Source organism: Gossypium hirsutum, chromosome D03 (genome assembly GCF_007990345.1).
Source record: "Gossypium hirsutum isolate 1008001.06 chromosome D03, Gossypium_hirsutum_v2.1, whole genome shotgun sequence".
In the NCBI taxonomy this organism is placed as follows: Eukaryota; Viridiplantae; Streptophyta; class Magnoliopsida; order Malvales; family Malvaceae; genus Gossypium; species Gossypium hirsutum.
The window spans coordinates 54,747,259-54,863,010 of record NC_053439.1 but is presented as its reverse complement, the minus strand read 5'-3'; the positions used below and the strand labels follow the sequence as shown (position 1 = coordinate 54,863,010).

Here is a 115,752-nt window from a genome sequence, read left to right as displayed (position 1 = left end):
TTTTTTTCTTTGCAAAACTGTAATGTTTAATAATTTAAATATTAAATTTAAATTTCTAAATTTATTTGGTATTATAATTTGAATATAATTCAATTTTTTAATAAATATATATATTTTTAAAACATGTACATTTTATGAGAAAATATTTATCTCAGAGTTAATATTATACTTAAATTAAAATTTAAAAATAAATAAATAATAAGATAGAAGATAAAATAAATATAATTAAAAAATTTACAATAAATGAGGCCATAATGTTATAATTTTATTAATTTTAAGATCTATGTATAAATCATATTTAGCTTTTGAATTTGTAATTATTTTTGTATATGTGTCGCAAATTTTGAATCCTTTATAAATTTATTTTGATTTACATTTGTATTTTGATTATCAATATGATTATTTTTTGTTATAATTATTTGAATATAATTTTTATAATTGCAATCGTAACTTTACATGTAATTTTCAAAAAATAAAACCTTATTTATATTGATTGAAAAATACATTATGTGGTGTGTTATTATACTACAATATAATATATTTTACAATTTAATTTAAAATTAAATAAACCATATTTATAATTATTAGATTTTTATTTTTAATTGAAGTCTATATGTTATATAAAATTAACTCCTTCAAGAGTTAGCACGCGTAAATAGGGTTAGTTTAGCTATTAAAAATTACGAGTAGGGGTAATTTAAGTATTAAAAGCTAACAGCAAATGATATATTTTAACAAACCGTAATTAATTATTTTAATTATTTGTGCTTTTGATTGTTTTTCTATTTGTTTTAATTTAGGTAGTATTTATTTCTTTTAAGTCTTTAAAAAATTAAAGTGAAATAAATTTGTATAAATTTAAAACTTTGATATTTATATTGATTATTGTGAATATTATAAATTATTATGCTAATTAAATTATTTTAACTTATTATGATTTTTTCTAGGAAAATGGTATTTTATTAAACCTGTCAATTTATTTTAATTTTTTTATGAGATGATGAGGTTATTCATTGCTCTCATTTTCTGACTTCTTTATTTTCCTTTTTTTTTCTTATTATATAAAGATATATTTATCATTTGGTATTTAATAATTTTTCATATTTTACTATTTAAACAAAATATTTTTTAACTCTATGATCCCTCATAATTTAGCACTTATTTCATAATCGTTTTTTTTCCAGTTTTTTCCCTTTTCATCTTCACTTTACTTCTCATTATTTTCATAAGTATTAAATAGAACAATAATTAGACTATTTTACTAATAAAGGCTCATTTCCAACTTTATTTATGAAAATGGGCCACTTTTTTCATTATTTACATGAATGGGCCGAAAACTCCAAAACGTGTCCACGTAGGAGCGTTTTAGGGGTAAAATTCCAGCAAAACGAGTCTTTGAGGGAGTGATTTTACCATGTCAACACAAAACGCGCTGACGTGGACGCGCTTTGCTGATGTGGCAAAATCGCTCCCTCAGGGACGCATTTTAGCTCGTGTTTCTTACCAACAGTCATTTAAAAGTTTGACTGTTGGGGTGTCCAACGATAAAAAAAACTATAAAAACCCCCTCCTATTTTGTTCACACGACATTTCTTTCAAATTTCTCAAAAAAAGCTCTCAAATTTCTCCCTAAATTTCTCAAAGCTCTCTTTAATTAATTATTTCCTTTAATTTTTTTCCAAATTGGTATTTTTTTAATTTCAAAAATATTTAATTGTGTTAGCAATGGCCGGAGAATTAATTCGTCTCGATCATAAACATATCTCAGTCGAACAAACGAAAATGGTAAGGGTTAATTTCAATTTTTGAATATTATTAAATTTTTTTCATTTATGTATTTTTAATTAACTTTTATTTTATAATTTTTTATAACAGCCTGTAGATCGGGTATTACAATGTTATATTTGTAATATGTATGATCCTCTATCACCGTTGATTGAAAATTACTTAAGGGAAGCGGGTTTTTGGCACGTGGTCAATATAGGCTGGAGGTACAAGTTGGACTCGAAACTCATCAGTGCGTTCATAGAGAGGTGTAGACCCGAAACGCACACATTTCATCTTCCATGCGAAGAGTGTACCATCACTTTGAAGGACATGCAATTATAATTGGGATTGTCAGTGGATGGGTCCGTACTCACCGGGTTTGTTCAATCTGCTATGATTCAACTGAAGTAGAAAGAATACAATATGCTCGGGCATACATCCTAGAGATCATTGGAGGTTATCTAATGCCAGACTTGTCACGAAACCTCGTACATCTGAGGTGGCTACTGAAACTCGTTGATATTAGATCAGCTGGCGAACTTAGTTGAGGGTCTGATGCGTTGGCAACATTTAACCGGGAGATGTGAGAGGTGACGCCACCAAATAAAGCCAAATCGAAGGTTGTCTTTCACTACTACAATCATGGGCTTATTTCATTTTTCATTTGCACGACATGGAGTGAACCACCCATATAATTAGATTTTACAATTATTACATAAATTTAAAATATAATTTTATGCTAAAAATTTATTTAATTTGGTGGAATCATTCGACGAGTTATGTTGGAATACCTACCACTATTGAAGATATACGGCTTTTATTAGACAAACAGTCTGAAGCGCATGTAAGTATTAAATAATATATATATACATAACATAGTCGCTTTATATTTAGTATTTAGTATCATGTATATAACTAATATTTTTATCACGTTCATATAGTTTCAATGGACACCATACGAGGATCCGGCAGTTCGAGCAGTAATTTTGAATCCATGGAGCAAGCGGTTGTTGTAGTACGTAGGTTTTGTTTCAAGTTCTACTATGCAACCTGGGACATACCTCCTGTGTAACACCCCCTACCCGTATTCGTCGCCGAAATAGGGTACGAGGCATTACCAGAGTTTACCGAATTAAATTTTTATTATTACGAGTTAATTACTATTCATTTACCGAAATATGTCATGACGTCCTTTAGATGGGTCTCCAAAGCCCAAAACATACTTCGGGACCAAATCAGGATGAAATCGAAACCATAGGGAATTTTTTGCAAAATCCAAAAGAAAAAATTATGAACTCAATATAATCCCTTTATAAATGTCCAACCTTCCTTGCAAAATTTAAAACCGAGACCAATCCAAACCAACCAATCCATTTCAATCAATTTGATACCAAATCATACTTGTATTATAATTATACCATTTAGCATATTATCACTCTTTACTTTAATACATATTCATTAAACAAGTTTTGGCATTTATGTAATTATCAAACCATATACATGTCATATAAATAAAAAAGAAATTTACAAAAGCTACCGGAGATAATTTGGATAGCGTGATCCTCAGTGTTGATCTGATCCTCCGTATATTTTCACAGCAATCTACAAGAGGCATTGAATATACTCAAGTAAGCTTATAGAAACTTAGTAAGTTCATAGGCATAAAATATAAATCTTACCAAACATTCATAGACTCATACATTAAACACCATTACTAAGTTCACCTATCAACCACAATCATTGGTGACTTCCCTTGTATAAACTCACTACCACTTATCCATTTACAATAATTCTTTTGGGTCCATTTGTCACTTACCATCCTTAATCAAATTAGGGAACGGTTATAGAAAATTGAGTACTTCACTTCCACTTTGCCATAGTATAACTATGGTATTGCGTATGATCACTTATCACTTTCTAAAGCCATTGCCCTGCCACGATTTTACACGGATCACATTTATCACTTGTCGCTTGTCATTGATTAGACAAGCGTAGCTAAAGCTATCACTTATCACTTGTCACTTGTCACTGATCAGATAAGTGTAGCTAAAGCTACCATTTATCACTTGTCACTAATCAGAAGTACCCAAATCCGACGTTCCGTTCAATTTGATCATTTATTCAGTTTTCGCATTGTTATTTTATTCTCAAATCATCACTAAATATATCTCATTATACATTATATAATCCATGAAATTAACATTTAATCATTAAATTCCAGCAATATGAACTTACCTGGGTCGATTTACAGAATTTGTGAAAGTTCAGGGACTAATTAACTACTTTTTCTTTTCCTCGATTTGCTTCGGGTTCTCGATCTATCATTGTAAAATCATTCACTTATCAGTATTGACTTCACATTCACTCTATTTCACATCCTTAATGTTTATAACTCGCTTATAAGTAACATTATCTATAATTTCTCTATTTACTTATGTATATTTAATGCTGTTCATCCGTGTCATAGTCACTAAATTATTTTTATCTTGAGCTTCAGAACTCCAAATTAAGATCCGCTAATTTTCTCTGAAACTAGACTCACATATCTTCTTATCATAACATTTTTAGAATATCTGGCTTAGCTAATAAGTACAGTTTATTCTTTAAAGTCACCTTTGTTCTACTATCTAACAGTTCCGACCCTTCTTCACTAAAAACTAATTATCTCCTCGTATGTGATTCGGATGATGTTCCCGTTTATTTCTCTTGAAAATGACTCATTCAGGATTTTAAACATATAAATTTAAGTCCCTAATTACTTTTTTTCAATTTTTGATGATTTTGTAAAGTCAAAACAGGGGAACCCAAAATCATTCTAACATTGTCTCACAAATTTTATTATATCTCATGATTTACAATTTTATTGCTTACACTGTTTCTTTTATGAGAAACTAGACTCAATAAGCTTTAATTTTATATTTTATTAATCCCTAATTCGATTCCCTCAATTTTTGGTGATTTTTCAAAGTTAGACTATTGCTTCTGTCCAAAATTGTTTTAATGCAAAATGTTGATTTCCATTTTGCCCCAAATTTCACAGTTCATATAATTCAGTCCTTACTCAATTAACCCCTCAATTAAGCTATTTTTTTCTCAATTAGTACTTTACCTAGACATTATAAGTTATTTCACAACTATTGAAATTCAGAATTTCCACATAAAACCCTAACTTCAATCTCTTTTACTATTAAGTCCCAAACATTCAATTTCTATTAAATTCTTTCAATAAAATCGACATATAAAAAATTTAAAGCTCTAATTCCATTATAAATCATCATCTACTTCCAGCACATATTCATAGCAACTCTCAATTTCTTTCATCGAATCAAAAACTAATGAATTCAACAAGTGGACCTAGTTGTAAAAGTCACAAAACCACAAAAATTACAAGAAATAATTAAGAATTGAACTTACATGATTCAAATATTTGAAAAACCAGCTTGGAGGGACTCTTCAATGGCGTTTTTGGCTGGGAAATATGAAGAATTGCCTAAAAACTCTTTTAATTAATATTTTTATTTGTTAATTTTGCAAAATTTCCAATTTTGCCATTATTACATCAATTTTATAGATTTTTTTCTTTCTTATGCCGCCTCAACTATCCCCTATTGCCATATTTATACCTTAAGTCCCTCCTTATTCATCACTTAAGCTATTTAATCACTTTAGCAAGTTTTGTACCCTTTTTAATTTAGTCATTATCATTCAATTGACTACCAAAATGTTAAAATTTCCTAACGAAACTTTAATAGTAACTTATTCACACTCCTTAAATATTCATAAAAATATTTATGACTCGATTTTTAATTCTGAGGTCTCGATACCTCATTTTTATCTAAATTTATCTAATAATTTCCTTTAATACGCAAAATTCACTTGTAACACCCATTACCCGTATCCAACACCGAAATAGGGTACGAGGCATTACCAAAACACATACACTTGTAAACGTATTAAACCGAGTTATAAAATTTCATCTAAATTGAAACTTTCAAAATAATTAACATGCTTCTATAACTTTTCACAATATATCCTCAAAATATTATAATCATAATAATTAGGGCCTACAAGACCCGATACATACCCATGCAATTCAATGCTTCATTTCCATTTCATTCAATTTGCAATTTCTCATACTCACAATTTAAATCATATCACTAGCAATTTTCATTTAATTCACGTACAATTCAATGACATTAAGTTCAACACTAATATGTATTTACCATTTATCTCAATGTTTATCGATTATACCATTCAATAACACATTTATGAAATTCTCAATTTTGCAATGAAAATATCACTTTAGCTTAAATAACAATATCATCCTGTTATAAATACACAACCACTTATCCATTTGCTTTAATTCTTTTGGGCTCATTTGCCACTTACCATCCTTAATCAAATTAGGGAACGGTTACGAAAAATTGAGTACTTCACTTCCTCTTGCCCATAGTATAACTATGGTCTTACGTATGATCACTTATCACTTGTCCCTGATCAGATAAGCGTAGCTAGGCTACCACTTATCACTTTGTCACTTGATCAGATAAGTGTAGCTAAAGCTACCACTTATCACTTTGTTACTTGATCAGATAAGTGTAGCTAAAGCTACCACTTATCACTTTGTCTCTTGATCAGATAAGTGTAGCTAAGGCTACCACTTATCATTTTGTCACTTGATTAGATAAGTGTAGCTAAGGCTACCACTTATCACTTTGTCACTTGATCAGATAAGTGTAGCTAAAGCTACCACTTATCACTTTGTCACTTGATCAGATCACTTTGTCACTTGATCAGATAAGTGTAGCTAAAGGTATCACTTATCACTTTGTCTCTTGATCAGATAAGTGTAGCTAAAGCTACCACATATCACTTTGTCTCTTGATCAGATAAGTGTAGATAAAGCTACCACTTATCACTTTGTCTCTTGATCAGATAAGTGTAGATAAAGCCACCACTTATCACTTTGTCACTGATCAGAAGTACTCAAATCCGGCGTTCCGCTCAATTTGATCATTTATTCAGTTTTCGCATTTTTATTTTATTCTCATTTCAACAATAAATATATATTTCATCATACATTATATAATTCATGAACTTAACGTTTAATCATTAAATTTCAGCCATATGAACTTACTATTTCATTATCTTTCCACACTTGTTCCCATGCACATCACACAATATATAAACATATCATTCAACCATAGTTGCAAGCTAGTGTATTTAAACATAACTCTTTTTGAAACTAACCACATGATAAACCATTCATGACATTATTTCATGCCAAATCATATACCGAATATACCATACACACATACTATGAAACTTTATTTTCACACATGAGCTTAAACCATGACTCATAATGCACAAATATAAGCATCATTCATATTTCATTGTTTATTAGTTATAATCAAACATATGACCAATTATACACAAATCATTCATATATTTCCCAATTTTCCTCCACCTCCTCTCCATTCCTCATCATTAATGTGTATAACACATTTAAACAACATTATTCGTACTTTCACTATTTTATTGTATGTAAAATTCAAGCTGTCCGTCTGAGTTAGAGTCACTAAATTATTTTTCCCTAGAGCTACAGAACTCCAAATTAAGATCCATAAATTTTCCCCGAAACTATATTCATATATATTATTACCATAAAAATTTCAGAATTTTTTTGTTTAGCCAAATAGTACAGTTTATTCTTTAAAGTTCATCTGTTTCACTGTCTGACAGTTTTGACCTCTCTTCACTAAAAATTAATTATCTCATTGTACAGAATTCGAATGATATTTCCGTTTATTTCTTTTAAAAATAGATTCATTAAGGATTCTAAGCATATAAACTATAACTTATAATTATTTTTTTAAAATTTTTAACAATTTTCCAAAGTCAGAATAGGGGATTCCGAACTCATTCTGACTTGGTTTAACTAAACTTCAAATATCTCAAAATTTACAATTCCATTACTTACACCGTTTCTTCTATGAGAAACTATACTCAACAAGATTTAATTTAATATTTTATTCATCTTCTAATTCAATTTCCACAATTTTTGGCGATTTTTCAAAGTTAGACTACTGCTGCTGTTCAAAACTGCTTTAGTGCAAAATGTTGATTTCCATTTTGCCCCAAATTTCACAGTTTATACAATTCGGTCCTTTCTCAAGTAACCCCTCAATTAATATAATTTTCTCAATTAATACTTTACCTAGACATTATAAGTTGTTACACAACTATTGAAATTCAGAATTTTCACATATAACTCTATCTTCAAACTCTTTTACTTTTAGGTCCCAAACATTCACTTTCTATTCAATTCTTTCAATAAAATCAGCATATGAACAATTTAAAGCTCTAATTCCATTCTAAATCATCATATACTTCCAGCACATATTCATAGCAACTTTCAAATTCTTTCATAGAATCAAAAACTGATGAATTCAACAAGTGGGCCTAGTTGTAAAAGTCACAAAAACATAAAATTTTCAAGAAATAATCAAGAATTGAACTTAACTGCAGTAAAAATAGGAAGAACCAGCTTAAGGAAACCCTTCTATGGTGTTTTTGCTGATGAGAATGCAGAAAAATGAAGAGAAATCTAGATAATTCCACTTTGGTCCTAACTTTATTAAGTAAATTTTGCAATATTCTAATTTTTCCCTTAATTCTCCTTACTTTGTTGCTGATTTCATGTCTTTGCCGTCCAGCCCAAATATACCTTGGGTCTATTTGCCTTTTAAGCCCTCTTCCTTTTATCATTTAAGCTATTTAATCATTTCCCATAATTTTACATTTGTTACAATTTAGTCCTTTTTATTCAATTAATTATCAGAACTTTAAAATTTCTTAACGAAAATTTAATACTAACTTTTTAACACTACATAAATATTTATAAAAATATTTATGGCTCGGTTTAAAATCTTCGAGGTCTCGATACCTCATTTTCGATTTTAATTATTTTATTATTTATTTCTAGTGTACTATTCACTTTTTAAAAAATTTTCCTAACTTCACATTTAACTTATACTCACTAAATTAATAATATTTTCTACCCATTTGTCGAATTTAATGATATCGAATCACCATTCCAACACCTCTGAAAATTCAGGCCATTACATTTTTTCCTCGTCGGATTTGTAGTCCCAAAATCACTGTTCCGACTAGACCCAAAATCGGGCTGTTACGTCACTAATCCAAAAATATTTCTAAAATCACACCTAACTTTTACTTATTAATATCTAAACTCACATGTCGAATTTAGTGATCTCAAATCACTATTTCGACACCATTGAAATTTGGGTCGTTACGTCACCTGACACTACTGTCACACCTCATTATATGAAGCGTCCCACCTACTATACATCTTTTCTAACGCCTTTTGTTTACCTATCCAAGCCTTGCGGTAAGAGGGTGTGTACCTAAATTGGCTACAAATATTGTCAATTATGACCGACACGGAAGTCCTGGGATTTGCCTTTACAATTGGTAGTATTAAGCTAGCTATCATATCTGAATCCAACTTAGGATGATCTTTTGAAACACCTGTCAACGAAGTATGTTAGATAATACAACATTAAGTAATAACAGTATTATTCAAAAACCCTAAACACTGAATGATATTGTACTGGCAACACAAGTATGTGGGCCTTTGTACTTTTTTATCTCCCATAAGCTTTTCTTTTTCCTAACCGAAGCCATGATTTCCACAAACGTGTACCGTCTTGCACTGCACACTTGGCCTCGAACTTCTCAGATTTAGATTTAACCACGTGGTAGTTAACCTCGTTCATGATGCTATGTTGTTTCAATGCACCAAGAAAACTATCCTTACTAGAAAACTCTTTACCAATTTCCAATTCACCCGAACCCAATGACGAACTTGTACGGTCACGTCTTTTGTATGGTAGATCTGGAAAATCTAATGTATCAACTGCCGATAGATCGACATTATGCATGTAGGCTGGAGGCGAGTATGCCTTGAATTGTAGATATTCTTCTTCATTTGAACCCCCTTCACCGTCTTCAGGTTTGGTTGGAACAGGTCTCGGTTCAGAAAATAATGTAACTTCTGCACTATTAAGGCCGGACTCTCGAAGTGGATCCACATCGAACTCATCATCCAACCCACTATCATCTGTAACGTACGAGGTCCCCTCACTGGTGGACATCGTAGGGAGTACGTCATCCCTTATTGTGGACGTTTCGTAATATCCCCAATCAGATGTGGATTGCCAACCACTAGAAGTTGATGTCATTCCCCAGTACGTATTTCATGCATCGAACATTGATCCACCGAGGTGCATGTCTCATCCACTAATCGAATATTGTCTAGGAGTTGTGTATTCCATACTGCCACCAAACATAGGCGCTTCCGTATTCTGCTTTCCACTAATAGAGTGTCGGGTAGGGGTTGTGTATTCCTCTTGAACAGCAGTAGATGTTGAAGTTGCAAATGCTTCATTTAACGATGAAAATTGTACATATAACTCAAGATAGGATGATCCACTAGCGAGATAAGTCTGCACCATCGCCTCCAACATACAACCACCTTTGATATCAAATGAGTTATATGTCACAGAATCAACTGAAGCATAAAACCGATACTTAATAGTCGAAACTCTTATTGGCGTTGTTCCGGAGATTTTGCGCTTAAGTCTTTTACGAAGTTCTGTCAAATCTATATTTTGGTTAAAAACCAGTCGTGTTGTGTTCTCCGAAAAAAAACAACGTCGTTCTCGGTGTCATGGACCTCACCATCATAGTAAATAACAACACTAACCAATCTTCAATTTCTATTTTGCTTAGCCTCTTTAATTTTTCTTGCTGTAACTTATGCAACACGATAATAAATTCTGTTCATTTATAGCCTAAGGCCAAGCAAGAACTACTGTAAAAAATAGCGTCTACGTAGGAACTTTTTCAGTAATTTTGCTGACAATGCATCCTGCTTGAAGCGTTTTTTGACATTATTTTTTCAGAATCGTCATCTCAAAATGTTTTTAGGAACTACTTTAGAAAAAAACCGTTCACATGGGAGCTTTTTTCAGTAATTTTGCTGATAGTGCATCCTTCTTGAAGCGTTTTTTGACACTATTTTTTCAGAATCGTCATCTCAAAATTATTTTTCAGGAACTGCTGTAGAAAAAGAGCATCCATGTTGGAGCTTTTTTTAGTAATTTTGCTGACAATGCACCCTGCTTGAAGCGTTTTTGACATTATCTTTTCAGAATCGTCTTCTTAAAATTAATTTTTCTGAAATTACTGTAGAAAAAAACAAAATCATTCTTATCGATATAAACTCCTCTAAACGCTTAACCTAAACCCTTTTACAAAAACCCTAAAATCTAAACACAAAAATTATTTTAAAAAAATTAAATCCCAATTTCATTTATTTATTTTAAACCCCTAAACCCTAATTTAATTTATTTATTTTAAACCCCTAAAACCTAGTTTAATTAATTATTTTAAAAACTTTAAACCCTAATTTTTTTTAAAAAAAACTTAAACCCTAAACAAATAAAACCCTAAATTATTTTAACAAAACACTAACACTACAACCCCAAAACTTTAAACCCACAAACTCTAAGCACTAAACATGCAAATAGCCCTAATACTAGAAAAATACGGGCTAAAACTCGTCCATGAGGGAGCGATTTTTCCACATCAGCGTGTTTTGTGCTGACAGAGCAAAATCACACCCCTAGGGGCGTATTTTATTGGAATTCTCCCCTAAAATGCTCCTAAGTGTACACGTTTTGGAGTTTTCGGCCCATTCTGATAAATAATAAAAAAAGTGACCTATTTACGTAAATAAAGTTAAAAATGAGCCTTTATTAGTAAAATGGTCCAATAATTAATTAAAGGAAGATAAAGCTGTCCTTTTATTTAAAACTTGTTGCTTACCCATATTATGCATGAATTCATCATATATATAAATTAAAACATGTTAAATCATTTTATATATTTTGTTATAAAGTTTATGAATAGTATGCGGATTAATTTTAAACATGTTTTTTTAGGATTAAAAAATTAAAAACTAACAAGTGGACAAAATTCACTTAATAAATGAATTTATATGGTTTGTGATTTTTTCATCAAAACATACGGGTAGATGGATATCATTATCAGGTTGGATTATTTTGATCATAGTCCGTTCAAGTTCTAATAATTTTTAGATTATTTATTCAATAATTTTTAAATTTGGGTTATTTTTTAAATCCAAGTAAATTTAACACACATCAATTCAGGTCCAAGTCAGTTTGAATTTATATTAATTTAAATAAAATAGTATAAGTTATTAATTATTTATAATTAAATCATTAAACTTAGGAAGTAATTATTCTTGCTCAAAGTATAGGCCGAAGCCCAAACAATTGTCTCTGGTTTGCTCCATATACATGCCCAACCCAGGCCCCCAAAAAATAGCGGCAACCCCTTCACAAAACTAAAACCCTAATATAAAATCTTAACTTCCCACCTTAGAAAGTTTTCGGGTTTGGTTCTCTTTGTAGCGCTGTTTGAAAAAGAAGATGACTCCATCGATAGAACAACTGACCCCAGAGACTACGAGCAATCAAGCATTCAACGCCAAGAAACAGGACAAGAAGAAGAATAAGAAGAACAAATTACCAAAAGCGGAAGATCAAATTGAAGAAAATGTTAAGCAGAGTCACCAAGAGAACGAGGAAATTCAACTAAAAAAGAGCAAGAAAGACAAGAAAAAGCGAAAGAAAGAAAAGGAAAACAACGAAGGTGAATCCGAGGAAGTGAATCACGATGAAAGCGATGAGGAGTCTAAGAAGGAAAAGAAGAAGAAGAAGCACAAAAAGCAGAAGAAAGAGGAAGAAAATGGGGATTCTATTGAAACTGCAAATGGCAAAGAAGACTCGGTTCAATTTGATGACAAGGAGAAGGTGGTAGTGAGTGGAAAAAACGCTGAAGAAGCGAAATATGCGCCGTTGAAATCATTTTCTAATTCTAAGTTACCAAAAAATGTTTTGGATTGCTGCAAGGGTTTTTCTAGCCCATCTCCTATTCAAGCTCACGCCTGGCCCTTTTTATTGGATGGTCGTGATTTTATTGGAATTGCAAAAACTGGATCAGGTACTCTCTCTCTTTTTTTTTAAATTAGTACTTCGTAACTTTTTGACGTGATTAAGGTTTCAGTGCTTTTCTGGGTTTATTTTATTTTATTTTATTTTTTTTGCGGGGAATTGTCATGTTATGTTGAATGTATGTTTATTTGTTTTATTGTGGGATCAGGCAAGACTTTGGCATTTGGCGTACCTGCAATGATGCATGTATTGAACCAGCGAAATGGTAAATCCTCAAGAGGGAAGAATCCGCTTTGCCTCGTACTTTCTCCTACAAGAGAGTTGGCTGAACAAGTATGAATCTGTTTGACTTGGTGTTGCATTAGCAATTTTGCTTTTATTATATACGCAGAAATTTCATTTTCGGAGGTGTGATGATAGTACATAATACCTATTAAGGTTTCTTTCCTTAGAGTTTAACCCGTCCTTTGGCTTCATTGGTGGCAGATATTTAACGTTTTGTGTAATGCTGGGCAAGCATGTGATGTCAAATCCGTTTGTTTGTATGGAGGAACAGCTAAAGGACCTCAGATTTCTTCTTTAAAGTCTGGTGTTGTAAGTTATTTTACATCAGTTTTATATTCTATTAGCCATGTTGCAATGTGACTCTGCTAGTGAAATAGGTTTGAATATGGATACTTTGAATTTGCTGGTATCATGATTTCAAAAGGTTTGGACTGTGTGGTTAGCAATTAGATGCTTTATTGTGATTGTTAAATTAAATTTATTGTTTTTGCTTGATTTGGAAAAATTCATGTTGCTTAGTTTAGGGTTGGTGTTTCTACTTATTTTTGTGTATTAAACTCTTATTTTGGCCTAACAAAAACGGATTTTGCTGTAAATTTAGGATATTGTTATTGGAACACCTGGTCGTTTGAAGGATTTGATGAATATGGAGGTGTGTCAGCTCAATGAGGTATCTTTTGTGGTAAGTGAATCCTCCTTCATAGGCATTACTATCTTGCTTTGCACTGAATCTAGAATTTATTCAGTGATTCCTGTGTCAAATTTATTTATTATCCTAAAGTTGGCTGTTAAATGCTGTTTTATGCATAATTGAATGCGTAAAATAATTGGGACCAGTTCAATTTCTTTGCTGTAGTTCTATTCGTGTTTAAATTGCTTCTGTTAGAGCTCTTTGTTTTAGCTTGATACATCTTTTATATAACCGATTTCTTGAATAGATGGATTATGCATGTACTAAGGAAAAAAGTGGTTTGATTTTCTCTAGGTTCTAGATGAAGCTGATCGAATGCTTGACATGGGATTTGAAGAGGATGTTCGCTTTATATTGGGAAAGACTTGTTCTGGTATGTCTCTTTGTTGGTACATTGGAATTTTAAACTCCTAGAAGACGCTTAGATTAAAGCTTTTACTGATGCTTATGAGGAAACGCCACTAACCATAGATAACTTAAGGTTCAATCAAGCTAAAAAATATTGTTCTGTATCTTGGTAGAATAATGCATGAGCAATTAGGTTGGAAATCCTCATGTTGCTTTTAACTTTTGCAGCTCGTCAGATGGTAATGTTCAGTGCTACATGGCCTGCAGCGGTTCATCGGTTAGCTCAGGAGTACATGGACCCTAATCCTGTTAAGGTAATTATCTGAATGCTTGATGGTGTTGTCATAGTTTCCTATATATTTGAGAAAGTAATAAGTTTGTTTTCAGGTTGTGATTGGCTCAGAAGATTTAGCTGCCAACCATGATGTTATGCAGATAGTTGAGGTCTGATTTTATTTAACCGGTTAAACTGTCTTTCATATTAACTTATTTTGTATATATATAAATGCTTTTATTAACAGTTTGTTTTCTTATGTAGGTTTTAGATGATCATGCACGTTATGAGCGATTGACTGCTTTGCTCAAGAAATACCATGAATCTCAGAGGTAGTTGATCTGACATCTATTGTTGAAACAATTTTCTCTTTGATCCTTCCATTTGTAGATTGCTCTGATATGACTGTGAATTTGTTTTCGCTTTAGATAATTCTGTATGAAAAAGTATTGTAGTCGATAAATAGATTAAAAACTGATATCAAAGAAAAGGAGGGGAAACCAAGAAAATACAGGAGCAAACATAAGTTTTCCTTAAATATTCATCATATTAACCATCCAAGAAATGCATATGATTTCTAGTAGATTATGAATATTGATTATATAATAGGATTAATATTACTTTTTACCACGTTGGAATTAGCCTTGTAGGATAGTAAGCCCATATTGTTTCAATTACTTTAAGTTGACTAGGCATGTATATCCTGTTATTCTATTGTCTTTATTCTTCTATTTAATTTTACTTCTAGTGGTTTTACATCCTGTTGAGTGTTGACATTGAGGTTTGCATTTCATTCAGGAATAGAGTGTTGGTATTTGTCTTGTACCAGGCAGAAGCTGATCGAATTGAAAATATGCTTAAGAGAAGGTAAGGTTTACTGGCCTTGTCTTATTTTAAATAAATAAGTTCGTAATTTCTCTTCATTGGCTAAATTGAATGGGCAGCATTTAAAATTTGCACTCTGTATGTGTGTGTTCTCTAACATTTTAATTGGGCTTCATTTAAATAAATAAGTTTGCAGATCCTTTCATTCCTTAGATTTAAAATGGTTCTTGAAATTTGATGCTATTATCAGTTTCACTTAGTTGTTGACTTTGAATTAAGCACCTGAGCTATTTAAAACATGCGATAGTGCTAATCAATCTAATTTGATGATGTTAGTTTAACAAGGCATTGAGATGGTCACTTGATATTCATGTGATTGCGAGTTATGCAACTAAATATATCATCTAGAATTGCTTGATGGCTCAAGTTGTTATGAGTTTAAAAGTTCAAAATCAGTTGTGGATACTTAATTGTATTAGAATTTAAGTACTTTTTATTGGTTCAATCTGCAAAGAATCAATACTACCAATTTTAATTACCCTTTTATTTTGACTTAATATTAATTTTTTGTTTTATTTTTTTTCTAGTGGCTGGAATGTTGTTTCTATACATGGTCGCAAAGCGCAAAATGAACGCACTAAGGCACTATCATTATTTAAGAAAGGAAGCTGTCCTTTGATGGTATATTCCTGCAAATTATATATTTTCTTTTTAATTTATTGTTACAAGTTTCTGCTGAAAGCCTATGTGCATCATCTGTGGGATCTCTAGATTGCAGTACTACTAATGGAAACACACTTGGGGGTCATGTCTAGTTTACCCAGTATTACCTTCTTCTTTTTTTTATTGTTGGTTTTGAATGATGTTGTTTGCAAAATTTGATTGGTAAAACTTGATTTCTTCCTCTGGGCACATGTACTCATGCGATTAATGTTAAACAATGAATATTAGAAATTCTATAGGTGTAATGAGTTAGCTAGTTTTAACTTTTTATACTTATTAACACCGTGTGTTACAGGTAGCTACAGATGTGGCTGCTAGAGGATTGGATATTCCAGATGTTGAAGTAGTGATCAATTATAGTTTTCCTCTCACTACAGAGGATTATGTACACCGGATAGGGAGGACTGGAAGAGCTGGTAGGAAGGGTGTTGCTCACACATTCTTTACACAGCAAAATAAGGTAAATTAAATACAACTCTATTTTACGTTCTTAAATCTAACAAGTTGGTATGACAAAGGATATTAGTGAATGGAACATGTTTCAATTTTATTTCTTTCAAGTAGTGACAAGCTTATGGCAGGGACTTGCTGGAGAACTGGTAAATGTTCTAAAAGAAGCTGGGCAGGTTGTACCACCTGCATTATTGAAATTTGGAACTCATGTAAAGAAAAAGGTTTGTATTTTATGTTCCTCTTTTTCCATTGTAGCATGTATCCCTGTATACGTTTGCATTAAAGTTTGTGGTTGATGGTATATCTCATGTCATCTTGTTTACCTATGTCATTATAGGAGTCCAAGCTATATGGGGCTCACTTCAAGGAAATAGCTGCTGATGCTCCAAAGGCTAAAAAAATAACATTTGATGACTCGGATGATGAAAACTGACTCACATGGCCTGCAGTAAAATATGTAGAATTGGTTAATAGAAACTGGTACACACTATTTTTAATTTTATGATTTTCCACCATATTTATTTCCTTTTTTTTTTAACCAGTTTTGTTAAAGCATCAATTGATCTTGAATATTCATCATTCTGTTGTTAGTATAAAACCTAGATTTGCTTATTTTCATTGATTTATACTCATTTGGCAGTAAAGTGCGCACTTACTGCCCGTTATGGTTTAACTACTACTTAGAGACTGCCTGGAAACTCTAAAAAGAGAAGACACGGGCGACAAAACAAAATGATTATTGTCATATGAGCCAAGTTTACTTTTCTTGTCTTGGTCAAATTAGGAAAATTTGAAGCTTTTTGCTCATGTTTGCTCATTTCATTCGATTAGAAAAAATGACACGTTTCCTCAAATTCCAAATCCTAGTCATAGCCTTTGTTGGTCTGTATTATTAACGATCATTTTATTGCCCAAGAAAGTTGACATACTATAATGAGGCAATCGTCATAACTTTTATGGCATAGTCAAAGAGGAATTTTTCCTGGTAATTTGGTGACTAGGAAAATAAATTTTGATTTGTGATTAGTGGATAACTTACTGCCCAAGTAAAGAGTTTGAATTATGTTTTATCTACAATCTATTCAACCGCTAATGAAGCTACTTCTGAGAGTTAACTACCACCAACTTTCTCATTTGTTAACTTTATTCTTTTTCTCGAGCGTAGTCTTAATCGTAGATACGCACATATCTTCCACTCCCTTTTGCTGATTTGGTTTATAATTTTACAATTTTAAAGTTGCTATTAATTGGACTAAAAGAAAATGATTAAAATTAATTATATTAACAAATAATTATTTGGTATGAAAATTTTAACTTCACTTCTGTTATAGAGGAGGAATATTTTTATATAATTGGACGAAATAAAAAGGAGAAGTTGATTATGTCCTGTGGGGTTTGCATTGAGAAAGTAGTGAAAAGTAATGAATTCAGTAACCGTTTTAGGTAACTAGTAAAACTTCCTAAATAGTGATAGTTTTCTCGTTTGTCTTTTAATATCAATATATTAAATGATTATCCTCGTATTAATAATTTCAATCAAAATTAATTATAATTCAAGCTAATTAATATAACTCAACATGCTGATTACTTTACACAATTTCTATAAGGTGATCACGAGGCAATTGTGATAACATTTCTAGCCAGTCAAGGAAATTTTGCTGGTCACTAGATTCTAAAGGACCGCGTAGGAATGGCCAAGAAATTAAGTTTAATTCGTAATTAGTAGATACTCATAGAAACTCTTATTGCCCAAGTGAAGAGGTGATTATTAATTTTAAAATTGAAAATCAGAATTTAATTTACCCCACGTATAGCATTCAAAAACATGTCTATAAGTGCAATAAATATTAAGGTAGTGTTTAGAAAGCTATTTAATCATTAAATTTTGATGTAATTGTTTGTAATTACGTACGGATGACATGTTTGGATAACCATTGTAATTAGTGAGTCCTATTGAATGGAGTGTAATTAGAGCATCTAGTTACACTTTTCAATTATTAAGGGGAGGATGAAATTTAGAGTAATTACATCCAAATCTAATTTTTAAAACATATATAAGTGTTTGGGATGGGTACGATAAAAAATTTCTTATATCATAATTTTTAGAAATTTATATTATTTAATTCTTAAAAAAATCTAAAGTTATAGTAAAAAAGTTTATCATAAAAAATATTGTAAGGTTTTTTATAATTAAAGTTACAACTTCCAAAATGGTGGTAGTTTACTCGTTTTTCTCTTTTAATCACGACTATGAATTTTAAAGATATCCTATAAGATTTTATTATAATAAGATTTTAACTTAGACATTATCCCGTAAGTAAAACTAATACTTTTCATTATCAATATATCTAATAATTAACTTTATATTAGTTCCAATTAGAATTAATTATAAGTATTCAATTCAAGCTAATTAATATAATTAGTTTACACAATTTCCATAAGGTGATAACATTTCTGGCCAGTCGAGGAAAATTTGCTGGTCATTAGATTCTAGAGGACGGCGTAGGAATGACCAAGAAATTAACGCTTAATTTGTAATTAGTGAATATTCATGAGAACTCTTATTGCCTAAAGAGGTGATTCATTTAGATGATATGATTTTGTGCTTAGCTTGAATTTCTCTGACTAGAATAATCTTTTGATTTTTTTTGTTAATTATATTTGTATATCGGATACTCATCAACCTCAATGTGTTGTGTAATGATGAGAAATGTGGAATTAATGGATTGTCGACAATTTAACTAATTAAGAATGTTCATTGTGGCTACAACATTGACTTGATTAATTAGAGTTCTATGAAACCCTCCTTGAAAATGCTAAAGGTGTGACAAATCAATGTGAAGCTTTTTGATTTATCAGTGGAGTTACTATCTATGAGAAATGTGAGTTGCACGTCAAACTTTATGGGAAAAGTGATGATGCAAATTGGGCAATCAAATTAATAAATGCTATCAACGAGGTATATCTTAAATATTATCTAGTGTTTTACATTACGACTTACCATTGGTTTTGCAAAGACACAAGGATCCCTTTAGCAGCAAAATGATTAAAATCTTGCACTTTTAATTCTTCAAAGCCCTACCCAAATATACCTAAACATACTTAAAACTTACCAGAGGACATATTCATCCAATTAACCTATCTAAATATTGAAACATTGCCAAATAATAACTTTCAATGCATCATTAGTAAACCAACCATTTAAATTCAAACTTACAAAATCAAATATAATTAACTAGTAATTAAGGGATAAAATTAAGCCAAAATAACATTATAAATCACTTACAATAAGTGTGAAGACAAAAGAACATATACTAAACAAAATTTTCGAAAAGTGAATAAATTAATGAAACATAAAGAAAGGGTGAAGACAAAACTTCAAACAATTCAATAAATATTAATGTATACAATATTTTAGATTGATATGTTAGAGATGTCAGATCGATTAAAAATTTTATGTACATGACAAGTACAATTATATCAATAGATTAAACGGTTAAATATTAAAATATTAATCGTGAGAGAGTGTAAGTGGATCCCCTTAAATAGTTAATTTAATTCAGACTAATAAACTAATCAGAATAAATTTGAATAACTTATGGTGGGACTTGAATTTGACAATAACAAATACCAAAGAAAAAAAATTAGAGAATAGAATAAATTAAAGAACTACAGAATAGCGGTTGAAAGAAGAAAGATGTTAGATTGACATGGGACTTTTAGAGGATGTTGGCTTTATATTGAGAAAAACGTGTTCACGTATGTTTCTTTGTTGATGCATTGGGCTTTTAAACTCCTAGAAGATGCTTAGCTTGAAGCTTTACTTCATGCTTGAACTTTTAGGGTTGATTGATTATCTAATAGATTATGAATATTGATAATGACTCTTGATTATCTAATTTTTTTGGTCATCTTAATATGTGTTTGCATTCAAGTTTGTGGTTCGTGGTATATCTCATGTCATCTTGTTTGCCTAGGTTGGATATGAGCTCAGCTCTCCCTCTCCCTCTCTTTCTCTCCCTCTCCCTCTCTCTCTCTCTCTCTCTCTATTAAATTGAATAATTAATTCAATTGATTAATCAAAATAAATTTATAAAAGAAATCACACAATTATCTTTGGTGAAACTTCAAAAAAATAAAAGAATATAATTAATAAAAAATGCATTAGATAAGAAAAAAAAACTAATAATTAGAGTGAAGATTTGGAAGTTATATAGAAAATAAATGAAAAATATCCACATGTATACGATAAAAGTGTTAGAAATACATACATAGTTTGTGTAAGACAACACATTTGATATTATATAAATATACCAACCAATCACATTTCCTCACAACATATAAACACATAAAAGTAATGACATTGATAAATGCAAGTGTATGCATGAACTACGAAGGTTGGGCATCCATGCGTATTTTTGTCCCAGCTTGCTTCACCTCCCACACACCACTTGCATCGCAAGGGCAGAACGTGATTTGAGGGCAATTCACTTTCTCCAACAACTTCAGTTCAGGGAATTGCTTTTGAACTTGTTTCCAGTCCATCTTTATATTAATCAAGTATTTCAAACGTAAAATCTCCACGTTCCACTTCTCGTGTCTGTTAGCCACAGGAATATGACTCACTTCTCCACCTCTAAAGTAGAGACGCTTTAGGCGAGTCAGAGTCTTGGGGACCAACCACTTTGGTGGTTCTTTGTCTGGGTAACAGCGGATATCCAGTTTCTCTAGCTTCAACTCACTTTGCAAAACTGGTTTTGGGGACCGACCACCTTGGTCTTTGTTGTTTGCGTGTACATTGGATTGCACTACCGCACCACTTTTCTGCTTCTTGGCATTATCCCCATTCTTGTCCTGGCCTGCTTTAGCTGTCGTAGCGGCCACAGCCACATTGCCTTTTTCAGGTACTGACTTTGAAGACCCCAAAAATGGTAATTTCAAATATTTCTCAAGTACCTTTGCTGTGGGCCCTAATTTTGACGCTTCACTTGTTTTGTTCTTGTCTTCCGGGTGTATTGCTTTGTCGAGGGACTTCTTTGTTCCACCAGCTCCCCACGCTATTTTCAATTTGGTAAGCGACTTAAACTCAGAGAAATACTTTATTGATTCCTCTTCTTTTATTGAGAATTTGACATTGTGGATGCTAATGCTGAGTTTCTCCAGTTCAGACAACGTTGTCAAGTGGGTGAGAGTGCATGGGCTATTGGAGCTAATTACGAAACCCTTGAGGACTTTGAGTTTTGAGAGCTTTGAGAGATCTGTGGGGATCCAGTCCAACAAATAGCACTCAGATAAATCCAAGTAAGAGAGCATCTTGAGTAAACCAACCTCCTTGGGAAGCTCCTCCAGGGTGTGACAAGCTTTTAGATCTAAGATCCTCAAGTTCTGGAGCATGCCAATAGAATCAGGGAGCTTCTTGATCCCGGAGATCCCATGAAGGCTAAAAAACCTTAGCTTGTTCATATTCTTCAACCCTTTTAAAAAATCCACGTCTTCCACCTCCATATGCCGCTCAGCTGTGCGCTCCCACCTTCCTAAATAAAGGACCTTTATGTTTTTCATCTTAGAAAATAGCTCCTCCGGTAGTTCGGGAAATTGCTTGCTCACATTGAACAACGTTTGCAGATTTTCCAGATAAATTATTCTCCTAGTCTCCAGCTTTCCTCTCGTCTTCTCCATTTCTTTTCGTTCTTGCTCCTCTAATTTCTGATTCTGCTTCTTTTTCTCTTTCGTCATGGTATCTGCCTCTGCCTGCTTCTTAGCCTTCCATTGCTGTGCCTGTTTACATGCCTTTGTAAATGCACGAGCATTCTTGGTGAAGAACACTTCTTGTCGTTCTTGCTCCTCTAATTCCTGATCCTGCTTCTTTTTCTCTTCCGTCATTGTACCTGCCTCTGCCTGCTTCTTATCGTTCCCTTGCTGTGCCTGTTCACGTGCCTTTTTAAATGCAAGAACATCCTTGGACCACCAAGAAGGTCCTTCAGATTTCACCAAGCATATCTTTTTGCTTTTGAAAAACTCCATGTTGGGGTATCCCTTAGAGTCGTAATAAAAGAAGTTGGCCTGCTTAGCAAGCCTAACGATGAGACAACGAACAATGGGGTGCATCTTATAGCAGCTACCCTTGGACCCGCTTCTCTTATAAACAGGCTGGATGAATCCAGGCTCCACAAATTCGTCAAGAATTTCATTCACCGTTTTCGTATCAGATTCCGATGTCAGCCTTAGCCTTTCCCCTTCCCACCAAAACCGTAGAAGCCTCTCGGAAACCTCCGCATTCTCCGGAAAAATCGCGAAACACAGCAAACACAATTTCTCCCTTATACCTAGAGTTTCGTAACGGTGTTGAAACTCTTTGAAGAAAGACCCTTTCTCGAATATCCCATCCGCTTGGTACGGACTGGGCAGCTTGCTCGCTTCTTCTCTGGAAGTCGTGGCTAACAAACGGCGCGCTTCGGTGGAGGAAGAAGTTTGATGTAGCAACGGGAGTTGGGCTTTGACTTTGGTCATGTTGCTTCTCAGCACTTTGAGATTGTCTTTGGTCGTTTCCCACTCCACGTTGTCTGGGTTTGCGTTGAGGTCGCCAAGGATGTCATCAACGTTTTTTTCAATGGTTACTAGGGGATCAGAAAGATTGGTTTCGTACACTTGCAATTTCTTGAATTCGTCAATCAAATATTTGAGCTCGTTGCAGGCTTTATCGAGATCAGATGTCTCGTCCTTGGGCATTGGATCCCCAGCTCCCGTAGCAGGGGAAGACAATTTAGGAGCCTTGTGGGCCGCTGCCTTTAGATCTTCATACCTGCGGTTTAGACTCACAATGACTTTCCCCATGGGTACCTGATCATTTTGCGGCAAACGAGAACCATCTTTAGAATTCAAAGACATGATTCATCTTCTTCTAAATTCTCGCGGATCACGAGCTTATCGTATTTTCTTTCTCTCTTTACTATAATATTTGAAAAAATAATAAAATTTTGAAAAATAAAATAAATATATTTGTTTCTTTTACTATCTTGTAATAAAATATCCTAGGTGAATGATATAACCTTAAATAAACATGTTTGGTAGAAAATATTTTTATGAAATAAATAAAGAAATTAAAAAAATAAAACAATAAGAATAGAAAACTAGTAAGTGATATGCAATCAACATTACTCAACTTTGCAGGCTTCATCCAGCTGGAGCTTATCAGACGTGCCGGTGTTGGACTTTGAATCTCCATTTGCCGCATCGTGATTGGCAGCCTCGGAACTTGTGGGCAAGAGGCTTAAATTCTCACTCGTTTTTGCCATGGATAAGGGATGGTTGAAAAGAATTGATTGATGAAATTCAAGAATAGTGTGTGAATGAGATGATGTTGAAAATGGAACAAAGGTTCTGTGCTAGTTTTAAAGTCTCGTTTCCAAACCTTCACGTAAGGTAACAAAAATATTCATTACGTCATTCTTTCTATTATCATCCTAAAAAGCCAATAGCTTCTTCAGTTTGTAAAGGTTTAGAAGAATAAATTAAACGTGGTTTATCATATATTCTTTTAAAAACAATTTTGATTATTAAATTTAAAACCATTCAAAAACATGCTTCTTTTTAACTTTTATTACAATAAATATTAACCTACTTAATCATTAGATTTGGGTGTAATTACATATAAATAACATGTTTAGATAACCATTGTAATTGGTGAGACCCATTGAGTTGAGCATAATTAGAGCATCCAATTACACTTTTCAATTATTAAGGAGAGAATAAGAATTACACCCAAATCTAATTTTAAAAATTTACTTTTATGGGTAAACTATCAAAATAGTCACTTTTGTTTGACTCAGGTTACATTTTAGTCACTTATGTTTGAAATGTTACGTTTTAGTCACTTACGTTATCGTGTTGTAACATTTTAGTCACTAAGTCGTTAATTGTCGACAATGGTGTAACGGTAAGTTGATGTGGCACGTTAAATCATCATTTCAAATGAAAATTTTAGGTTAAATTCTACAATTGGTTCCTATATTTTTTCATTTTCAACAATTTAAAAAATTTCTTTTATGTTCTTCTAACTTTTTTTTCCATTCTCTTATGATTCTCCCTCTATTTTCCTCCCTTCTTCATTTCTTTTAACATAGTTTTTTTATACTTTCCATTTGTAACTAGTCCACAAGCTCGCCTCACTCGAAAAAATTAAATTGTTTAAAAAATAAAACATATAAAAACTACGTTGAAAGAAATGGAGAAGGGAGAAAAACAAAAGGAGAAGCATAAGAGAATGGAAAAGAAAGAAAGTTAAAAAAACATAAAAGAAAAAAATTAAATTACTCCAAACAAAAAAATATGGGGACCGATTGTATAAATTAACCTAGAATTTTTGTTTGAAATGATAATTTAATGTGCCACATCAGTTTACCGTTACACCGTTAACAGAAACTAACGGCTCAGTGATTAAAATGTTACAACGTGATAACATAAGTGACTAAAATGTAACATGAGTCAAACAAAAGTGACTATTTTAGTAGTTTACCCTACTTTTATACAAGTTATAAAATTTATATTATAAGTATGATCATGTATGAGTGCTTAGGATAGTTATGGTGAAAAAAATTATATCATAAATTCTAGAAAACTATATTATTTTATGGTCAAAAAGTTTATTATAAAAAATATTATAAGATTTTTTATAATTAAAGCTACAAATTATTTGGACCATAAACCCAAATATTTTAAGTTTGATGCTAATTATACAAAATACAAAAAGTCTTCTTGGGCTATGATGATACCATTTGAGAGAATGGTGCCAGACACAATCACTATAAATAGCTTAAAAACTCTTTAATTTGAGACATTTAAGGTTTCGAAATGTGGTTTATAAGACATTTAGGGCACGTTTGGTTCGCTGTATTGGATTAGAGGCGTATTGGATTAGAGGTGTATTAGGATTAGAGGTGTATTGGATTAGAGGTGTAATAGCTAATCCACTGTTTGGTTGAATGTAATGGAATAGAGGCGTAATAGTAATCTTGTGTTTGGTTGAATGGAATAGAGGTGTAATAGCATAATAGAAAAAACTAAAATGACTAGAATACCCTTAGCAGAAATTTGTTTTGGTAAATGATTATTGTTATTGTTATTTAAATTATAATAAGATTTTTATTATCAATAATAAATAATTTAATCATATTTAAACATAATTATTATTAAATATATTTTAATTAAAATATATAATTTAATAAAATTCTTAATAATTAATATTCTTATATTAATTTACTGAAATCATAATATATGATACTGTAAAATATAAATTAACATAATTATTATTAAATATATTTTAATTAAAATATATAATTTAATGAAATTCTTAATTAGATAATATTCTTATATTAATTTACTGAAATCATAATATATGATACTGTAAAATATAAATTAACATAATTATTATTAAATATATTTTAATTAAAATATATAATTTAATGAAATTCTTAATTGGATAATATTCTTATATTAATTTACTGAAATCATAATATATGATACTGTAAAATATAAATGAACATAATTATTATTAAATATATTTTAATTAAACTATATAATTTAAAAAAAATTCTTAATAATTAATATTCTTATATTAATTTACTCAAATCATAATATATGATACTGTAAAATATAAATTAACATAATTATTATTAAATATATTTTAATTAAACTATATAATTTAATGAAATTCTTAATAATTAATATTCTTATATTAATTTACTCAAATCATAATATATGATACTGTAAAATATAAATTAACATAATTATTATTAAATATATTTTAATTAAACTATATAATTTAATGAAATTCTTAATAATTAATATTCTTATATTAATTTACTCAAATCATAATATATGATACTGTAAAATATAAATTAACATAATTATTATTAAATATATTTTAATTAAACTATATAATTTAAAAAAATTCTTAATAATTAATATTCTTATATTAATTTACTCAAATCATAATATATGATACTGTAAAATATAAATTAACATAATTATTATTAAATATATTTTAATTAAACTATATAATTTAAAAAATTTCTTAATAATTAATGTTCTTATATTAATTTACTCAAATCATAATATATGATACTGTAAAATATAAATTAACATAATTATTATTAAATGTATTTTAATTAAACTATATAATTTAAAAAAATTCTTAATAATTAATATTCTTATATTAATTTACTCAAATCATGATATATGATACTGTAAAATATAAATTAACATAATTATTATTAAATATATTTTAATTAAACTATATAATTTAAAAAAATTCTTAATAATTAATGTTCTTATATTAATTTACTCAAATCATAATATATGATACTGTAAAATATAAATTAACATAATTATTATTAAATGTATTTTAATTAAACTATATAATTTAAAAAAATTCTTAATAATTAATATTCTTATATTAATTTACTCAAATCATAATATATGATACTGTAAAATATAAATTAACATAATTATTATTAAATATATAACTTGAAAATTATATTCTGCATAAACATAATTAACTTATACTAAGAAAAAGTTAGATGAAAATGAAATTGTACATCATAATCAATATGTTCAAAAGTTTTACAACATCAAAAAGTTTGAACATTGATATTTAATGGTGAGAAAGAAATCTTCTGACCCATTCCAATCGGGCAACAGAAGGTAAACTGAAGAAAACGATCATTTGAGTTGGATGATCGGGAATTTTACTCAAAGCATCATACCGCTGATCGTCGGTTAAACCTTCAATTGACCATAAGGCTGAATATAAATTTGAAGCTTTCTCTTCCATCTTTTCTTCAGACTTCTGCTGAACTACCACCTCGGAGGCCATAGTCCTACTGATTTGATCGCCAACGGCCTGGATTTTTTCCCCCAACAAGGTGGCAGCCTCCTCAAATGAAGCATACACATTATCACGAGCATCATATTTCTTTTTTCTCTTGTTTGAAGATGAGGAACCCCCTTGATCTCTATCTCCTCGCGGATCCATACCGGAAACATCCATGTCGTCTAAAGAGACGTCAGCTTCGCAGTCATAGAATGTGTTTCTCTCTTCATTCATATCTGTAGTACGATCATCCTCAGCATGTATTTCTTCAAGAACATCAGCAGCTGTTTGAGCGTCTTTCCCAGTCGCCCGATCTCTTGCGTATATGGCAGTAAGCTGGTTGTAGTAAGGGAAAGAACGATGTCTGAACTGAGAGGCTTCTTTGTGACTCTAAAAAAATGAGGAAATCATATTAGTTATAAGTTTTGTAAAAAAACAAATAAATACTTGAAATACATTTTACCTTTACATAGGATTCCCAAACTCCATCTTCAGCAACAACGAGCTGCCTATGCTCGTCCCAACCAAAACCACTGTTGTTTTGGCCATTAAGCATGTCGTAGACGACTGACCATTCCCTTTTTAGGCACCTAATCCGAGATTCAATATTTGGTTTCGCCTTCAACATTGCTCTTGGTAAAGCCTTTTCTAGCATTTTCTCTAGCTCGTTCAAATAACCGGCTTTGAACCCGGTATCAGCATTAAATGTTCCTACATTGTGCAAATCCACCATGCAAGAAACCAAGGTTGCATCCTCCTCTGGAACCCATTTTCTTTTGCTTCCTCGAGAAGCTTGAGAAGAAGCACCCGTTGGTGGAACACCTGACATATTGTTCTTAAAAAAAAAAAAACAAATTAACATTATTTACTATTTTGAATATCATTTAATTGTTGGGTGAACAGTTTATAATATTATATCGGTAGTTCAATACTAAATTTAAATTTATAACACATGCTTAATGAAAAGATAATTACATTATAATTCAACAAAGTTTCATAAAGTTTCATAAAGACCACCAAAGTTTCACAAAGTTTATACATAAAAAAACATCAACAAATCAATTCAAACTGAATTTGTCCCTAAACCTAACTAATTTCTAGATGCTTGCCATTCATCGAACATTTGGTTGGCTAGTTCCATCCTCCAAGTTGCCCAAGCATCCGATGGATGAATATTTGTGATATTCGGTTCATCGTCATCCACCACATTAGTAGGTAATCCTTCTCCCACCTCCGCTTCAATGGGATCAATACTCATATGGGTTCGAATAAAATTATGGAGCAAACAACATGCAATAATAATTCTATTGTGCACCCTTACAGGATAAAACGATGGACTCCTAAGTATTCCCCATCTAAGTTTTAATAAGCCAAAGCATCTTTCAATGACATTACGTGCTGAGGCATGTTTCATATTAAAAAACTCTTGCGGAGAACTTGGCTGATAACCCTGACGCCACTCGTTCAGATGATATTGCTGTCCTCTAAATGGTGCAAGAAATCCCTCACAATTTGTGTATCCAGCATCAACTAGATAATAACAACCTATAAAATAATTTTTTAAAAAATGATTAATTCAGCAAACAAAGTTTGATCTTAATGAGTAATTCAAATTCCTCTAAGTATACACTGTACCATGAGGAACTTTAAGTCCATGTCTTCTACTGATGGCATCTCGGAGCACCCGTCCATCGGCAACTGAACCTTCCCAACCAGGAAGAACATAAACAAATTGCATATTAGGTGTACAAACACCTAGCATATTTGTTGCTATGTCACCTTTTCGGGTTCGATATCTAGGTTTATCAGCTGTTGGCACCCTAATCTTTATGTGGGTTCCATCAAGAGCACCTAAGCAATTCTATATCACATGATATAAAACCTTGTGTTAGAATACTAATTTAAATCTAAGTCAACTAAATGTTGTACAAGCTATATCTAAAACTCAGTCTACTACCTTAAACCATTTCCACCTTGTGTCAGAAGAGTCGGCTGTAATTGGCTCCGGCTTTTTAAATAAGACATCTTGTAAGCGTATGACAGCATCTAAAACACTATGAAATGCTCTGCTTACAGTTTCCCCGGACCTTCTAAAGTGATGCTTGATAACTCGATTTTTCAGGTGATGGGAGATGATATGTAAAAACATTGCTACTCGCTCATCAACAAGCATGAACCTTGACGACTTCAATCCCCCTATCGATTCTAACATCTCACATAGTTTACAAAAGGCAGTTCTATTCATCCTAACTTGTTCAATACAAGTCTCGTCACTAGCATATACAAGCCTCAAATCATAATCCCGTTTTGCATAAAAATCTAAGGTGTAGGACCTAATCCTTGGTTGATAAGTCTGTAGGCTAAGGCTGGCACCCATTCTAAACAAGAACCAAATCGCAATTCTACAGATTTCCAACCATAATGTCAAAGCAAGACCAATTCTTTTACGCCTCACACTTTGTGCAATTAAAGGCAGACGAGCCATTACTGCAACATATTAAAATTATAACACACACTATCAATGAATTGAAGTTGCAATTACACATTATAAAATAAAAATAAACAATACAAATTTAGAACACACGAAGCAAAATAGTTGATACTAAATGATATCGTTGCAACTTTAATTTCATTTCTTTATGAATCACCCAAACAATAAAGAAATTATAAAGCATGTATAATTGACCTAAAATTAATTGTTGGTGTATGTATAATTGACCTAAAATTACTTGTTGGTTTAATGTTATTGTCCCTAAAAAACATTGCTGGTGTATGTATAATTGTTGGTTTAATGTTATTTACCCTAAAAAACATTGTTGGTGTATGTATAATCTTTTAATTTTACGTATATTTTAGATATATATGATAATTTTTATTAATTAATATAAAAATATAATTCTCTCCACATAAAATTATATCAACATTAATACTTAACAAACAGGTTTCATGTTTATTATTAATTTCAAATTATTAATATTAAAGATAAAAATTATAATAATTATATCAACATTAATACTTAACAAACAGGTTTCATGTTTATTATTAATTTCAAATTATTAATATTAAAGATAAAAATTATAATAATTACAATTATATTTATGTTATTAATAATGTTCTCATTATTAGTATCATAATATTTATAATTTAATTAAACATCGAATTTATAATAAATTACCTGTACTATTTTAAATAATAACAACCTTTGCCGCATGAAGAATTTTTTTTTGATAGATTAGGTCACAAGCCCCATTTTTGGTTTAATTATTCTTTCGTCTCTATATTTTTTACACATTTAAATTTTAATTTATTTATTTATAATTTTAAAAATTTAATCCTTTTACTTTGTTAAATTGGATTAAGTGACAATTTTAACTTAAAATTGCTCTCATGACAAATATTATACAAGTAATAAACTAGGTAAGCAAATCTTAAGATTGTTAAATATGAATAAAAATAATAATCGGATGGATTATTTATTTTTTAAACTCGTTAAATTATTTGACTAAAAATAGTAATCGATAAATAATTTAAATACCAATGTAAAAAAAATTAGAGACAAAAGTGTACGAAATTAATATGGTTTGAGCGATAGTGACGTAAACCATAATAAAAAGAGAGCAATTAATCACATTAAATTAGCTTACTTTGGTCGGTGAAATGTCATATAAAGAAAGATATAATTATAATTTAGCTTTGGTAAATAGATTACAAACTTTCACCCTAAAACATCATGAAGGGCATGAAAAGTGATGCTTGAAAGGTAAGGTATTTTAATGAAATTAATTACTTGCTTTTACAAGTTTTTTCAATAACATCAGCATTTTTTTGAAAGCAAATGAGGAAAGCCTATTTTGAATGCTATTTGAAACTGAAAGTAATTACTTGCTTGTTTTAATGGCTGACTTTTTCCTTTGTATTATCATGGCCTATGTTCAAAACACATGCTCTTCAAATCCTATACTCGTCCCAATCAAGAACAAATCAAAATTTTCCAGCAGACAAGGTCCAAAAGAACTAAAATAACAAATTCTATTGACTAACAAATCAAGAACAAGGTCCAGCAGACTAAAATAACATTTCATCTTCCACAACAGTTTCATCTTATACTCACTAACAAACTAAAATAACATTTTCCAGCAGACTATCAAAACAATGTCCAGAACAAACCAACAAAATCTTGTGATATTACTAGCAGAAAATACATAATTATGTTTAATAAATGATCCAAACACAATGTACTTTGATAAGTTCAAAACCAACAATAGAACTTAATGACTGTAACAAGTTGATAAAAGGTAGTTGTAGGGAATTTTGCAAAAATATTATTGCTTTTTAAAAAGTTCCGATGAAACATTAGAAGTTTGACTATAGAATTCAGAACTTTGGACCTACAATTAAACATAAACATATAGATAGCTTGGTTAGAAGAAAAAAATCATATTACACTGATTGGAAAATCCAACTCATCATTGCTTTTCTGTTTATCAAAGGCTGAAAATATCAAATTTTATTCGTAATTTACAACAAAGTAGTTATATACATATGACTCAAATTCATATTTTGCCCAAATTCATAGATTAAAACACAAAAAGAAAATAGAAATTCTTACTCATATCAAACATCCTATTCAATCAATAACAAGCTGTCAAATTCCAAAATGTTTAATATCTTAAAAAAATCATATTTCTGTTCATCCTAATTAACTATTTAGAAAAAATGGAATACATGAAAGACCTCTAAGTACTAGTATCAGTATCTTCACCCCTAAACCCCAAAGCCAGACTACACAAATTGCATCTAACAGCTTCTAGTTTCACTGATCTGCACTCAGCATGAAATTCAATATTCTTAACATTATAAATTGTTTTGAACATTCGTTATCATCTAACATTTTCATCTTACCTATTTTTGCTATTTTCAGATGACCAAATTACAACAGAACAAACAAACAAAAGAGGATTTGAGGCACTATTATTGTCTGAATGAGTCGGGAGTAATTTAGTTAGATGAATGATAATTTAATTTAATTCAATAAAGATTTGGAAACTTTTGTTCAACATCAAAAAGTTTCACAAAATAAAACCAGACTACGACAAAATTTATGGGCAAAAGTAGAGATAATATTGTTACTAAACAGACACAAGAAAAATAGCTAAAATACAATATTACACAAGCACAAAAGCATATCAAAATCAATATAACACCACTTATTTTTAAAATGTCAAAACTTATAATAAATACATGACACCTTAAACATGATTATGACACAGAAAACAAATGAACAAGCCTTGGATACACAAATTGCAAATTCTAACACTAAATTATTTCATCGGACATCTTTGAGCCTTATGTTTTTTCCATTACACACCTTACAAGTGTTTTAGTGATTGCAATAAGTTGATGGATTGAAATAACTTGGTGATGAGCTTTTTAATTCTAGATCAATGACATAATCTCTGTTCATTGGGAAGGTCATCTATTTTGACTCAAGGAAGGAGGGGTATATGCAATTTAACTCTAAAGACAATCTCTTCCAACAAGGATGAATAATGGATATTGCTTTAAGGTTCTATTAGGGTTTTCTGTTGTACGGATATATTTAGAAGCTCAATTTATCTCATGGATTTATGGTCTATACCTATAATCACTTGCATATCAAGTTTTAAGCCTTTCCTCAGTATTGACGCTCTTTCAGTTCCCCACCTTCTTATAACCACTAATACTCTCTTTAGTCTCTACCACCAGAATTTCTCAATACAATTTCCATTTACTTTGACTCCCATTTTCCGTCTCTTTCTTTTCCTTATAGAGCATCAAGAGTGAGCAAGATGCAAAAGGCAAATCAAATTGACAAAACTTGAGCAGCATTCTTACCTATTTTTGCTACTTTCAGAGGACCAAAAGAACTCAATGATCTTACCTATTTTTGCTACTCAGTTCAGGCACTTAAACAAACAAACATTGGAAGAAATCTCATTCGCGGTTTTGAAGATCAGAAAAGGACTCGAAAATTACAACAGAACAAACAGAAATCGAAGATTAGCAGAGAAGAGAGAACAACTTCGAACGGCATGCATTTCTTAAGCCTAACCAACAACAGAAAACACATTTCAATTCAACATGCAATACAAACAGAATAAAATTGGCTAAAACTAACCTATTAGCAAATCGGGGCACAATGAAGAACCTGAAAAAAGCAAAAGGGGAAACCGATTAGATAAAAACAATAGATCATATTTACCTCGAAAGTATTGGTTTTCATCTACAATAGCAAAGGATATTAATCTATCGGGAAACATAGACTAACCGATGACGCAAATCGGCAGAAACTGTGAGCAAATCGGCCGAAATAGAAAAGAAAATAATCGGGGGAGCAAATCGGCAGAAAAGGGAAGAAAATAATACTGGGAAAAAGCAATGAAACAAGGAAGCAATTCGGATGAAGGTGGGAAACGGAAGAGAAACAGAGGGGATCGGTTAGGGGTAAAAGAGGGAAGGTTTAGGGTAGGGTCATCTAATCTGAGAATAAGGGGGGAGTAGAAATCGGTGTTTTTCACCGATTAGGGAAGTAAGGGGATAGACGCGTATTAGCAATACGCTCAACCAAACGGCGTCTTAGATTGGTATTAGGTGGGCCCCACCGATTAGGGGTGTATTGGCTTAGCCAATACACCAAACCAAACAAGCTCTTGTTGTTCTAAAAAAAATTTCTCATATCACCTTAAGGCTTGTTTAGTAGTGCTTAAAAAAATAATTTTGGCTCCAAAAGCATTTTTGGAAGAAAAGTTATACTAAATAAGCTATTTTTATTGAAATTTTTGGCTTTTTAAAAGGGAGAAGTTAAAATTTTTAAATTTTCTCTCCCAAAAGCACTTCTGAAGCTTAATTACTTTTTCAACCCTCCAATAATATATTACTTTCATTTTTTTTCTTGGTGCTTAATTACAAATGAGTTAGAATCATTAATTAAAAATAAAAAATATTTTTAAAATAAGTAAAAATATATTAATATCTAATTACAAATATGTAATGGTTATCTTTAAATATTTAAAATATAGTTTATATATTTTAATTAAATTTTATAAATAATTAATATTTATTGCTTAAAAATATTTAAAATTTATATTTCATATATTAAAATATTAACAAGTTATAATGAATTTTTTTATATTCTTACTAAAATATAATAATATTAATTAATTTGAATATTATTTAAATGTATATTTGTTACTTGATAATAACATGTCTAAAATTGACATCTTATTTTTCAAAAATACTTTTTGACAGTAATGCTAAACACTCAAATCTTAAATCAAACTTTTCAAAAGTACTTCTCAAAAGCATTTTTCTACAGTATTTTTCAAAATCACTTTTAGAAAGCATTGCTAAACTAGCCCTTAGTATAGTACAAAAAAAAAGGTTAGATCGTACTAGCTTCTTGTATATTTCATAATTTCAATCAAAGGTAGAATTGAGATAACTCATACTTTGAAAACTACATGAAAGAATATATTGATAATCATAATGATACAAATTCAAATTTAGATGATGATGATGAACTCGACCAATGATTAACAAAAGATGATAATGAGCATATGTTAAACATTAAAGAGTGAATAACACAACAAATATGTACTAGAACAATTAGATAAAATTGTATATGATGTTTATTTTTCTTATGTTTTAGTAATCATATTATCAACTACTTTTTTGGACTAACATAATATATATGATGATTTGATTTTAACTTTTGTTACTTGTTTAAAATTTTTATCATACTAATAATTTTTATAGTAATTAATATTTTTAAAAATATAAATTATTTAACTGTATAATTATAATTTGTATGGTCAAACATGAGAGTAAATTACGATATAATTACACTGTGTTAGCCAAATATGTCTAGGGAATTATAATTCTTTGTAATTACATGAGAATATAATTATTACCCTAATAATTGTGCTTTCATTAAATTATTCTATGTGGTCCAAGTATACCTTAAAACAAAATTTGAGGGAAAGGAATAAATTAAGGATACATAGAGAAAGAGTAAAGATATGTTAAAAGAATAAAGATGTTGGCTTGACATGGGATTTGAAGACCATGTTTGCAAAGAAAGTTCGAATAAGAAGAAATTGTTATAGAAAGGAATTTTGTAACATCTCATATTCAGTTTGATCGATAGATTTAAGTTATAGGATGTCATAATCATTGTCAGAGCAATTACGATAAATTATATTTAAATATTTATTTTTTATAACTAATTACGTGATGAGTGAAAAAAAGAAATATTGAAACAAATGATAAACTTTAATGTTCAAATAAATAGATGAGAATTGAATATGATTATGGAATTGAAATGTTGATTTGAAAGTGAATTGAATTAATATGTATTTTAGTTATTAATTATATGAATTTGATTATATGTTTTGAACTCACATTACTAATGTTGGATTTTGCCATGTCTAGCTAAATATATCAACTTGTGATAGCTTTTGTATTAATTGAAAAGATAAGGTAAGTTTATAATAATTCATATTATATTATTTTTATATTTTATGTAATTTATAGCATATTAAAAAAAATAAAAACTTATATGGTATATATAATATTATTTTAATGTAAATGTTAAAATAATATTAAGATGATTATATAAAAAATTTAATAAATATAAAAAAATAAAAATTTATTTAATATTAAATTAAAATGAAATAAATATTTTTAAAAAAATTAAAAAATAATATGAACGGGCCTAAAATGAATTTGAATTATTTTTTTGCAAATATAAGTGAACTTAGAGAAACCTAAAATATATTAATATTATATTTAGATCTGATTTGATTCATGAAAATATTAATTCAACTTAAAATCATTTTAGGAAAAAAAAAACTGCAATATCCAGCTAGATAGGTGTGGTTTGGGACAAATGCTTGTTGCCTGCCTCTCTGTTGTCAACTACACTCTTACGATAGATTCTGTCCACTCCAAATGTCTTTTTCTTTTCTCTCCATTATCACCCTTTTCTCTACTGATTCTCATGTTTCTAGTTAAATATTATTTATTACACTAACAAAAGCAAATGGTAAGAAAAAAAAGAAAGAAAACGAGAATCTAATCTTATCAGACACAAAAAACACCCATTACGCAAAGCAAGCTTAAACTAAAGCCAACCCTAACCTAAAGTTGCCCCACTCTTATCATCTTCTCTGTCCTTTTATGCTTGTCTCTTCACAGAACCTGTAACGTCATCACCATTTGTTATTGCAGCATATAACTCTGGTTCCCAGTTGACTTTTTTTTATTTTTGGCTTTCAACGGATCTAAGATCTGAGGACCCTTTTGTCTGAAATAGAGTTTCCCATATCTGGGAAATAGACAACAACATGGTTGGTCTTTTTCCTAGATTTTCTGTTGGCAAAGCTGGTCATCGACGATCCCAGAGTGCTCTTGTAAGAAAATCTAAATCATTATTTTTTATTTCTTCTTTTGTGTCTTGTTTTGCATTAATCTTGTGATCTGTCTGATTCTTTAGTTGTTATACTTGCTTGAATGTTTCCTTAATGTGCTTTTGACCATTTTTTTATACGAATTAGTCCTTTAGTTGCCTTGGTTTTGGGATTTATTTCATAAAAATCACCAAGCTAAACCCAGATCTCCTAATTAATAATCTGTTTTATTTCATAGAATCTGCTTTTGGATTGTTTTGGCTCTTTCGCCATTTAATTCAATGCCTGTTAGGCTAATGTTGCTTCTATTTTCTTTTGCTTGATTCTTTTCGATTAAATAAAAAAATTATTAAAAATTATGTAATAACTTAAAATTTCATAAATTTTAGGCTGAGGCAACTTCCAACCCCTTTAATGTCGTACCTGGATTTTAGTTTGAGTAACATGACTAATGAATTGCCTCACTTGTGGTTCAGGTGGAAGGGGAAGTGGTGCCTCCAATTTCGGATGTTGCAACAGTAGCAGCGGCCACTGCTGCCCCTACTACTGCTCATGGAATCGAAGTAGCCGTGGAGTTTAAACCGGTAGAACATCCAATTGAACCTTTGGACAACGACCAGCCGATTCAATGCCCATTGCCTGAGCCTTCAATTCTAAATGTAAGCTCCGGAGACTTGTCTTGTTGGCTTGAGTACCTATTAGTATAGTTGGCCATGATTATGTGATAATCTCACCATATAAGTTCACTATTCTATAAACCAAACTACCCTAGAGGATTTTGTATTAAAAATTGTATTTTGTCTTCTTTACTTAAAAAATAAATAAATTAGTTTTTGAATATTAGATCAAAGAACAAAGCAGTTATTTTTGTTAAACATTCCATTCATTTTGACTGTTTAAAATCGGCGTAGTTAATAATATAACTAGACAATTATATATGGTACAGTTTTTAACAGAATGATCATTTTACTATTTAATTTAACATATAAAGATTAATAAAGAGAGTAAAATACAATCAAGACTCTTAATATAATAGCTTCCATATTACTTGCACCCATGGATATATGCTTTGCATTACATATATAATATATTGTCGTGATTAGGACGGAAGAATATGGAAGGAGCGTGTATCAGCTAGCGTACGGAGGAGAGCCGACTTGCCGGTTATGCAAGATGGAGGCACCCTTCAATCTCAATCCGAATCCGAAGCTACTGTCGGAACCAAACCTCGGCCGACCTCAAATCGTATGATCTTACCGTCTCTAAGTGCTCCGGAACATAATTTACTAAAGCTCCTTGAAGAGTGTACTGCATCTAGGATCTAAAAGCATGCTGCTACAATGCTACTTCAACTTCATTGGAATAATTTGCATGTCATCTATAAACATCAAACTATATATATACATCATGGAAACGTTACCCACTGTATATCTAATAAATCACGTCTAAATTTAAATCCTTCTTTTCATTTCTACTTAAATTTAATTTTAACTATTTTATGTCTATAAAAAAATTAAATTATAATTTTTTTTAGAATAAAATGTAATTGTCCAACTAAATGACATACATAAAGCATAACGATGAAAATTTTGCATATCATTAATTATTTTGATTGGCTCGTAATCATTAATTATTTTTATAAAAATAAAAATAAACATTTTCATGGTAGTGAAAGAAAAACTTGCTATACATTATCATGCTGAATGAAATTTTAGTGCAATTAAAATGTTTAATGTATATTCTTTTATGGTGTATATAAAACAAAACAAATTATTAATATTAATATAATAAATAACTTTTTTTTTAAAAATTCACTTCTACTTGGTCCGACCTGTTCAAATGACTCATTTGAAAAATAATAAAAATATAATTTTACTTGCCAAAAAAATAAAAATAAAAATAAAAACTATATTATATGTTTTTATAATTAGAATTAAATAAAAATATTTTGTCTAATTACAAAAGATAAAAGTACCATGAAAGTTGTTATACTGCATGTTAAATTGCATTGTGTCCTCTTTACTCAAAAAATGAGTAAAATAATCCTTATACATTAGATCAAAAAGTAAATTAGTCTTTTTTATTAAAAGTTTCATCAATTTATACTATTAAAAATTGACCTGGTTAGCGGTATAACCAAATTAATACATGACATGCCACGTTTACCATATGTTGTATAGGAATCGGTTTTAAAATAAAAATAGATAAAAATTTTAACAGAAGGATCGACTTACCATTTGTCTAATTTGTTTTTTTAAGTATGAGAATCAATTTTTAACAGTGAAAATAAATAAAATTTTTATCAGAAAGATTAAGTTATTTTTAATATAACATACAAACATTAATTTATTCAAATTTTTAAATAGAGTGACAAAATACAATAACTTCTAATATTAAAAAAAGTAGCACTATGAACCAAATTCGTTGCGTAACCCGACCCACTTTACTTTTTAGTACAACACAACATGCCCGGCCCGATATCTTTTGCCTTTCTCGGGTTCCGTTATTCTTTTCTTTGGGCACAAGACACACAAAACATCATTTTTTTCAGAGTTCAATAAATAATAGAAAAAACCAAAATTGAAAAAAGAAATTGAAAAAAAAACCCTCTTTACGCTTCAGCTTCTCTTCGACTGTGTAGTGGAATCGGGATCCATGGCGGCCTTGCAGTACCTGGAATCTCTTCGAAATGAGCATCCAGAGCTAGCCGACTGGTATAGTTCTCTAGCAGATCTGTATCAGAAGAAGCTTTGGCATCAGCTCACTCTCAAGCTGGAACAGTTCGTTGCTCTCACCGTCTTTCAGGTTTCTCTCTCTTTTTTTTGGTTTAGGGTTTTGTAGATCTCTTCTATATTAAAGTTTTTGAATGGAGTTGTTTTTTCCCTAATTGAGTTTGAGGAATTAGGATTTTGGTTTAGAACTGGGGTTCCATTTGGATAATTTTCTTTTCTTTTTAGTTTTAAATTGAAGAGAAATTATAAAAATGCTTATCACTTTGATTTTCGATAACTCAAAGATGATTCGAGAAAGTAGTTTCAGTTGAATTTTACCTTCTACCTGTTTATTGTAATTTTTTTAAAATAGAAGATGCCAAAGCATGGAAATTGTTGTTGACTTGTAAAATTTTTTAGAGGAAATATTCTGTTCTGCGTGAGCTGCAATGCAGGAAGTTAGCTAAATATTAGTTTCTAAGGCTTTATATGTTTGCTTTTAGAAAAAAAATTGCAGAATGGAGAGTTTAAGGAGCAAGACTATGTTATATCTTTGTCAAATCATATGATATATGAAACATTAGCTTCTAAAGCTTTGACATCTTATTTTAGGATTCTTAATTGTAGACAGGAAAATTTTGGGAGGCAAGCTTATGTTACATTCTCTCATCCCTCTTGTTTTTTCGTGTTACATGTTGAATTTTATCATGATTTCCTATTGGGTCATTTAGTACGTCTTATTTGGATAATTAATCTGGAGTGTGGTTCAGTTAATGGTTTTCATTATTGAAGAAAAGGCTTTGTGTTTATATACGTTCATGCATGGATAAATAAGTGTGGTAGCAAAGAACCAAGTGTACCCGACGAGCTAGATGTTGGCTAGAAGATTATACTTCCTATAACTTGTTTCTCTTAATTTTCAGGCTGGAGATGCACTGATACAGTTGTATCATAATTTTATCACTGACTTTGAGACCAAGATTAATCTTCTCAAGCTTGCACATTTTGCTGTTATAGTTTCTCGGCAGTATTCTGACAAAGAAGCTTCTACTAGTTATCTTGAAGGTGTGATCGAAAAGCTTCAGGCTACTAAAGAGCAGCGCATAGAAGAGCCAATTATTTATATTAAGATGCAAATTGCCAAATTTAAGCTTGAGCAGGGTGACCAAAAGGAGTGCAAGAAACTTCTTGATGATGGAAAGAGTACTCTTGACAGTATGACTGACATAGATCCTTCTGTATATGCTAGCTATTATTGGGTTTCATCTCAATACCATAAATTTCGCCAAGAATTTGCTGATTTCTACAGAAGTGCTCTCCTTTATCTTGCATACACATCTGTGGCGTCCCTGTCAGAATCCTTTAAGCTGGTACGTTTTTATAGGTTTATGTGTTCTCTGGCAGGGAAATTGTACTTTCTGTGATACTACTAGAGCTCGTCAGTTTTACTTATTAATCAAGATTTGATGTTACAAACTCCTTGTTCCTCAGAGTCCCTGTAAGAAATTATTGTTTTATCAACCAACTCATGCGCAGCAGTGCCTTGGAAGTCTAAATTTTTGTATTACTAGTTTCATCCTTTTCTTTCATGCCACGTCCCTTTCAATATCTAAATTTTATAATAACAAAGATAACTCAAGTTTCCAGGTATGTAATCGACAATAAATCCTCCATAAAAATGACATACCTCTGTATGGAATTAATGCTGATTGTGGTATAGCTGATGTGCTTAAGTAGTCAGCCTTCCAGCTGGAAGGCTGAGGTGGTGCTTATCCTTACACTCCTGTCATTAAAATAGATGGATAAATAAATAAACTAAAGAAAGTTTAATGCTTTTATTTGGCCAGTAGATATTTTTATCCTTTGACTTCATTTCATTTTATTTTTATCCTTTAAATTATGTAGGATTTGGCATTTGATCTGTCCCTTTCTGCTCTTCTGGGTGATAACATCTACAACTTTGGAGAACTGCTTGCACATCCCATTGTAAGAAGACCAACTTTCTAATTTCACCATAGATTGTAGCTGAATATTCTTTTTTAATATTTTTACAGACAGAATAGTTTCATGTCATGATGGTTGTTTGTTCCTCTATTTAATCGAAATGTTATTCATCCTTGTTTGCCATTAACAAGTTAAGCACGTATTAGTTAACCTTTAATGGTTGATAATGCTATTTGTCTGATAGTATGGTTCATTGAGGCATATTGCTATTTTCATTTAAAATCTGATTTTAGTTTTAACCTGGTTTAGGCTGTTAATCAAGCTTTGGTTAAATAAAGAATGTCAATAACTTTGGAAGCAGTAGAAGACCCATTTAAAATGTTGTGATGTAGTGGTTGATTGTCCATTGTAGGAACACAAGGAATATAGATGCATAACAATGAGAATCGATTAGCTTCATGGATTTACTTGTAGGCATGGTTCAACCTGAAAGTTGGAACTTTTTCCGAGGGAATGAAACATTTCAATGCCTAGAATGAAAGTAAATTTACTTGTGCTACAAACAAAATGCTTGCTCATATGGAATCATGCTGTCTAGTGGTAGACAATTTGGTATGAATGAACATCTTTGGTTTGATGTTGATTCAAATGATAAAATGTGTAAACAAACAGATACGAAATACTATTTTTTGTGTAATTACGTACAGTTGATAGTTCATAGTATGGACTTTAATAATTGCACTAAAGTAAGGCTGATAAGACCAGTCTGAGATGTTGAGGTTAGATATATGTGGAGGTGCAAGGGAGCCTAAGTAGTGATTGGAAAGTGCCATATGATTATAGGTTCTTTTCATTTTTGTATTTTCTTTTATGCTATTGCAGTTGCATGCTTATTTGTCTTTCGGGGGGATGATGTGAAAGGCCACTCTTGTGTTATAGGTTTTTTTCTTTCTGATTATCATTGCTTTATTCTATGTACATACATATATACACTTCTGTTATGTTTGAGATGATGACATCCTTCGCATCTTTTACAGATAACAAGTCTTCTTGGGACTAGGGTTGAGTGGCTTTACCATATCCTCCAGGCCTTCAACTCAGGTGATCTAGCTCGCTATCAAGAATTGTGTCATGTGCACAATGCTGCATTGAGGGCTCAACCAGCCTTGGTTGAGAATGAGAAGAAGCTGTCTGAAAAAATCAATATTCTATGCTTAATGGAGATTATCTTCAGGTGTGTGTTTGCAGTGTCCTCTGTATGTTGCTGATATCTGTATGTATAGTTAAAAGCTAAACTACAATATGTTTTCATGCAGCCGCCCATCCGAAGACCGAACCATACCTTTAAAAGTTATTGCTGAGCGAACAAAACTGTCCATTGAGGATGTTGAGCATCTTCTTATGAAGAGCTTGTCTGTAAGTTGCATCTTGTACAAGTCCAGTCTCTCCATTTCCTTCTCATATGAGCTTTTGCATCACTGCACGCTTTTGATTGCACTTATGTCTACAACCACTAGCTATCGCATGGATTACTTGTATAACCTTTCATTTGAATCACAATTGCAGGTTCATCTGATTGAGGGCACAATTGATCAAGTTGAGGGTACAGTTCATGTCTCCTGGGTGCAGCCGAGAGTTCTGGGAATTCCACAGATCAAATCCTTACGTGACAGGTTGGATAATTGGGTAGGCAAAGTACAAACCGCTTGGTTATCAATCGAAGCTGAAACACCTGATCTTGTTGCAGCATGAATTTTTTCTCCCCTCAAGTTCCTTTCTGCCCATTGTAACAATTTCGTTATTGGAAAAAAAAAAGAAAAAAAAGAGAAGTTAATGGTGAGCAATGAGGATAGAGACAAGTGTAAGTGATGTGGGGATATTAGTTGATAGTTGATCCTGGAATTATTCTATTCTTGTGGAAGGAGTGTCCCCTCCTTTATACTTTCTTTTTCACGTTTGGTCATTTGTTGGATATTTACAGTGGCATATATGCCTTAGGATACTTGTTAAACTTGAGAATAGCTAGCTTCCTTCTCTTTTTTAACTTTGTATTGGGAGTTCTAATTTACAATCAATCAGATATATGATCCACTTTTATGTGGATCATATGATATGAAAGTGCATTTTCGTTTTAGAATGTTCTTTTTTATCTGCCATAGATCATGTTGTTTGGTCAATATTGCAAGATATGGTGGGCCTTGAAAACTCGAAAATGAAACTTAAAACTCAAAACTCCATTCTCAGTTCAGTTTTGTTCTAATTTCAGTCCAACTTCAAGCTTTGTTTCTCAAGTTGAGATCAATCAAATTCTATAAGATGTCATAAAAAAATCACTTTTTTCTTATACCCCATATCTTAATTTTATCATTAATATTGTTTTCTTATTTTTTTGTAACTCTTCCACATGGAAATTTGATTGTTGCTGAAATAAGAATATTGTGGTTTTCATGTACTGCTAAGCAGTATGGCTGGAGCTTCAGTCCTTGAGCCAAGAAGGTTCTTTTCACCACCATCAGATTCATGGGCATGCATTTGAGCTTGGCTCTGAATGCAAAACAGCTTCATCAATACGTATGGCACGGCAAATGTGGTAACATTAAAGGATTACAAAAGTCGAGCAGTGGAAAGTAAAAAATATATATTAGAGCGAAAGGAAGCAACTCATATCAGAGCCAGGTTTCAATCCTGGGACCTGTGGGTTACGCTGGGCCAACTGTTATTGTTCTAACAAGTTATATTATATAAATTGTGATACACTGAGAAGTTTTATCATATAAATTATAGATTGTGATATCTGATTGTTGATATCGCACTGAAAAGTTATATAAATTATAAATTGTGATATATTACTGTTATGCAGTGTTAAGAAGTTACTGAACATCCAAATGCATTTGCCCTTACAGAAATACATCTCAAGGCTCTCCATGGAGAACTTTGAACTAAGAGTCAGGTTATATTTTACCCCATTTATTCAAATAATGAGTAAATTAATACTTACGTTAGATTAAAAAACAAATTGACATGGTTAAAGAGCAAATTTGCTCTTTGATCAAAAAACAGATTGACATGGTTACAGGGCAAATTTGCTCATTGATCAAAAAACAAATTTTTATTGTTAAAAGTCTCGTATATTTCTATTGTTGCAACTAACGTGGTTCACAAAATATCAGTAAAAATGGATAAGTATTTTAACAGAATGACCAATTTGCTCTTTAATCTAATGTACAAGATTAATTTTCCCATTTTTTAAGTAAACAGGGTAAAAAACAATCCAATTCCTCATACAAGAACCTCCATATGCAATGACTATCATATCATATAACAAACAAAACTAATATCCATCACCTATGAATATTGGATTACCATAAGAGATCGTAATTACTTCCACAAATACAGGAAAAGATGGAGGAAACTGCATTAGCTACATAGCTTTAACCTTTCAACAGTCTGCCAATCTAATGAATGGAACCAAGAACAGTGCATGGTGATGGTGTTGTAGCCTGTGTTATTGGATTTAGGCTAAAGATCAAGGCAGAGTTTTGACAAGTGTGTGTGTGAAGTGTTTGTTCAACATGTACTTAAAATCTAGAGAGCATGGAAATTAATTCATGAAGGAGATTCTCCTGAGCTTAGATACAGTTAAAGATATTGGCAGTTGATAAAATAATTTAACACAAAGTATGATAATCATTTTCCTAATCACTCTCATCACAACACTTTTGCAAATCAGTTTTCTCTTACTAATTCACCAGTTTTCCTAGACTCATTTTCCTAAACTCGATCAATGTTCGAGATGAAATTATCAAACCAGCTTTTTAAACAGGTTTACAATAAAAAAGAAAGAAGAATGATTTAGCCTAGGGCTTTACACATTCCCAGATAAACTGTTCTACTTGACCAACCTCACCGGTCAAACCAGAAGATTCCGCAACCGTAACTTTGTTTCTACACTGAGAGAATGTAAATGATTCTTCAGGTACTCCCAGAGTGAAGTCATTCGAAATATCAGCTGCTGATATTGCACTTCTTGATGCCCGCAATTTATCACTACAAAAAGGTAAAAGTAGATAAATTTAAGTACAAATTAGGAAGAATGAATGGAATAGATACACGTGTTTATGTAAGTAGGACCTGGTAAGTTTCTATCTATTGAAAGAAATAGTACGTTATCTAATTAGGGATATTGCAAAAGAAAATGCTTAAGCAAAATAGAAACATGTAGGACAAATGTACTCGGGGTCATACATTTCCTTTTCCATTTGCTTTCTGATGAACTCCTTGGTATGAGCCGTCACTTTATCGTTTTTGTTACAGCAGATGAGAACTGGAATTTTCTTCTTGACCACACTGGCCTTAGTCAGAATATCATACAGATACCTGCGAGCAACATTGCATCCAATTCCTTTTCGGTAATCAGAAATGGGGTGGGGGAAAACGGAGAAAGAAGAGACTTGCAGGTGAAGTGTGTGCATCCTATCTTATTCTTACTCTGAAGCTAAATGGCAGTTTGGCAAGAACTCCAAAGAATCAACAACAAACACAATGCCAGCTGCTCGAGGTAAGAACTCATCCAGTTTGGGACGCAGACGAGAATGCCCGGGTACATCAACAATATGGACAGGCTTGCTTTTACGCTTCTTTCAAGAATAGATAAAAAAGGAATGGTTAGAGTCGGTTCAATTTAAGAGAATGACCCAAACGTAAAATTGGCTACAAGAGAATGAAGTAAGATGGATAGTACGAAAACCGAGAAAGTATAACTAGTTCAGAAACCTGGATTAAGGTCAACTACCTTATTACTATCAGAATTTAGCACGATAGTGCTCTCATTTGGCTCCATAGATGTAATGGTACCCTGATGCACAGAACCATCACGAAGCTGACATGCAAAAGATTTCAAGAAAGTTATGACAACATTACATCACTATGCCTTCTAACAAAATGCACACTTATGTAGCATATCATATATTTGGCAATTGGCAACCACAACAAGATAATTTAGCTTAAATTGGAAAAAACATGCACCATGAACCAAGTAATGGCACTTCATACCTGATAGAAAAGAACAGTTTTACCACTTCCACTAAGGCCAGTGAGCATAACGGTATTAGATTTTGCGTGTTTGAACAAGCGAACTGCAAGAAAAAGAATGCACAAAACGTAAGCACATATAACTCAAAGTTTACACTCCAATAAGCAACCAAATATATCCAGAATACTGCCCCAAAACACAATACTTAATAGAATGCGAAATCATATAAAGATATTGCCCTTGGCACCATTGCAATCTAATAGGATTCTACAATATTCAATCTGAATGATCATGATTTAAGCAACTAACTAAATCAAACAATCATTCTTTTAACATCAGAAAAACAATACAATTTCACTGCATACATCATAAAAAACATATTCTTGATAAAAATGTTATAATTACAACTTATTTTGTGGTTAAAAGAATAATATTTCAAATTCTAAAATGCATACAAACCAAGATTTTAAGGGAAAAAATCTAAAAACTAATGAAAAACTACAAACTAATTCTTCAATAAATAATACTAACAACATTTATACTTACTGGACAAAAGCAAGAGGGTAGAAATGAGCAAGACAGCAATAGCAGCATATAACTGAACAGGGGGTATTTGATTCAAATACTCAATGGCTTCATGCAAACATTTCTCCAACTGATTCTTCCATGGCTCCAATTGACTCTTCAACTGCTCTAATTGATCTTTCCACTGTTCCAACCCTTCCATAGCCTGAATTTCAAGTTCTATGAGATATAAAAGCTTAGAAATCTAAACCCAGATTCAAAATCAGTTCCCTTTTGAACAAGTTCGTTTTCTCTTGTAACTAGAAAATCGAAAAGAAAATGAAAGACATAGAAACTTTTTAGTCAAAACTTTTGATTCAGTAAGAAAATAAAGCCAAATCATGATTTCGAAACATTTTTAAAGAGTTAAGAAACAAAAGCCAAATCTCAAATGGAGCAAATTTTCGTTTAAGATTAGAGAAAAATCCCAACTTTAACTATAAACCCACAAATTTAAGCTAATGGTTTCATATATCAGAGTAGTAATTTGCGTACCTTTAACGTATATCTCTTCTACAGAGAAAAGAGAAATGCTTTTTTTTTTTTGTTTCTTTTTCTCTAGAAGAGCCTGAAGAGTGATGGAAGAAGCAAGAAGATACTGTTCGAGGCAAAATTAAAATTAAAAGGAGGGGTATTGTTATGGTTTAATTCATAAGAGATCCTCAAATTATAGTCATATTCTAAATTGGTTTCTAAACTTCAATATGTTCTAATTGAGTCCTTAATGTATTGGTGTTATATCAAATAAGATTAAATCACTATTTGGAACATAAACTTGGCAACAACTCTAAACAGAGGCCTGAACTTTTGTTTGGTCCAAGTTAGTCCCTAAATTTGATAATTGCTCCCATATTAGAGCTTGAACTAAGTATCCTCATATTGAGGTTTGAACTAAGTATCCTCAAATTGAGGTTTGAACTCTTTTTTTTGTCTAAATTAGTTTCTAAACTTGACAATCATTCTCATATTAAGTGTGAATTTTAGAGTTTTCAAGGAAATTTCATGACATACTTAAAAAAATTTAAGCCCCAATGTATAAATGATTGCCAGTTCAGACCTCTAACCCTATCAAATGTCAATAAATTCTTTTGCCAACTTAACTATTAACTTGTAAGTTAAATCATCACACAAATATCATGTAAAGCATATTTAAGATACGTTAATCAAATTATAAACATGTGTTAACATATTTGTATAGATAGTTTAGATACATAGCCTTATAAATTTATTGATATTTGAGACTATATATTTCTAATACATTATATCTAAATTATCTATTCGATAAATACATACATATTTATAATTAGATCTAAATATTTTAAATATATTTTACATTAAATTTAAACTAATTTATAAAACTCAAAACCAACATCCAATCAGTTGTAACTACGATGGTTCAACCACTTTGAAAAAATTAAAAATATTCATAAAAATATATTAAAAACTATTAAAAATTAGAAGAAGAAAAAAGTTTAAAAAGTAAAGAAAAATTAACAAAAACAAAATTGAAATATTCAAATTATTTTAAAAGATAAATTTAAAAATTTCCTTTGATATTTCTAAACTTTAATTTTTTTTATTCTTAAATTTTATCAATTTAAAAGGATTATGTCTATTTCCAATTATATATCACATATTAAATTAATTAGACTATTAATTTTTAATTAAAACAATTTATCCGATTTAATTCTGATAATCATGGTGCGAAGTAACACTCAACACTTTTAGGATGAGGAAATTGTAGATTGATACAGTACAGATTTTTAAGGATTCAATTAGAATATTTTAAAATTTAGAGACTAATTTAGAATATAAAAAATAGATTGGGTATGTTTGATGAAATTAACCAATTTTGTTAAGTCGCAGAGCTAAGAAGTACGAAGAACATAAAGAAAAGGACATTCGCAAAAAAATTAAAAAAAAAATCAAAAGAGTCCGAAATTTGGAATTGAAAGCTGAAAACATTTTCTCTCCGATCAGGTATAATTTCTCTCTTTTACTCTTTTCAATATCCAATTTTTGAGAACCCCATACTGTTAGAAACTTCAAATTTGTGAATTTATTTGAATCCAAAAAGCAAATCAAGTTGCTTTTTTGAATCCTTTATAAGCTGCATCTTTTTGTTATTATTATTAGTAGTAGCAGTTTATTCCATTCTTAGGTAACTAATAAGCATTTAATTATTAGTATATTAGTGGGTTTTTGCCCATGGTTTTGCAGTTTTTAAACGATGAGATTCTTTCAAGGTGATGTGATTGTTCTAAGGAAACTCCATGTTATGTTATCAAATATCTTACTTCTTAATCGCCCTTTCATAATTTTGCTGCTAATCTTCAATTTATCTAGTGGATTTCACTATTGGTCTTCTCTATTTTTCTTGTTTCTTTTATCTTTGTTTGTTGATTTTACCTCTGTCTTCTTAGTTATGGATTTGTTGATAACCTTTGTATTGTTATGACTTGTTTTGTTAATGTAATTCAGCTAAATTTTCACCTCATTCCTTTTCCTTTCAATTACTGATATGTTTTCTTTTACGCAGCATCGACTACCGAGAAGGAACCCCGATAGAGATGCAGAAATTGGGTGATTTTAAGCTTCCCCACTTTTTCAATTACCCTCCATACTTCACGTATTCTCCTCGCTTCTTCATTTCAGTGTCATTCTAGCAGAATATTCAATGACTTATTGTTCCTTTTAGTCGCTCATTTTAAGAAATGAAGAAGATTGATCTTCACCTCTGAAGTATGCTTGATAATTTAGTTCGAATATATGGGCTTCTGTCTCCATATAATATATATAGTATTTGAGGTTACTAGAGATTGAACCTTGGTAGCTGGAATTAATAGTGAGCACTCTAACAAATCAGATGAATGTTGATGTTTCAATATATATAATATTTCTTCGGTTGACAACATCTACTTCAATCTTCTCTATGAAACATCATGGAAAATATTGTTCCTTACCTGTGAAGATAAGTTGAATACTTGCTTATAACAAATTGCATCTTTACATGCTAGGCTCCTTTGTTTCATGCTTTTGCTATTTGATTTTTTTCATTAAGAAATTATCTAAATGCAATGGATAAATAATAAAAAAAAACACAAAAAGTATATACCGGACGGAGCCTTAATATTTCTTACTCTTTAATGTGTACCAGAACATGATATGAAAGTGGAGCTGAAAAGTTGTCTCTAGAAAAGTTTCACCATTGTCACCATCTTTGTCGTTTTATTTCACCTGAATTGTTAACGAGCTTTTCAAGGATTGGGATTGATTTATATGCAGTTTGCAGCCAGTGAGGGAGACTCGCGAGAAGCAAATACAACTTTGGAAGGAACTGATTCTGGATTACTGCAGAACTCAGAAGATATTCATAGTTAGGCTTGAGGAAGAATTTCCTCTGTTCTCAAATTCTGTGATAGAACGTAAGAACCGTTTCTCTTAAGTTCTGGTTAAGCCATCTAATTAGAGTTCTCAAACTGTATGGTGCATTTGTTTGTGGTCATGTACATATGAAGATAACTTTTTTGCTCTTTTGCAGGCACGCTCAGTCATGAAGCTAGGGAAGCATTCCTCTCAGCGTTGGTTGCAGAAGGTCTTTACTGGTTCTGCTGGTTAACTAGTACAAGTGTATATGCTTCAGCATCCTTAATTCATTGGAAGCTCTGAATTTTTTTGTCTGTGATGCAACAGGGCGCGCAGAATGGTTGGATAAAGGACGTAGGAATTGCCTTATCCTTTGGCACCGAATTCAAGAATGGGCTGACATTATTGTGAATTTTGTGAGTTAATCTTGGTTCTTCAGCTATTTGGTCATAAATTCTTAGTTTTACATGGTTTCTTCTAAACATTAATTTCTGATACATATTTGTGTATGTTATAAGGTGAAAGATAACGGCTTCGAGGACAGTGTTATGACAGTTGAGGAAATACGATCGGGGATTGAATCTCGAGGGACAGGTAAATATACATATCTTTACATGGCTTCTGGATTTTCCTGGTGTATCTATATACTGCATATTCCCCAAAAATCAAGCTTCCATGGATGGTGCCTTAACTTCTTGCAAGCATTCATTTTGAAAGAATCTATGTCATTCAAATTCAGCAAAGCCTTTTTTTATTTTTTATGGTTTGCAAACTCCATCTGGAAAAGGTAATAAGAGCATGTATCATAATCCATATGCATCCATTAACACATTTCATGATCCAAAACTCTTGTAAATGTTACAAGCTACTGGTTGCAATTTCACCCTCTGGTTTTTCCCACAGAGCTTCACGGAATAGACCGGACGATTCTAATGCGAGCATTGAAATTACTAGAACAGAAGGGAAAGCTTGCAATTTTTAAGGGAACTTCAACTGATGATGAAGGTGTAAAATTCTCTGTATAATTATTTATCGAATTGGCTTTCAGAGGCAAGGCAACATTTTGCCTATTGATCATCAGAACTTTAATCACCAGCAGCCTGTCGGTAACCTGATATGTGTTGAAAAACCAAACCTGATGGAATTTTTACTCAACTTTTCCCTGGTACTAGACTGGAGCCATCATTGTCATTTTTGTTTTCCTCTTTCTGAATATGTACAATAAGAACCGACAAGTTTTTCGGGGCATTTGATTTGAACTAAATACACACTCTTCTTTTATTGTAAGAATCAATTAATAGCAGAAACAGATCTCTTTTTTTCTCATTTTGCTCTCCCGAGGCTTGGCCTATTTTTGCTCCACTGCTCTCTAAATGTGTGTTTTTTGGCTGGGTGTGGCCTGCTCCTTCCTTCCAGTGGTGTCTGTGATGATTATTGGTGATGATGGCCTACTGGTGCCTTGCCCCACAGTTGGGGATGTGGTCGCTCCTGTGGAGTTCTTCCCTTGGTGGTGGACTTCGTTTTGCCAGGCTTCTCCGTGGTCCTTTGCCTGGGCCTTTAGGTCTTGTTTTGTTTTCGGGTTTCTCCCAATTTGTTTGTTTCTTGATCGTTTGTGCTTAATGTTATCTTCCTTGCTTGTGCTGACTAATTAGTGGAATTGAGGGGTCCATGGGGTAGGCGGGATTATCCGCTTTTATACGACTTTATTGTATAAATGGCTGAATCCTCGTATCATGATGATCCTCCCCTCAATTCCATTAGTAGAAGGATTAGTCTAGCCTTGGTAGGGTTGCCTTGTGTTTTTCGCCCAGTTTGTTCTGGTTTGTGTTCTGGTCCCATTTGTGGACTTCGTAGTCAAATGACCCTCTTCGTGACAAAAAGAAAATTAATAGCAGAAAATGAAAGGGTGATTCCTTGCAATTAGTCTTTCTTTAATGCCTAAAATAATAAAATTTCACTAAAAAAAACTTGGTAAATCTAAATGATCCAAATGAAAATGAAAACATATATAGGTAGCTATAGCTATAGCAATTGCAAATGAAAATGGAACATGAGATTGTAATTGCAATACGCCAAAAACAGGTCCCAACGGCCTCCTTCATAGTACTGTACCAGTACCCTGTATTTCCTTTCTTTCTCTCACAATTTGCCAAAAAAACCTTATCCTTTCCTCTAAAAGCCCTCTCTTTTTATTTATATTCACTCATTCCTCTATATACTCTACTTCCTTGCCATTTCCATTTTTGCAAGCTTAAAATAGGACTTGATCCTGAAAGGACTAAAACCCAGTTTTTGCTAGCCTGCCTTTGCTCCAAAGGTATTATCTTTCTACTCTTAAACAATTGATGAGCAAAAAAGAATTTTAGTTGAAGTAAAATATCATTGTGAAACTTGCTTATGACCTTTTTCTCCTTTTGCTTTCGTATTTTGATATATCTGCATCCCTGTACTCCGGAAAAAAAAAATCAAAACTTTGCTTTTGATTTGATGTGAAAGTTAGATATGATTTTGGTTCATTATCATTAGTCTAACATTGAATGTTTTAAGACCATTTGAAGAAGTACACATTTTTTGGGGCTTTAAGACCGTTTTGCAGGTATACTGATGAGCAAAAGTCTATGGAGATAGTCAAATCGATACTCGATATACCAGTACAAGATCCTCAAGCGGAGTTCTCTTCTGCTGATCTGACTTGGAAAAAGTTCGGCACAGCTGAGCACCAAGATGATGTAGCACTCATTCCTTACACTCGAGTCAATGATTTTATAATCGGAGAATGCTGCAATGTGGAATGCCCGACGCGGTTCCATATAGAAAGGGGACGTAAACGATCAAAGGGCAGTGTGAAGGAGTACAAAAATGATGACTATTTGTAAGTTTTTGAACCATGCTTAACAATGTTTACCATTTTGCGCTCTTTTAGTTCCATAAGATTTCTCACATTTTCTATTGTATATATGAAGATATTGGTGTTCCTTTGGTCCTGAAAACTATGGGGAAGGTGGTGGCATTTTACCTAGTAGAAAATATCGTCTAAACACCCGATTCAAGCACCCGATTCAAGCTGCTAGACCTCAATGCATGCGAGGATGCACATGCCATTTTGTTGTCAAACGTCTTTACACTCGACCGTCACTTGTGCTTATTATTTACAACGTGAAAAGTCACATAAACAAATCCGGTTTCGTTTGCCATGGCCCTCTTGGCAAAGATACCATTGGCCCCGTTGCAAAAAAAAATTCCATATATTTTCAATGAGATTCAACAGCAAACAATGTCTATGATCTATTAGGGTATTCCTAAAGAAAACGTGCTCGGGAAAAACATTGAATGCATTCAACAATACTGTGGTTCCGATGCAACATTCGATAGACTTGCTTCCAAATATGTCCGCAAACTTGGGATGATCATTAAAAGATCCACACACGAGTTAGATCGAGATGATCAAGCTAGCATTCGTATGTGGGTTGAACGCAGTAAGAAATCTATATTCTTCTATCAGGATACTTCCAAGATGGATCCTTTCATTCTCGGGATCCAAACAGAATGGCAGTTGCAACAGATGGTTCGTTTTGGCCGTCACAATCTAGTTGCAGCTGATTCAACTTTCGGTATTAAAAAACTCAAGGTAATAACTCTATCAATTTATGTCTGTTCAGTGTTCAGAAAGCTATTCCATCTGGAACTTGCATGATAATGTTTCTGAATGCAGTACCCTCTATGCACCCTTCTTGTCTTTGATTCAAGACACCATGCATTACCTGTTGCATGGATCATTACGCCCAGTGTCGTGAAGTCAGATATGTCTAAATGGAAAAAAGCCTTGTTTGGTCGAGCTCAGAGCATAGAACGCGGATGGAAGATCAACGGTTGTGATTGACAATGCAGCCATGGAAATAGATCCCATAAGGCAAGAGATTTTGCTTTGAGATTTTGTCTGAACTGAGTAGATCTCTTACTCCTGTTTTGTCTGATTGATCAGGAACACATTTTGCTGTCCTATCCTGTTCTCTCTTTGGCTTCTTCGTAGTTCTTGGTTGAGGAATGTTGTTAAGAAATGTTCCAATATCGAAGTTCAACGGGAAATCTTTAAGCGCCTAGGCAAAATAGTTTACGGCACTTGGAGCAGCGTAAATACTTCCGTTGCATTGGAAGAATGCATTCAGGATTTTGTTGATCAAACTGCCTTCGTAGATTATTTCAGATCCTCTTGGATGGCTAAGATTGGTTAATTCTCTCTCACTGTAGCTCAATGCACAAATAAGAAAATGCCACTCAAGGTTTCATGTCTAGTACTGATGTTGTCTATGTCTGCTTGACCAGAAATGTGGCTTTTAACATTGAAAAGTTTTCCACTTGCAAGCCAGGCGGCATCTGGTGCCATAGAAGCTTACCATGTGAAGCTGAAAACAAAATTGTTTGATGATTCACATCTCGGTGCACTTCTAAGAGGTGGCTGGTTAGTGCACAAGCTGACAACAGAGTTGTATTCAACATATTGGCTCAATCGTTATGCGGATGAAAGTAATTCCTTCCAGAATGTTAAGGAAGAATACATTGCATCTACGTCTTGGCACCGAGCACTGCAAATTCCCGATTCTGCTGTTACCTTGGATGATAAGTATAACCTATTTGCAAAGGTAGCAAGTCTGAAAGGCAGCAGCATTACACACATAGTATGGAATCCTGGATCAGACTTTGCTTTCTGTGACTCTGCATGGTCAATGCAAGGCAATTTTTGCAAGCATGTCATTAAGGTCAATATGATGTGTGACAATGATAAAGCCTGCGAACCTTCCATGTCATCTCGATCGTTCGGAGAGATACCGATGGATCTTTGGAAGAAACCAATGGATGATTCGATCTTATTAGATGAGTCGGTTGCCTGGAGCCACCAGATGCTTGATCAAATCAAACAACTTGTTGAACTGAACAGCTCAAATGATATTGGCATTGTGGTTAACAATATGCCATTGAAATGGATTTCTAAGAAGGGCAGGAAATTTGTTGGTATACCAGCATCTTTTCCAGCTCTTCCATCTACTTCCAAGAGCAATCTGCAGAAGAAGAATAGAAAATGGAAAAGATTATCAAGATTAAGATGATCATCAAAATTGTTTCTATGAGCCAGCATATGCTGTGGGACCTCTATTTGAAAACATTGTCCAATAATAGCTTCAATCTCATTGCTTGAAGCATTTGAGAAGCAACATAGCAACCTGCAAGGAGGGATTTTACTGAACAATATGTTTCAACTTGCTACACTTGCAAATAAATTTGTTCCAGAGGAGAATTCCCATATACGTCAACATTAATTTCAGGATAAATTTGAAAGACCAACATCTAGAAAAGTGAAGCCAAGCCATTGATTGTCTCGCAACTCAACTCAATGATATAATGAAATACATACATATATATATGTTGAAATACATGCATATATATATACATATGAAGCTAGAAGCCGATGTTACCAAGATACCAGTCAAGTTGTATAAGGAGGTGTGGCGAACAAAAAAACAAAGAAATCAAATCAATTACCATATTAAGGCAAGCATGCACTTGAAACATTATACCATATTTATTTGAACTGCAGTGAAGGTATTTTCCCAAGACAGAATTAATGAAACATCATGATAGTCCCACCGTTAATCCCTTCTCAATGATTGGAATCAATTGGATAAGGAAAACAGAAACATTTGCTTCAAAGGAGGTTTCTTCTGCGAAATAGAGAGCTTATAGTTTCGGTATGTGGACTGTGGATTATCATTTACAGGTACTTAAGCATACCACGACCCTCAACACTAAGTTTAGACGCCTGCAGCTGCTTCTTCTTCGGGGCTTTCAACTGCTGCAACTTCTTATTCATCTGGCACGATACAAGTTTAAATTTGATCAGAAGATGTAGAGAAAAAAGAATAAAGGGCGTCAGGATTTAGGAATGCTTGTTGCAGCTCATTCGTTTTATACTACAATGAAACTTTTGGTTTAACATTCAATTTAAGATGAACAATTTAATAGGGTATCACCATATTAGGGGTTCTGACTGCTAAAGGAACAATTTAAGATAAATATCCCCTTCAGTTTTGCTAACCAAGGAACCTTCTCCAAATAATAAAACCAACTTAATTTAATACTAAAGAGAGAAGCTGAAACCTTTAAACGACGCTGATCTTGTACAACTTGTTTTGCTCGAGCTCTAATTTCATCTGGATCAATCTTAGATTGCGGACGCACAACAAAATCCATTGGTGTTGCATCTGGCCTTGAAGCATGTAGCCTTGAAGAAGATTCAGACCTGGAAGCATTTTGACCTGACGATGATCTACCAGACTTGTGGTCCCTGTAATTTTATGGTCAACAATAGTCAATAGCACAGATCATCAGAACAATGATGTTAAACCAAATGTTAGGTTACATCTTACCGAGAAATATCCAAATCAAAATCACCATCTCTAGATTCCATTGATGCAGCTCTATTTGTGGGCCTACAAAAGAATTTTAGAAAAATTAATAAGAAACCACATTATAAAAACCCATCCGAGGCCATATTTTGCATAAAACTGACTACAAGGGTACCTTTTCACAGATGGCCTTCGCAAGGGAACTCTATCATCCTCAACATTTCTCATGTCTTCAAACCTAGTGCTCTTATTAAAGATTGGTCTACTCTGCATTATGTTCAAAATTATTAATAAGAAGAGACTTAATACAGCTGGACAGAAAATAATTCCATTGATATCCATAAAAGAAGCCATTTAAGACATCTTGAGAAATGTAAAGTTAACATACAAAATATATATATTAAAATAAGCCTATGTTTTTCACTGAAATCACAATTCCCAAGCACTAAAAAATCACCAATCAAATCCATACTCCTAAGTCAACATACTAATGCATAAAAAGGATAAAAAGTAAAGGCCACAAAGCATGACAGTTTGCGGATATAGATCCAAAGACGATAAGAAGGATGTAGGTAAATCTTTAGAATATAAAGAACAGGTGCTTAAACCAGAAGATTACCCATTTATCAACCAATTCCTTAGCAAGTTTCCTGTTGGATGTCGTTTCCTCATCAGATTTTGATAAGAACATAATGACCTGCCATAAAATTTGGGAGTGAAGAGAATCAAAACCCAAACATGCTTTGAAATACAAAGTTCCTTACCTTTCCAAGACCACTTTTCTTTAGCTGCTCCCTTCTATCATGCTGCTCTAAATCAATTGGAAACTGCACGGATAACAACATTTCAGTTTTCATGCAACAGAATAACAGGGCGGTGATAATTATTACACAAGCAGAAATAGAAATAATGCCAGTTTATACATCAGTTAAAATCTGCAAAACAGCTGCACGGATATTTATATTTGGTAAGCTTCCATCAGGAAGGGGTTCAAGCCAATTTTTCAACAAGGTTAAAACCCCATGATCTAAGAATTCTGGTTGAAGTTGCTTCCTGCATAAAGAGTAATTAAAAAGAATGAGAAGGATCATTTCTGGATAAATACAATCAAAGCATATCAACGTGACAAGCAGCTTACTTTGACAGAACTTCAGTAAGAAGTGGTAACTTCTTGAGTTTATTAATTGCTGGCTTCCCTTGTCTATTAAGCTCTGCATCTTCTTCAGCAGTTACCTCAAGCTCCGCCATTACACTCTCAACTAGCAATGCAATTTCTGCTGGACTTTTCTCATTCTTCTTCCTTTTTTTCCCCATCTTAAATAACTCCTTAATCTCTGGATCCTCATCATCTTCCTCTGCCTAAAAGATCATAGAAGTGAACCAAAAACCTATTTTAAAAACCCTTCATAACACATTTTAAGCAACCAATGAATTTGGATTTGAATTTCGAAGTACATAAACCTACAAATATCATAGCAAACTCAGTTTCCTAGAACTCTTTATCAACACGAAGACAAACATACAAGAAAGTCATACACAAAGATTGACAACCTGTGGGGCAGCACCAGGTGACCTTGCTTCATTGTCACTCCCATATCTATCTTCCGGGTTGACACCACTGTCATCTATGAAATCATCATCATCCATAGTCCTAGTACCTTCTTGATCATTCTATTCCAGTTCAGAGACAGATAATCAAAGAAAAATCTTGGTTAGCCTTTGACCTTATATCATTAAATCTTAAAGAAGAAAAGTGATCACATCAACAAGCTTATCTTAGTAGGCCACTTCATACATAATCAAATAGAAGCATAGAGAAGAGAAACAGAACCATCAATTAGTTATGCAGATCACATAAAGAATAAAATTGTTTTGTAATTTGTTCAAAAAATGAAATGATGAGACCTGAAGCCAATATTTCAAAAAAGATACTTAAACTAGTGAACATATTATGGTTGAAATGCGAAACTATACTGTCCTTTAATCTATGAACTGAAAGGTTAAATTTAAAAACTGTTTTAGCATGCTCACAAAAAGTTTTGTTTTCCAACACTAATAAATAGAAGGCTCAATTCTCCATTAAAATTAATCAAATAACACAACTTAATCTTGGGGTATTTACAAAGAGACTACATATCACAAAATTCTCCTCTAATAAAATAAAGTTAAAAAGAAAGAAAAGTAGCAACCGAACTCGTTGTTTTTCTCCTTTTCTGCTGTACTTTATAACCAAAATTTGAGCTTAAAATCAGTACAAACCAATAAATATTTCACTGATTCCAAATTTCAGCACACAATTTAGGAATTTAACTTCAATGAGTAAACAACTACAATGTAGTTTATCTCTTTTTATGCAACAGAACCTATTGTAAATCCAAAAAATGAAAACCCAGATTTCCAAAACCACAAATTCAATCAAACATCAATCAATAGTTCAATAACCCAAAAGAGAGAGAGAGAGAGAGAGAGAGAAATACCTCAGGATTAACCCATTCCCACATCTCATTTACTTCCTCAGACTTCCCCAACTTTTTAACAGTTCCTTTCTCAGCAGCACCACCATAATGTTTCTCCTTGAGCTTCTTCTCCTTTTTCTTCCTCTTTTTCGCATCTGAATCCGATCCTCCCCTCCAAAAATTGCCCTCTTCACCTTCATGTAACAACTCGGGAGCATCCATACTCTCTTTTCCCGTAGATCCTCCTTTCTTGACCAGCCTTTTCCTCGGCTTCCCAACCTTATCGGTATCATAAGCCGGCGTCTGCGATCGCTCTCGTTGGCCCCAATTTTCCACGTCATCCTCAAAGTCATCGAGAAGATCTTGCCGCGGCTCCGGTGAACCAGGATCCGATTGAATGTCGTCGTAATCCACAATCGGCTCTCCTTCCTCGTCACGATAACTAAAAAAACAAAATAATCACCATGTACAAACCCTAAGTATTTTTTATATAAAACGTTCAAAAAAAAAGTTAAGGCCTTAATTGAACATATAAATAAAAATGAAAAAAGAAAAGCTTACGAATCCATGACGATGGCGATCAATCACAACCTAAAAATTGAATTTATATAATTTTATGGGATTTTTTCCCAATATTTTCTGTTTAGGATATGAATGGAGCAACAGGGAACAAGAAGTAATTTAGCTAAGCGGGGGGATGAACTAAATTTTCATTAGTATTTCTTTTTTCACCCGCCAAGTCGGTCCACTCGTAGATCCGGCCCAAATGGAACGGACTCGTTTCAATTTTGGTATAATCCGTTCGGACTTTCGGATCCAACGTTTGGTTTACCTCTTATTGCTGGTCACTTTGTAAGCGTATCCAACGGCGGAGTCGGTGGTTTTTTTATTATTTTATAAATCTCAAAATTATACATCAATTTTAATTTAATGTGTAATTATATACATAAATTTGAGGTAATTATACACTTTAAATTCTAATTATGGTTCAAACTAGACCTGTCCATGGGCCAGGCGGCTCGGCCCGATGGCCCGCCCGAAATATGGGAGGGTTCGGGTAAAAATATAGGCCCGAAATATGGGCTTGGGCAAAAAAACGGGCCGGGCCTCGGGCACCACTTTTTTTGCTCAGGCCCAGCCCGGCCCGAATATAATAATTATATATTTTTATTTTTATTTTTAAATTTTAAAATAATTTTTTATTTTTTATTTTAAAATAATTTTTTAATGTTTATTAAAAATGGGCCGGGCCGGGCCGGGCTTGAGCTTATGATATTTTTCTCGGGCCGAGCCTGGGCAAAATTTTAAGCCCATATTTCTGGCCGGCCCCGGGCCTAGGAGGTGGGCCGAAAATTTTTTCAGGACCGGGAAAATTTTAATTTTATTTTAAACATACACATTTAAAAAAACAAGTACATTAATTTATTTTTATATTAAATAAATAAAATTATTTATTATTGCAATATGTAAACATAAAATGTTGTTATGTCAATAATTGTGTTAATAATTTACAAAAATTTAATCAAATCAAAATTTCATGTATAAAATTACACAAAACTAGAGTATATGTATACAATTGCTCATTAAACTATAGTTCATGTATTGTTTTTGGATTTATCCCTATTTTTTATAGGTAAATTACATTAGTAGTCTAATCAGTAAGATAATTTTTTCTTCTTTAATTATGAAAAGTTAGAAAATAATAATTTGATTATATACGACAACTTTTAAAATTAGTATAATAGGAAGTTTATTACTCAACATTTATATATTGTATCAATTTAGTCTTAATTTTAAAAAATTTAATCCTCAACATTTAAACATCATATAATTTGGTTTTTTTTTTGTGATCCTTTCACATGAAAAGTTAAAAAAAAAACAAATTTATCATGTCAATTTGATCGAAAATATATAAAAAAAAATGTAAATACACAAAAATTCTATATAACAATTTTCATATTTTCTTATTCTTTTAAAATTAAACCGCATTATCACAAAGAAAAGCAAAACTATAAAAAAAAGAAGAAGACCAAATTACACAATGTAAATGTTGAGAGCTTTTTTTTTTATAATCAATGTTAAACTGACACGGTGTATGAATATTAAGAGTTAAAGTTGCTATTATGCTAATTTTATGAGCTACCAAGTTATCTTCCCATTAGTAATTTAACAACTAGTGACCAAAAAAGAAAAAGTTGAATACTTAGGTGACTATTAGTGCAGTTTACCATTTTTTTATTAATTTATAATATTTTATAAAAATTAAGATATTGTAATTAAAATATACTAATACGGTTCACTCCCACACGTATTTGAAGGTTAAAGATATGTTCTAAATCTCTATACACTTTGTGTATAGGGAATTTAATCTCTACCTTTATTTCAGGAATTTAGTTTCACTTTTTTTTTAAATTAAAAATTCACTATTCTATTAAATGGTGCGACTTTTAGAAATTAAAAAACAAATGATATATTCACTTTGTAGTCATGTAACATTAAAAATAATATTGAAATATCGATTAGAATTTTTCTTAAAAACACTTTTTCAAACTCATCATGACAAAATGATTTTTCTGTTGTCGTGTTCTTAAGAAAAAATGACTTTAACATTTTGATTAAAATAATTAACAATATTAACTAATTATATTATAAAAGTGGAGGAACCAAATTATATAAAAAAAATTAAAGTATATATTAAATCTCAAGTCTCGGCATAGTATAGGGTTCAAATCTGAAATTTGATCATCCTCTTTTAATGTTTAGAAAAAAACACCGAATAAATAAGAAACTACGTGTTAGTTTCTAAGACTCTTAAGGTATTTAAATCATATATAACCACATAATATTTTAATAAAAAATCAATGATCGATATTGACTATTTAAACTATTTAATAACATTATAAAAACATAGTAATGAAATTATATTAGAATTTAAAGTATAAAGATCAAAATTGAAATTTAACCATTTTTTATAAGGAGAAAGAAAGAGCGCATACCCACCTATCTGCATTTAATTAATTAAATTGTAATATACTTTATTTTACACTTCATTTTTATCTAATTTTATGCGTGGCAATTTTTCATGTTTGGGACAATAAAGTGAGAAATGTAATTTTTTATTAATGTAAATGTTTTAATTTAATGAAAACCATGGTTACTTAGAAAAGTTAGAACACACATCATGTACTTGGTGTTGAGAATTTTCATGCAAGAGGGAAACTGTAACATTTTATCTCATTTGAAAAAAACAGACGTATTTTTGCATGAAACTGTCCCTAAAGATAGTAGCAAAGTTCGTAAAAAACAAGTACTTGAAATTTTTTACTTAATATATCTTCCGATGTTTGAGTGCTAGGCCATTGCCGCAAATAGAGACGTTACGCTTGGACCAAATTTGGATTGGTTGGGGATTCCATTAACAAACATAGAAGATACAGAAAACCAAAGGTGGTGTTCCCAATTTATACAGAATTGACTGGGAGACAACTGGGCCAATGAATTACACTTGAGGAGCTTCTCTTTAACGGCCGACGTTAATGACAGGTATGTGTGGAAACATAGTTTTTCGAATGAGTTCTTAGTCAAAGCTGCCTACAACATGTTAATCGAGGAACGTAACCCAGAACTCACTCACAACTAGTTTAACATAAAATGGGAGGCACTATAGCGTATTAATATTCCGCACAAGATATAATATTCCTCTGGAAACTTTGCCGCAATCTACAACCAACCCGTGATGAACTATTAAAATGACGGATTCCGATTCACCTTTATTGTGTTATTTGTTCAGAGCAAAATGAATCAATTCCGACTATTCCCCTAATCAGACCGATTTGATTCAGTATTTCATGGTCGGTCCACGTCGATGTCTTAAAATCTCAGATATTCGAGAATGGATTGCTTCTTGGAAACATCAAAATGCGATTTGCTTCACCTAAGCACAACGAAACCCTATAAAAGTAATCAACCATGCCATAAATAATCACAACGACTACAACGGAGCCTTCCAAACAAAAGGTGCTAAAAAACTCTTCCGACAATAGAAACAACGATTGACACAACAAATATTTGGACTCCCAACATAATACTTCAGGGAAGGATTACTACAGCATACCGCCTAACCTTCTTTTTCAAAGAAATTAGTAACAAATTAAAAAAAAAATCAATCAACTCACCATCATCCTCTCTTTATGCCTCAAGCTCTCGACCTCTTCATTGGAGACAATATTAACCAAATTGAAAGGAGTCAACATAAAGTAATTTACAGACTTCTCTCAACGAAATCATAATACAAAATTCACAATCAATTAAAGATTTAATCGATATAAAATAACGCCACCACGTATAAACCTAAACACAAATTTATATCACTGGAGAAGTACTCCAACTTTTTACATCATATTAAACATTCAACCTAAAATCAATTCAACGCCATTGAAGAGAATGTTCAGCAGCAATCTCGAGAAGTAGCAGTGTTAAATAGTAAAAGCCTTTTCCTATTATCATTGATAGCCATAAAAACGAAAAGTTGAGATAAACAGTGGAAAACCACTTCAGTCCCTTTTAAAAAATTTAAAATTATTAGAAAAATCATAAACATTATAAATAAAATTATTAAAAATAACAATACCAACCTATTAAAATTGATTTTTTTAAAAAAACTGGAATTAGATTTAAAAATCTTCTAACCATTAGAAAAAAAAAGCATTAAAAACAAAGGATCAATAAAAAACGAAAGGTTATAAGAAAAAAAAAACTAGATACTTAAATCAAACAATGGATATATTTTGAGGGCTTATCATTGAATTAAGCCATAAAAAAATAAATTGGAGGACAAAATAGAGAATTCCCGATGTCATGAAAATAGAAAGGGGGAATCCCAGTAATAATCCACTACCGTACGACGTGTAACATCATCAATCGCATGATCTTTTACAATTTTCCCATCTGGAAAAGGAAAAAAGGAATGGACAAATGAGAAATTTGTTGTCTTCCAATCCTACCCTTAATTTTTCCTAGATTGACACCTACACCCTTCTTCCCCACCCATCGAAATAAAAAACTCCCTTCGCGCAATTTTCAGCTCCATAGCTCCCTAAATTTTGCTTCTTTTTCAGTGGATCTCAGACTCGGCTTTTGTATCAGTTTGGTTTTTTTTACCGGTAATTCAATATTTACTTTTTTTTATAATTTGTTTCTTAATTTTGTGGAGTAGTCAACAGTATATTGCATGCCTTCAAATTTTATCAAATACAATTTGTTTTTCTTAATTATTTCTTTCCGTGGATGCATGTTACATCTTTTTCTTAATTGTTATTTGCTTGGTTACTGAGAAATATAATAAAAAAGAGGATTGGATATTGGAATTTTAATTGTTTTTGATGTGATGTAAATGGGGAATTTTCTTTTTTGATTGGGGCTAATGCATTCGGTATATGTATTTTAAGGCATTCTTTTTAAATAGTAAGCTGTGATTTCTTTTGTGTTGACATTCCTTGCATGCATAGGGTTCAGATAAATCGGAAACTGCGGATTATTGATGGAAGTATCTATTGAATATTTGTAGGATGGTTTTGAGGGTTTTTTAATAGTTGATTGGTGGATATAGAGTAGTGGGTAGCGGTGAGATGGATAAAACCGCACAAGAAAAGGAGCCTAAAACACTTCCTGCTAGTAGTTCTCAGGTATGTTTTTGTTAATTGTTTGAAATTTTGGAGCTGTTCTTACTAGTGTGTCTGTGTGTGTTGGGTTTCTGTTTATAATAATGTTCTATTTGTGCTCAGGAGCCATCTTCAACCACTAATTCAGCTGGTCCAGCAAATGCAGACTGGTCAGGATTTCAGGTTTGGTAGATAAATGTGTTCAGTTTCTATTTTTGGAATTAAGGTCATACGTGTTTTTGAATTATTATATATGTGGATTGTTGTTTGCTAGCAGGCATATTCTCCCATTCCTCCACATGGGTTCTTGGCATCGAGTCCTCAAGCTCCCCCATATATGTGGGGGGTTCAGGTATTTATGGTTGTTAATTGGTATTGTAGGATGGTAGATGGTGCATTATTATTATTGTTAAGTTTTATAGCTTTAGGATTTGTTGGCTCTGTTAACTACTCTGGTTTAATGATTTCATTTGCTGGTCATTAAAGCTTTAATGTAATTCTTTGTTTCTTGCAGCATATTATGCCTCCATATGGTACCCCACCACATCCTTATGTTGCAATGTATCCTCATGGTGGAATATATGCGCATCCATCCATTCCTCCAGTTTGTTCTTTTTCACTGTTCTTAGTTTTGTTTCTAATGCCACAATAGCTCGAGATTTGGAGCCTTCTTCATGACATGGTTTAATCTTGGACAGGGATCCTATCCTTTTAGTCCTTTTGCTATGCCTTCTCCTAACGGCATTGTTGAGGCTTCTGTGAGCACTTAATCTTACTCTTTCTTATGATTTTACTTTTAGAAGGCATGTTTTTTTGTCCATTCTTTCAGAGGACTGAACCTTGAGATTTTATATAGGGAAATACTCCTGGAAACATGGAAGCAGATGGTAAGCCTTCTGATGTGAAGGAAAAGTTGCCAATTAAAAGATCAAAAGGGAGTTTAGGCAGTTTGAACATGATTACTGGAAAGAACAATAATCTCGGTAAAGAATCAGGTGCTTCGGCTAATGGAGCTTATTCTAGAAGGTAGGGGAGAAAAGAAATGATCTTTCCAGTTATTCTATATATTTTGTTTGCAAAGTTTGTGCTGTTGTTGATTACATGGACTTTTTGTCAGAAGGCTACTCTTGATCCGCATATCTAAGTCTTACCATAGAATTTAATAATAAGAAAAGAGCCTATTAAACAAAGTAGTTTCAACTGGGTTTCATTGAGAAGTCATTAGGACCCTTTATTGAAGAAGCTCTCTCGTTACCTCCACTCTTGAATAAACCTCCCATGCTTCTCCCTTTATTAAGTTGTACGAAGATTTAGAAAGCTTTGAAAAGTTTGTTTAAGAGTAAGGCTTTTCCCCCCTGAACTTCTATGATAATAGTTTTTGAATTGTTCTGTTTGTTTTTGTGGCTTGAAGAGCTCCTGAATTAAGATGATTTGACTAAGCATTTGTTTTCCTTTTCTTGTTTGAGCCTTTTAGTTGGTAGTCAAAGTCATATCTAGACTTTTAGATGCACCTACTCATCTAAGCATAACAACTTGCTAATTGCTTGTGGTTGCTATCAAAATGATCCTTCTAGGTAATTTAGCTGACTGTGTAATAATTGTGTATGTGTAGTGCTGAGAGTGGAAGTGAAGGTACAAGTGAAGGCAGTGAAGAGAACTCCCACAATGTGAGTACATTGCCTCTTGTCTTTTCCTTTGTAATAATTTCATATTTTGAAATTGCTTCTGTATTTCATCTATCTTGGGGAGCATGAACACCCTTCGTAAATGGTGGATTCCAGGGCAAGACTTATATTTTTGTGAATTTATGACCATAGCTATTATTTCACCCTACACTCTGGATATGAATAGTTGGTGTTTTGAAATAGTTGATGCTTCAATTGACCAGGCTTGGCTTGACTGACTATTTGTTTTTATTAAATATCGTCAGGTTTAACTGTTTTAATTGCATGGTAATGGCAATAATCTTTAACAAGTTGTTTTGGATAAATTATATCCTGTGTTTTATATTGTTAGTGGTCTTACTCTGCAACTGAGCATTTTTCATGGAACTATGATACAACAAATAAGTTCCTAGAGACGTTACTGGTGTTTCCCTGGTAAAGGATTTCCTATTTGCAATTTTCTTTTTGCCATACATCATATTTTTTTGACATCAGCTATTCGATTCTATTAAATTCTGTGGCTACCAGACTCTCTGTATTTCTCGATATTGGCTTGCCCTAAGTATGAAGATAAGTTAATAGAGCTAAAGGGGCTCACATTTCTTTTCATTCTGTATGTAGGTGCCCACTTAGTGGGCAAATTTTTTGCATTATTAATCTTAGGGTTTTCACTTATGGTTCAAGATGATGTCCCTTGCCCAGTGTATGTCTGCCTGCAGGGGCGAAGGCTGGGGCCTTGGTCCCCTTGGCTTGTCCAATACCTAGGTACTTCAATATCCTCTTTCTCAAAAGATGGTAAAAATCTATTTTGTCTCCCCCCAAATTTATTATTTCATCCTCTTTTATACCCCCCCCCCAAAAAAAAACATAAAATTCCTTGCTTCAACCTTGTCTGCCTGCATGTTGCTCAGAGACTGACATAAATGCTTCTTCAGAAATTTTTAGGAGCATTGGTTGAGACACAGTCTCTAAATGGCATAAAATCCTCACGCAGCTTCTGTATTATGTTGTTAGAGTTAGCCTGCCAACTAATCAGATTAATTTTCTATTTATTCCTGTCACATAGGAAACAAAGTTGAATTGTTCTATATGTCATAAAAATACTATGCAGTTGTGTTATTGAAGAAATGCTAAAGCGGCTTTTGACAATAATCTCTATTTCAGCTCCCCATCAGTTGCAGCTTCTCTTGGAACTATTCCAAGGATGAGAAAACTTTCAATGGCTCATTTTTATCCAAAATTCAGGAATTCACATATTTATGCTGTAAAATCTTATTTGTTTCCTTATTTGTAGGATTCACATTTGAAGTCTGGAGGAAGACAAGATTCTGGAGAAGGTTAGACAATGATAGTGTCAATAGCATATCTTTTTGCATTTCTTTAGTATCATTTGGGTACCCTGAGTGTCTACAATGTCTGTATTACAGGTGAAGCATCTCAGAATGGAAACTCAGCACATGGTCCTCAGAATGGAGGCGCAAATACAATGGTGAGTACAGCATTGCCCATTGTACCTATATCAACGGCTGTGGCCACCACAGCTGTTCCTGGTCCAACAACAAACTTACATATTGGGATAGACTACTGGGGGAGTCCGGCTTCATCTACCATCCCTGCAATGCGTGGGAAGGTTCCTCCAACTCCAGTTGCAGGAGGAATAGTAACTCCTGCATCACGGGACAGTGTTCAGTCACAGATATGGCTACAGGTTCTCTCTCTCTCTAAACAATATAGTAAAATTCAAGATCTCCTTAGATTTGATATCTTTGCTTCAGGTTTAGTGCTTTGCCATCATTTTTTGAAATGTTTAATTTCAATCTAAGTTAGCTGGACTTGATTTTCTCATCCAATCAACTGTCTCATACTTCCCTTGCCTATGTTGTAAGATCTGTTTTTTCGGGTTCTCTTTTTCTTTTTGGGTTATTTTGTAACTGGCACTATTTGGTTTTATGAGTTTAGGATGAAAGGGAGCTTAAAAGACAGAGAAGGAAGCAATCAAACAGAGAGTCCGCTCGTAGATCCAGGTTGCGCAAGCAGGTAATGAAGTATCCTTCAGAAATTGTGGATTGTATTACGGTCATCTTCCATTTGAAAGCCACATGTTAATTTCTTTTTCTCAAATTCTTGCTGTTGAATCAGGCGGAATGCGATGAGCTGGCTCAGCGTGCTGAAGTTTTAAAAGAAGAGAATGCCAGTCTTAGATCAGAAGCTAACCGTATCAAGAGCGAGTATGAGCAACTTCTCGCAGAGAATACCTCTCTCAAGGTCATATTCCACTCTTGGTTTGCTTTTCAAAAATTTTAACCTTGTTAGCATGTCGTCCTTAGAGACCCCATTCGAATAAACTTCTTTCTAATATCAGTTACAACATTGCAGGAGAGGCTGAAGGAAATTCCAGGGCTCGAGGATCTAAATTCCAGTAGGAATGACCAACACACAAATAATGATAAACAAATAGAGCAAGTGCAAGGTAGTCAGTAGGATTTATACACCCTCTTAACCAAATTTAGCTTAGCTAAAGACAATATTTATTCTGCATGACATGTTATAAATATCATCAAAGCTGACCTTGATAGATTTTTAGGTTCCCATATCCCTTATAATCCATCACCATTGATTTGGCTTGCCTTTTGCAAGCAAAGCCTTAAGAGGATGATGATGGTATGTAGACTATATAAGTATGTGAATGTGATACCTTTCTTTGTTGAAAGAAAGGGTGAGTGTATGTGAATGTGATACCTTTCTTTGTTGAAAGAAGGGCAAGTATGCACAGGTTTTTCTTTTAAACCTTTTCAAGCTTGTTTTATGTTAAAATATGATTGATGATGATTGTGTAATAAACTATGATTCATTTTAATGGTTGGGTGATGATAGTTTTTCTTTTTACTATATTTATTTTATTCCCTTTGATTGCATTGGAATTGTTGTGCTGCTTGCAAAATCAAGGACATGATAATATGTTAAAAGGTAAACTACACTCAAAAGTGACTAAATTATTAATAACTTTATGATTTAGTCAATTAACTTCGAAAAGTTATAAAATAGATGTTAAATTATTCTAAAATTTTTATATAAGTCATTGAATTATTTTAAAATTTTTATTAATTTATTGGACTGTTTTTTTTTAGAAAAAGGCAACGATTTGATTATTGGTGTAGTGAATTAGTACCTATGAACGAGATCTAAGTTAAATTGACAATTAGTCTTGAAAATAAGAGAAGAAAGTTATTTAGATTTTTATTCGTAGATTTATAATATTTAAAATTGTTGTATGAAAAAAAGAAATATGATCCATAGAAGAGGAAGGGAAAGGGTTTACGGTTGGGTTGGTATGAATGAGACGGTTAGTAACAATCGGTTGGTATGAATGAGAAGGTTAGTAACAAATTTTAACAGTTTTGTTATTTGAACAAATTTTTTTTTATAATTTAATGACCATTAAATAATTTTTAAAATTAAGTGGTCGAAATTAAATTTACTAATAGTTTATCTTTTTAAAATTGAGCTTACTAATAATTTAGTTTAATTGCTTATCATATCAGAAAACCTATGAAAAGAAACAAGCTTTGAAGTAAAAATGAGAGCTTGACAATTACATTTATCATCTAAATTTATTAAAATGAATTATTACTATTTTTATATTTACAAAAGTTAGAATTCAATATGGTTTAAATAGAATGAATGAAAAATAAGTTTCATTAAAATTAATAATTTTACATACTCTTTTATGCTTAATTTTTTTAACTTTATAATTGAGAACTCAATAGAGTTAAGACTGTAAATGAACCGAGCTTGAACGAACAAACCTCTAATCATGTTTGCTTGTTTATTTTTAAGCTTGTTTGTGTTCAGTTTGTGTTCGTTAATAAATTTCAAATTTTTGTTCATGTTCGTTTATTTAAAATTACGTGTGTTCATATTCAATTGTTTAATGTTCGTGATGTTTGATTAAGTTGTTCATGAACATATAATTGAACATGTTCACGAACAATGTTAATAAATAATAAACAAACAAACAATAAATACATACACATATATTGTTTAGATATAAAATAGTCAAATATAAATATTAATAATTATATTATAAATGAAAAAATACAAACCAAGATAATTTTATTAATATATATTAAAGGAATTTTTATAAAAAAAATATCATTAATAAATAAACGAGTCATAAACAAGTCAATAAATGAACTTATAAACGAGCCAATAAATGAGTTTGTTCGTGAACATAAACAAATCGAACACACATCTGTTAATAAACAAACATAAACAAATGTTATACGAGTAGTTCATGAATAATTTATCGAATGGTCTATTCATTTACTCCTAAATGGAGTAATATAGGAAAAAGTAAACAAATTCCAATTCATAATTTTCATTTCACTTTCTTCACCCTTCTATATACTTAAAAAAAACCTTTATTCTTGTTATTAAAAAGCAAGCATGTTTAGGGAAAAAAACAAATATATTTGAAATTAGAGGTGATCATGGGTCGGGCCAGGCCGGGTTTAAAAATTTTTAGCCCGTGTCTTAGGCCCAAGCCCGGCCCAGGAAAAAATTCCTAAGCCCGAGGCCGGCCCATTTTTTTAATAAACACAAAAATTATATTTTAAAAATAAAAAATAAAAAAAATAATTTAAAAATACTTTAAAATTAAAAATAAAAAATATATATTTATTATATATTCGGGCCGAGTCAGGCTCGATCGTTTTCCAAACGGGCCTCGTTTTTTTACCCAAACTCATATTTCGGGCCTATATTTTTATCCGAATCCTCCTATATTTCAGGCGGACCGTCGGACCGGGCCAGACCACCCAACCCATGATCACTTCTATTTGAAATAAGTGTACTTTTTTCATCTAATAATTTATTTTTTTAGAAAACTTATAAATCACTAAATATATAAACTTCTTGCAAAAAATTTTTTTTTAGAAAAAAAGTAATTTGAATAATATAAAGAGACAGAATCGAGAAAAATGGAAAAAAAAAAAGAAAAAAGAAAGAGAAGTCCACAAAGAAACTAGCTTCAACAACCACCACATTCCATCTTACAGTATTTCCCACCATTATCAAAAACCTCCTTCTTCCCTTCTTTCTTCTTAGAGGATTTTGATTTAGGGTTTTTTCAAAAGCAAAAAAAAAAAAGAAAAAAAAGAGAGAGAGTAGCAAATTAAGAAATGCAGATAGCGGGTGTAGCAACTGAGGTATTGATAGCCATCCCTTCAGCTGGAACCCTCAATTTCAGACACTTCCATCCCAATCATTTCTTCCTCTCTTCTCCTTTCTTCAAAGTATGCTCCCTTTTTCTTTTTTATGTTCATATTTATATGTCTATTTGTGTTGCTCATATGTTGGTTTTAATTATTGTAAAATTCTAGACTCTGGGTATTTTTTTGGTCCCTTGGGAATAGTATTTTTTTCATATAGAGAACATAAAAGTTTGGTATTTAATTAGATAGTTGATACAAATTGCTGGTTTTATTCTTGTTTTCTTCTCCCTTGATGCTAGGGTTTTCTTCAGTGGTTGTGCAAATTCCAGTTTGGTTGCTAGTTATTAGAAACCTATTGTTGTTTTCCTCTTTGCCATTGGATGCAGTCCACTGGCAACTGCTTAATCCTTGTTCATATTTTGCTGCTATGTTAACTTATACCAGTTGGATAGTTTATTGAAAATATTGGAAAGAGGAAATGCTTGAATACTACTTTTTTTTTTCTGGTCAAAATAAGTTTAGGTGAGGGAAGGCTACCCAATATCACCTACCAAATGAGATTGCTGACGAGACTCGAACCTTGGTACTTGCTTGGGGGCAGGGGTAAAGCCAGAAACTTTTTTAGAGGGGGCTCGAGATTAAGTTACATATTTTTATTAGAGCTAAAATGTAATTTTGCCCTTGTAACTTTGTGGTTTTCAAAAAGAGTAAATTCAAATTCTAGCATTTTTGGGCCTAAACTATAATTTTACCATATATTAACTTAGGATTTTATGAATTTCTGGGGGTCTAAGAAGAAATTTCTCATTTTAGGGGGACAAGGTGATGCGGAATCCGGATCTAGACACAAGAGAAACACAAATTAGAAATAAAACGAGAATAAAATTAGTTAAATAATAAATAAATAAATAAATAAAAAGGATAGATTTGCCCTATGGAACCCTTGGTTAACTTGTAACCAAAAACGCCAATGATTGAGCGGCTCCCTACGAAACCCTTAGAAGAAGAACCTCTAGAAACACCGATGAACGGGAAAGAAATTTGAATATTTGCAACTCCGAAATACCCTCAAAAAGTAACAAACTCCAAACTAAATAGCAAGAGAAGAATCACTCTACTCTAAAAAAAATTTGCCTCACACAAATTTGAAAGAAAACAAATACTCTTCTTTTTATTCCCCCTTTCAATGTGAGGAAAACAAGCCTATTTATAGGCAAATTACAAGAGTAATTGAATCCTAATAAAACTCTTTCAAGAGTAATTGAATCCTAATAAAAACTCTTTAAAGAGTAATTGAATCCTAATAAAACTCTTTAAAATTATCTAAGAAAATAAATAAATAATAACCTAACCAATAAAATTACTTAACTCATAAATGATGTGTCCCAACCAATGAGAATTAAGTAAATAATAATAATAAGATACATAAAAAATTAATCCACCAATTTATGGGCTTTTACTATTCCAAGATTGGTCCAGTGAATTGCATTCCCGTATTTATCAATGTCACGAACATGATGAATTAAATTTGTCGCAACAAAGTCTTGGACAAAAACATTCATCTTTGATTTTAATTGTCGTGCCTTGCTTCGAGTGATTGGACCATTAGGAAAGACAACCCTTTGAGTGTCACCTCCTTGGCTCGTATCACAAGGCTCCTGCCAGCCCCTCATCCTTTGCCCCTGCTTGGGGGTGCTGATGAGTACTCAACTAACTGAACCAATCCATGTTGCCACTTTGACGTCGTAGTTGTCTTTGCTAAACTTAAAGAAATAGATATGGAAAAACTTAGTAGCATGTTTCTTTTATAATGTTCTTGGAGTTTATATATATATGGCCTTTGGATCTTCATGCTTTTAGGAGCTGCTATGTTTGTGAATCTGAAATGTCTTACCATTATTTGGAAATCATTTAATTTGTGATGTTCTGATTGCGAAATACCAAGTAGTCGAAAGCAATTCGGTTAAATAGATTTCAATTTGAGTAAAACTTGATAGTAGAGCATGCCTTACATGTTTTAGAATACTCACTCCTATGGCATGCATGTTTTGGAATACAAGCGTAAAAATATAGAATCTTCAGTCTTTGATACTTTCCCCTGTCTGATTAGCTCTCTCTGAGTGTTTTCTATTCAGAGATGTCCCACGTTATGCATTCCAAAGCTAGGAATGGTCCCCGATAAGTACCGAGGAGGAAGATGCTTAACTATGAGAGCCTCGGGGGAGTCAGGTGATAATTTATCACCAATTGCTCCTGTAGAATTTGAATCTCCGGTTGGCCAGCTTTTGGCACAAATATTGAGAACTCATCCTCATTTATTGCCTGCGGCTGTTGATCAACAGCTCGATAACCTTCAGAGTGATAAAAATGACCAGACAGAAGAAACTCCACAATCTCAAGATCTCCTCTACAAGTGAGCTTCATCTCTTTCCATGTTAGTTCCTTCTATAGTGCAGTTGAAAAAATCTGGGTGTATGTGTGTGCATGCATGTGAATTAGAATAAAATGTTTCTCGTTTCATAAATTAACAGGATAATAGCATTTTTATGTTATGCTGTGTTACTTTTTAAAATCATAGGTTTTTGACTTTAATTATTTCAAAATTCAACCTGTGCTTACTACATTGTTCGTTTGGGGAAAAGTACTATAGAGGCCCTTGTACTAGAAGTTGGATTGCATTTTGCTTCCTTTACTATAAAAATGGACAAATTAGTCCCTGTACATTAAAGCAAAGAGCAAATTGGTCATTTTGTTGAAAATTTCATCCATTTCTATTGATAAAAACCAGTCCATGTACGTCAGAATGTGGTACATGTCTAGTTATTTTGCCAGGCACACAAATTTTTAACTATAGAATTGAATGAAATTTTTAACAAGAAGGATGAATTTGCTCTTTGATCTAACGTATAGGGATTAATTTGCCCGTTTTTTGAGTAAAGGGGGCAAAATGCAATCCGACTCTTAGTACAAGGGCTTCCATGGTACTTTTACCTGTTCTTTTGCTATTACCCTACTAAGAAGTTACTGATATAATTGAAACCATTGAACTGTAGGAGAATAGCTGAAGTTAAAGAAAAGGAGAGACAGAAAACACTGGAGGAAATCATATATTGTTTGATTGTACAGAAATTTGTCGACAACGATATTTCAATGATTCCTAAGGTAACGGAAACTTCAGACCCTACTGGACGAGTGGACTTTTGGCCAAACCAGGAACAAAAACTGGAATTTGTTCATTCTCCTGAAGCATTTGAAATGATTCAAAGCCACTTATCCCTTGTGCTCGGAGACCGAATGGTTGGTCCCCTAAGTACCATTGTTCAAATTAGCAAGATCAAACTTGGAAAGCTCTATGCTGCTTCGATAATGTACGGATATTTCCTTAGAAGAGTCGATCAACGGTTTCAACTCGAGAGAACAATGAAAACCCTTCCCGAGGATTTCATTAAAAGCCAAGCAAGATTTGAAGATCCTAATCCAGGGAAGCAGCTTTGGGATCCAGATTCTTTGATTAGAATCCCACCCCACGATGACGATGATGGAGGAGGATACGGAGATGCCGAAGGAAAACAATATAGACTGAGATCTTACGTTATGTATTTGGATTCCGAGACACTTCAGAGATACGCAACTATAAGATCCAAAGAAGCTATTTCGTTAATTGAAAAGCAAACACAAGCACTATTCGGGAGGCCTGACATTCGAATTCTCGATGACGGTTCACTCGATACTTCAAATGATGAAGTAGTTTCACTCACTTTCTCTGGGTTGACAATGCTAGTGTTGGAAGCAGTGGCATTTGGTTCATTTTTATGGGATGCAGAGAGCTATGTTGAATCAAAGTACCATTTTCTTAAGAGCTAATCGGCACAATTCGTGTGATGAATGGTGAAAAGTTGTTCTACCGCATGATAGTGTTGATGGAATATGGTATTGTAAGTTTGTACAAGTTGGGAAAATGTAAGCCATACTGCTGAAAAAAAAAAGAAAAAAGAAAGAGATACTAATAGTGAAAACTCACATTGTTAGAAACATATGTGATATTTGGACTTTATTTTGCAGAGCTGCGTTGATGATTCAGAAAGTTTGAAGTGTGTTTTATGGCTCTTGGTGCTCAAATCCATGGGCAAATTCATCATTCAATCCATTAACTATGTAAAGTTTCATTGTAATTGTAATATAATGTGTCCGTATGTAAAGTAATTACAATATTATAGGAAAAAAATTGAAGGTCCTACCGGGAGTCGAACCCAGGTCGCTGGATTCAAAGTCCAGAGTGCTAACCACTACACCATAGAACCAACTTGCTGACTTGTCTTCTAAAATCTTTAACAAATAAAACAAAATGTATCATTTCACTTCCTACAATATTGAAGAAATTGATCGTCTAAAAAAGATTGGACCAATTTTAGCCTCTATCAATTTTGCAATTAAGGACAAGTAAGCACAGCCTTCATATTTTTTTTTATCAATTTTACATAATTTTGATTTATATAATAACAAATTTTACCTCGATGCTTGTATATTTGGTGTAAATGTTGACAAAATATATAAATATTACGGATTAAATTAACAAAATATGTAAAATATGAGAATTAAATTATATACTAATAAAAAATATGATACTTGATGTGTCATGATTAATTATCATTGCTTATATTCAAAATTAATCAAAGTAATGGTTTTACCTTCCTATCCCAAAATTTAATGGGTAATAATCTCCTATATTTTTTTAAATATATAAAAGTAAAGATAAATTACACTAATATTATTAAACTATTAGTAAGTTTATATTTTGGTTATTTAACTTAAAAAAATTATAAAATAATCACTGAATTATTTAAAAGTTTTAATTTAAATCACTAAGTTATTAAAATCATTGTTGTACGGACTTCTTTGTTCATATAGCTTGCATCAATAGAAAGTTCTCATTTCTTTTTTCTTTTACGGTTTAGTTTTTTTTTTATAAAATAACTTTGAATATCATGAATCTATGAATTAAAATTCAAACGGTTTTCTTTTCCGATTTCCAATATTGATTGTTAAATCAACTTAAATCTAAAGTATATTCTTTTCCTCATAGATGCATTTTGATTCCCTTTACCAATTGTTGAATCATTGCTTAAAGTTTACGAGTTAGACTTTTTTTTAAAAAATTTAACAACCAATGACTTAAGAAAATATTTTGAATAAATTAATAACTTAAATAAAAACTTTCAAATAATTCATCAACCAAGAGTTGTTGTCGTTGAATTAAAAGGTAAACTTATAAAATCTTGTTTTGTAGGCTACTACTGCCAATGATTATAGGGTGGGCGGATGTTAAGCAAGTTCAGCAATCTATGCAAAGCGCATTATCACCATTAGCCCTCTTGCTTATACCATATAACTCATCATTATTATTGTGTGTACCCCCAGAACAGCAACATTTCCATCATGAACATTTGTTGCAGAAGCAGCAACATTCCGACGTGCATTTCGGTTTCCGGCAGCAGTTCAAACACCGAGGTCTCCAACAACAAGACCACTTAGGCTACCACCAACATTTACTAAATCTTGGTTTTGGACTTTTCGGTTGCCATAACTTAATCTTACAACATCCCTCACTAGTATTCAACTTTGTCGTTTTAAGGCGAAAAGAATGCTGCTATGTAGAATGTTGGAGCTAAGTGCAACAAATAGCAAGGTTCAACAAAAAGCTTGCCGAGCAAGAATCGAGACTTGCGGCAGAAACAAAGAAGAAAAATGAAATAAATTTTAAGCAAAGCTAAAATAGAGAGTATATGGATGAAATCTTGATTGAATTCATTCATATTTTTTTAAAATGGCATAAAGCCTATTTATACAAGCTTACAACTTGACAACTTAGTTGGAATACAACTAAGTTTCATCATTACATCCACTTAAAATAAATCACCACCTACTACACTAACAAACTTAGTTGGAATACAACTAAGTTACATCATTACATCCACTTAAAATAAATCACCACCTACTACACTAACAAACTTAGTTGGAATACAACTAAGTTACATCATTACATCCAAATAATAATAATAATAATAATAATAATAATAATAATAATAATAAAACATGTGATTGCTACATGCTAACCATTGCTTCAATACTCCTCCTTGGTTTGCATGGAGCAAACACCTAGCTTCCTTCTTAGACATTCGAACCTTGTGACATTAAGGGCTTTAGTCAAAATGTCTGCAAGTTGATCCTCAGAATTACAATGGATCAGCTTCACTTCCTGAGCTTGCTCCATTTCTCGAACAACATGCAACTTGATGCTGAAATGCTTTGTTCTTCCATGGAACACTGGATTTTTAGCAATTGCAACTGAAGATTGGTTGTCACAGAAGATCTCAGTAGCTTCCTTTTGATGCACTTTCAAATCAGCTAAGATTTTCCTTAGCCAAATGGCTTGGTTGACAGCACTTGCAGCTGCCACATATTCTGCTTCAGCAGTAGATTGAGCCACCAGACTTTGCTTCTTCGAGCTCCAGCAAAACATGGCTGAACCAAGGTTGAAAGCATACCCTGAGGTGCTTTTCATGTCATCTATCGAGCCAGCCCAGTCACTATCAGTGTAGCCAACCAGCATCAGATTTCCTTCCTTGCTGTACTTTAAACCATAGCTCAAAGTGCCTTTGACATATCTAAGCACTCTCTTAGCAGCTTGTAAATGCTTTTTATTACAACAATGCAAGAACCTTGAGAGCAATCCTACAGCATACATTATGTCTGGTCTAGTGGCAGTTAAATATAACAGACAACCAACTAGACTTCTGTAGGTTGTTTCACAAACCTTCTCAAAATCACCTTGGCTCGATAGTTTTTCTCCAACAGCAACAGGTGTTTTAGTTGCTTTACTGTTTTGCATGGAGAACTTGGTCAGAATCTTTGTGGCAAAGTTTCTCTGACTTAGAAATATCCCATTTTGTGCTTGAGTCACCTCCATTCCAAGGAAATAAGACATTTCCCCTAGATCAGACATTTCAAATACTTCTTGCATCTTGGTCTTGAAATCGACCAGCACTGCTCGATCTCCTCCTGTCACCAGCAGGTCATCAACATATAGGGATACAATGAGCTGTGTTTGTGTCCCTTGCTTCTTGACATACAGTGTTGGCTCACTCTTGCTTCGATCGAATCCCAAATTAGTCAAGTAGCCATCGATTCTGCTGTACCAGGCCCTTGGAGCCTGTTTTAAGCCATATAGGGCCTTCTTCAGTTTGTAGACCATATGCTCTCTGCCAGCTATCTCAAACCCTTGTGGTTGTTCAACATAGATCTCTTCATCTAAGAAACCATTCAGAAAGGCTGATTTCACATCGAGTTGATGGATCTTCCACTCGAGCTGTGCTGCTAAGGCAATCAGTAATCTGATGGTGTCTAGCCTGGCCATTGGTGCAAAGGTCTCCAGGTAGTCCAGGCCATACCTCTGACTGAACCCCTTGACAACTAGCCTTGCTTTCAGTTTGTTCAAGGTACCATCAGCATTTTGCTTGGCTTTGTACACCCATTTCACCCCAATTATCTTCCTTTTGACTGGCCTTTCAACTAATTCCCAGGTCTGGTTCTTCTCAATCATGCTAATCTCCTCAGCCATTGCCTGCTTCCACTCTTGCTGAGCTTCAGCCTCTTCAAAATTGCTTGGTTCAGCTATGGCTACATGAGCTCTTTCATAAATCTCAGTCAATGGTCTTGTTCCTCTAACTGGTTCATCATCAATGTCCATTTCAGCAACATTTTGATCTGGCTCAGCTTGATCTGCTGTAAGTCCTTCTGAAACTTTCTCAGGTTCATGTTTTTCCCAGTTCCAACATGACTTTTCATCAAATACCACATCCCTACTGACTGACACTTTCTTTGTTGAAGGATCCAAGATCCTATAGCCCTTCTTAACAGTGCTGTAGCCCACCAAAATACCAGGTCGAGCCCTTTCAGACAATTTGTCCCTTTTGACAGCAGGTACATGAGCATAACAGATGCATCCAAAGACCTTCAGATGAGCCAGTGATGGCTTGAATCCAAACCAGGCTTCGAATGGAGTCTTTTGATCCAAGGCCTTGGTTGGAAGCCTATTTTGAATGTAGTTTGCAGTGTTAACTGCCTCTGCCCATAGTGCTTTAGGCAGATTCTTCTGAATCATCAAGCACCTGGCCATATCCATCAAACTCCTATTCTTCCTTTCACTTACACCATTTTGCTGAGGTGTATATGTGTTGGTAAGTTGATGTTTGATGCCTGCTTTATCACAGAAGGCTTGGAACTGAGCTGAGGTGTACTCAGTCCCATTATCAGACCTTATGGACTTCAGCTTGCAACCTGTTTCAGTCTCAGCAGCAGTCTTGAACTTCCAAAACACTGAGGCCGCCTCTGATTTCTGTTTTAGGAAGTAAAGCCAGCAATATCTTGAAAAATCATCAATGAACAGTATGAAATACCTGTTTCCACTTAATGACTCAGTCCTCATAGGGCCACACATATCAGTGTGCACCAGTTGGAGTTTTTCAGAGGCTCTCCAGGATTGATTCGAGGGAAATGGGAGTCTGGCCTGCTTTCCTAGCTGACACACTTCACACACATCATCATGATCCACTGAGTTGATGAAGTTTTCAGCCAAGTCCTCTCTGACCATTCGAGCCATCGATCTGAAGTTGGCATGTCCCAGTCTTTGATGCCAAAGCTTGGATTCATCTGATGTAACTGTGTAGGCAATGTTTGACTCCCTGGTCCAGTCAACTACAAAGCTCTTATTAGCCATAGGAACTGCCATCAGCTTGGATCCACTTGGATCATTGATTTGGCATTGGTTGTCTTTGAACACAACAGAATAACCTTTCTCCAGCAACTGAGCTATGCTGAGCAGGTTTCTGTCAATTTCAGGCACCAAAAGCACATTTGAAATCACTTTGGCACCTGTGGGGGTGCATATCAGCACATCACCCTTGCCTTCAGCTTGAATAAAATGTCCATTTCCTATCTTGACTTTAGTTCTGCAGCTTCTGTCTAAAGACTTGAAGATTGCAGCATCTGGTGTCATGTGGTTGGTGCATCCACTGTCTAGAAGCCAACCAGATGAGAACTTTTCTTGAGCAGCTGAGCATAACACAGCAAAGACTTGCTCCTCTTGGTCACTGTCCTCCTTAGCTACTCGAGCCTCAGCTTTCATCTGTTGAAACTGACTCTGCCTTGATTTGGCCTTGCTCTTGCAGACTCTCTCAACATGACCCTTCTTTTTACAATGCTGACATACATCATCTGGATTGAACCAGCATTTTTCTTTTGGATGACCAGCCCTTCTGCAGTGCTTGCAAGTCTGACCCTCTTTTCTTGCAACATCAGTCCTTGGCTTGTCTCTCCAGGCCTTCTTGCCTTTGTAGGCAGTGTTTGTTCTTGCCTGAAAGGCACCTTCTTGATGCTCCTCCAGTCTGCTTGCTCTTCTTTGCTCTTGAGCATATAAAGCATTGATCAACTCTGTCAGGGAGATGGTGTACAGGTCCCTTGAGTCCTCGAGAGATGAGATTTTTGCCTCATACCTCTCGGGCAGAGTTGCAATAACCTTCTCCACTATCCTAGCTTCCTTGAGCTGCTCTCCAAGGAGCCTAATGCTGTTAACCACAGCCATAATCCTGTCAGAGTACTGCTTGATAGTTTCTTCTTCCTTCATCTTCAAATTCTCGAAATCTCTCCTTAAGTTCAGCAACTGTTGCTGCCTTGTCCTCTCTGTCCCTTGAAACTCCTCTTGCAACTTGTCCCAGGCTTGTTTTGGTGATTCACAGGCCATAATCCTTGTGAAAATCACATCTGACACTGAGTTCTGGATGCAAGACATGGCTTTGTGCCTCTTGGTCCTCTCATCAGCATGCTGCCTGATTTGAGCTACTGTTGGATTGCCTCTAAGTGGCTCTGGTTCAACATCTGAGTTGACTACCTCCCACAGATCGAAAGCTTGTAGGTAGGTCTTCATTTTAACCACCCATATGTGGTAGCCTTCTCCATTGAAGACTTGAGGTGCAGCTGGTGAAAAGCTTGATGAAGCCATGAATTTGTATAACAGATCCCTTAAGAAATAGGCTCTTGATACCAATTGTTGGAGCTAAGTGCAACAAATAGCAAGGTTCAACAAAAAGCTTGCCGAGCAAGAATCGAGACTTGCGGCAGAAACAAAGAAGAAAAATGAAATAAATTTTAAGCAAAGCTAAAATAGAGAGTATATGGATGAAATCTTGATTGAATTCATTCATATTTTTTTAAAATGGCATAAAGCCTATTTATACAAGCTTACAACTTGACAACTTAGTTGGAATACAACTAAGTTTCATCATTACATCCACTTAAAATAAATCACCACCTACTACACTAACAAACTTAGTTGGAATACAACTAAGTTACATCATTACATCCAAATAATAATAATAATAATAATAATAATAATAATAAAACATGTGATTGCTACATGCTAACCATTGCTTCAATATAGAACTACACCTCTCAGCCTAGGAAGCTTAGTTGCTAAATGTAAAGTCGGTTAAAAACGTGAAAACAGCATTAAAAATCCAACTTACCCCATAAGATTGACTCCAAGGTGGGCTTTGAGCTGAATAAAGAGGCTATAGAGCTGACCAGCATTGCCATGAGAGTAAAGCAGAGTAAGGCGTGCATATGAGTTTTTCAAATAAAAACCAACAATTTTGTTCCCATGTTTAGTGTCAATTAAAAGCACGTCCAAAGAAGCATCATCAGGCATTAATGATGAAACCACTGTGAGTTTGCCATTGTCATGTTTCTTGATCTGATATGTTGAAGGAGATGGTGGAAAGAAGGCAAATTTAGCAGCAAACTTACACCCCATTACACAACAACAAGAAGAAGAGGTAAGACAATGACCACAAGTCATTGAAAAAAGAACAAGCTTGAGTGCATGAAGGAAATATAGTAATACCGAAAGGAGAAGCTCTTAAGCTTGATCTTAATGGCGGGTCTCTTAAAGCGGTGCCGGTGACATTTTTTTTAAAGGGTTTTCCTTGAAACTCGAAATGGTGAGGTACATAACTTGATTCCGTATGCGTGTCAGTTTGAACAGTGGAGGGAAGGGTTTAAGTTAATACTTTCAATCTCCATCTTTTGGTCTTTGCTGCCACAGTGTGTGTCTGCTACAATATCGATGCTGTGTTTTGTCTTTTTACTACCCCCAGTCTCCTGCGGGTATCGCATACTCTCATATTTTCTATCCCTATTTCGTTAATTTTGAATTTAATTGTGGATTTTGTTATGCTTGAAATGATTTTAAGGACTTTCTATATATTTTGACTCGAGTTTATATTATTAATGTTTGTTTTGATGATTCAATTTTAAATTTTAAAAACTTTAATTTAGGAATAATAATGATCATATTATATCATTATTTTTATTTATTTTTCTAAAACATTTTTTAATCTTTTTAAAATTTGAATTATTAATTTGATCGTTCAGCTAATTAGATTAAAAATTTCAACTAATTTAACTATCAATTCCAAAAACAATAGAATTAAATATTTCAACCGATTCAACTATCCGAAAATAACATGTATTTGTGCACAATCCTCTTTCCTTTTTTCTTAATAATTCATTTAGACTTGAGACAACCATATAAAAAAGTGACTTTGGTACCAATTAAGCCAAAAAAATGCATACATCGTGAAAGAGAAATCACTTAATTTTTTTAATGGATTTTGTTTTCGTTAAATTGATTATTAGTTGATAAATACTATTATAATTCGTTAAAATATTATGGAATAGTTTCAACGGTCTTTTTCATTTCATACTTTCGTTATTGTTGTTATTTCTTTTGTTTTGAACGCCGCGTTTTACTCATGTTCTTATTCTAGTTATACGGTGTGTTTTTAGCATTAGTTTAAACGGTTCATTTTGCTGGAACCACTATTATTAAAACCGTGTGGTTTAGTCCATTGTTACTGTTAGTGTCAATCCGTTATTTGGTTTCCTTATATACCTATAACTAAAGTCCAAAAACAGTTATGAAAATTGAATCAGTATTTTCAGTATTCTCTTTTTCTCTTCTTTCTCTCAATTTTTTCTCTTCTTCTCAATGTTTTTCTATTGTTCCCCATCTATTACTTGACAAAGGTATCAGAGCTTTGTCAATTCTCATGGTCGTGGAGGGGGTGACTATGAGGATGCAAAATGAACTAGGAATGATGCAAGGAGAGCTTACTCAACTGCAAGTTGAATTCACTCAGTTAGATACAAGGATTGATGCGCGCTTGAAGGACTTTCAGGAGGGAATTAAGTCTGAGATTCGTTTGGAGGTACGATCTGAACTTCGTTCTGAGCTCTATTCTTTATTTGAACAGTATTTTGGACAGAGTCATCATGTTACAGTTACTAGTGTGATGACTGGTAAAGGGAAAGGTATTTTAGGCTCTCCTCCTGGTTTTTCAGCAAAGGAACACCTAGTAGTGTAGCCTATACCAGATCTAGGACATTCAAGTATGTCCTTGCGATGAGGTACTTTGGAAGTCAGGAATACCTCTTTTCGAGTAGATTGCCTGTACTGATGGTGGTAATTTTAGAGGGTGGTGGTCTAAATTAAAACAATATTTTTGAGGTTGAAGGGATAGGTGAACATATTAAGGTTAGGGTGGTTATGTTGCATCTAGAAGGGAATGCACTAAACTGACATCACTTTTTTGTGCAGAGACATGGAGGGTTGCACCAGCTGACTTGGGAGATGTATGCTAAAGGACTTAGGGAACGTCTTAGACCTGACTCCTCCATTGATCCTATAACTGAGTTAGTAACTCTTAAGCAACATGGATTTGTTGACCAGTTCCATGATGGATTTCTGAGTTTGTTGAATCAGCTGAATCTACCTGAAACCTATGCATTAAGCATATTCATCAATAATTTGAAACCTGAAATAGGTCAATATCTCAGGTTTTTTAAGCTTCAAACATTGGTGGAGGGTTACAATTTAGCTAGGTAGGTTGAGAATATTGTGCTAGGACCGGTGAAAAAGGGGTTCATTGCTGGTAGTGGAGTTAGTTCATCAAGACCTTTATTTCCTATTTCTAAAGTGCAGCAGGGAATGGGAAGCTCGGCCTCAGTGGGGGGTCAATGAATGGTAACTCAGGACAAAAAATTCTATCCAAGTCTTTGTCTCAAGCAAAGTTGGAGGATAGAAAGAAGAAGGGCCTTTGTTTTTTATGTGACTTAAAGTACTCACCAGGTCACAAATGTTCTAAGTCTCAGCTGTATCAGCTTATTATTGAGCCACTATGGGAACAAGGTTCTGACATGAAGAGTCCATCTTCTGAATATTTTCAAGATTATTCTGAGCATTTGGACTTAACAGATCAGATTCTAGAAAGTCCTACTCTTGTGTTATCGTTATATGCTCTTCAAGGGTTGCAGGGACATAACACTATGAGATTTCCAGCTGTTATTGGTCACACTGAAGTGGTGGTATTAGTGGACTTTGGCAGCACACACAATTTTATAGATTATAAGATGGCTAAAAGGTTAAATTTGGCAGTAAAATCGAGAAGTACTTTGCGAGTGATGGTAGCAAACTGGGTTCGATTGTCTACTCAAGGTCTGTGCAGAGCAGTTTCATGGAAAGCACAAGGTTATAATTTTACCACTGATTTTTTAATCTTATCAGTGAAGGGATTTGACTTGGTGCTTGGTATTCACTGGTTGTTATCTCTTGGTCCGATTGCATGGAATTTCTCCAATTTGACTATGCAGTTTAATCACATGAGACAAAATTTCATATTGCAAGGCATAGTACCAAGTTCACTACATATTGTTCCTAGTAGTCAACTTTCAAAATGCCTGAGTTTGGTAGGTAATGACCCATGCCCTATGCTATTGGCTTCTTGTGATCAAACTGCTCTTACAATACAGCCAGTTCAATTGCCACCCGATTTGTAAGGTCTCCTTGATGAATTTGAAGATATATTCCAGACTCTCACAAGTCTACCTCCTCCTCGATTACAAGACCACAAGATTCCTTTGATAGATGAGACTAAGGTTGTTAATGTGAGGCCTTACAGATGTCCTATAGTCTAGAAAACTGAAATAGAGAAATTGATACAAGAAATTTTGCAAGCTGGAATAATCAGAGATAGCAACAGCCCATTTGCATCTCCTGTGGTGATGGTCAAAAAGAAAGATGGCAGTTGGAAGTTGTATATTGACTACAGGCAGCTTAACCAACTGATCATTAAAGACAGATTCCCTAATCCTATTATTGAAGAGCTCTTGGATGAATTGGGGCAAGTAAATTTTTTCTCCAAATTGGATTTGCGTTCAGGCTATCATCAGATTCAAATGTGGGAGCAGGATGTGTACACAATAGCTTTTAAAACTCATGCTGGCCATTATGAATTCTTGGTCATACCATTTGGCTTGACCAATGCCCCCTCTAGCTTCCAATCACTGATGAATTCAGTCTTTCGATCCTTCTTACAGAAATCGGTTCTTTTTTTTAATGATATACTCGTATACTCCCAGAAATAGACTGACCATTTGATTCACTTGTAAGAGGTGCTCCAAGTTTTGAGATCTAATCAACTTTATGCTAAGCAATCTAAGTGTATTTTTAGAGCTACTCAGGTGGAGTATCTTGGACATGTTATCTCTCAAGGAGTTGTCAATATGGATCGAACCAAAGTGGCTGGTGTTCTGGACTGGTCTCCTCCAAAGTCTGTCAAGGAGTTGTAAGGCTTCCTTGGTTTGTCCGAGTATTACAGATGGTTCATCAAGGGGTATAGATTACTAGCTAAGCCCCTCACTGTATTATTAAAAAAAGATGTTACCTGGCAATGAACAGTGTTGGAGCGACTGCTTTCGATTAGCTCAAAACAGCTGTTTGTCAAGCTCCAGTTCTTGCTTTACCAAATTTTCAAGAGCCTTTTTGTGTGGAGACGGATGCTAGTGGCTAAGGGGTCGGGGCTATTTCGTAGCAAAATGGAAGACCAGTGGCATACTTCAGCAAGGCGTTGGGAGTCAAGTATCAAGCTTTGTCTATCAATGACAAAGAGATGCTTGCAGTACTGTTAGTAGTTAAAAAAGGGCATACCTATCTTGGGCAGAGATTTCTTCATCAAAACAGATCACCAGAGCTTAAAATTCCTATCCGAATAGCAGGCAATTACACCTTACCAGCAGAAGTAGGTTGATAAGATGTTGGGATACGATTATTCGATCTCATATTGCCAAGGAACTCAGAATATAGTGGTCTATGCTTTGTCCAGAAAACCTCATGACCACACTCATCAACTGCCCCAATGTGAAGACAGTTTTGACTCTTATTGGTCTAAGGTATGGGAACGCATTATTGCTTCATATGCGACAAATAAGAAGCTATATCAGTTGTGTCAAGATGTTCAAATGTAGCCCCAGTTGCACCCAAAGTACTCGTGGCATGGTACATTCCTTCGTAGATTGGGCAAAATTGTGGTGGGAAATGACATCCAGCTTTGAAGACACATATTTGGTCTTTTCCATGACAGTGCTTTGGGAGGTCATTCTGGCATCCATGCCACTCGTCATAGGAAGGGTCTCTCTAAAGATGTTAAGCACTGGGTGTGGGAGTGTATCATTTGCCAACGCTGCAAAGCTGATAACTCTGCTTCACCTGGGCTTTTGCAACCCTTGCCTATACCCAGTCATGCTTGGACTGTCATCAGCATGGATTTTATTGAGGGTCTGCCTTTGTCACGGGGTAAATCAGCCATTCTTGTAGTGATTGACTGTTTGACCAAGTATGGTCACTTCATGGCCTTGGCTCATCCTTTTATTGCCTTCACCGTAGCTCAAGAGTATCTTAACCACATTTATAAGTTGCATGGGATACTTGAGTCGATCGTGTCTGATAAAGAAAGAATTTTTTTAAGCAACTTTTAGCAGGAACAGTTTCGACATTTGGACGCCAAACTGAAGATGTCTACTGCCTACCATCCTCAAATTGATGGCCAGACAGAAATTCTTAACAAATGTTTAGAAAGTTATTTGATATGCATGACTAGTGAAAAGCCTTATGCTTGGGCGTCTTGGCTACCCTTGGCGAAGTGGTGGTACAATACCACCTATCATTCGGTTATTTAGACCACTCCCTATGAAGCTCTATATGGGAAAGATCCACCTCTTTATTTACCTTATTTGGCTGGTGCTTTTCCAGTGGCTACAGTAGATTACACCTTCAACATAAAGAGGTTTTGAAATTTCATCTTACTCGAGCTCAAGATCGGATGAAACAAATGGCGGACAAACGGAGGTCGAAGCAGGAATTTCAGGTGGGCGATTTTTGTGTATCTGAAGCTACAACCGTATCGACAACATTCTTTGTGCAAGTTCAAGAACCAGAAGTTGTCACCCCGGTATTTTGGCCCTTTTCCAATGGAGGCTCGTGTGGGATAGGTTGATTACAAACTGTTATTACTATCTTCTGCTCATATCCATTCTACTTTTCATGTCTCAGAATTGAAGAAGCATATTGGTTCTGTGGTAAGTGCCTCTACCTTGCCATCAGTGGGGTCTGATGGAGCTCTTCTCAAGACACCGATTCGAGTATTGGACAGACGCCTAATCAAGCAAGGTAACCATGCTGCTGTGGAAGTTCTCGTTCAATGGGCGGACACCTTTCCTGAGGATTCTACTTGGGAGAATTTGCATGATCTTCAACGTCTCTTTCCTGCATTTAACCCTTGAGGACAAGGATCCTGTTTCAAGGGAGGGGGAATAGTTTCAACGGTCTTTTTCATTTTCATATTTTCATTATTGTTATTATTTCTTTTGTTTTGAACGTTGCGTTTTACTCATGTTCCTATTCTAGTTATATGGTGCGCTTTTAGCATTAGTTTAAACGGTTCATTTTGCTGGAACCACTATTATTAAAACGATGTGTTTTAGTCCATTGTTACTGTTAGTGTTAGTCCGTTATTTGGTTTCCTTATATACCTATAACTAAAGTCCAAAAAACGGTTATGAAAATTGAATCAATATTTCCAGTATTTGTCTCTTCTCTCTCTCAATTTCTTCTCTTTTTCTTCTCTCTATTTTTCTATTGTTCTAGATCCTTTACGTGACATAAAATAAAATCCAGGTAGATATACAAAATGTTTATTATTTTGTAAAAAAGCTTAATATAAAAATTGATAAATGATAAGTGAAACTTAAAACTTAAACATTAATGTTGGAAATTTCAATTTTTGAATCCAATTTACCACTTGAGTCGGTAGAGATAACGAAAATACATAATACGAATAACATGTGTAAGCTTTTGGACACCCACCTTTAAGATTAAGATTTACATACCAATCCCAGTCTTTTTCATACAGCACTCACGTGAGGCGCGTCTTTTTAACCTAGCGTAATAAATAAGTGTTGCTTATATCCCATACAAACAAGCAGACGTATATACTCCCACTCCTACATCTGACCTCGCTTCTCTTTCAATGTTAAATAATCACATTTTCTTTTCCTAAAATGTACTTAAAAGAAAACACTTGGCATAATTATGTTTTTAAAAAATAGCTAATTATTGACACTACATAAATAGAGGGGTCAAATTCACTTTTAAACCCTTTTAAAATCTATAAAATTGTAAACAATATATGATAAAATTACAATTTGACCCCAAAATGATAAAATTTTGTTTGTCCTAAAAACTATATAAGATGTAAGCTAATATATTGATAAAATTACATTTTAGTCCTTTGACTCCTCCAAAAGAAAATTCTAACTTTGCTCTTGATAAGAATTAAAGTTCAAATTCAAGCATAGCAGAGGGGCCAAAACCATAATTTAACCTAAAAAAGCTCGAATCATGAAAATGATTTTTAAAGGGGAAAGAGGCATTCAACCGTACTTGCCCATTAAATGCAGACATAACGAATACCATTGAGGATGCAATATGAATAATAATAGTAATGATGGAAGCAGACATAAAACAAATGGTGAAAATAGCAATTTCACCAACAGTCGCAGAAAGAAGGCCTTTCTCTTCATGAAAAAGAAAGCAATTAAATTACTCCCAATTACTGGCCCCAAAGAATGGTAATCATGTTCATACTTCCAATTAGGTTAAAGTACCTAGGAGGTCCTTGACTAGATCAAATTAATCTCTCTATTATTAAATGGATCAATTTAGTCTTTGTACTAGTCAAAAGAATTAGACTAGTCCAAATTGTAACAGAATTAACATTTACTATGTAAAAAATGTCTTGAAAAGTATTTATTTCAATTGTAGTTCAATTCTGAACAAAATATTTTATTTATAAAACCATAAAAATTTTGAAAATATAACTCAACTCCAATTTAGTGGTATTTGATTCTTTTTAATAGTAAATAGCAGAGGGACCAATTTGATCAAGTACATTTAACCTTCCAATTATGGTACCTATTATAGAGAACATGTTCTAAAGAATGCCATCAAATTGGTTTATTATATCATATTCGGTAAAAGTGCATAACTAATTATTGGACCTTGAACTCAGAAAATATGATGTGCTGCATCGAATTTGAATAAAGATCATATACACGTAAGAATTTGCTGTATGCTATAAGTTTTGATTCTTTCTAGGAAGTAAGGTCTGTACAAAAGCAAACCTGAAGCAGATTTTCCGCATAGCTTCAGTTTCTGATGGATTCAGCTTCACGTAAAAGGTATCTACTGTTTTAAGTTATCAATGGGTATCGAGTAACATATATTGTTCGTCTTGCGGGGCATTCTTTTATCTACATATATGATGGCTTCCTGTTAACGAGTCAAAAATATATGCAATGGAAATGACCTGGCACCAAGTAAATCGAATAATATATTACATTAGGAGGTGCTCATTCTAACACTGCAGAAAGCACATTTTAAGTCAATACCTATTACCGGATGTTGAGATCATAATAAGGTTTTGACTAGTTCCATGGCTGCGATAAAGAGATGCCTATGCTTGATGCCGCAAACCCTTGTTTCCCATGTATGGCGCATTGGAGGACATTGTATTGCTCGGTCACAGACTTATACAGAGCTTGTGCGTATGTATCTTTAGCCTGCCCAAAAGTAAAGCCAATTTAAACTAAACAGATCACAAACATGATCCTTTTAGAGAGTTATCCTCTAGAGTTTTTTAGAACATAGAAATTACTCGGTAAAAGTACTATGGAAGCCCTTGTACTAGGAGTCGGATTACATTTTACCCCCTCTACTCAAAAAATGAGCAAATTTGTCCATATACATTAGATCAAAGAGTAAACTAGTCCTAATAAAAATTTCATCTATTTCTTCTATAAAAAACTAATCCTTGTACATCAGAATGAGGTATACATGGCGGGCCAAGTGTAACTATTTGGTTATTCTGTTTTAACAGTAAAAATAGATGAAATCTTTAATAGAAATGATCAGTTTGTTCTTTGATCTAACATACAATGACTAATTTGCCCATTTTTTCAGTAAAAGAGGCAAAATACAATTTGACTCCTAGTACAATGGCCTCCGTAGTACTTTTATCAAATTATTCAAATAGTTGTTATGGTTCACATCCAATAAAATCTTTGAGGTAGTCATTTTGTCAACATGAAGTTATGATTACAATCAATATCTGCTAGTATGGTCGATCATCTTTGATATAAATGATGAAGCTCATGTGAAAATGATAGTGATAAAGTTAAATGTGCACTCTGCATTGATTAGATGCTGTACCATGCAACATCCAATATACATTATTTTTCTCGAAACTTTTCAAATATAAAAAGCAACTAACCTCTTCAGACATTTTACCAGCAACAGCAATTTCGGAAGGGCAGATTTTTGGTGCCACCGACAATCCAGCCCCATGAAAAGACATGATTCTTTTTTCTCCAATTTCTTTTTCTACCTGGAAAATGCAAGAGTCACAAGAGAGAAAATTTTATATGACAGAAACTGACAGGCAAGTACACACCTTGGGTGGAGGGGGCATGATGTCATAGCACAATAGAGCCAAGGGATATATATGCCCTGCTGCACCTGATCGTCCTATAAGCCTTCTCATATTGTCCACTGAAGAGGAATCAAAGGAATCCTAACTCCCCTTATATTAGTATAAATGAACACAAGCTTGTCTTAAAAATAAGGTGACACACATTTGCAGTCAAAAGGTTCATGTCCTTTAGAGGGTCTAATTAACACAAGAATGACTATTGCTTGTTGCATAAATAAAATGAGGCAGAAACATAATTAAAGTAAGAGGCCTTTTTAAGTGATAATATGTTTTGGATTGGACTCTATCCTAATGAAAGCAGCATTTATACATTTCTAGCATTGTACCTACAGTTTTTTATTACAAGATAAAATTGATAATAAGACGCACTAAAAATATTCTTGAATAACAACAACAGTTAAAGAGGACTGCTAAAACTTACTGGATACCATTCTTCTGTAAGGGGATCTGGGCGGTCCCTGCCACCACTTGGTGCAATCCACACTATTTTCGAGCCATCCCTATAATGAAACAAAAATTTTGGTCTAAAGCTGCATATTATAGTGAAATACGATGGTGCAGATTCAAGCGTGTTATGAAAAGTTATGTTCTAAAAGTAAGATATTGGTCATTAAGGCACCTTAGCAGCAAAGCCATCTCTTTCAAACTTCTTGTGTTTGCTCTTCTTTTCATCTCAACATGCTCAGGAACATCATACATGTGCCTTTTGGAGTACACACATATAAGATTCCTGAAAGGAAATGGTAAAACCCTTTTTGTAAGTGACTCTTTAGTATATTTTGGAATAATCAATTCAAAACAGGAAGTAACTATTTGAATACCTTCCCATGCTGAAAGGCTTGCAAAGAGGATCTGTTATGACTCTATCCCCTGCAACATAGATCTGCAAAATAGAGCATAACATATGATTAAGAGCACAGTCAATGGCTACTACCACAAGCTCAGAATGTAAAATTTATAATTACCATGTTCTCAGAAATACGTGGATTTGTTTTCTCAAGCAACAATGCAATGATGGCTGGGTCAGCTTCAGTTTGATGGTTAGATATAAGTACAACGTTATGACCCTGCAACCAATTGTCAGAAATTATACATATAAAGCCAGCTAAATATAAAAGATTTAGCCAGTACTACACACTTCACAGGCTCCAGTTGAATGTTAAAAACTCCAGAACCTTGAAAACTTAGTATGACTACTTTTGGCTTATGCCAACATAAATTTGGAAGTAGAACACCACAAATTCTTTGTATTTCAAAATGCAAAATTACAAGAAAATGGAAACAAATTTAAACATACAAAAACCTGTTATCCATATATCCTTCTTGGATACATGTTTTTATTAGTTATTAAAAACATATAAGTATTATAGCCAGAATGAAAATTTTCATCTACACACATGCTCTCTAATGGATAAAACAAGTTTTGATTTTTAACTTTCTTTTCAAATGCAAACACAATAGAACATCCAACCGCAGCTTTGTGAAAAAAAGGATTTAGCAAAACTCAGTCTTGTTCAGAAGAGTCCAGGAAAGGGGAAAAGTGAGCATTAGTACCTGCTTAAGCTTTTCTTCAATTTCATAGAAAAAAGAAAGATTGCCAATGTATGAATTCCTGCCACGAATGTAACAGATTGATGTTAAGAGAAAAAACCAAAAAAACAATAGACCAGATGTGTCTTCTGGTTCCCATAAAAAAGTGTCTTCAGGAGATTAAAATATGGATTACAAAAATTTCATATGAAGAACATGAAATAATATCAATGTGATTATGAGGTTGACAAGCATTGAAGTAAAATACAAGCACCCGTGAGAAATGTAAAATAAGATGTTGAAACAGGAAAGAGAGTGCAATATGCATAATACATGTTTCTCTTTCTTGGAATTGTTGTCAATACAGTTGATGATAAACAATCAAACATGAAGGAAAGAAAACTACTTGAGACCCTATGAATATTAAGGGGTCCTTTGCAATTTTGAAATGCATTATTATTTTATTCACTTCCTGATCAAGAAACCCTCATGAAATTTATTAAAAAAACACAAAAGAGAATGCAAGAAATAAGAATCATAGAATAAGCTTAATCCTAGATGGTCTCAAAAGTTAGCTAATAATCAAGCATGTCCTATCCACTAACCTTAAAATACAGTACCTTGGTTTACTTAATAGAGTTATGGAATTGGAAAGACACAAATTCCTTTATCAAGGCACATCTTGAATTTTCAAGGCAACTTTCTGCAAACTAAATTAACGAGTAACCAAACCAGAAATGGAGAACAGTGTGGAAGTCACCGAATCACCTGAAATCAATCAAAGGCCGAATATAATTTTGAACAAACATGTGGTAGTCAAATGGCTCTCGCAAAGCCTTGTGGTAGGGTTCAAAGACAAAAGGATCCTGAAAAGTTACTGTCATATTTCATGCAGAAGTTTATAAAACTCATAATCTGTATGCAATATCTGAATGGAAATTCATATATGCTACAAACTGCAGAATCATTTTGAAAGAGAATTTAGTAGAATTACCTCCACATCCAAAAGTATACGATCAAATGCAACAGCCATGTTTGACATCACAGTCTCAGCAGCTGAAGGATCTCCACTTTGGAAAACCTAAATGTTCCCAGATGCAAAAGTTTTTCCTTTTTAGGTTTTTGGAGGTACAAATAAAAGCTAACCATTGAATGATAAGGTTTGGCTAAATATTGCAATCTTTAGGTGAGAAACTAAAATATACTCCAATTTTTAAATGCATATACACCACTTAATTATAAATCATGCATTCAGTGTAAAAATAAAGAGATTTAAGAACATGCCAGTAGACTTGCTAAAACATGAGCTTATTAAAGACAAAGGATAAATAGCACCCAAAAGGAAGCTTGATGCTGCGATCTGAACTAACACATTATATGCAGAGCAGACTAACACATTATATGCAGAGCAGAATCTATCATATCTAGAACATTCACTAATTTCCACTAAAATAAAGAGCTCAAAAATATTAGTTCACCGCATTTCTATAATTCTGATAAAGTTCTTTCATTCCTGCTGCAATATTTGGAGGTACCCTTTTTGCTTCTAATTCCTTCCTTATGCCATATAGGAGTTCTGTAGACAAATAAGTAGAACAAGAGTAAAATTAGTCCCCTGGTTTAATTTTGGAACTACAAGAGGGTGTAGTTGAAAGAAGACAGCAAGTTGTATTCAAAGTGAGGAAATGATTTTCTTTCATTTTCAGCCCCACTTTTTCTTTCAACAAACCAAACCTTTCTATTCCTCATCGTGTCCAGCCACCTGCATTTTCCAACTTGTCTTTCTTCTTTATATGCTCATCAAAAACCATCAAACTAAATTATTCATCGTATACCGTTACAGAGTAGATAATTTCAAGATGGGCTCTTATCATGAATGGATGTAGCTGCTGTAAAATAAAAAGATTTCATGCACAAAAACCATCAAACTAAATTATTCATCGTATACCGTTACAGAGGAGATAAATTATTCATCGTATCCTGATCAATTCATGATGCTGATGCTCTTATCATTAACAGATTCCAGAAATCTTCTTATTTTACAGCAGCAACATCCATTCATTTTCTCAAATAAACACTCTTATAGGAAAATTTTGGCATGAAGCGCTTTTGAGTGTAATTATTCATTTATGTGATCTTTGTGCATGAAACCATAAAACCTTTAATCCAAGCTTATTTGAAAACCATAAAAAAAAAGATCCATTAAGGTATTCATTAAATAATAAAACGACATTTTCCTATGATGTAAGCAATTTTTTTTTTAATTTCTATTTCCAAAAAGAAAAAAAAAGAAAGAGAGAGAGTAGTTACTAACTTATAAAAACATAACAAAATTATCCAATAACAATTTTTTGTAGCTAATTCCTTTTACCTGTGAGGCAAGGAAAGAAATAATACGAAGAAGAAAACATCATTATATTTATAAATACCTATTTCTTTTCTTCCGAAAAAAAAAAAAGAACGTCGCATCATGCAGTAATATAATAAACACCGATATATATATATATGTATATAATGTTTTGTAGAAGAAACGAAAAAGGAAAACGAACCTTGCTCGGATCGAGCTTCAAGAAAGGTACGAGAATGCTCAACCTCCGTTGCCCTTCCACCTCCACTACGACCAACGGCAGGTATACCGGATTCCGTTTCTTGAACGAGCTCAGCCGCTGCTTTAGCTTTCAATGAACAAAACACGAAAGAGAAACTCCTAGATATCGTCATTCCGGAAGTAGATCGAATCAGCTCTAGCCGCCTAAACGGAATCAAAGGAAAAGACACCGAAGAACGTTTAAGCGAGGAAGGAAATGGAAGGTCCCTAGTGGATGTGCCGCTCAACCTAAAGAACGAGAGAGGTAAAGGCAAAGTAGACATTATTGCTTTATTTTTTTGAAAAAAAAGAAAAGGAAAATACGAGCGAAAACAAGGGGGAAAAAGTAAACGAAAAACACGAATTGATCTCTCTTCTTTTTTATATAGTCTTTTGAGACAGGGAAAATGTGGATTGTTTTATGGGGTATAGTCGTGGCGGGGCGGTGTTGTTGGAGGGAAGCACGTGATTTACATCGCCTGATATCGGCGAGCGAAGGAAGAGGCCAATAGGGGAATAGCTTAAAGTGCTGACGTGTAGGGATTAGGATTGGAGTAGTAATCGGCATGCGTGGCGTCCAATGTCTACGTGTCATCTCATAAGAATTTTCTCCTTTCTATATATAAAAAAAAGGCTTGGGGGTTTGATCGTACGATGGTTTTATTACAAATTTATATCATTTTGAATTTTCGAATCCTTTAATTCCAGTGAATTGAATTTAATTTGATGTTTTTAATTGTATTGTCACATGTTGAATGGATGAATTCAAATTATTTCAAGTTTTAATCTTTATGCATTTAAGTTAGTTCAAGTTCATTTGAATTATTATCATTTTATCCAATTGAATTTGGGTTAAAATTGATAAAATTAAATTTTATATATACCATTAAAATTGATACTTAAACTTTAAATCATTCTAATTACGTCATCAAATTGTTAATGTTAAGTCATTCTATTACTAAAACGATCAATTTTCTTTTCAATTTTATCTTATTTTTAGTTTTTACTTTTATGTTAGTCTTTTTTTAAAATTTATTTTAAATTTAACTATATAAAATTTAACATGTCATTTAACAATTTTAATAATGAAAAAACTCAATTGATATAATCTTGATAATTTAAAAATATAATTAAAATATATTAAAGTTTGAAGATCAATTTAAAGGACCATAATTTGGGTATATTTAATGCAGTTAACTCTTGAAATAATTATAGCAAATTTACCATAGACACGTGCAATTAAAAAGAGAAAAAAAAGTAAAAATAGGTTTGGACAATAGAAACTAACGCCTAGCGGATCATACAAAACAGTCTAGCCAATAACAAGACAAAATATCCCTAAATGATTATCCATATACAAAACTGATCGCAAACTTTATAACAGTTTAATTAAATCTTCAAAATATTGATATCATATAAGCTTAGACATTAAATACTAGTTCGAATTTGACGAGAATAATGTTTAAAACATATAGATCAAACTAAATTTGCATATATTAATCGCACTCACTCTCTTAAATAAAATAAGTCTCTTAATTTTTAATGAATTGTTTGTTTTTTTCTTGCACACTAAATTTAAACTACCCATGCAATAAGTATATACGTGTTTAAAATTTAATTCACATGTTTTAAATATGTTTCATGTCATATTTGAATTGGCATTTAACACGGTAAAAGTACTATAGACACCCTTGTCCCCTCTAATAAAAAAAAAAATTAATCTCTACACATTAGATCAAAAGACAAACTAGTCATTCTGATGTAAAGTTCATCCATTTCTACACTTAAAAACTTGTCATTGTAAACTGGTAAATGTGGCACGCCAAATATAACTGTCTAGTTATTTTGTCAGTTACACCAATTTTTAACAGTAAAAATGGATGAAGTTTTTATCAAAAAAGACCAGTTTGCTCTTTCATTTAACGTACAGAGATTAATTTGTCCTGTTTATCAGCTGGATTCAAACATGTTAAACTTCTAAATCAATGACTATAGGTTCTTCATGAACGGTTTCCTTTGCAACTCATGAACATCATGAAACTTGTGCATTATCAAAAATATAATGCAAGCTCATTATGTTTTATGACTCGATGCTATTACCGACAACACGTAAATTCACTACTTTTCAAATGTTCATCCAACTCATAAACTAGAAGAAAATTAACGTTACCAACCATATCCCGATGCATGCACTTAGGATTGTTAAGCTAAGCATCAGAGAGAGATCCGAAGTCTATAAAATGCCTTGTATGAAAGATGAACACAGAAAGGAATCAGAACAAGCAAATTGACACTAAAACGTCTACTGTTCCTCTCCAAGCAACTTCAAAATTCTTTAACTAACGACACCACTGAATTCTTACTACAATTCCTGATCATATACGCTATATGCATAAACTCATATTAATGACCTAAGAATTTCATTTCATGCTTTAAATATGAATCACAGCCAGAAACCACTACACCAGCAGTCCACAGCAAACCTGGAGGCGTGATTTAGCCAAGGAAATTCATGATCACTAAATGGAGCACCAAATTGCAAAGAACAAAATCTGCAAAAGCTCGCTCAGGTGGTAGATCCTGCAATTGAAATGAGCATTCTCAAATTAAGGATTTAACACATAGATGATACATATATAGTTATATACCCATTACCCAATGCCCACCTCAAGGAGACAGTAATTTTTCGGCGGGGGGGGGGGGGTCGCAGTTCAAAAGCATCTATTTTTAAGTTAAGAAAGTTTCTTTGCGGTCCCGAAATCATTTGAATATAGAAGGATAATAAGATCATTTCATTTCGTATTTATTCCCCTACCTCATAACTCATGTAGTAACACGCAAACAAAAAAGACATGACCAAGCTTACCTTGAATTCCTTGTTTTCTTTATTCACTTGAATACGAAGACAAACTGAATCCAACAAAACCAAATAAGTGTCAGAATCTGTCATTTACCTTTGCAAAGAGTGGTGATAGAAAGTTTGACTTATCGGCAAGGACTGCTGTTCCAACACAAGAAAGCACTCCAGAAAGAAATGAGTTGAAAGGAAATGATCCCACCATTGCCATGTAAACTACCTGCGTATCCTCAATATTAGAGTACAAAGTTTTTGAACATATATGCAACTAAATTAAATATAGGGATATATACATCTGGCATCCCAAACTATGATCCAGATCCTAAATTAGTCCCTAAACTTCATATCATTTTAATTAAGTTCTCAAAGTATAAAGATCATATCAACTAGATACTTAGTTCAGCTTAGCCGTCAGCTTGAGAGTAAATTTTAACTAGGATCTGGCATGAAGCATATTTAAAACACACAGATCAAATTTTAAACATATTTGTACCTATTGCATAAACAAACAGCTCAGATCTGACAAAATTTTAATGGCACTCTACGTTTTTCTTTAACGCATCAGATTCAAACTGCGCATGCAGGTATATACGTGTTTCAAATTTGATCAGTGTTTCAAATTTGATCATATGCTTCAAATATGCTCCACATCATATATGGGATAGCATTTCACACCCAAGCTGGCGTTAGGTTGATGGTAGGATCTAATTGATTAATACTCATCGATTTCAACAATTAAAAGGTTTCAGGGAGCACTCAATGCTAATTTGGTTCTCATGGAGTTTCAAATTATTGCGTCCTTCCATTAAACTCGTTAATTCAATTTACGATATACTCGCATTTCCGAAAAAGAAAAAGAATTTAACTTTTCTAATGCGTAATAAACTGAACTTCAAACGGATGAAATATAATGAGACAGCATTCAAGAAAAGATTTAGAGAAAAAAAGTAATTATGAAGATGAATGGAAGTACCTGGATCAGAGCGGTGAAGATTGCGAAACCAACATATAAATCAATGATCTGTAAATAGAAAACGCCACCAAAGAAATATATATATAAGATTAGGAACAAATAATTGAGAGTAAAAAAACGGGGGAAAAGAGAAGGAGAGGAACCTTGAGATTGACAGGGGTAGCAGCGTAAGCAGATCGAAGAGAATGGAAGAGGGCGCCGGCGTCTTCCTTGGTGGATGATGTTCTTCCCATTTTGACCTAATTCAATTGCCTCCGTTGGCTTCTTCCAAGCTTCTCTGCCAAAACTTCTCTTTGTAAACTGTACTAACTTGAAAATAACAATAAATGAAATAACGTCCAGCAAAGAGCTGTTTTACTCCAAGTCAACTGTGATCAGATCTCAGATTGAATATGGACCCTTCATCTACAAGTAGGGTAAGTAAACTATTACGTTTTTAGCTATTTAACTTTAAAAGGTTATAAAATGATCACTAAATTAATCGAAATTTTCATACAAGTCATTGAACTATTCGAATACTTTTATTTAAGTCACTAAGTTGTTAATTTTTTTTTAAAGTCTAACTAGCGAGCTCCAAGTGACGATTTGACAATCGATATGGTGGATCAGTGTTGGAGATTGGAGAAGAAAGTTGTTCGGATTTTAGTTTGCAAATTCATGATTTTCAAAGCAATTTTATGAAAAACAAAACTAGACTATAGAAAAGAATGGGAAGCAGAGCTTTTGATTAATGTAGGCAACGCGAACAGAGAAGGCTATACAACTACGATTTTAACAACTAGTGACTTAAATGAAAACTTTTGAATAGTTTAATGATCATTTTGTAACTTTTTGAAGTTAAGTGACCAAAACATAAACTTATTAATAGTTTAGTGACTTTGGTTCTTAATGTCTTTAGAGTAATTTCTTCCCCATTTTTATATAATTCTTTTGTAATATTTTAATAACTAGATAGTCGAATTGGTTAGACCTCAATGTCCAAAATGATATACCGACAAATTCCTAATCCAATTGGTCAGAATAATTTTAAATAAAAATATTAATATAATAAAAAGGGTAATATAAAAAAAATTCATATTGGTATTCAAAATTTACTTCTTTAAATTCAAATCAAATGCGCATATATATATTAAAAAAAAAATTCTCTCTCCATATACCATCAAGGTCCAATTTGAACTATAATTTTTAATGTGTCAATATATAATTTTATCATTGTATATTTCAAAATTTTAAAAGGGTTAAATTAAAATTCTATTATTCAGGGGCTAAAGTGTAATTAAATCATAGTGTTAACTTGTACTCTCAATTTTTTAGTGACTAAAATGAAAGTTTACTATTTTGGGGACTAAGACCCTTTTACCTGCCTCTTTGGCAGTTCCCCTATAGAGCTTGATGAGACCTCCACATACGAGTGTGAAGCAGTCATCATTGTTTAACCATACTTTTGACATTTAAAAGGATCTAAAATGAAATTTTACCATTTTGGCATGCAAGTTTGAATTAGTCACAATTGACCATTGGCATGTTTTTACATGCCAATGTGGATAGAAAAAAAAAGTTTAGTTCAAGGGCCAAAAACTAACGAAATAAAAGCATGATGATCTGAAAATATCATATTAGAACCTCAATTGCCTCCCAGTGACCTCAACTTCCTCAATACTACCAAAAATAATCTCCACCCATTGGACAAGAACCATTGACAAAATTTATGCCATGGCAATTCAGCAACAGCTCCTGATACAATTTGAACACATCACACCTACACTAAAGCAATGCCTAATATGCAGGGTTTCTATACCAAAATCCTTACAGCAGATGCTATAGCCTCGACCTCTGTTTCCCCAACTTCCTTCCAGACCCCATCCATCATAAGGTGCCTGCAGGTACCTGATGAAGAAACACCTTCACTACTCTGTTCATGTTTGTTCTCGACCGTTTCCTTTAGCTTCTTAGGGCTTGAGAAATTCATTAACTGGATATCATCGCTACCTTCTCTCTTGCCATTTCGTCGGTTAAGTTCCCGCTCGTTCTTCCCTTCCATTACTTCTGTATCCTTTTGGCAGTCACTACCGCAGTCAAGCAATGGAATACGACCAGAAGACCCAAGAGTACGAGGCAACATACCAAGTGGACATGGGTTCCATGATTTTGCCACAACCCATCTGTTCGAGTTTCTAACATCATCTGCTGTTTTCACAGCAGTGCTCTTCGTTCGACGAAGTTTTACAACTTCTAACTTCTTAGCTGCTTGATTAAGATATTCCTCTTCTTGACTAACAATTCCCCAAGTCTCATTTGAAGTATTTTCTTCAGTAACCTCTGTATTTGACAAACCTAAGGAACGAAATTTGTTGAGTTTCTCCATTAGAACACTGTTTCCAACCAACTGTGCAATATGAAGGGCAGAATCCATGAGATGGTTGTTACGTAAAGACGCCACCAACAGACATTTACGCAGTAGCTCCAGTAGAATTGCATTTGACACGCTTTTTCCTTTTAATTCTAAATGTCTAACTAGCCATGCAAACAAAGATGAGACATGTTCTACTTGGCAAGCCTCCGGTCTACCCTCTGAAGCTGTCGGATGGCCTACTAAACAAGAATCGGAAAGTAAACCGAATTACGTAGAAAGTACGACATTCAAAAGGGACGTACAACCAAGTCAATATAAATTTGTGTTTACCTGTTTCGGATTTTGATGCCTCATTTGTCCCGATCATATAAAGAATCCTTTGAAGAAGGGCCAGAAGCAATTCTGGTTCCTTATTCGAAAATTTTCTTATCACAAGCTGCCAATCGTCCAATGCAGTATGTCTATCCAGGCCACTTTCAGAGTCTTCTGAAATGTCCATGGAGCTTGAAGAATCTAAAGCCTTTAGCAACAATTCCAATAACACAGACACTACTTCCGAGGATGAAGTAGAATATAAACTTACAAGACTTTTCAAGGTTTTACTAATCAGTTTCTTAGGACCTGAAAATACAGACACACCCATCAGGAAATGCATAATTTTATTATAGACATGAACATCGTCTTTTTGTACATTTTACACAATAATGGCTCAACCAGTTCCAATCAGAGCACACACAATATACCAGTCAATTTCCTTAAGTCAACGGAACAATCATAAACAAATGCAACAGTAAATATCCCGATATTATTTCAGTTTAAATAATGAAGCAACAGGTTCTAAACAGATCAACCGAAGAGTAGCATAATTAGTGTTGTCAAGGCATAAGCCTAGGCGCCTGCACCTTATCATTATACAGCAAAAATGCCTCAGACCCTTCCAGGTGAGGCCCATTTGAGCAGGCACGCACCTAGGCGCACTTTTCTGTAAGGCAATAGGCATAAAAGAAGCCCACCTGATTGATTTCTCTTTAATTTCTTTTATTTTTCTTTGTTTTCATTTGATATACCTTTACTATAAAGAAAGGGATACTATCAAACTCTATACTTCTCAGTATTTAAGCATTCAACAAAAAATATTGACTGTAAGGAAATCATGCATATTGAAATGTTTTCTAGATAAACTAGACCACACTTTAGAGTTCACCATATATCCTAAGCTTTAATATTATATATATACACGCACAGACTTGCAAAAACTCACACATGTACATATTGCACTTTACTTCACTTGGGCTAGCGCTTTTGTTGAGCCTTGCATCTGAGGCAAATATAAGGGTTCTAGCGCTTAGAATGCGCCTTGTGCACTTGACAACACTAAGCACAATTAAATCATTTGAATTCTGATGCTAAGCATCATAATTCTTCTTTCCAAGAAGCACCTAACAGTAATCGATAAGGTAGGATATCCTACCACTAGATTGGGATGAATTGACCTTCCCTGCCATAAGTGAGAAGAATTTACTACGGCCACAAAGGTGTTTGAATTGTCCGCCACCTGTAAGAAATAAATAATATAAACTACGGTGTATTTAGATGAACAATCCTAAAGGTTAGAAGGAAAATATTGGTAAAAGTGCCATGAAGGCCTCTATACTAGGAGTTAGATTGCATTTTGCCCCCTCCACTCAAAAAAAAAAAAAATTAGTCCCTATACGTTAGATCAAAGAGCGAATTGGTCCTATTAAAAATTTCATCCATTTCTCCTGTTAAAAACTGGTCACTATACATTAGCATAAGATACACGTGACACGCCACACGTCACTATGTGGTTATTAAGCCAGCCACGCCAGTTGTTAATGGTACAAATAGATCAAATTTTAATAGAAATGACCAATTTGCTTTTTGATGTACAATGACTAATTTGCCCATTTTTGAGTGGAGGGAATGCAATCAGATCCTAGTACAGGGATCTCCATGGTACTTCTACCAGAAAAAATTACAAAAAGGCACTAGATAATGCCATGCTATGTTTGATGCAGGACAGAAGAACAATCTGATAAAGAATCCATGGAAGAAATCACTTACACTTATATTAAGGAGGAAACAAAAATGTCAAAGTTTAGCATCAAAATATTCAAATAATCGAAAGTAAAAGAAGAGACAAGCACCTTTTCCTCTGACAAGCAAAGATTTAAGTTCAGGATTCTTTTGGATTTTTATGCACAATGCCAATTCACGGAGTTTTGATTTGATCTCTCTTCTAATATTAACAACTCCATCTCTTTGAAATGGAATTTGCTTCTTCTGAGGTTCCCAGTAATAGGATTTTAGCCAATTAAGTGCCTGAAATCAGCAAGGATCATAGAACATGTCACAATGAAAAAGCCTGTAAGATAAAGATGATAAAGAGAATACAAAAAAATGAAGCACCAACCACAACTGAGGAATCTCGAGCAATTGTGAGAGATGGAAGATCACGATGAGAACCCTCTGCCAACATCAAAAAACAAAGAAATCCAATCATTGTCTTTTTTCCTGTTGTAGCTAAATGTCACAAATAATTCGAACTATTAAAGCCACTTACCATGGCGAACATCAATCAGTCTTCGTGGAATACCAATTGCATCAGCTGCATCAGCAATTGAAATCCCAGTTCTCTTACGAGCCTTCTCGATAACACAGTTAACAATCCTTCAACATTTAATATAAAATAAATTACATATCAAAGCATAAAATTCGGAAAGTCACAAACTTTCCCTTGTAAACAAATTGCTTTACATTTGCTACTCTTCACTTTAAACCCCAAGTATTTCCCAGTTCTCTTAGGTGCCTTCTCCATTACACAGTTAACAAGCCTTCAATGATTAATATATATATATGAGATTAATATGAAACACTTATCAAAGCATAAAACTATAGAAGCCACAAACTTTCCTTTGTAAACTAATTGCTTTACATTTGCTACTCGGTGTCATAAGTGTCTTCTTGACAACACAGTTAACAAGCCTACAAAAATTAGTATAAAATAACAAATCAAAGCATAAAACTAGAGAAGGCACAAACTTTCCCTTGTAAACTAATTGCTACTCTTCACTTTAGACCCCAAAGTATTTCCCAGCTCTCTTATGTGCCTTCTCTATTACACAATTGACAAGCCTTCAAAGATTAATATATTATAAACTAACATATCAAAGCATAAAACTAGGAAAGACACAAACTTTCCTTTGTCAACCAGTTGCTTTACATTAGCTACACTTCACTTTAGACCACAAGTATTTCCCAATTACTAAGAAAAAGACACAAGGGAAAACAAATTACCTCAAGATTGCCATGCAATACAACATAGCTAGCAATTGTTCTGAATGTGAATCATCTTTTGATTTATCCCCTCTACAAATAGAATGAAAAATATATATATATATATATATATTACTCTCTTCCAAAAAAAAGGAAAAAATTGAAGATTAAATTTTGCTATCAGTCCCTGTACTTTGCAAAAGTTGTAGATTTAGTCCTGTACTTTAATTTGGTCATTTTTAGTCCTTTCACTGGAATTTTAAAATTTGAGAAGTAGAGGACTAATATGACCAAATTAAAGTACAGGGACTAATATGACCAAAATTTAATGGATAAATGGCTACCGGAAAAAAGGATCGGACTGCTGAATTTCAACGATTGAAGCAGTGACATCAATGACAACCGGTAAACAACCTCTGCTCCGCCAAGTCGATATCTAAAAAAAATTGGAAACTTTATGAGAAATCAACAAAGAAATGGAAAAAATGGAAATAGAAGAGAAAGTGTAGGTACTCTTGAGAGAGCGGAGGAAATCTTGCGTGGAGAAGAGGAGAAGAGGGATTTTCTCACTGAATCCCACTCGGCCCAGTTCAACCAGGGCACCAATTTGTAAGCATTAGAAGGTATTGTTGAGGATGAAAAGTCTTGGTTATAAGCTTCAACCGTTTCTTCTTTGAACCCTAGCAGTGGTTCCATTTGGGGATTGGGGACTGAACTGAGAGACTTTGAGAAGAAATATGATGAAAAGGAAATAGAGATTAATGGGAGACGTGCTAAGGTTTTTGTTAAACCCTTTGATCTTAAAGGTGTTTATGATCGGGCAGGGCCGGGACAGATTTTATAAAAAAATTCAACCTTGAACCAAAGTTCGCTCGAGTCGTTTAAGCGCTTCCAAATGGTTGGTTTTCTTAAAATAATAAAAAAATATATGTATTTAATTTATTTATAAAAACAATAATTAACATTAATTTATAATTTAAATAGTAAAAAGGGTTTGAATACTAACAGCTTGTTTGGTTTGGTGTATTGGCTAAGCCAATACACCCCTAATCGGTGGGCCCCACCTAATACTTCTCTAACACGTCTCTAACACGTCGTTTGGTTTGATGTATTGGTAATACGCATCTAATCCATTACCTTCTTAATCGGTGAAATCCACCGATTTCTATTCCCCCTCTTTGCCCAGATTAGCTACTGATTGAGCATCACCTCCCTGATTTGCCCTCCCCCCATCCCCTTGTTTCTCTTCTGTTCCTTCATCCGATTTCCTTCCTTATTTCTTTGCTTTTGTTTTCTGCCGATTTCCTCCCAGTCCATTATGCCTCTTTGCTGCCGATTTGTTCCCTCCGTTTCCTTTCTTTTTCACCTATGGTTTCTTTTTACAGATCACATTACATTGATCCATTGAAGAATCTGGGGTTGGTTGTTGGATACTGATTGATTACCTTGAGGAGGAAACTGAAACAAAGGAGAAACACATGAATATAGAGCTCTTTTGTTTATACTAGATGAAGGTAGCTAAGGAGTGGCGATTAGGTAGCATGGGTGATACTAAGATCTTGCCTGGATCTCGCCATCGCTCTCCTTTGAAGAGGCCAATATGGATTATTTTAATGGTTTCTTTTGTCAGCCTTTTTCTAGTTTGTGCTTACATCTATCCACCGAACAGCGATGTTGCATGTTATGTATTTTCTTCTAGAGGTTGCAAGGTCCTTACTGATTGGCTTCCTCCTCCTAAAAGGGAATTAACTGATGAGGAGATTATTTCACGGGTTGTGGTTAGGGATATTTTGGATACACCTCCTGTCGAATCCAAAAATCCTAAAATTGCATTCATGTTCTTAACTCCAGGTTCATTGCCATTTGAGAAGCTTTGGGATATGTTCTTCCGTGTAAGTTTTTTTTGGTTGTTGTTGCTAGTTCATTTTTCCCTTCCGTGATCTAATGTCTTCATATTCTTCATGGACTTTATTTTTTATTCCATTAAATCTCATGGTTATTATCCTTAAATTCAGGTTGGTCATTTTACCAGTTTTTGTGTCCAGGAATTGCCTAATATGAATGAGAGCCATATGTATTTCATTTTAGTAAAGAACATTTCCTTTGTTGATTGCCAATGCAAATATGTTAATGTGTATGGCGAAGGTATTAGTGAAATCAATCTGGCTTATTGTGAATTGATATAATTGCTAGGGTGGAGGACAAGGCAATTCCCTGCTTTGTATGATTCAGGATGTCTGTATCAAATCCTTTTGGTTATATCGACTGTCTGCTCAGTCTGTATTGTTTCTGTTGAATTCTTGCAGAAAGGAATTCTAATAACTTTGTATATCTTTTTCTGCATTTTTGGTTTTTGAATTATAATAACCATGTATCCTGATAAAAAGGTTTGCTCAATTTTCTTGGCAGGGTAATGAGGGAAGATTTTCTGTTTATATCCATGCATCAAAAGAAAAACCAGTGCATGTGAGCCCTTACTTCCTTAACCGGGAAATTCACAGTTCTCCGGTATGTTTCTTAGATCAAATTTTGTGGTTGAGCTTTGCTATCTGATATATGACTACTTCAACAATTATTGTACGGTTAGTTTTTCTATTGATCTATTTATTGACACTGAATTTGCAGGTTACATGGGGAGCATTTTCTATGGTTGATGCAGAGAGACGATTATTGGCATATGCTCTAAAAGATCCTGATAACCAACATTTTGTTTTACTCTCTGACAGGTAAAATATAGTTCGTGTGATTAACACCCCCGCCCCTCCCAAAATATACATATATATATTTACTTGTACTTTTACCAAATCTGAAGTATTGATGGTGACATTGCAGTTGTATTCCATTGCATAATTTTGATTACGTCTACAATTATCTAATGCATGCTAATATGAGTTTCATTGACTGGTGAGTAGAATCTGAGAGTATTACACATACACATATGCATAATGGACTTTGTTGCACCATTTCCCTTGTTTGAAATTTATCCCACCCACTTTGTTTGCCAGCTTTGTGGATCCTGGACCTCATGGAAATGGCAGGTATTCAACACGCATGTTACCTGAAGTAGAAGAGAAAGACTTCAGAAAGGGTGCACAGGTATGTGTTAATTGATATTATAAAGTCTCTTATGAACTTATACAGTGTCTTGTTGTAGCAAGTTTAAATCATTGAATTTTATGCAGTGGTTCACAATGAGGCGGCAGCATGCTCTGCTAGTCATGGCTGACAGTCTTTACTATTCAAGGTTTCGGGATTACTGCAGGGTAAATTTTATTAAAGTATTCTGTTCTCGTTTCGAATTTACAGCAGCCTTGCATTCATTGATGAGAGCGTTGGTTCACTTTTATTTGTTCCAATTTTAATGATTATTCTTTGTATTCACCATTTCGACTATAATGTTGAAACATAAGAAGAATTAATTTTAGGTGGCCTAAGTGTAACTTCTTTTGGTACATGATGCCAAAAGTAGCTCTTAACAATTGCTGTTTATCGAAAGCATTACGTATCCTTACTATTGTCTGTTAGACTGGTCTCAACTATCCTTATTGATGTTTATTTCCGTCATTTTCTAGCTTAACTATTAGCATTAGCACTAAGATAGTATTTCTAGCTTTAACAAGGGCACAAAATGATAGAATTTGTGCCTAAGTTTATGTTGCTGACATTCAGTCATTCACGTTCTTGATTATAACAGCCATTTGCGGATGGCAAAAACTGCATTGCCGACGAGCATTACCTCCCAACCTTTTTCAATGTAAGAATCATACTCTGCATCATGTTTTTCATACATTTCACTTTAGCTTCTTTTAACGCTTGTTCCTTTTATCAGTTGGTTGACCCCGGTGGCATCGCAAACTGGTCAGTAACGCGCGTTGACTGGTCTGAGAGAAAATGGCACCCTAAATCATACAGGGCACAGGATGTTACAAAGATTGCTTTTTCCCTTAACTTGTGGAATGGACACATGAAGTTGGAGGTTATTTTCAATGGCAACTTTGGACAGTATTCGTTTTCCTGCTAGATTGGTGAGCTATTTTGTTTGAAGTGAAGAATCGGTTTCATGGAAGGCCAATTGGAGTTGAGAGCAAGGTGAAAGAGATATTGTATCGGCTTGAATTTCTTCTATTGAATGCTTGCTTTATATTTTTAGTTGAAAGTGAGATATTGAGGCAGTACTTCCGTTTAATTCAGAATTGTTGTAAATTCAATCGAGTTCTTGATGATAATTCGATATGGTTATGTTTTTTTTATTTTTTAGAGTTCAATTCTTACTTATTAAATTTTATTAGTTATAATTATTTTAAATTTTATTAAATCATATATTTTAATTAAAATATATTTAATATTAATTATTTCAAATTATCTTTTATAGTATCATATAATATATTATGATTTGAGTAAATTCATATAAGAATATTAATTATTAAGAATTTTATTAAATTATATATTTTAAGTATAATATATTTAATAATAATTATGTTTAAATATGATTAAATTATTTATTATTCATATTAATAATCTTATCAAAATTTAAATAACAATAACAATAATAATTTACCAAAACAAATTTCTGGTAATTATTAAGAATTTTATTAAATTATATATTTTAATTAAAATATGTTTAATAATAATTATGTTTAAATATGATTAAAATATTCATTATTGATAATAATAATCTTATTAAAATTTAAATAACAATAACAATAATCATTTACCAAAATAAATTTATGCTAAGGGTATTCTAGTCATTTTAGTTTTTTCCACTATGCTATTACACCTCTATTCCATTCAACCAAACACAAGATTACTATTACGCATCTATTCCATTACATTCAACCAAACAGTTGATTTGCTATTACACCTCTAATCCAATACACCTCTAATCCAATACACTTCTAATCCAATACATCTCTAATCCAATACAGCGAACCAAACGCACTCTAAAAGTATTTATGGTTGGAATTAAGTATAGACATGATATTAATATATTTTATATTTGATTAAGCTTGACTCGACTTGAAATTTTGGCTTAAAATTTTGTTCACCTCACCCATATTACAAACTTAAAATAACAAGTCGAGCTAAATTAGGCTTTAAATATTTAAATCCGAACTTAAACTAATTTTTTTTACTCAAACTCATTTCTCGAACCTTTTGAACCAAATCGACTCAAAAAAACTCTTAACTCAAATTGGATGAGATTGATGATAAACGCTAGAGATGTTTGTGTTAATGGATTGGGTTCTTCCAATTATGAACATTTAAACCCATTAGGCTGGTTTTCATTGTTGGGACCAAGACGATTTTTAACATCACTGTTATAGGCTTTAATTTTTTACAACATCATTTTCTCGTTCCATTCTAAAGCCAAATAAAAATAATAAACATTAACTAAAATATTCAGAAATAGTTTTTAATAAAGGAGATTACATTCGTGAAGTTTATTTCCAAATCCTACTAATTAATGTTATTATTAACATGTTACTTGCTAGAAGTGTACAACATTACTTGGGTATTAACCGCAACCCGGTGTTAAATCCGACATAGATAGTTTCCGGCAGAACCTCATAGGCATAAACAAGAGCAAGCCACCACGTAATTGGGAAAGACAAGCTACCACAGACAGACTCGAGAAAAATGAGCCACTATCAACCCGAGAAAAACCGAGTCAACACCGACTGGAGAAAGACTTAAAATTTTAAAACAATAACCATCCAACTTTAAACTCAAAATCAATCCCAACGCATAGATAATAGAATAGAAAGGATCTAAAAAAGAACTGAAATAAATTTGATATCAATATGGGCCCAATTACAACCCAATCAATCTCTCCCTAACCTAGTGGAAATCTAAAAATTACAACCCAATCAAAGGACTTTGTTTCTTAACCTAAACTACAAAGCACAGAACAAGTTATGTTGGCATATACATTCAATGAATATATATGTATAAAATAAGCAAATAATATACCAACAAAGTCACTAACCCAAATTTTCTACACTAAGGTTCTCCTACCAAAGACAGGAAAAACACCCCCCGGCCTGAGAACCGCACATCAATTCCACTGCACGTGCAATTTGCACAAAGAATATATAAATTTTGTCCTAACCTTTGGTTAATAATCTTCGCCTGCTGCTACTCCCTGATGAAGAAAATCAATCAATTTTCGGGTTTCGGTATTGTTAGAACTCCATTAGATTAGAGGGAATGAAGTTAGCGAAGTCGGAACTCCAATCAGTTTTTCTGCACATCTATGTAAGTATAAACTTTCAATCCAGACTGCTTTCTGAACCTACATAAGTTGGCCCCCTTACTTTAATCCGTTTCGGACCGTTCTCTAAGGGAGGAGGTTCCCTCGTGTACTTTCCCACCTCGTGCTTCAACCTGTCGTTTCTATGGTGCTCTCGTTGCCTAATCATTGCTTCCTCATTTCCCAATTTCTTGTACTTGATGGAAATGGGAAGGTTGCTTCTTCCATATCTGTCCTTCAAAGTGTTCTCTGGGGATTCTTTGTAATTAGAAGCACGATTAGTGTTACGATTTGGTTCATCGTTTCTAGAGCAATCAGATGGCATTGATTGCCCACTTCTTTTTTCATGTTGGAGTTTCTTTAATCGCTTGAGCCCCTTTTGAAAAGAATAAAAAGGAAAAAGAAACAATTAGACGCGGAAATGTAATCAACAAACGCATCCTCTAACAAAACTCACTTAAGGGCAAAAGCAAACGACTGATGAAATGCATATTGTAAACTAAACACTAAAAGTATTGTAAACACTTCCCAGAAAGGAAAATAATAGCCCCCAAAAACAATTATGAACAATAAATATTACCCTTCAAAATTCACATCGCATTTCTAAGTAAAATGTTCAAGCTTAAAGAAGAATCACACTAAGGTAGCGCTTGAAAGCTTGGATTTCAAAATATGGGTTTACATTTCAATAATAGTGTAAGTCGTGTGCTAAAAGCATGTAAGTGCAATATTTTTAAGCTTATTTCTCAAATTCATGGATTTGTTGGATGCCAATCTAAATATCGAATGAAGTTCCTATACATATCATTTCTCTCAATTTCAATAGCTTCACTTTTTTATGATGAAATAAAAAAGGCAGTTTGAAAGTTAAGTTGGCCATTTTAAGATAAATTTAAGAAATTAACTTCAGAAAATGCTAAAATTATACCTGGTGTTCAGAGCTCTTTGATGCCATGGTGTGGTTGCCATTTCTTTTCTCAACCTTCAAAAAAGAACGCCGTTTAACCCTAAATATCTCTGAATCAGAACTATCACTGTCATGGTCGACTATAGACCTACTCACTGGTTCATGACCATTATACTGATGGGTACCTGGACGATCTTCACGTGACAAACACAATACAGACGATTCATATGTGTTTTCTGGGACTTCTTCACAGAACCTTTTATCATTAGTGTTTCCTAGGTTAGCTAGCCCCTGAACCTGCTTTGAAATATATAAATACCAAACTTTCACTTAGAACAGGATCAGCAGCTGAAGTAGAGACGTAAACATAACAATACAAAATGTGGCGGCCTAACACTAAGATACTCAGCAGGTAGAGAGATGGATCTTACATTTTTTGCTGAGGATCCAACTTGCTCCACAAAAGAACAGAGAGTTGATGCGGCAAAAGAAGATAAAGCATCTGTCAGTTCAGGTCGAAAATTTCCAGTGTTATGGCTCAATGAATTATGTCCATATTCAACAGTTTGACCCGTAGCTGAAGTCATTGTAGCAATCTCAGGTTTCAAATCAACATTTATCTCACAGTATGGAAAGTATCCATCCTCTACATCATTCTGGAACTTATTTGATAGTGGATATGAATACATGTCATCACCATTTTCAGCTTGTCGCTCAACTGCTTTTGATATGGCATTGTCTTGCTCAAACTTCTTGGCAGCAGCTTCCATCTCTCTAACATCATCCCTCAAGAAAAGGCAATGATGACTCCCACAGGGGAAGTCAAGTGACTTAATATCTGCAAAAAAGCCGATGAAGTTCATCATAAAATGAAATTTCATACCAAAGAGAAATTAACTAAAATAGAGCAGGATCAGAGAAATGTTACCATGTCGCAGGCAAACAGGATGAGAGTAACAGCTGCAGTTAACAAAAGCAATGTAACAGTCACGTTTGCATAAAGTGCAGACGACAGTTCTATGATAATTTGGAGATACACTGGTGCATGCCCTTGATTTCATAATGGACCAACGGGCCCGATGCAAGAAACGTATCAGCTTTACAAAGTAAGCCTTAATGGAATGATGAGAGGCCAAATCTGCTGGCGAATAATCCAAATCTTCCAGTTCTAAACTTGAATTGAGAAGCATAGCTTCTTTGCACAAAAGTTCCTCGTGAGGAAGGAGAGGTACCCTGTTGAGATGTGCATAACGCAAGCATGCCACAGCACCCAAAGGAAACCAATCACCGATAGCAAAATTCACAGCCTCGCCGCAGTTGAACCCTAAAAGATCACAATTAGAAACATATTCATCAAATTCTGTAAGAGCAGAGTAAGAACAGCTGCTTAAGGCCTTACCATGACTGAACCCAGCATGATATGCTCTTGGAAAGGTAATTACAAACTCCCCAGGGTTCTGAACAGCCTTGTAGACAGGGACATCATGTTCCAACAAGATATTTGGAGGAAATAATGTTGTTTTACCCAAAAGCACATCAAAAGCTCCATCTTCACCATCCACGGATAGGACATCATTAGTGTACACATGTTCCTTGACAACCTTCTCAAATCTTAAAGCAGAGTGACCAGGTACACCATACCAAGTTTTTGAAGCACCACAATGATGATAATTAATGCTGCCACAAAAGAGGAAAAGGGTTAATTACAGAATACTAAGAAAGTAAATAACTTAAAAGGAATTAAATGTTTGATAACATTTACCTATACAAATAATGATCCTCCACATGCCAAGCAAATATACTAAATAGCATTCCTATGTAAAGCATGGGGTCGGTTACTCCCTGAAACAAATATCAGTTCAATACAACAGGACCATAGATGCATGCAGATCAATAATATGTAAATATGGAGAGTTAAAATTGAGATTTGGATCATTTCAATACCGGAATTGCTGTTTCAAGAAGACGCAAAGTGGACTTTGGCAGCCGTGAGAGTTTCTGGAATCAACCGAAACAAAGTATATGAATTCCAACTGAACCATAATAAAGAACAGAGATAGAACCAATCATAATAGGAGAAGTATCAAATTGCTCGCTCAGTTCACAACCTTGAAGTTATTAAAATTCAATTGGCGATCAAATAAACTAGATATTTTACTATTCTAAAATTTGATATCGTGGTAAAATTAAGCAAACAGACCACTAGAAAGAAAAATGAAATATATAGAGATGATAGTACTGAAGTCAACACCTTCAAATTCCATTTGCTAGTTCCAAGCAGGTCACTGGGAGAAGAAGAAAAGGCACTACCCTCAACATCACAAGCATATTCAACACTATCCATCTTCCCACAAGCAATTTCATGCCAAAATTCTTTTTCCATGTATGTTGCAGGAAGACAACCAGCACTATAATATCTACGAGAAAACACCTTGTTCGCCATTTTCTCGAAATCACGAAACGTATAATTTCTGAAAAGGCCATGCTCAAACTCAAAAACCAGAAAAATACACGACACACAAAACAAAATTTGTATCAAGTAAGAGAGCTCACCTTCCGCTCATGAAAAAGGTGACTCTGTCATCAGTATCCCACTCAGCAAGACGAAGGGGCTGGACTCTTGTTGTGAACTTGAATCCTGCTTTCTCCTTCATCAATACAGCTCCAGCAGGAACGGTAGCACTTAAAGGGGAAATGATTTTGCATATTCCTGCAAATTACACAGCAAATATTAAAACTGCTTCAGCATTTATTTAATTAGAAGGGGGAAAAAAACTAAAGAGGCATTTTTTACAAAATTTTCCCTCAAAATCCAAAGAAGCATATCCCTTCTTTTTGGTTTTTTTGGTGTGCCAAAGAAGTAACGATTTCTGTTACAGATCTTTAATCTTACTTTCATAAAAAAAAAAAAGGCATATAAAAACATAAAACGTAGATATGGACCATCATATGTCTCTGTTTTCTATGTTTTTTCTAGATTGTATTTTCTAGTCATTCAACCAAGGCCGGGGAGGTGATTGGCGTTGGTGTTGGGACTTGGAGATGGAGATGGAATCTGATGAAATTATTAAAGACAGAATCTAAAACCACAGGTCTTACCATATTTTGAAGCTTCAGGAGCTATCTTCTGCAAATAAACCAAAGGATCTTCAAACTCTTCCTTTGTAGGGCAGTATACAGGACATTCTGGGATTTTCTCAGTCCATTCTAGATCACTAGTGTAAAACTTATCAACCTTGCGCTTT

General features: G+C 33.4%; 16 protein-coding genes, 1 non-coding gene and 1 pseudogene across 31 annotated transcripts in view; 10 read left to right on the top strand and 8 right to left on the bottom strand.

Moving 5' to 3' along the window:
- Positions 1-12,205: 12,205 nt before the first annotated feature.
- LOC107938593 (DEAD-box ATP-dependent RNA helicase 5) lies at positions 12,206-17,041 on the top strand. Its single transcript, XM_016871810.2, has 13 exons — positions 12,206-12,879; positions 13,039-13,163; positions 13,317-13,424; positions 13,717-13,797; positions 14,101-14,179; positions 14,383-14,468; positions 14,542-14,598; positions 14,693-14,760; positions 15,227-15,295; positions 15,841-15,934; positions 16,272-16,436; positions 16,558-16,650; positions 16,767-17,041. The coding sequence occupies exons 1-13, from the start codon at positions 12,306-12,308 to the stop codon at positions 16,860-16,862; spliced, it is 1,695 nt and encodes a 564-aa protein (XP_016727299.1). The 5' UTR covers positions 12,206-12,305; the 3' UTR covers positions 16,863-17,041.
- Positions 17,042-20,673: 3,632 nt separating this feature from the next.
- Positions 20,674-23,921, bottom strand: LOC107938553 (uncharacterized). The gene is made up of 2 exons (XM_016871753.2): positions 23,593-23,921; positions 20,674-23,269 (listed from the first exon to the last, which is right to left on the bottom strand). The coding sequence occupies exons 1-2, from the start codon at positions 23,722-23,724 to the stop codon at positions 20,819-20,821; spliced, it is 2,583 nt and encodes an 860-aa protein (XP_016727242.1). The 5' UTR covers positions 23,725-23,921; the 3' UTR covers positions 20,674-20,818.
- A 12,233-nt stretch (positions 23,922-36,154) lies between these two features.
- Positions 36,155-38,201, top strand: LOC107938548 (uncharacterized). The gene is made up of 3 exons (XM_016871744.2): positions 36,155-36,748; positions 37,222-37,404; positions 37,849-38,201. Exons 1-3 carry the CDS (start codon positions 36,683-36,685, stop codon positions 38,068-38,070), a joined length of 471 nt encoding a protein of 156 aa, XP_016727233.1. The 5' UTR covers positions 36,155-36,682; the 3' UTR covers positions 38,071-38,201.
- Positions 38,202-39,248: 1,047 nt separating this feature from the next.
- On the top strand, positions 39,249-43,523 carry LOC107938579 (26S proteasome non-ATPase regulatory subunit 13 homolog A). Of its 2 annotated transcripts, XM_016871791.2 has the most exons (6): positions 39,249-39,550; positions 40,380-40,826; positions 41,362-41,442; positions 42,438-42,634; positions 42,717-42,816; positions 42,967-43,523. In XM_016871791.2, exons 1-6 carry the CDS (start codon positions 39,401-39,403, stop codon positions 43,150-43,152), a joined length of 1,161 nt encoding a protein of 386 aa, XP_016727280.2. In that variant the 5' UTR covers positions 39,249-39,400; the 3' UTR covers positions 43,153-43,523. The 2 variants fall into 2 exon arrangements, with proteins under 2 accessions (XP_016727280.2, XP_040946595.1); XM_041090661.1 differs by having other exon boundaries at positions 39,268-39,550; positions 42,717-43,523.
- Positions 43,524-45,001: 1,478 nt separating this feature from the next.
- Positions 45,002-47,621, bottom strand: LOC121215634 (signal recognition particle receptor subunit beta). Of its 2 annotated transcripts, none has more exons than XM_041090659.1 (7): positions 47,492-47,621; positions 46,979-47,162; positions 46,453-46,535; positions 46,193-46,279; positions 45,889-46,037; positions 45,646-45,777; positions 45,002-45,447 (listed from the first exon to the last, which is right to left on the bottom strand). In XM_041090659.1, exons 2-7 carry the CDS (start codon positions 47,157-47,159, stop codon positions 45,258-45,260), a joined length of 822 nt encoding a protein of 273 aa, XP_040946593.1. In that variant the 5' UTR covers positions 47,160-47,162; positions 47,492-47,621; the 3' UTR covers positions 45,002-45,257. The 2 variants fall into 2 exon arrangements, with proteins under 2 accessions (XP_040946593.1, XP_040946594.1); XM_041090660.1 differs by having other exon boundaries at positions 45,889-46,034.
- Positions 47,622-48,881: 1,260 nt separating this feature from the next.
- Positions 48,882-51,688, top strand: LOC121215633 (vacuolar protein sorting-associated protein 25). The gene is made up of 7 exons (XM_041090658.1): positions 48,882-48,976; positions 49,536-49,625; positions 50,282-50,421; positions 50,538-50,591; positions 50,690-50,778; positions 50,881-50,956; positions 51,266-51,688. Exons 2-7 carry the CDS (start codon positions 49,567-49,569, stop codon positions 51,385-51,387), a joined length of 540 nt encoding a protein of 179 aa, XP_040946592.1. The 5' UTR covers positions 48,882-48,976; positions 49,536-49,566; the 3' UTR covers positions 51,388-51,688.
- Positions 51,689-51,765: 77 nt separating this feature from the next.
- Positions 51,766-55,803, top strand: LOC107938572 (uncharacterized; annotated as a pseudogene).
- Positions 54,688-55,467, top strand: LOC121215438 (uncharacterized). The gene has a single exon (XM_041089922.1). The coding sequence runs from the start codon at positions 54,688-54,690 to the stop codon at positions 55,465-55,467; it is 780 nt and encodes a 259-aa protein (XP_040945856.1).
- Positions 55,804-55,918: 115 nt separating the features above from the next.
- On the bottom strand, positions 55,919-60,023 carry LOC121215632 (protein IWS1 homolog 1). Its single transcript, XM_041090657.1, has 11 exons — positions 59,781-60,023; positions 59,241-59,661; positions 58,315-58,434; positions 57,902-58,122; positions 57,687-57,816; positions 57,528-57,590; positions 57,383-57,460; positions 56,939-57,030; positions 56,785-56,847; positions 56,516-56,702; positions 55,919-56,228 (listed from the first exon to the last, which is right to left on the bottom strand). The coding sequence occupies exons 1-11, from the start codon at positions 59,786-59,788 to the stop codon at positions 56,130-56,132; spliced, it is 1,482 nt and encodes a 493-aa protein (XP_040946591.1). The 5' UTR covers positions 59,789-60,023; the 3' UTR covers positions 55,919-56,129.
- A 4,141-nt stretch (positions 60,024-64,164) lies between these two features.
- Positions 64,165-69,400, top strand: LOC121215631 (bZIP transcription factor 16). 4 transcript variants are annotated; one of them, XM_041090656.1, is made up of 13 exons: positions 64,165-64,381; positions 64,786-64,903; positions 65,003-65,062; positions 65,157-65,231; positions 65,394-65,483; positions 65,578-65,637; positions 65,736-65,905; positions 66,492-66,546; positions 67,838-67,880; positions 67,971-68,251; positions 68,503-68,580; positions 68,683-68,808; positions 68,920-69,400. In XM_041090656.1, exons 2-13 carry the CDS (start codon positions 64,847-64,849, stop codon positions 69,022-69,024), a joined length of 1,200 nt encoding a protein of 399 aa, XP_040946590.1. In that variant the 5' UTR covers positions 64,165-64,381; positions 64,786-64,846; the 3' UTR covers positions 69,025-69,400. The 4 variants fall into 4 exon arrangements, with proteins under 4 accessions (XP_040946590.1, XP_040946587.1, XP_040946589.1 ...); XM_041090653.1 differs by having other exon boundaries at positions 64,235-64,381; positions 65,154-65,231; XM_041090655.1 differs by having other exon boundaries at positions 64,279-64,381; positions 64,727-64,903.
- Positions 69,401-71,500: 2,100 nt separating this feature from the next.
- Positions 71,501-75,959, top strand: LOC107938589 (UV-B-induced protein At3g17800, chloroplastic). 2 transcript variants are annotated; one of them, XR_001694940.2, is made up of 4 exons: positions 71,526-71,837; positions 73,892-74,169; positions 74,810-75,716; positions 75,819-75,959. XR_001694940.2 is itself a non-coding variant. In XM_016871803.2 (3 exons), the coding sequence occupies exons 1-3, from the start codon at positions 71,724-71,726 to the stop codon at positions 75,618-75,620; spliced, it is 1,203 nt and encodes a 400-aa protein (XP_016727292.2). In that variant the 5' UTR covers positions 71,501-71,723; the 3' UTR covers positions 75,621-75,840. The 2 variants fall into 2 exon arrangements, 1 of the variants encoding a protein (XP_016727292.2); XM_016871803.2 differs by having other exon boundaries at positions 71,501-71,837; positions 74,810-75,840.
- Positions 75,960-75,985: 26 nt separating this feature from the next.
- On the bottom strand, positions 75,986-76,057 carry TRNAQ-UUG (transfer RNA glutamine (anticodon UUG)). The gene has a single exon. It is a non-coding gene; the product is annotated as a tRNA-Gln (tRNA).
- A 7,751-nt stretch (positions 76,058-83,808) lies between these two features.
- On the top strand, positions 83,809-88,823 carry LOC107938556 (uncharacterized). Its single transcript, XM_016871757.2, has 2 exons — positions 83,809-84,079; positions 84,469-88,823. Exon 2 carries the CDS (start codon positions 84,888-84,890, stop codon positions 85,704-85,706), a length of 819 nt encoding a protein of 272 aa, XP_016727246.1. The 5' UTR covers positions 83,809-84,079; positions 84,469-84,887; the 3' UTR covers positions 85,707-88,823.
- A 1,447-nt stretch (positions 88,824-90,270) lies between these two features.
- Positions 90,271-96,352, bottom strand: LOC121215630 (glycerol-3-phosphate acyltransferase, chloroplastic). 3 transcript variants are annotated; one of them, XM_041090652.1, is made up of 14 exons: positions 95,833-96,021; positions 95,018-95,172; positions 94,762-94,859; positions 94,278-94,364; positions 94,052-94,149; positions 93,308-93,365; positions 92,719-92,820; positions 92,575-92,636; positions 92,373-92,483; positions 92,175-92,253; positions 91,715-91,834; positions 91,535-91,648; positions 90,654-90,824; positions 90,271-90,571 (listed from the first exon to the last, which is right to left on the bottom strand). In XM_041090652.1, exons 3-13 carry the CDS (start codon positions 94,792-94,794, stop codon positions 90,690-90,692), a joined length of 999 nt encoding a protein of 332 aa, XP_040946586.1. In that variant the 5' UTR covers positions 94,795-94,859; positions 95,018-95,172; positions 95,833-96,021; the 3' UTR covers positions 90,271-90,571; positions 90,654-90,689. The 3 variants fall into 3 exon arrangements, with proteins under 3 accessions (XP_040946586.1, XP_040946584.1, XP_040946585.1); XM_041090650.1 differs by lacking the exon at positions 95,018-95,172 and having other exon boundaries at positions 95,833-96,352; XM_041090651.1 differs by lacking the exon at positions 95,018-95,172 and having other exon boundaries at positions 90,661-90,824; positions 95,833-96,309.
- A 1,668-nt stretch (positions 96,353-98,020) lies between these two features.
- LOC107938550 (dolichyl-diphosphooligosaccharide--protein glycosyltransferase subunit DAD1) lies at positions 98,021-100,132 on the bottom strand. 2 transcript variants are annotated; one of them, XM_016871746.2, is made up of 5 exons: positions 99,844-100,056; positions 99,701-99,748; positions 98,860-98,947; positions 98,737-98,780; positions 98,021-98,450 (listed from the first exon to the last, which is right to left on the bottom strand). In XM_016871746.2, exons 1-5 carry the CDS (start codon positions 99,931-99,933, stop codon positions 98,367-98,369), a joined length of 354 nt encoding a protein of 117 aa, XP_016727235.1. In that variant the 5' UTR covers positions 99,934-100,056; the 3' UTR covers positions 98,021-98,366. The 2 variants fall into 2 exon arrangements, with proteins under 2 accessions (XP_016727235.1, XP_016727236.1); XM_016871747.2 differs by lacking the exon at positions 98,737-98,780 and having other exon boundaries at positions 98,825-98,947; positions 99,844-100,132.
- Positions 100,133-101,288: 1,156 nt separating this feature from the next.
- LOC107938582 (uncharacterized) lies at positions 101,289-106,193 on the bottom strand. 2 transcript variants are annotated; one of them, XM_041090648.1, is made up of 9 exons: positions 105,864-106,193; positions 105,695-105,786; positions 105,372-105,443; positions 104,638-104,744; positions 104,488-104,543; positions 104,222-104,396; positions 103,525-103,608; positions 102,384-102,674; positions 101,289-102,292 (listed from the first exon to the last, which is right to left on the bottom strand). In XM_041090648.1, exons 1-9 carry the CDS (start codon positions 106,044-106,046, stop codon positions 101,493-101,495), a joined length of 1,860 nt encoding a protein of 619 aa, XP_040946582.1. In that variant the 5' UTR covers positions 106,047-106,193; the 3' UTR covers positions 101,289-101,492. The 2 variants fall into 2 exon arrangements, with proteins under 2 accessions (XP_040946582.1, XP_040946583.1); XM_041090649.1 differs by having other exon boundaries at positions 101,289-102,289; positions 105,864-106,191.
- A 303-nt stretch (positions 106,194-106,496) lies between these two features.
- Positions 106,497-109,600, top strand: LOC107938574 (glycosyltransferase BC10). 2 transcript variants are annotated; one of them, XM_016871773.2, is made up of 8 exons: positions 106,497-107,242; positions 107,760-107,858; positions 107,976-108,076; positions 108,183-108,254; positions 108,356-108,446; positions 108,533-108,613; positions 109,045-109,104; positions 109,180-109,600. In XM_016871773.2, exons 1-8 carry the CDS (start codon positions 106,859-106,861, stop codon positions 109,369-109,371), a joined length of 1,080 nt encoding a protein of 359 aa, XP_016727262.2. In that variant the 5' UTR covers positions 106,497-106,858; the 3' UTR covers positions 109,372-109,600. The 2 variants fall into 2 exon arrangements, with proteins under 2 accessions (XP_016727262.2, XP_016727263.2); XM_016871774.2 differs by lacking the exon at positions 108,183-108,254.
- A 1,519-nt stretch (positions 109,601-111,119) lies between these two features.
- Positions 111,120-115,752, bottom strand: part of LOC107938573 (lysine-specific demethylase JMJ706) — a 6,950-nt gene continuing 2,317 nt past the window's right edge. The window contains exons 2-12 of one of the 4 annotated variants that reach the window (XM_041090646.1): positions 115,607-115,752; positions 115,061-115,217; positions 114,759-114,978; positions 114,452-114,505; positions 114,270-114,349; positions 113,907-114,184; positions 113,436-113,831; positions 112,939-113,345; positions 112,693-112,807; positions 112,529-112,582; positions 111,948-111,976 (exon numbers count right to left, since the gene is read on the bottom strand). The exon at positions 115,607-115,752 is cut by the window's right edge and continues 239 nt beyond it. In XM_041090646.1, the coding sequence (XP_040946580.1) occupies positions 112,578-112,582; positions 112,693-112,807; positions 112,939-113,345; positions 113,436-113,831; positions 113,907-114,184; positions 114,270-114,349; positions 114,452-114,505; positions 114,759-114,978; positions 115,061-115,217; positions 115,607-115,752 (1,858 nt within the window). In that variant the 3' untranslated portion in view covers positions 111,948-111,976; positions 112,529-112,577. Of the gene's footprint in view, positions 111,977-112,528; positions 112,808-112,938; positions 113,346-113,435; positions 113,832-113,906; positions 114,185-114,269; positions 114,350-114,451; positions 114,506-114,758; positions 114,979-115,060; positions 115,218-115,606 lie in introns of all 4 variants that reach the window. The other 3 variants (XM_041090647.1, XM_041090644.1, XM_041090645.1) reach the window with 3 other exon arrangements.

What these genes read in the sequence shown, in the direction of transcription:
- LOC107938593 (XM_016871810.2), top strand. Translation starts at nt 12,306, where the DNA reads ATGACTCCATCGATAGAACAACTGACCCCAGAGACTACGAGCAATCAA. An exon ending in ATGTTATGCAGATAGTTGAG is followed by an intron (nt 14,599 to 14,692) that starts GTCTGATTTTAT and finishes TTTCTTATGTAG; the next exon opens with GTTTTAGATGATCATGCACG. An exon ending in GAACTCATGTAAAGAAAAAG is followed by an intron (nt 16,651 to 16,766) that starts GTTTGTATTTTA and finishes ATGTCATTATAG; the next exon opens with GAGTCCAAGCTATATGGGGC.
- LOC107938553 (XM_016871753.2), bottom strand. Translation starts at nt 23,724, where the DNA reads ATGGCAAAAACGAGTGAGAATTTAAGCCTCTTGCCCACAAGTTCCGAG. An exon ending in AGCTGGATGAAGCCTGCAAA is followed by an intron (nt 23,270 to 23,592) that starts GTTGAGTAATGT and finishes CAAAATGATCAG; the next exon opens with GTACCCATGGGGAAAGTCAT.
- LOC107938548 (XM_016871744.2), top strand. Translation starts at nt 36,683, where the DNA reads ATGGTTGGTCTTTTTCCTAGATTTTCTGTTGGCAAAGCTGGTCATCGA. An exon ending in GACGATCCCAGAGTGCTCTT is followed by an intron (nt 36,749 to 37,221) that starts GTAAGAAAATCT and finishes CTTGTGGTTCAG; the next exon opens with GTGGAAGGGGAAGTGGTGCC. An exon ending in CTGAGCCTTCAATTCTAAAT is followed by an intron (nt 37,405 to 37,848) that starts GTAAGCTCCGGA and finishes TGTCGTGATTAG; the next exon opens with GACGGAAGAATATGGAAGGA.
- LOC107938579 (XM_041090661.1), top strand. Translation starts at nt 39,401, where the DNA reads ATGGCGGCCTTGCAGTACCTGGAATCTCTTCGAAATGAGCATCCAGAG. An exon ending in TGTCAGAATCCTTTAAGCTG is followed by an intron (nt 40,827 to 41,361) that starts GTACGTTTTTAT and finishes TAAATTATGTAG; the next exon opens with GATTTGGCATTTGATCTGTC. An exon ending in TTAATGGAGATTATCTTCAG is followed by an intron (nt 42,635 to 42,716) that starts GTGTGTGTTTGC and finishes GTTTTCATGCAG; the next exon opens with CCGCCCATCCGAAGACCGAA.
- LOC121215634 (XM_041090659.1), bottom strand. Translation starts at nt 47,159, where the DNA reads ATGGAAGGGTTGGAACAGTGGAAAGATCAATTAGAGCAGTTGAAGAGT. An exon ending in TAAATTCTGATAGTAATAAG is followed by an intron (nt 46,038 to 46,192) that starts GTAGTTGACCTT and finishes TATTCTTGAAAG; the next exon opens with AAGCGTAAAAGCAAGCCTGT. An exon ending in AACTGCCATTTAGCTTCAGA is followed by an intron (nt 45,778 to 45,888) that starts GTAAGAATAAGA and finishes TGTTGCTCGCAG; the next exon opens with GTATCTGTATGATATTCTGA.
- LOC121215633 (XM_041090658.1), top strand. Translation starts at nt 49,567, where the DNA reads ATGCAGAAATTGGGTGATTTTAAGCTTCCCCACTTTTTCAATTACCCT. An exon ending in AATTACCCTCCATACTTCAC is followed by an intron (nt 49,626 to 50,281) that starts GTATTCTCCTCG and finishes ATTTATATGCAG; the next exon opens with TTTGCAGCCAGTGAGGGAGA. An exon ending in GATTGAATCTCGAGGGACAG is followed by an intron (nt 50,957 to 51,265) that starts GTAAATATACAT and finishes TTTTTCCCACAG; the next exon opens with AGCTTCACGGAATAGACCGG.
- LOC121215438 (XM_041089922.1), top strand. Translation starts at nt 54,688, where the DNA reads ATGTGGCTTTTAACATTGAAAAGTTTTCCACTTGCAAGCCAGGCGGCA.
- LOC121215632 (XM_041090657.1), bottom strand. An exon ending in CACCTGGTGCTGCCCCACAG is followed by an intron (nt 58,123 to 58,314) that starts GTTGTCAATCTT and finishes ATGATCTTTTAG; the next exon opens with GCAGAGGAAGATGATGAGGA. An exon ending in AGGAATTGGTTGATAAATGG is followed by an intron (nt 57,031 to 57,382) that starts GTAATCTTCTGG and finishes AACATAATGCAG; the next exon opens with AGTAGACCAATCTTTAATAA.
- LOC121215631 (XM_041090653.1), top strand. Translation starts at nt 64,847, where the DNA reads ATGGATAAAACCGCACAAGAAAAGGAGCCTAAAACACTTCCTGCTAGT. An exon ending in ACGGCATTGTTGAGGCTTCT is followed by an intron (nt 65,638 to 65,735) that starts GTGAGCACTTAA and finishes GATTTTATATAG; the next exon opens with GGAAATACTCCTGGAAACAT. An exon ending in AGTCACAGATATGGCTACAG is followed by an intron (nt 68,252 to 68,502) that starts GTTCTCTCTCTC and finishes TTATGAGTTTAG; the next exon opens with GATGAAAGGGAGCTTAAAAG.
- LOC107938589 (XM_016871803.2), top strand. Translation starts at nt 71,724, where the DNA reads ATGCAGATAGCGGGTGTAGCAACTGAGGTATTGATAGCCATCCCTTCA. An exon ending in TCTCTTCTCCTTTCTTCAAA is followed by an intron (nt 71,838 to 73,891) that starts GTATGCTCCCTT and finishes TTTTCTATTCAG; the next exon opens with AGATGTCCCACGTTATGCAT. An exon ending in TCTCAAGATCTCCTCTACAA is followed by an intron (nt 74,170 to 74,809) that starts GTGAGCTTCATC and finishes ATTGAACTGTAG; the next exon opens with GAGAATAGCTGAAGTTAAAG.
- LOC107938556 (XM_016871757.2), top strand. Translation starts at nt 84,888, where the DNA reads ATGAATGGTAACTCAGGACAAAAAATTCTATCCAAGTCTTTGTCTCAA.
- LOC121215630 (XM_041090650.1), bottom strand. Translation starts at nt 96,154, where the DNA reads ATGTCTACTTTGCCTTTACCTCTCTCGTTCTTTAGGTTGAGCGGCACA. An exon ending in TGAAGCTCGATCCGAGCAAG is followed by an intron (nt 94,860 to 95,832) that starts GTTCGTTTTCCT and finishes ATTTGTCTACAG; the next exon opens with AACTCCTATATGGCATAAGG. An exon ending in AAGCCTTTCAGCATGGGAAG is followed by an intron (nt 92,484 to 92,574) that starts GTATTCAAATAG and finishes ATTTCCTTTCAG; the next exon opens with GAATCTTATATGTGTGTACT.
- LOC107938550 (XM_016871746.2), bottom strand. Translation starts at nt 99,933, where the DNA reads ATGGGAAGAACATCATCCACCAAGGAAGACGCCGGCGCCCTCTTCCAT. An exon ending in CTACCCCTGTCAATCTCAAG is followed by an intron (nt 99,749 to 99,843) that starts GTTCCTCTCCTT and finishes TTCTATTTACAG; the next exon opens with ATCATTGATTTATATGTTGG. An exon ending in TGGAACAGCAGTCCTTGCCG is followed by an intron (nt 98,781 to 98,859) that starts ATAAGTCAAACT and finishes TGTTGGATTCAG; the next exon opens with TTTGTCTTCGTATTCAAGTG.
- LOC107938582 (XM_041090648.1), bottom strand. Translation starts at nt 106,046, where the DNA reads ATGGAACCACTGCTAGGGTTCAAAGAAGAAACGGTTGAAGCTTATAAC. An exon ending in ACTGATTGATGTTCGCCATG is followed by an intron (nt 104,544 to 104,637) that starts GTAAGTGGCTTT and finishes TGATGTTGGCAG; the next exon opens with AGGGTTCTCATCGTGATCTT. An exon ending in TTTGCTTGTCAGAGGAAAAG is followed by an intron (nt 103,609 to 104,221) that starts GTGCTTGTCTCT and finishes TATTTCTTACAG; the next exon opens with GTGGCGGACAATTCAAACAC.
- LOC107938574 (XM_016871773.2), top strand. Translation starts at nt 106,859, where the DNA reads ATGAAGGTAGCTAAGGAGTGGCGATTAGGTAGCATGGGTGATACTAAG. An exon ending in TTTGGGATATGTTCTTCCGT is followed by an intron (nt 107,243 to 107,759) that starts GTAAGTTTTTTT and finishes TTTTCTTGGCAG; the next exon opens with GGTAATGAGGGAAGATTTTC. An exon ending in GGTTTCGGGATTACTGCAGG is followed by an intron (nt 108,614 to 109,044) that starts GTAAATTTTATT and finishes TGATTATAACAG; the next exon opens with CCATTTGCGGATGGCAAAAA.